The 126,337-nt window shown below is 40.4% G+C and overlaps 3 protein-coding genes across 5 annotated transcripts; 2 read left to right on the forward strand and 1 right to left on the reverse strand.

Annotated features, from left to right (window-relative positions):
* Positions 1-6,598: 6,598 nt before the first annotated feature.
* On the reverse strand, positions 6,599-71,624 carry mgat5b (alpha-1,6-mannosylglycoprotein 6-beta-N-acetylglucosaminyltransferase B). Of its 2 annotated transcripts, none has more exons than XM_030059096.1 (18): positions 71,557-71,624; positions 69,737-69,849; positions 51,987-52,131; positions 47,824-47,933; positions 45,977-46,050; positions 44,503-44,670; positions 43,009-43,173; positions 39,649-39,818; positions 22,976-23,107; positions 20,912-21,045; positions 19,597-19,727; positions 18,604-18,609; positions 16,766-16,921; positions 16,415-16,561; positions 16,090-16,206; positions 13,876-13,950; positions 8,691-8,962; positions 6,599-7,150 (listed from the first exon to the last, which is right to left on the reverse strand). In XM_030059096.1, exons 1-18 carry the CDS (start codon positions 71,622-71,624, stop codon positions 6,952-6,954), a joined length of 2,382 nt encoding a protein of 793 aa, XP_029914956.1. In that variant the 3' UTR covers positions 6,599-6,951. The 2 variants fall into 2 exon arrangements, with proteins under 2 accessions (XP_029914956.1, XP_029914957.1); XM_030059097.1 differs by having other exon boundaries at positions 7,012-7,150; positions 8,691-8,864.
* Positions 71,625-85,968: 14,344 nt separating this feature from the next.
* On the forward strand, positions 85,969-89,052 carry LOC115364087 (neural cell adhesion molecule 1-like). 2 transcript variants are annotated; one of them, XR_003928636.1, is made up of 3 exons: positions 85,969-86,209; positions 87,074-87,429; positions 88,189-89,052. XR_003928636.1 is itself a non-coding variant. In XM_030058508.1 (2 exons), exons 1-2 carry the CDS (start codon positions 87,324-87,326, stop codon positions 88,545-88,547), a joined length of 465 nt encoding a protein of 154 aa, XP_029914368.1. In that variant the 5' UTR covers positions 87,079-87,323; the 3' UTR covers positions 88,548-89,052. The 2 variants fall into 2 exon arrangements, 1 of the variants encoding a protein (XP_029914368.1); XM_030058508.1 differs by lacking the exon at positions 85,969-86,209 and having other exon boundaries at positions 87,079-87,429.
* A 32,259-nt stretch (positions 89,053-121,311) lies between these two features.
* On the forward strand, positions 121,312-122,655 carry LOC115364014 (ras-related protein Rap-1b-like). The gene has a single exon (XM_030058415.1). It carries the CDS (start codon positions 121,658-121,660, stop codon positions 122,282-122,284), a length of 627 nt encoding a protein of 208 aa, XP_029914275.1. The 5' UTR covers positions 121,312-121,657; the 3' UTR covers positions 122,285-122,655.
* Positions 122,656-126,337: the final 3,682 nt, after the last annotated feature.

Below are 126,337 nucleotides of genomic sequence, written 5' to 3' on the forward strand. Positions count from 1 at the left end.
GAGATATAGAGATTATGTAACAGCTCTGTTTTGAACACTGACTTCATTGGCACTGTCAATCAGGACAGGTACGACCTGACAAGCCAATTGATACTTTCAATATGCCTCTACAGCACAGTAAGCAGGGGCTTCCCAGCCACAGCAAATGTGCCTGTTATGGAGTTTTTCCATATTCAAGCTTACATATGGATATGATTCATTTGAAAAACATTACGGATTTCACCATGACTTAGAAAGACAGAATATATTCACACAAAAAGTGGCCCCATCTAAGTTCACAGCAGAATGTCTTCAATGCATTTCTCTTGAGTTTACTTCAAGTAAAATGAGCGGATGTGAGAGACTGTCCTTAAAAAACAACCACATAGGTCTATTGTATGGCAGCTTATTACGACCTTATTACAACCCAATTAATATGTATTTTACCCAGCAGACCCGGGTTCAAATCCAAGCTTGAGCTGTGTTTATTTTAACATCTCTTAACCCTAACCCTGACATTTTCCTAACCTTAACCATTATGACAAACCTTTTCTTAATCTTAACACTTTCCCTAACCTTAACCAAGTATTTTTATTTTGCTAGTGAGATTGCAAGCAGGCTGATGTTTGGCTCACTCCGAAAATAGTCTTGTCAGTCGTATGTGCTACTAACTTAGAAAATGCCCCTGTTGGTTGTATCAGAAGGTTGGAACAAACAACTTATGTGGTTTTATGGTCTGGAGGTGCTGGAGGGATAGGACCTCTAAAGATTAATCACTTCAACCCATAACAGAAAGTTCCTCAGCAGACGTGATTACCAGCAAAATACGCTCAAATAAGCCGCTTTTACCATCTATAGACCGACTGACCAAGCAGTGAAGGCTAATAATACTAAAGAGCTTGTGACGCACAGCATGGTCCACACCCAGCTGGAGACCCTCGGTCACAGCAGTCAGCCTGAGCCTTTGTGATGTGGTAGTCCTTGTGTTGGAGCTGCACCCCCCACCACCTCAGTGCCTACCTGCGTCTGGTTCATTTAAATGAGGCTGACTTCACTTTAGAAGACAGGGGAGCCTTATCGTACCCCAACACAGTTTTCTGCGCGTCACAGTGATGAGCAGTCCATTACCTCAGGTGCAGCTGTGAAACTGCAAAACACAATCTAAGGGCTGTCAAACCAAAACGGGCCCATAGTCCCTGCAACATGTTACACATAACACTTTGTAACTGTGTCAAGGGTGATATAAATATAGTTATTAGCAGTAACTGTTGTAGCTGTTGTTGTTGTTGTAGAAGAGAAAGTAGAAGAGAAAGTAGTATTGCTTGCACTTAATTAATAATTACTGCATTCATGTGCTCTGCAGTTGATCTAGTTGACTGTGGGTTGTTGTCAAAAGTGGGAAGTGCAAAAACAGTGAGAACAGAACAGTGAAATACTAATACAAAGACAGACCAATTAATTTTCATAATCAGCATGAAAATTCAATTACAAATTAGGTTTTTCATAACAGCTTAAAGTGATGGGAAAATAATAGTGATCACTTAGGCTTTTTAATAAGTCTCTGCACTATACTTTTGTTTATTCATTATTAATCAAGAAGCTGCAAACAGTGGGAGGCAGAGATAGAGGAGAGGGAGTAAAAAAAGAGAAATTAAGCAGCAGACTGAGAGAGACCGCTATTTTCCTCATTTGATTTACTGCAGGAACATTTGAATTCCTCAATTTGCAAAGGTTTGTACGACTACTCCCAACTAAGTCATTACAACTTCACTCCACACACTCAGATTTGTACAAGCCACTTTCCTGGACATGCATCACCAAAACTGGTGTGCCATACTGAAGGCTGACTGGACTGGGCCAATATTTCTCCCGCTTCTGCACTGCTTTAATCATAACACCAACACTCCCTCAAGTTAAGTCAGTGAGAATGCCACTTTCTCCACAGACACCTATTACGTGGAAGGGTATGCACATGTGCACACAGAGTTAGGAAGAGGAGGAACAGAGTCATTAGGTTGTGCAATGCATTAATCAATGTGGGAAGCAGCAAGACACAGTTTGTTTCCTCTCTGTTAAGGAAGGTGCTAAAGGGACATGAGACAACACAAGAGAAAGATCTGTTCAGAGAGGAAAAGTATCAGTGATGTTGCATTAAAATAAGAGGTAACTGGAGGCTCTCTGAAGATCCACCAATATAAACATAAAATATTTTAGGACTCATGCAGAGGTAGAAGGACGCTGGAGGGGCTGAGAAGCACTTGAAAAAAAAAAAAGCCGCGGAAAGTAGACAAGGGAAGACAAGGAGTGCAAGAGAATAGATAAGGGGAAGTGTTGGAACTGAGAGGGCAGCGATGACTGTGTGTGTGTGTGTGTGTGTGTGTGTGTGTGTGTGTGTGTGTGTGCGCGCACAAGCGTGTGTGTGTGTGTGTGTGTGTGTGTGTGTGTTGGTGGGGTAAGTGGGCAGGAATGAAGAAGCCTGTGGCTTGCAGAGAGGAGTGATTAATCCTCAGTCTGTGTAACCTCTCTTTGTAGGAAAGGTGGCCGGCCTCACAATGAATCATGCTGTGTCATGGCTAAACTGTCTCTGCTAATTCACCGATGAAGAAAACACACACATTCACGGACACCATCCTGGTGTACATCCCCTGTAGTCTGTCAAATGGACACAAAACACAATACATGGACATACTGTATAGAGTGGACTATTACAGGCGTCTTCTTCATAATTATAATGGAGGTTACACTGCCATCTTTTTTAAGTTAAAAGGAAAGTTATTTTGAAATCAATATATCAATTTCCATCTCAGTCTGTTTTAAGTACTGATCATTAATAAAGGCTTTGCTGCAATTTTAAAAACGATTTTCTCCCACGTCTCGAAAAAATAGACCATGATATGACACAGACATACCCGTTAGAGTGTGATGGGCAGGCAGTGTCTGTAATCTGAATCCAGGAAAAAGGAGGAGGAGGAAGAAGAAGAAGAAGAAGAAGAAGAAGAAGAAGAAGAAGAAGAAGAAGAAGAAGAAGAATATATTGACTCTTCTCTTTCATGCTCAGTAATGCTCAGCATAGCAAAGTCTAAAAGTGTATTTGTCCTGCACAGGGACACTTTACATGTTCATAGCCATATAATCACATAGTCAACAATATAATTTGAAATAATATGATACAGGTGTAGCATAAGCATGTGCAATAATAATTCTGTGTAAACATTCACTCAAATTTGGATAAAGGCAAAAATCCTGTGATTTTTATAACGTCTGAGCTGATGTGGCCTCTGCATGTCCCAGTAATCCCACGCTGCTCATGATCCATAAAAAAAAGGATGATACATTTCGGGAGAGACACACAGAAATAGTGAGTCACTCAATGTGTGTTAATGTGAGACATGCATGTACACAGCTCTCCTGGTTTGTAATGCTGTTATCTCATGGCCAGCAGAGACGCTCTGCAGCTCGTCAGATAAATCAGGTTTATAATAAACCTCTTGTCCACCTTAATTCACCTTTTCCACCTAATATACGTAGTCACCCCTGAGCTTTTGTGAGCTTAGGCAGCGACACACTCACACAGCCAGACTGATTCATGAGGGGGGGGCGTCCAGTCGATGTTGAGGTGATGATGTTAAGATGAACATTGGGACAAAGTGTCGTCTGCAGGCCATAAGAGAGCTGGGTGGTCTGGAAATGTCTACTTTAGATGCAAGAACCCGTCTCCCCAGTCTGCATCAGCCTCTAATAGTGCTAATCCCTTCTTAGCAGATATTTGATACAGCATTTTAACTAGTGAAAAAGTTGCAACAGAGGGGAGACTTTTAGTCCTTTAATTCTGTGTAGCTGAATACAAACCTGGCTCATATGTGCAGTGATGTAGCTCTAGCTGTCAAAGAAAAAAAAAAAAAAACAAAAATAAAAAATATATATACCATCTCAGAAAACTCCAGCATTCATATTTTCTTTTCTCCTCTGGCTGCACAACTTTAAATCTCAGAGGTTTTGGCTTCAACACCTGACATCTCACCATAAAAAAAAAAGAGAAAAAGCCTGAGCCCAAAAATGTTCAAAGCCCTCCTGAGTACTTCTCCTCCCCCTGCTACCTCACACTTCACTCTCCTTTTCCTTTAGTTTTTGAAGATCAAGACGAGCAAGTTTAATATTAGTTCAGAGATTATAGAGCAGCGAAGGAAACTGGCACATCTTGAAATGGTTCTTTCTATCGGTCTTGAAGTGACAATGCCACACCAGTGCCATCATTAAATGAAAACTGACAAATTCCAATTTGGTCTTTTGAGGATGTCTCATTAAAATCCTCTTATCTTAGTGGAGGGTTTCAGCTCCAGTGGAGCAGCAGCTCAGATGATAATGACTTTGGTGGCATAGCAGCCATTCTGTGCATTATTACAGACAAGTCCATCTGTAAAAGTGGTTTGAAAAAGGTGAATATTCACCTCCCATCAATAGTTTGAATTTCATGCTGTCCACACAGCTCAATAATAATAAATTAAAGAGATAAATATCTGTATTTTTGTCTAGGAAGACTCACTGCCACCACACCTTTTGTGCAGAGCCCACATTCTCTATCTAAGATATAAATATAAGAAATCTGTCCGGAGCCTGCAGACTGGGTACTGGTATGATGCAGTCTGTTGGAGGAGCTTTACTTTTAAGATCGAGGCTTGAGAGCTTTGCAAGTTTGGCAGTAAACATCCGCACTGTGTCTTTGGGCCCAGGAGTTCAGTTTTTCATTTCTATTTTCCTCCCTGCTGTGACTAGTGGAGCTCTCTGCTACCTGCTGGGAGGAGAGATGCAGCACAAATGGCACTGAAGTCTTAATTTGGAATAAGAGAGCCAGAGGAAAATGAAATAGCAGAGAGGAATAAATAAGAGAAAAGTTTGTATACAACTCCGCCTCACAGTGCATTCCTTGATTGCTGGTATGAATGTATGACTGTGGTAACCAAATTAAAAGGATGTTCATGGCTGACACGCTATCTTCTGTGTGAAAAGAATATTAGGTGAAAATTTGAAATGCTGAAAAAAAAAAAGAAATGTGAAATTGGGCTGAGTGTCTGTTTGATCAGTTTGATTGAGACAAACTAAACGACTAGATTATAGCTACACGGGAAACAAACACAGATATTGTAGTGTCCCCAGCAAAATGCCAGTGAACATTTACTTAGGATCATAAATATATTAAGCCACATTAATGCAAAGAAAGAAATCATGTAAATTAACTTGAAATCTCAAGAGGATTAGGAGACAAATTTTGCAGTTAGTGTGCAACAAGTGTAATGTGGCTACATTTGAACAAGAATACAACTTTTACTCCTTATTAATTATGCACTGCTTAGTAGAAAAAGAAAATGCTTAAGATGAAAAAACCCAAATGCACTTGCTGATAAACCAATGCACAAACTTCATGGCCACACACCACCTGATTACACGGGATGGTAGATATTTTACAGATAACCTTTGGCTACACCATTATTTACTTGATGCTATTTAACGCTAATGTGTGCTATTTATCTCAATTTCTTTTCTTTAACAGAAGTTTCCCTCAAGCAGGGCTTAAAAAACTTTTGTGAAGAAATTTTATCAAAATATCATAATTGGATATATACCCAGCTGTGAGGTTTGTAATGAGTCCTGTTGTGCTCTATGGATTTAGAAGAATACGGTTATGTTCAATCAAACACTCCCCACTGCTGAAACTCTGCCTCAGGTTGCCTGGGGCCGTGGATGGCATTCATCCTTTTACCATCTAATCCATGAACGTAAACCCCATGGGCTTATCTGTCTGGCCACAGTCATATGGGACCTGATTAATGAGGATTATGATAAAATAACATTTTGATTTATTATGCTGAAAAAAATGTATTTTATATCACTACCATACATCAGGGGCTGCAATTCTGCAGCTTATCTCATATTGCTTTTAAATAAAGTGTCCACTTGTGCATTTGTACTCGACACAAATGGTTTTGTTATCAAAGAAAATATATGTACTTGTACCGATGGCTCGACAAAATAGGACTCTACAAGGTCTGCAGTGTTTACAGTAAGATAATGGCAAGCATGTTATCCTTTTTTTTCAGATGAAAGGCAAACCTCTGTTAGAGTTAGAGCAACGGAGGAGCCAAGACATCCAAAATGATGTCTTGATGAAGAAATCCACCCACCTTTGGCAACCCAAACAACTGTCATCTCGTATCCAAGTACGGCTTCATAAACAAAATGAGTGGGAGCCAACAGTGCCTGCATAAATCGCCAAGTCTGAAAGAAGTAATTAGGATATTTCCTAACACTTGGCTCTGTGAAATTGACCAAAAAAGATTGATGACATCGCACAATTTAATTGAATCTTTCTACTCTCTGAAAAGCAATGAATTACAATCACTTCAACAGGTCACATAACAAAGAATGATAAAATCACTTATTTTCCTCTATTTTATTAAACAACACTTATGTACAAATATATTCATTACGTGACATGGAAAATAGCACATCTCAGCATACTGTAAATGGCTTTGGGTGTATCTAGTATAAATATCCAAACGCCACAATGGTAAGTATATACACGACACTGAGTAAACACATTTGTGAGATCTTTAAGAGATTCAGTCAAGCATTGCAACATTTTTATCAAGGCTTCCCTGTTTGATTGCACGTGATTTCTTTGCTAATCTAAATGATCCATCAAACGACACATTTGGTCATTAACTTGTGTTAAGATTCTGGTCCTAATGCAACCATCAAAAAGCAACTTCAAACCCACCAGGACGAGAGTACAATCATGCAGTTCCCTGAGCAGCACTGCCGTGTCACCGACTTTGGCAGTCGTTCTGTGTTGGATTTTGCACAATGGCACGGAGCCCCAGGTTTAGACTGGGGACGAGTTACTTTCCTTTTTCCGCTTCAAGAAGGTCGCTCCTGGGAGAGACATTAGAGGGAGAATCTCCATCCACTACCCTGTCATAGGCATTCCCTGCACAGTGCCACCTGTCCGATGCGATAGTCCCTGCAGGGGCAAAGGCGCTGGTACTTGTTGCTGGCGCTGGCGCAGCTGAACAGCAGCGGATCCTTCTGCAGGCCACATTCGGCATGCTTTGCTGAGAAGGCAGGGAAGAGGTGGTTCATCTCCGATTCCACTCCCTCGCACTGCAAATCCAGCCTGAGAAACAAAGAGAGAGGAGGAAGACAGGCTTTATGGTGTGCTTACACTGTAACTAAAAATCTCCTTGAAAAATTACGCTACTCAATTATTCGCACTTATTCATTATTTCAAGTTTAAAGGGCATCAACACTTATTCCTCTAATGTGTCTAATGTTAATAAAAAGGAAATCCTCCTTGGCCTTGGGGACTGAATGGAAGTGATAACAGGGAGAGAGTGAGCTGGTGTCTTACTCAGTGCTTTTTACTGAATGACAGCCTTCCCATTTCGTTTAATTAAGTCAGGAGGGTCAGTATTTGAGGGGGAGTTGGTGGACACCGTACAAAACAACATTGTTTGGGGTATGACAACTATCGTCTAGTATTACACCAACCTGAAGCCTCACTTGTAGCACAAATATTTTCATATCCTTGACAGTCATGCCATTGTCATTTTTCCGCCTCCTGTCACCCATCTCAATCCATCTTTGTTGAAAACAGCCTCTTTACAGCAGCTTGAAACTTATGTTCTTCTTCTTTGTATGCATTTATTTTTCAGCATTCTACTTTGTGCAGCATTCAAATGCTCAAGCCCTGTTTTGTGACCCTGGTTTTGAAGTGATATTCTACTGTGTCAGGCCTTGGGCTACTGGATATTTGTTTGTGGTATTTCACATGCCACTAGTCTCTCTAGACACCACTATTATGCCACTTATCTGTGCCTTAGAGACCTACTGTAGTCTGACCAGCACTCAGGTCTCCTTCAACTCTACTTCATTTATTGCCACAAAGCCTTCACAGCATTTCCTCATTCAGCTTTACATATCACTATTACATGGGAGGAACATTGTGTCACAGTGTAATTCTTACTATGAAAATAAATAATTTGTGGTTTATTTTTACAGTACGACACACTAGCCTCTGGTCATGCTTATTTCTCGAACCTTCATGGGGGCTTTTTACACTTTGAAAGAATTGGCTGCATGGTCAGGAGGTTAGTGCATAACTCATGGTACCTTATGATTCTGTTATATTAAAAATATTTTTTAAAACAGAAAATATGTGCAATATGTCATTGTGTTTTTCTTCCATATAAATGCCATACAGTAGGGTAACAAATGTGGTGAGTCAAATTATGCACTAGTGCGGCATATGCTGAATACTGCAAATGTGATATAAAATTTCAATACAGTTTAGAGAAGTTTTAAGTTTTAGATTTTTCCATTAAATAACAGATGCTCTTGCTTGCCATTTGCTCTGCTTAAATACAATACAGGTGTACTTTTATCTCTTTTTCTTTTCTTTTTTTTTCTTTTTTTTTTTACAACATATAACTAAATGTATAGACCATAAACTAGACTTGGGACCAGAATATCATGTTTAGGCCTCCATTTTGAGCACTCACCATTCATGTAACTAAAAATATATATATATATATATTTTTGTTAGAATTTTCTATTTTTTTTTATCATTTTTTGTTTCATTTTTTCTAATCATGCAGCTATTTTCTGCCCCAGTGTTACATGTTATTACAAAGTATCCAACTGAAGAGGCATCTTACGCGCTAAAGGCCTCTTTAATGTTGATGAAGCGATACAAGGCTGGCTCGCAGATCAGGCCTGCACTCTGGCACGCCTCCACACACGACTGGTCTTCCAGCGAGGTCAGCAGCCGCAGCGCACTGAGCGGCGGCCAGGAGGGGAAAGAGCTGGCATTGGAGGCCCAGGCGAGGACGCTTGAGTTGGGGAGGGGGATGAAAGGGCTGTTAGAAGGACCCAGCCACGTCTTTGAGGCATTTACTGGAGGAAACTGAACTTCTGGAGAACAAAAGTCCTGTAGGTAAAAAGATATAAGCACCCTCATCAGCAATATATTCGACATTACACTGAGCATAGTTTTACCTATTAGTTTAAAAAATGCTTAGCTTCCCATTCAACTTTGGTGCTGATACAGGAAATAATAAAATAACCATTACCATACAAATGTGGTTATTGGAAGCAACAAGACGTTGTCAGTCTTCCAGGAAATGATATGAAGGCAGTTATGCCACAAAGTATCAAATGAGGTTTAGGTGTAGGATTAGGCCTGGTGAGAGCTCTGATTAGATTCCTCCCCTAGCTGAGGCTATTCATAAGACCTAGGTAATAACATTTCTCTGACATCTCCCTGTGGCCTCCAGACCGTTTATTAAACAGGCTCCCAGCACCCGAAAGCAATAACCAAGCTTGCAATCTCTCCATCTCTCCTGCACTTCCACCTTTTCCACCAAGCAGAAACCCTCCCCACCCTCCACCTACACGTATGAACACATATGCACACACAAGGGGTCTAATCCATTTGTCTTCACTGCTGCATGTTCCTTCTCCACCTCAGTGCCATTCTCCTCCTTCCCGGAAGAAACTCGAGTCAAGACAAGGAAGGGAGGAAAGTGAATAAGAGGAGAAGGAGAAGTGGACAGTTTGGACAGGTGAGTTTGTTCAGCTGTTTCTCAGGCCATTACAGATGAAATGCCTTTGCACAAACTGCTGAAACTATTCACTGGGCTTGATCATGCCCATCCTATTTAAAATGCAAGTGCCTATTGTTTTATTTCACTGTGACAAACACATTAAGTAACCTTCTGGGTACCACTTTACAGTAAGACTACCCTTATAAAGTATTTATGCATGGTTTATAATTAGGTTATTACACAGTTTTCATACATTAGTGCAGGGTCACTATTTGGCAAGATCAAGTTACTGCTGTACTGTATCTATCCTGTTAAATGATATCTCACCAGTGGCTTAGCTTAATTTACTGGATCTCTTATTGTAAAGTGGCACCAAACCTTGTCTGAATCTTAACTGTATCAGTAAGCAGGAGCATATAGGTGTACACTGCTGTGTGTAGGCCATAGTCCACATTATCGGGATGTAAGTGTTGTCTTTTCCTGGTTTTAAAGGCAGCATTACAGTAAAATGATATATTTTCTGAACTCATTAGACTGTTCTTGCTGTTAACAGAACACTACATAAAAACAAAAAAAATAAACATATACTAATATTAATACTAATACTAAAACTATCTTTGTTGCCACCATTGCTACCACTGGAAATTATTGATGCTACCGTTTCTATTTGTATCTGTGTTTGTTCAACCAACCAAAGTATTTGAATTTGAATCTCTACATATTTGGATAAATCCGTGCGTGGGGTTTAAACTGAAAATGGGTCTCATTTAGAAATCTGAAATGCTAAAAATCCTCCAAATTCCTTTTTCTTTTATTTTTTCCCTGTAATCACTGCCATTCCGAAATCAAAACATTGTTTTACAATGACATTAATAATAATTAAGTATAAAAATAACAACATAGATGTTACATAAAACATAAAAACAGGGTTTCATAAATACAACCATAGGCAATCATAGCCATGAACAATCATAAACAGGACAAATATCTCTACCCTGACCAATGTGTGCTAGTTTGAAAAACAAACAGGGAGAAATGTCTATGAATCAAAACTTATTTCCTCATCCTCGCTTTGAACTACTTCATGCAATTGCATGAAGATTAGCACTCACCCCCCACTGCTAAATGGGAGATACTGAGCAGTCAATTAAAAACATCTTCATTAAGAGCTACCAGTGAACTGCACTACCTGGAATTGTTAATCCACCCCAAGTCAAACCATCTCCTGCTTGCAACATCTATTGGCAGATTGGACTCACCAGCACAGGAAAAGATGAATGAATAATTGGTGATCGAAATAATTAGATTATTCCCCACCATGACAAAAACCACATGAACAGGCAACTCTCTATATTTATACAGTCAGTGCAGCTCGGTTTTTTGTGTGAGAGACACCTGCAGCCTGACTGGCAGACCCAAACAAACCCTGCCTCCTTCCATGAGTTCAATGGAAAAAGACAGCAAACCTCTTTTCAGCTGAATGTTCTGGCCACAGTTACAGGCAAACTATTAAAACATCTGAATCTGAATTTGGGAGGAGCAAATATTTGTTGTCAAACCCATTGTTTGTTCTTTGCCAAATGTGGTGTTCAGCTTAATACAGTTGGTTCAGAGAGAAATAAGTGGAACGAGAACATAATAATGGGAGAGAGAGAAATACAATTTCGAAAAGATAAGGAGAGGGATACAACCAGAGAGATGTAAACATACAGAGGAAGCTTTCAGAATGAGAAAAGCTGTCGTGATGGGGGTCACACTGGGTTTGAAGTGCTTCCTGTAGAATGAGGTGTGAAGAGATAACAGTGGGAAATAACACTTGATGATAGATTTGGAGGGGAAACAGGCGAGACTGGAGGGTAGAAATAGGGAGAGAAGAACAGGGAAAATGAGGTAAGAGAAAGGAGGTGAGAAATGCTGATTGGGAGTCTGAGCTCATACGGGCCAGACAGACAGGCAGAGTCTCAGTCGGTCATGGCATATTGAGCATGCAGTGTGTGTGCATGTGTGTGTGGGTGTGTGTTTGTGTGTGCGCGTCGGCATGTGTGTGTTTGTAACAGACAGGGAGAGGTGGCGAAGGGTGAGAGACAGCGTCAAGCCGGGCCCAGGGAGAGCAAAGGCTAACTAGTTTGCTTGACCTGCCATTTCCATTGCCGTGAACGCATCGTCCGGTGTCGCCATGGAATGATGGATGTACCAGAAAATGACAACATGTGCAATTGTGTGTCAAAATATTCAGATGGGGTGACAACAGACAAGCTGACTCAGTTGAATGCTTGATTGTGTGTGCATTGGTGTGGGACTGCATCCCTTTCACTACAGGCTTGGAGAAACTAACATAATAAATGAGTTAGTTTTTATGTATTAGTGTTCTTTTTCCCTTTGCTAACTTATAAGAGATTCAAGTCAGAAATTTGTGTGAAGGTGCGAGTCTCTTATGCATGCAGGTCGCTAGAGTGTGCCTGACGCCTGCAAGGGACGTCGTAGCTGGACCAGACTGTGCATATACCGAATAACTTGTGTCAAAGCAACAACAGCTCATGTTTAATACACAATTCGTGGCTCGTCTGGGATTAGCATACCCATTTGGAAACATGCAAACACTCCATCTCAACAAATCCTTATTTCCAGCTTCCTGGGGCAGTGTGCTACAGTTACTCATTTGGCCACTCTGCGAGGAACTATAGTGGAACATTCATCAGACAAGCTGTGCCAAAACCAGCGTGCTCTACAAGCTTGAATCCTCATACCTACAGAAAAGTGGAGGAGGACTTTCCAGGTGTGGCTTTAACAGATGTGGAACTGTTTGGCTTCACTGGTGACTTGTGGTGGTTTGTCTGTGCCATCTAATACATCTTTATTAGATGACAAGCCTACCATGTAGATATGTATGTGGGTTCTTTTGCTTTACCTACTGTGACTTCAGGAGAAAACTATTTAGGCGAATTGAGAACAAAAGGAAGGGGCATCACCGATAAACTGCAAGCGCCATCGACAGCTGCTGGAGGGAACCACAAATTTATGACTGAGGTGGAGACTGAGTTGGCCATAGCAACACCCCGAGGAGTGTTCAAACAGCAGGAGCACAATGTTTTGCTTATCATGTGACTGATTTGATAAAGTTATTAACAGACATCACATTAGCAGCATTTCTGCCTTATACAGAATTCAAGATGATCATATTTCTCATTGTAAGTCTGATTTGAGCTATGAGAACCTGTCACACTCAGGTTATTAAAATTGTTCTGTGCATAGTTAAGACAGGTACCTTCAAAGGCATGCTTATTACCCAAGATGGTCTAACTATAATGGCTAAAGCATTTTTCTTTTCTTCCAGGGCTCACTTCAAAAGATAAAAGCAGTACAGAACTATTCCAAAAGTTTAGTAATGCTAAACACTAGGTTGGGGAAAGGCAGCAACAGTTTTTGTAAGGGGTAATGAGGTTTGAAAAGTGAACTGATTGCTTCACAGCAGGATGGGACAAGGTACCACCCAGCCAGCAAACTGCCTTTTATTTGCATGTTTCCTCTGGTGAACTTGTCTCTAGGAAGAAGAATTCATCAGCTATGTTTGAAATCTGTTTTGAGATTTCAAGCAAACTTGACATTTATCTACTGTGCTTCCTATCTGGATGACATCCTCTGCCACTTGACAAATACGTGAATCATCTCAGGCAAGTACTCTTCAGGACGAGAGAGTGCATGATTAGCGCCTCCCTCAGAAATGTGAAAACCTTATAAAGAAAACTAAGCCTATTTATACTGCATGATACCCAGAGTATGAATCAAGATTGACCCAAAGGACATGGTCTATGAATGAAACCGCTCAAGTTTGGAGAGGTTTGAATGCTGCCTCAGTTCCTCAGTTAGTGTTGGTCATTCATGAAAAATGTGTGACACCCTTCCAATGCCTTCACACTCCAGCGGCAATGAGGAAAGTTGCTACCACAGCTCTGACTAGAAAATTCTTAAGAAGGGAGACACCAGACAAACTCCATTCCAGAGCGTGTGCCATCAAGACCTGTGGACATGTGACAAACCCTGCCATCCAGGGCTATTGACACTTCAATTTCCCTTCAAATTACACCCTGGTCTATCAAATGAAAGCCTATAAATGGTGCTGTACCACTGCCGGGACAACAAACTGTGAATCATTAGATGTAGTATGAGCCTCCTACCAGCACACAAGGTTTGGGAGGCAACATGTGCAGTACCAATAAATATAATCTATTACATTTATTATAACTGCAATAGATAATTGTTTTGTCGTAGCTACTGCTGCAGTCCAATAAAAACCCACCTGATTCTGAATGTAGGCATTAACTCTTTCAAGCATCCCCTCACAGGTATACTCATAGGGCAGGAATGGCTCCACCTGAATACACACATGCACACAAACCAAGAAACAATGATGGAGAGAGAGAGAGAGTCACGCACCAATGTCCACATAACCATGCCATTAAAATTATAGGACCTGAGCATCTGATAGTTAATCAAAGCTGACATATTCATTAGCGTAATTGCGAATGGCTCATATCGTGCCACGAGCCTCACATTGGAATCGATGACCTAATACATCACAGGTGACAGCCTTGAAAATTGATTTCATTATTTTTAGCAGTGTCCATATCAATATGTCAAACAATAGATTCAGCTGACAACAGAGAGTACAAGACATACACTACTGACAGGGATAATGCTGAAGTGCATTATACAGTTCTTATGGGTTCATTCATCGGTCTCAGTGTTACGGGTTGTCACTCACTTATTGGCATTTATAAGTGGATTTTCCTCCTCTTTTTAATGTGATTCCTACAAACTGTGTCACAGATAAAATACAATAAAATTCAATGGTGAGAGGAGGACATACACTTTTGAGTATTAATGTGAAGAAAAAGATTGTGGGTTGATGTGTTTAGGGATATTATTGTGTCTATTGTGGTTAGACTACATCAATAATTATGAAACACGTCAGGGTAGGATGCATTCTGTCAGTGTATATGGTTAATTTCCACCCCAAGAACATTTCCTTGGATGCTTTCCATGGTAGCTAAAGTGAGATCTTATTGTTTACCATCAGGCCACTAAAGCATTCAGGCTTTTAAATTGATAAATGGTTCCTTTTAGCATTCTGTTCCTTTTAGAGCTCTCTTATTAGTTTATTTCATCTGAGTTTAATGAAATGTATCTGGCACCTCATCAGTTATTCCACAATGCAATTTGCCTTTTGGGCATCTTCATAAAATTGAATGTGAGAAAGTGTAATGGGGGAAAAAAAAGACGAAGAAAAAAAAAAAAAAACTATCCATAGAGGGTGATTTGAATTCAGCAGAGGAACACACTGCTAAAATGACTGCACATTTTACATCTCTAAACTGACTGCACAGCTTGTCTGCAAAAAAAAAACAAAAACAAAAAAAAAACTGAGTAACATCCACAATCACATACAAGACATGAAACTAAGTTTGCCCACTTGCCCAGGGTGAGTGATTCTTGGAGTGGGTGAGCACAGAAAAGGCAGCACTAGAGCAGCTAAAAGGTGAGACTGGGTGGCAGATTCTCTCAGGAATCTAAAATTTAGTTAAGGTGGCACAGTGTTTCTTATAGGGGCCACCTGCCAATACATCTGTAATACAGTGCATATAAATGTAATATGTTGATTTTAAAGCATAATTTATCACATTGAATGTGAGCATTTCATTGCTTATACTGAACCAGTAATAATACTTTACTGTGTACAGACAAACACAAACATTTGATTTTTATGCATGTGTCAGAATTAGAGCTTGATCTGCCCAATTAAACTTGAATATTACATCATCATTATTTGGCTAGTACTAATTACATCTGACAACCTATTGGCCAGAGCTTAAAATTTATAAATAACATGCATGTTTATCCAAGTCAAATGCAGGTACGCTTGTTTGCAATAGTCCTTTTATCTCTTTTAAATGTGAGGTGCTCTGTCACTCAAAGGGCTTCAGTCTCTTTCCCCCTCTCTGATCGTCCACTGTTTGTGCATTCACCAACACCATCACTACCTGTAATCTCATTTTGCCTCTATCAGCAGTAAATATGAGGTCTATTTAACACACCTGGCAGGTGGAGGCACATTTGCATCTCAAAACGGCAAGAGGGCCAATTGGCTATGGCTCGGCGTGTTGTTCCAGTGACAGATTGAGCACAGCATGATTGATTAATATGATCTGCTGTGGACAACGCTTAGTGCCTGTGGGGCAGGCCTCTGGCAAGCTGCCAGACAAACCCAGGTGTAGACACAGTTTACCTACTGAGCTGCTCAATATCTCAGCAATTAGTAGTGTGGAGACTGGAGAGGGAGCCAGCTAAGCATTTTGCTGCATCGAATCCTTTGATTAAGAGCTCAATTTAGGGCTGTGGGCCTCATAAGTGGGTCACACCAGACGATGCAGACAGTGAGAGTAAGTTACAATTTTTACCTATTATAATAATTGAAGGTATATAGCAGTAATAATAAAAAAAAAAAATAACCTACATTGGTCCTCATGATCTCATGGATCGCTGCATCAAACTCTTCAGAGTTGTTGAAGTCAACTGTGATGACATGTGGCCTGCCAATATACTGCTCTGCATACGGATGCTGAGACGACACCTGTGCATGATAATATACGCATGATCACAGATGCAAAATAGTCAACCATTTAGCCAAAAGTGAATGGGTGGCTAGGTAGGAAGATACGTAGACAGACAGAAGAGTGAACAAAGAGGAGTGGAATCAAATTCTGTACTGACAAAACATTGCTAAACATAACTGCATGCCATCCTTTCTACTTTATTATAGAAAAGGCACAAATATTTACCTTCCTTGAGGTGGGCTTCCCTCTAAAGAACTCGTGATTGAGAGAACTATGGGAAGGGTTGAACTTGGGCTGCAAGAAGATGCAGCCATTGGCTATGGCCTCTAAAGGGGCAGGACCTTCGTATGGGAAGCCAAATCCGATGAACAGCTTCACAGAGAAATGAAAAGGAGGAAAGAGATCATAAGATTATGCAAAAAGCTGCAGATCCAGGTGAAGACATGCACAAAACATACAAAACCTACAAAATCATAAAAACATCTACATTTGACTATTAACCGGACATTGCACATGTGATATGCTGCTCATCTTCCAATTTGTTGAAAGACGCTGATAGTCTCATTGCATTCCCACCTTGGCCTTTCTAAGGAGCTGCTGTAGTTCCTGCTGAGGAAGCAGACCATGGTTCTTGACAAAGGCAGGCACCTCTGGGGGGCGCTGTGCCTCATAGTAGACCGTCCCATGGATTTCCATGTAACGATGCAGAATCTCTAGGAATTTTTCTTTACCCTTTGGAGACATAGAAACCCATAACACAGTGGATATGATGGTCCTCATATGACAAAAACCAATTAATGGACTAACAGAAATGATCATTGTTATAACCCATAGCATACAGGCACTTCAGATTCAATACTTTTCCATCTATTCCATATAAGATCAAACAGAGCGCCTTGCCTGACTGTGTGGATGTTACAGTGTGCTTGAGATTGCTAGCACTGCACTCGTTGACCTTCCTGACTCCTCCCTCGAGGGACAGAGGAGATTGTAAGGATCCGCCACTAACACTGACTGACCAGTGCAGAGGTCGTCTTCAGAAAGCCAAAAGGCCAAACTGCACTTTGAGACAAGTCCTCTGACCCAGGAGAGAAGGGCTGCTGGGGAAGGTCAGTTGTAGCTGTCACTTTGTATGGTGGGGTGGATGGGTATCCCCAGCAGCACACACTGACAGGCAGTTATGACCAGTTAAAAGAGCTGATCTGATTCATCTATATTAGATAGTGCCACTCCACAAGATAAAGGGCAAATGAGAAAAGCCAGACTGTGAAACACTATTGGTCAATAGTAATGAGGCAAGCAGAACTCGATCAAATGAGCTGAGTCTGCCCTCATTAGGACTAAGACTATAATAATTCGTACCTGTAGAGCATTCATGATTCATGACTGTATGATGAAATTATTAGGTTTTCTGATCTACTCTGTGGGAGAATATTTTTCTAGTCACATCATCATTTTATCAAGGTAAAATTGTACTCATTTCTGTAAAAAATGTGTTTTTGGCGGAACAGTATGAATCATTTACTCAGTCTTCAAGGCATAAATCATTAATGAGTGCTGTTCAAGGGTTACTCCTCATTCTCTCTTCTAGGACAATTTTAATGGTCCTTTAATTATTTAATTTTGTTGCAGGTTATTTATGAAATCACACTTTCTTTCACTGAATTTTTACATTTGACATCATTTCGGGACAGTTTTTGCATTTTGCTCAGTGTGCAAAGAAAACGTTTCACTACTACAGAAAACTTTTCACTACTACAGAATACATGCAAGATTATCAACACATGGCACAATATTCTTGATCTGTCATGCAATAGCTTCAGTATGTCTACAAGTGTTGGAAACCATCTGAAATTTTACAGACATGTCAATTGAAAACACTTTCATCCATATAAAATTTGCATAAATTATGTACTGAATTACATAGAACATTCATTTATATCTAGAGACTCAGAGAGCAAGTTAATGTTTATCCTAACATAGAAAGAAGAAATAAGGCACTGCAAAGAAGCTCAAAGTCAACTGGCTGGAGTTTTTCCTAAAGCTGACATTCCACATACATTAGTTGAGCAGTGTATCAAAAAAATGGCTTGAAGTCTGCAGAAAACCATGAATAAGAGGAGTCCTGAAGTTTTCTGATGGGAACCTTGGTTTGAATAAACCTTATTTTACTGACGGCGATCATTTCAAGTGGAATACCTATGTTGCCTGAATTGAAATCCAAAAGCTACAGGGCTGTTGCATAGAAATTCAACTTTATGTACAGGCCTGTATCCCTGAAGTATCACATTTTTTTTTTTTTTTTTTTTTTTTAGTGAATGGAATGTGCGAGCAAAAGTCCAGAATAAGCTATGGTGTGAAATTCACTGAAGTTGGAGGATTCAGTAACACCCATGAGATGAAGGTGTACTTACTTGAAGCTGTGTGGATCCATCAATGATGCATCATGGGATGACGAATACAGAGTAGCATGCGGTAAGAACAGAGGTTTAAAAACAGGAGAGAAGCAAGGAGGGAGTGAGAGACAGAGAGAGAGAGAGAGAGAGAGAGAGAGAGAGAGAGAGAAAGAAAGAGAGAGAGATGAATATAATATGGAGGATTAGTCATTTTTCCCTCATAGCCCAGTTGCAGGTGTTGAGCAGCCCAAAATCTGACAGATGATTCTTAAAACTGAAAGGTGGAGGAAGCGGGTCCCGATGAGGCATTACTCATTGTCTGGGGAGACATGAACTTTCCTGAAATTTACATGGCAATCTTTCAAACTCAAAAATGTTATATTGCACCTGAAGTTGTTCAGCGAGAGAGGGGGGAATTCGGTGGCAGTGAAGCAACAAAGGCTCAGTCAGATTCAAGTAAACCAAACCTTCGGGGAGGCTGCTACACACATCAAAGTTAAGAGTGGGAAGCTTTGCCAGTAGCTCGGAGGGAAAATTTACACTAAACAAAAACAATTGCTTCTCCGCCATCCACACTACAGGGTACATTCCTGGTGGATTAACTTGTTTGCTGAAAATGTAAGTCGGTGTTTCAGCATGCACGGTTGGTAAGGTTTCTAAGGAAATGGGGTATTCAAAAGTTCCCAAAAGTTCATATTTTTTACTGATTCTATTAATTTCCTTTTTCAGTTTTTAATGTGAAACGTAATGGTCTGCAGCAATTGCTTTGAAAATAATAACAAAGCTATATAGAAAAGCAAAGAAACGGTTCACAGAGACTGGGTATTGCTGAGCTAAGTAATAGCAGGTTTGAAATAATGAAGCGTTTACACTCAATTTATCAAATCACTGCTACAGTGTACAATACAAATCCAATGTCACTGTTTTATGAATCCAATAAAAGCTGTAGAATTATTGCCTCCTATTCAAGAAGGGAAAAACAAAGCAGCGATTGGTGTTTTTGATACTGACCTTCCACATGCTGGCCTCCTTGCCATACACAACGGCCATATTGTTCACCTTATTCCTCTGGATGTTCACCTTCTCCGTCTCATTCAGCTCCTCAGCCACAAAGCCCATAAATGAGTTGTCTGGCGTGTGGGCTGCCAAGGACAAGCAAAGCAGTCGGCAAAACAGCATTACAAATCAAGCTTCATGTCTAAATAAAACTGATTAAGCTACAAGGAGTTGTTCTGTGTGCTGTAACTGCAGAGAATAGAGAATTTAAAAAAAGAGCTGTGTTTGAATTCTTTAATATGCCGCAGCTTACTCAGGACACAAGACAACACAGTGAGCGGTAGCACATGAAAAGGAAATCTACTATAGCCAGGAGATGTCAAGTGGTGAGGAGAACAAACGGTATTTCGATCCATTTTGAAACCTGAGATAAAAGCTGACATCTTGCAGTGTCGGGTTTGTGATAACAGTTAAGTATTTTCAACACAGCAGGGCTGCCCATGCTCACTGACTTAATTGGAAGAGTAGACCTAAACAAACAAGTCTAATTTCTTCTGCTACCAGTCTCAACAAATGTGCAGTGAGTGAGTATGTGTATGTATGTGTGTGTGCATGGGTGTGCACATGTGTGTGCTGGTGTGTGTGTGGTGTGTCTACAGCCTGTGGTTTTTGCAGCCCTTGTGTGTGTAGCTCCAGGCATCTGTGCAGGCACAGCTGTTATGAGTGTCTCTTAGGAAGCTCACACCATCTGTGTGCATGCGCGCACCCCGACACACACGCACACGCACACGCACACACAGGATTCATACCCAGCTCAGAATTTCCTTTCCATTTCCTTTACAAAAAATCTATCTGTTTTTTTTTTTTTTTTTACAAGAAAATGCATTTATAAAATTAAAATTAAAATTAAAACAGCTGCATAAAGATTGTAATTACCAGCCAATTTGAATTACTGAGATAAAATGCACTGCTGATAGTCGGATTAAATAATGGGACAGCGCAGGTATCTCTGTTTAAATGAAGTTCTTTTTACGTATTGCTTTCTGTTTTAAACATTAAGAGCAGTTAAATTATAAGAATCAAAGAGTCAAATCACCCGAGGAGGTCTATGATGGATGATTCAAAGCGTCCTTCATGGTGACTATACATATGTGCAAATTACATTTCAGTTCATGCTTTTGATATATAATTACTGTGAAAAAAATTGTAAAAATATAATGTCTCATATCCAAACATTCAATTAAACTCAAACCAGATGAACATCCATAACCCTCAGCGAGGCCAAAGGCACCGCTGTATGACACAAGATCAAATGCCAAAGTGCACATACGGAACATGGTCATGTACTGCTTGCAGTTGAGGTTCCAGTAGCCCCAGTTGGTTCTGTAGCCGTGCAGGGTGGCGTACTCCTCGTGGTTGTAGGCCGGCTCAGTGCCAAAGGTGTCGATCACTCTGATGTGGCACCTGGGACAAAATAAGGACATGGGCTAAACTAGCATAAAACATTAGAATTCTATTATTATTAGTAGTAGTAGTAGCAGTAGTAGGAGTACGAGTAGGAGTAGTATTAATAATAAGAACAACAACAATAACTATTATTATCATTATTGTTTATGAATGTATGTATTTGAACAAAAAAAAAAAAAAAAAATGATCCCATGATCACGTAGCATACAACATATTCACAATAACTATGAGTCGGCGAGATAAGAAGCTTTCAGAATGCAAACATGACAGCAACATAAATGACAGGTGATTCCACATCAAACAGCTATCACTTTCCGTAAAATGTCAAGCAAACAATATGATTATGAGTTATGAGAGCTCATCTCAGTTCCGTTGCACTCGTGTTCCCGAGTCGTGGCTTGTAAAGCCGTCAGTGATGATGGATGTCCACGTCGCCCGCTCCCTCAGAGGGCAGAGCTTAGACAGGCCTCGAGGTGAGAGGAACGAGGCTTAAATCACACCCTTGTTTAAAGCCACCACAGGGCCGTCTGCTGAACAGACGACATGCCACATACCAGAGAAATGGGCTGAGCTAAAATTAAGTCAGCCGTTTGAGCCAGTCCTGCTCTTCCAAATCAGAAAACACACAACTGTCTTCATGTGTGAGTCTCTCTGGACTGCACTGGAAATGCTGACACTCTCTGTGATATTGTCAAGGCATCACATCAACAGGGAATAAATTACATTGCTTCACCTGCTACAACGTGACATCATGAATTATTTTGTGCGGTTGTCTCACCATATTAGACAGAAACAGAAGAGTGGAGCAAAAGAGAAACAAATCTTCTGGTTTGCAGTGAGTGGCTTGAATGGTTATGTCATCAGACTTTATAAACACTTAATATTCAGACAGGGGAGGAAATCAATGGCTGTAATCTGATCTGAGGAGATACATCAATACTCTGCACCTGCGATCAGTCTCAAGGCCTGGAGAGAAAATTAAGGTATTGGTCTGTCCCTGTGACCACTGATAGGTATTGACTGATCAGCTGATCTTGATGACTGATGCTGATGGGAATCAGTGGAGGCGTTGGACAGTGTGCAATGGCTGTGCCGTGGCAGTTTAAGAAGAAAAAAAAATCAGGGGAAAAAAAGGCAATTAACTGTTTTTTCATGTTTAAGGTGTGTACCCTCTCTCCTCTTATGCCATCACAAGGCAAAAGGATGAACAGCACACATTATAATGTTAGAATTGTGCCACAACATGCCTGAAAAAGCATTGAACTCACAGTGCTATCACTTGAAACATACTTTTTTTTTTTTTTGCATAAAAAGCTGTGTGAAGTATTTTTTTCTGATAGCATAATAGGAAGATTTGCACAAAATGACTTCTCTGGTGAGGCCTAGCTAGAACTAAAACAACAAAACTACTTTCACTGAATATCATCAAGATGCAGACTTTACAGCTGCTTCATAGTCAAAAGAATGGGGGAGCGGCCCCACAGACATATTGGTTTATTGGAGCATTTACAACCAGATGAGCTGCACTTTCCTATGTGAAAGTTACAGGAAATCAGTGTGACAACAAGAGCAGATGTCAGAGTTTAGGCCTTTAGTTCTGTGACATAAGTTGTAACATCAGACCTGGAGCCAGCCACCTTCATGCATCTCATCCATTGATCACTTGTGGAGAGGCTATGTGGATTCCTCCAGTGGGAGTATTTTGCTGATTCTCTGTTGAGTTAGCAGCCCAGAGTCTACCAGCCTATCAGGCCAGTCAGTCAATAAACCAATAATCATCTATTCCACCGGCAAAGGCAATTACTGGTAACAAAAATGGGCGCAAATGACAAATACAGCACTTGGAGCTCAGGAAGCAAACAGAAAAAGACAGTTTCAGACAAGAGACGGTGACAAAGAGGGAAAAAAGAGCATAAGAGAGACTGACTTGTGCTTTTTCAGTGAAAGACCCATGTGCTGCTTCATTTGCTGCAAGCCGTGGTAGTCGGTGTAGATGAGGTCAAAGGGCAGCGGTCCTGTCAGAGGGCAGCTTCCTCTTCCCGGAGGGACCCCTAGAAACCTGCACAGAGTCACATTAGTTTGAGTAAAGCTGATCAGTGTGCATACATACTGCAACTGTACCACTGCTATGGCCCCCATATGAGAAATGAAGCATAGAAAGGCAAGATGCAATAAAAAACGTTGCATAAAGAAAACGAGTTAAACATTGAAAGGGAATGTGAAGCACTGCAGGGACACTGAGGCTTGAATTGCACCTGATGTGAAGTGCATAAGTATATCTTAACATTATTTTAAGGGTAGGGACAACATTTGCAGAAAATTGTGTGCCATTTCTCTCATTTCTCTGTGCAGGAAATGTGTGTGTGTGTGTGTGTGAAAGGGAGAGAGACACAGAGTGAGAGAGAGACCGTGAAAACAGAAACGGGGTTGCGAAGCATGTCAGTATTCTCAGAAAGCCAGTGGCAGAGCTATTCAACCATACAACACAAAATTCAACACTACCAGCCAGGGATGTCTCGCAGTGGGGAGTCTCCCAATTTGTCTGGCCAACTCTCCCAGACCCATACACACACACACACCATCAGAGAAACGCTACACAATATTCATTCAAGCAGATGACCCCCGGTGTATTTGGTTGTGGCTTTATGAAGAGACATAGAGGAACGGCTCCATTCAACCATAATTTCTGCTATATCTGATTTTGTTGCTGTGTCATCCAGCACTTACAACAAAACTGTCTCAAGAGTGCCCCTGCCTTTTGCATCTGACCTCCCCTCAAACACACACACAGTCACTCTCACACACATTTAGCAGAGAAAAAGCATTTGCAGGGAATAAGATGAGAACATACATATGAGATGAAAGCAGAAAGTGTTGATTACAGCGAGGCTGCCATGTATTTTCCTTCAGTAGTTTTCAGTACTTTTTTTTCCCCCCCCATTGCCCTTGTACACAGGACACTCCTGTGAATGAAAGTAATATTCTGAATTTGAATAAAGATGTTTGGGTTAAAGGTTCAGGTGCTCATCATACAACTGCATCCATTTTGTTTTGCAGCATATCCTGGCCTGTCTGTTTAATTAACGAAGGACTCATCATCAAGAACCTGTTGAGGTGAAAAAAATAAGAAACTACAAAACAGACTTTGTCTACAAATACATGTCAACACTCCATGTCTCTTGCCCTCCTCTCATTTTGTCATTTCTCTCATTAAATTCCTGTTTGCTGACTCACATATCCAATCCAAAAGGTGTTTTGTGTGAAATTTATGCTGCCAGTTAAGAGACAGTCTAATCCACTCCGCACATTAGGCTTGATTTTTCTCGCGCTACCTGGCAACCCATGATGAACGCAGTCTTCAAAAATGATCAGCGTGAACCAGCTGGCCGACACTGAAAACAGATGTGACAGATTTATGATTTAGGTGGATGAAGAGCAGGCTTTGATGAATACTGACCTCTGCCATGGGAGTTGGACGGGGGTTATGTTTTTGCCCTGTTTGTCTGTTTGTTTGTTAGCAGGATATCTCAAAAATATACAAATGGCTTCTCTGTGGAAAGCTTGGTTATGTGCCAAGAAAGAACTGCTTAACTGTTCAGGCTGATTGGAGGACTGGTTGGTGGGCTGGGTGGGCGTTGCCGATCCCAAAAAGCCATAAAACTTCCAAATGGATTCGCATACCACCACAAGAACGGTTGGTCATGAGCCACAGAGGAGTGGATTAATTTTTCAAGACAATGGGGTGTGACAGTCGGTGTGGCCTGTCACGAAAAGGTGCATAACTTCTAAATGGATTCAAGTAACATGGCAATTTTTGGGGGGAATCTTGGTCATGGGGCAAGAAGGAGCTGATTAACGTTTCACACTGATCGGCTAAAAAGGATTATCATTGTGGTGTGGTGTGGCCTTCACCTTCAATTAAAAGCATGAAAGTAAGAATTGACAAAAGTTTAATTTAGTCCACTAAGTGATGTGGCAGGTCTTGAGAACTGCATAGAGTTGGCAGAGATATGACCTTTGCTGAGTGTCATCTTTCTAATTTTTATTTCAAAGTTTTGTACATTTATTAAGCAGGAAAGCAAAGGTATGCTGATGCTACCTTTGCTTCTTTTTTTATTTACTGTGGTGTGAAATATATAGGTTTTTGCTGTTGTTTTTTGTGGAGGTTTTTTGGTAGCCAATTTATGTTTGAGAAAATTGCCTTTTTTTCACAGCATAATGTTGACAGGTTTGATTTGATTATACAACGTAGGAAGGACGGTCGATGCAAATTTGTAGTTTGCCACAAGAAAGAACAGTTCAGTGCTTTTTCAGGGCAGGAATCAAGGTAGCACTTTGTTGGTAAAAAACGCAATCAAGCATGTCTGTTTTCATTACAAGAGCAATTATTGCTTTGTCAAACTTCAGCAGCTTCTAAGAGCTCAGCCGCAGCACAAAAACATCACAGCAAAGTGTAAAGTGGCTGTAAATCCTTTGCAAAACTTCACTGTGTCAATACTGAGGACTAAATATGTGATTTTAGGTTAGATAAAGTGGCATGAGACAGTCTGACGGAATATTTTCACAAAACAGTCCAAAGGTACAGATACTGTACCACCAAAGACGCACTGGCAGACAACCACACAAATTGCAATGCATTATGGTGATTTTTATTAATGGAGTACATCAATGATCTATTATGACACCACTGAGCTAATATGTACCATACTGCACGTAGCTGTCTAAGCACATGATATACCACATTACATATATATTTAATGCATGGTTTCCAGTCATAATTTTAAGTACTGCTGTGTGAAAAATAGTGAGGCATTTGTATGGAAATGACAGCTAACCGCCTCTTATCCGAGCTTTTATGTTGCTTCTGAAAAGAAAATGGACCCAGCTCTGCAGCTATGTGCTATTTATGCTAAAGACAGGAACAAGCACCCAGTCATCACCATTTCATAAAATTATCACTAAAAATCAAAAAAGGGGGAGAAAAAAAGAAGCACCAACAGATCACTGCATTGCAGTCTATAATTTTATATAGTTAAATTTTTTATTGTCATTTAGCAGCCAATCTGGAATCTGAAATACTGCAAATGTCAGTGACAGCACTTTGAATAACAGCTAGCACTTGCCTTGGGCCTGAAAACCAAAGAAAAACGTGGATGCTTTGGAGGTTGATGGAGCGATAAAATAGACCCTGCAACAAAATTGCTTGGCCTGGATCTTAATTATGAGATTTTTTGTGATAAAACGGATGATATCAAAAGGGAGCACGGTCAAGCCTTTTGTTTCGATGTGGCTGACAGCTATGTCTTACATCAAAGAGACGAAAGAACATCAAAGACAACAAAAATGTGTTCACTAAGCAATTAACACTTTAAATCACTGTAGTTTGGCAAACATGAAAGTTTTTAGCTTGCGCAGCCATGACCTCAGCCTCCCTCTTTTTTTTTTTTTTTTTTTCCTATCGCATTCTCTCGCACACATACACTGCACAACCTAAAAGCCACACACACAAATACCTGCAAAATAAGAGCCTATCGATCTTGCTTTGGCCATGGAACAGATTTAGTCAGCACTGCAAGGTTGTGGAAACAGGCATGGCAGCCGGTTCCCCTACAGTAGATGGGATAATGAGCACTGAGCACGTCAGCCAACGGTGCTCAAGGCTGCGGCTTCATCAGTCAAAGCTACACAGGCCGCCACTTCAGTGCTTACACAAACAAAAGAGCTCCACACCTAAGCAGTATTACAGCTCCTCTCATCTGCATCGCGCCCTCATGAATAAATAGATGGCCCCTGTCAAGAAACTTGTATGGAGTCAAACTTCAGAGCAATGCAATACAGTCGGCCTGACAAATTCAAAGCTCTGATGCGGTGATCTTTTTTCCTGTGAGTTCACTACTCAGACACCTCACCCTCACAAGTAACATTTTCTGTTGGTCATGGTTTACTCACTATATATGAGTATGCTGGGATTAATTTCAGGACTGACTGCTCCATAAGAGACTGGTTCAACCTCACTGTGACTGCTTACGCTATGCGTGTGTGCGCGTGCATGCCCACACACTCCCTAATAGCACAACCACAGACAAAGTTGCATCTGAGCAGAGTTAATCCTTGCTTTGAATTATGTACTGTAGTGTATTTTCTATATGCAATGGCCACAGAGACAGCAAAGCTTTTCTCTCACCATGTAAAACAAAGGAAGGAGGGAAGAAAGTCTCCCCCTGGGCAACAGCAGCTTGGACGAAAACCTTATGTTGATGCATATGGTATATCTGTCAGTATATCTTCAGTTTAATTTCAGCAGCTCCATTTGCTCATCAGTGAATATGATTCATAGGCAAGCAGCTCCTTAAAGAAAATTAACATGGATATTATTTCCCATGTTGTAAAAAGATTACAGGCATGGCTTAATGCTGATGTGCACTAATGTGGGAGCAGATGTATTATAGTGGCTGAATATGTGACTATATGAGGCTCTCCTCACAGATCCATAAAGCTGCTGTGTTCAAAGATTTAATTGGATATATGCTAATCCATGGAAACTTTAAGAGGACAGCAAAGGGATTAAATTGCATTTATGAAGCCAGAAATGAACGGAAGTGTGCAAATGAGTGCACGTACACACACACCTACTTACATTTTATACTGTACATGCAAATTCAAGCACACAAACAAGCACCTCTCCCTCCCTCCTTTGTCTCCAAACACAAGGCGAGACGCATATGCTCAAACAAGGTATGAAACACGGCTCTGGAGTAAAGAGACCTGGCGTTGACCGTCCTGCTGAGACTTCACAGGGGAAAGACAAGTTGCAAGAAGGGGGAAGAATAAGAATGACTGTATAATAGAGAAAGTGAAATAACAGAGGAACAAGGGTGTAAGGCATGGATAAATTAGCTGAAACAACTTGACTGCCAACATCAGGCACAGTTTCTGTACAGCTGACCACTGGAATCATGGCAGCTCCCCAGTTCAAAGAAGCAGAAAGGCTCAGCACGGAAAGTGATATTTTGGCGAGATGCAGTGACGGTTTCTCCTCACCTGAGCATGTTTTGTTTGGTATTTTGCTGATGTGCTGTGCACAGAGGGGGAGGGAGAAGCACGGTAGTGGGTGTGTTGTTATCAACAGAGCTGCACTGCAATTTTAGTGCTGTGGGAGACTGTGATTTGCACCTGCCAACGCCCGCCTGCTTGGACCAGGTCAGCGGCACAACGCACCTGCGTTTTGTGTCATTTTTGTCACTTTAATTGGTGGAGGCATATCCAACAACACATCTCTGAAATGATAAAACTCTGATTTAAGTGTGATGCCTGTCTATTTAATTTTGTTTTGGATCTCTCAAGATGAAAAATATATTTCAATATATTGTTTGTGCATCCTATCAGACATGTGGTGGCGGTGGTGGTTAAATGAATGTATCAACAAAAATGCTATGCATCACAACACAAAGAATAATGAAATTAGATACATTTATACTTACAAAAAGGTAGTCATTTGTTAACGAAAAAGATTACATTGTGTTCAAGGACACAATGATTTGATTTGTGTTGGAAACTTCTACACAAATTTCTACACAAACTAATATTTAACTTTGCACACTTTGTTTAGACTATAGCCAGGGTTGTTAAAAACTTACACATGGCTTTTCTTTGGTACACTTAATGTCATACCTATTTTAATAGTCATGACATGAACAGTTTATTCTGTTTAAAGAAGACGGAAAAGCAAGCATAATATAATTATGCTCTGTGAAAGTAATTTATTTTATTCATTTATACAAGAAAACAGCCGTGGCAGAGGCACAAAAGGGTTTGCATCATTACCTTATGTCCATCGATTCTCTTCCTATTTGTCTCTCACTCACTCCCACCCAGTCATCATGAAAGTGGCATCACATCGTTGTGTGAAGTGCACTCCAAAGGATATGATGATAACTGATTGGTTAATTCAATCTGAGACGCCAACATACTCGCTGATAATATATTCATCTCAATCTCACTCCCAGCCCAAATGCGTAAGGTGCATCTTGTCACAAAAATTCCAAAAGTTTCCTGTCAAGGCCCCTGCTCACCGGGCAATTAATTGTGTCTTCTCACATAAACATGGAGCCCAAATACTCAGAATTACAGACATAGCAAGTAAGAGACTCCACAGCTGCAATGCATTACTTCTAGAAAGAGCAGGGTATATATCCAACAGTGAGGGGAATTGGCTGAGGCAGATGCCCAGGCATGTATGACGGGCCGAGGCCAGGGGCAGGGAGTTTACTGAGGGTTGGAGGGAGACTGGGGAGCAGGCTCACGGGGTGAAGAAAATGACATGGGCAGAGAGGAGTGTCGATGTGCCAGTGTGTGTGAACCTGCCTGGCAGAGAGAGTAGAGCCTGGCATGTTAATCAACCTCTTGAGACACTGAAACTGCAGGAGGAGATACAAACTCAGATGTTGTCTCCATTACAATCAAAAACCAAACTATCTCACAACAGGACAAGCTGATGTGCTATTGTGATGAATATAGTTTGCATGTTTTGATGTCTTGGCTCAAGTAAATAAAAAAGATCAGTTTGAGTGGGAATACAAATAAACAAAACTGTAAAAGATTAATTGGTAGATGAGCACCAGTAGAATAAAGTATGCTCCCACTTTCTTTACATAACAGTTTAATAAAATTCTTCTAAAGGGCAATGCTAAAAAAGGGCAAATGATATAAGCATAAAAACGCACAGACAACATAGGCACAACATATGAAAAGATGCATTAAAAACTGCTGATGTGAACAGATCAAGTAATGTGGTGGCAAAAGGCAAGAGAAGTGCATTGACCTGGAGTCAGTTCCGGCAATGGGCAGGGGGAGCTTCAGTGGGCGAACAGCTTTGGGAACAAAGGTGGCCTGCCTACAAACAGCTGTGCAACCCAAGCAGCAGAGGGGCTGGCAGGTAAGAGCCATTCAAAGGCTGGGTGTGTGATGCGATGGGTGGTTCAGGATGGGTGAAGAAAAGTGAAAACGAAGATCGCACTATGCACAACACAACATCCTCTCTAATTCTTTGTTGGACAGCTTTGCAAAGTTTTACAGTGGAACCCAAAAAGCTAATCAAAGCACTTCTCTTTGATACAGGAATGCTCTCACTGCAGTTACATGTTATAAATACCTGCAACTGAATAATTATGACATTTCAGTGATAACACTCTATTTGATCAAAGTGTTGCTCACACACTAATTTACTCTGCTAGCTGCTGCAGGTCTCTACTGCACTGAAGTCATGCCTGAGGAGGCAGAACTGTATTGATGAATTTAAAGTCAACTGTAAACAAACCATAGCAAATATTCCTTATGCCCCATGAATACAGTAGATTATGTGAGTGAGAATATAACTGATATTTATGATTTTTCATACTTTGGACTGCCAGCATCAGTGTATTCGCTTATGTTGTCACATTTCTACAAATCATGACGCCCGGCACAAAACAAAACAAAACAAAAAAACCTTCCACACATATCCGTCTTGTACTTACTCTACCAGGAAGCTGACTGGAACATCTTTACTACATTTGGCACTTTGTATTTACAGCATCATGCAACATCAGTACTTCAATGTACTCACCAACCAGCTCATGCTAGTTATATAATGTCTAATATTGCAACACATGCAGGTTTCAGGCAATAGATAGCCAGAATAATCAGATGTAGGAGGGTCCCGTTGCAGTCCGAGTGTTATTGTGTTGAAAAGATGTGTTTTAGTCACTTTTTGGCTTCTAGCATTGGAGTTTGTGTTTGCCATCTGGGTGTGTATTGGACAGCAAAGCTCCACTGTGAACTAAGTGATGAAATTTGAAAACAATCAATCATCATGAAAGCAACAAGCACCAAACCATCCAGAACCACGGCACACCTGTGTCCCTCCATTATTTTCCAAAAATTAACAAGACTAGCTCAAAATGGCTGCTTCACATGAACAATATTAGTGTAACTAATAGATTCACTGAAAAAAGTTTTGTTTTTTTTGTTTTTTTTTTTACATCAGCAGATTATTAACTATGAAACAACTTTGACAAGTGTCACTTTGGCATTTTCTGGCTGTACACAGACAATGTGAACCTACATCTGTGTAAAAGTATTAAATCTTGATTTTCTTGAAACAAGCGGAAAAAAAACTTCCAGTCATATGATATAGTTCCACTTCTTTGCCATGCAGTTTCATGTGATTTTTTCTGGGAACAAGTATAAATGTGTTCAAACAAGGCAGAATAACGCAGCTCAGCCCAGTAGCATCAAAATGACACTTGAATTAACAAAAAACTGGAAATAAGTTGATTAGCATTGGAAGCAAGTGGGGTTATCTCAGCCTACCAGCTATTTTTTACCCAATCTGAAGAAAAGCATATCCTTAATAATGAAAAGGAGACTAAATGACTTGTTTAGGTGGAGATTTTTTTGCAGTGTCCTTTGAGGGTCACCATCTGAGCAGAAACTGACTGGAACACAGGTTGTACTTTCGCAGTGCACTCTTACCCTCATTTAGCCACCATACTTTTTATTCTACTGCAGTGAAGAGGAATCCCTGTCAGTTCATCAGATTCAATTAATCAGACAAGCTTTTATCAGGCTATCTCACAGGTGACCTAAATGCTTTGATTAAAATCTGCTCTGACTACAACTTTGTCCAAGTGCTGTGTATTGTAACATACTGTACACCAAACACATGTACACAGTGACTATTTTTAACAATGCTGCTTAGCTTTTCATTTCAAAGTGAAGAAACAAAGGCACATCAGTGGAAAGGCTGCAGGGTGAGAGTGCATCAGCACCTGCGGGCCGACACAACCCAAGACTGGCAGTATAATAAGCCTCTGAGAGTGATTTGTAGAGTTCTGAGAGAAAACAGCCCTGCTTTCAAGTTTCTTATTTTGCTCTCAAAATGTCTGCACACTTATCATTACTTCCACTGTTCAGGCTCGGCTGGTGGATTACAGATGTGTTTGATCCCACCTGACATTTGCTGAAGCACTTCAGGGTTGCTGATCACACAATGCATTACATACACGTCTGTTTACATCTCTGTGTATTTATGGAGAGAGAGAGGAAAAAGAGACAAACAGAGAAACATAAGGAGAAAAAGACAAAGCGGAATCACCTGGTGACTGTATATTAATGTGGGCCTCAAGAAATGCCCGGGGCAGCGCAACAGTGCCTCACCTGACATATTTGATATGGAAAACCCATTGGCAAAAAATAGGGGAAAAAAGGAAAGAAAAATCTACGGTCAAAGTTGCATTCACCTCCTGCATGTCAAGTCAGAGAACAGAAAAGTGGGAGAAAACAGTACAGTTGCATTTGATTGAGTGGGTGAGAAAGAAAGAAAGAAAGGTTGGGCTCTTAGCAGTATGATAATGCATGGCAGCATCCTGTGGGTGTCAGAAAGTGTGTCTCTTCGTTGACGACCGGCTCCTTTAGTTCACTTGTGCATGACAGTGCTACTAGATGGTGTGTGTGCATTATCTCCCCAGAACCTGACAACCTGCCACTACCTCTCCTGTCCTTACTCCGTTCACTTCTCCCCATCCTCCTCCCCCCATCCGCTCTTCATTCTCACGTGCTTCTCCCTGCTCGTCTCTCTGTCTTCTTCAGGTGTTGATATGCTATGCTCCGCTGCCAGCTAATTACCCATGTCGCACTGGGAGAGAGACGAGGGGAGATCCCCAAGTGGAAGCGACAGCTGTCTACGCTGCTCTGCAAACTGCCCTGGGGGCCTCCCCTCTGTGCGCGACAAGTGATGGTGTTCCCGGCAAAAATGATGTCACAGCTGCTTGAGTCTCCCCCTCAATTAATCCCGAGCCAGACGAGAGATCGAAAGAGAGCTCAAGAGAGTCTCATCATTTCCACCTCTCCACACCTATGTACTTCCTTCTCAGGTTCTTCTCTTACTTCCTTAAATCTGTCCCTCTTCCCTCAATGATTCATCTTCCTGTCAAGGCAGTTCAGCAGGAATAAAGGCTGATATTGCCAATTTTCCAGATTTATACTGCTTCCCTCTCTCCTTATATTACTGCTACAGTGCAACATAACTCTTAGGAGAATGCTTGTGCTTAAAATAGTCCACAGAGGGTGATTAACCGCTTGTCTGACAAAATCATGTAAACTTGTATTCAGTTCCTTCATCTCATTTTATTAGACCCAAGTAGAGTGAGAGTTCACTTGTTGACAGTTTCACAGTACAGTTTATCCTGCTGTCCAATTTTCTGAAAAGAGGTGATTGGATCTTAAAGCATATTACTGGCACTGAGAGCTGTAGCCTATGGTTTAAAAAAAAAAAAAAAAAAAAAAAAGTTTTGAGTAAACCAGCCAGTTCAGCCAGTACGGGAGAGAAAAAGCTTTTATCCTTCAAATATCTGTTTACTGTCCTTATAGAATCAAAATGCAAAATCCCCGGCAGTCCATCTCAGTATAACTAAGTTAAGAGCTAGACCTTAAGCACTGTTCTTAAGTGCTTCCTTGACAGTGTGCCACACAAACTAACAATAGTTTAAGTCCAGATCAAACAGCACTTCAAGACACTAACTTCTGTAAGGTGACAGATTTCCCAGTGAAACAGGATAGACAGGCAGGACATAACGTTGGGAGGAATCTGATTTGAACGTTGAAAAGTGGGTGTGAATCTTAGCCTTATGTTGCTAAAAGTAGACAACTGATTAATGGGGTGGATGTCATAATATTATTGGTTGAATCTGGCTGGTACATGCCTACATAAACATGCATCATATTTTGTTTTACATGAAAAAAAAATCATTGAAAATGATTTTTTCCTCAGAATAAAAAACATTTTTCATTTCATCTCCACTTTAAACTGTATTTCCTACTTCGTTGAAACTGCTTCAAAAGGAGATACAACAACACGGATCAGGAAAACTTACTGTACTTAACAGCTGCCACGTTAGTTCACTGACTTTGGTTCAACAGATAATCATCTGTTGGAGCACACTACAAATATTGCCCACTCTCCATTTTGTTTATCTGTCTCATTTGTCTCATTTCTAGAGAATATAGTATAGCAATTTTAAACATTTTGCAATATGTTGAATATTGCAATAAGATGTCTTGCAATATATTGCAATTTAGTACCTTTTATCAATGGCACATTATGTCCTGAAGGGAAAACTTTGCCAACATTTCTTTTATTTCATAAGATAAAATTCACTCCAATCACTTTTATTGCAGCAAAATGTGATTGTCAAGCAGACAGGCTGTCATAAAAACCTGTCATAAATGTTGCATCGATTGATGCAGGTATCAGATTGTTTTTTAATAAATAAATAAATTCTGAATGATTTGATGAATGAATTATGATTTTAATGAATAAATTATCCTCTTAATTTAAGATGCTAATTTATTCAGATATTTGTTCAATTTTAATGAACCTGAGAGACTAAAGTGCATAGTGTTGAATGATGTGAGCGACTTGCTGAGGAGCATTGATTTCTTATTTCATGCTTTGAAGAAAAATGTGTGTAATATCTGGAGTGCATATCAAAAATGCCACCCAATAAAAACACAAATTAGCAAAAACAAAAGTCTTATAAAACAGTTGGTCCATAAGACCAGAGAGAAGTTGAGCCGGTCAATTTACCACAAATAATGCTCATTTTATTATAACAAAAACGTTATTATTAAAACAGAACAAATCTCAGTCCAAGCTGAAGCCAAAAGTTGGAAATCCTTGTTTATAGAGATCAGTCTAGGGACAAAACGAGTGATCCAAGAGTTTGCAAAACAGAAAGTGCCAGAGGAAAATGGGCCTGAGCACACTAACCCACGTAGCTACATAAATGCTCTGGGGCAGCTGTGTAAACTCAATTAAAGATTTAAAGAGTTGAGTAAACAACATTACCCTCCACTGGCTCCTGTTTGTGCTATTTAAGCATATTGTGTGGTCAAGTGTTCCATAAAAACTAGAAGTATACTGGCAACAAGTTCGATTAACTCAACACTATTAGCTCTAGTAGCAAAGATTTTAGGAACTACTACAAAATTAAATTACTTACAAAGATAAGTGTTGATTGGTGCACTACTGATCATAATCAGCTGATGAACTGGATGTGATTGGTGATTGTGCGTTCACTATTTCTACTGCTGAATCAAAACTTTGCTGGATCAGGAAAGCAGTCAACCGTATGGTGTTAAAACGTATGAGCAATAGTCAGCAGAATGTTAGTAGTGTAGGCATGTCGTCCATCTGGCACTGACAGTCCATTTCTGACGCTGCGTTTTGAATTTCACAGCCAATAGTCATAGATTGGAAGCAGTTTAATATATTGGACAGAAGGCAGAGTGGATGCTGCCGCAATGAAAACACTTCTCACGCACTATCAGTGGCGACAGGTGAGTAAGCACCTCAGTCACTGAGCAACATGTAATTATTAGCTTTGGATCAAATCTAGTATTTAATTACACATTGGATGGGCCAACTTTGTCAGGCATCCAGGTAAACCATCTGTTAAACACAGTGCTATATGGCAATTATACTGGTTCTGCTTGCTATGCACTCTGACATGATGCACTGTCGTTAATAGAAGTAAAATGCATCATTTCCACCAGAGCTGTGATCCACCCCTATTATACTGTCAAGTTAAAAAACAACAACAACAACACTCTGTTCCCCATTGCATAGGGAGAAAAGACATGACCATATAATGACTTTCTCTTTCTTTTTGTTTGGATATATCAGTAGAGATAGAGCCGGGCAGCTTAGTGGAGCATCTGCAGCGTAAGTAAGCCAGGAGCTTACTGGAGAGAAAAGACTGTGGCTGAAGTAGGGATGTGTGAGTATAACTGATTCATCTGAAAAGGGGAAGCAGCGGAAGAGCCAGCCAGAAGTCAGAGTGACTACTCAATGAAGCCACCAGAGAGAATAGATGTTGCCAATTAGAAGCAATTATGTGATGCAAGCCAACTGCTTGGCTCCCACTGTAACTAAGCACCGTGCGTATTGCTCGCCTTTCCATTGGCGAAAACACTTAACAATATCAACAATCCTGTCCGCGCAAGATGAACAGCAGCAGGCCATCTAATGATGTTAAGTTGTGTTTCCAGGGCCTGGGTGAAGGAAGAGAGGGGGAGGAAATATAAATAGTTACAAGCCTGGGGGAACCTGTGGGAGAGCAACATACATAACGGTCTGTCAATTTAATAGCGTGTGGGAGACTGAGTGAGAGATGGGGACAAGTGTTCCTCTTTTCTATTCATTAGTAGTCATGGAACAGAGATTTATGGATGCACGGCATCTGTCATTTACTGGCCACTTTAGATAAGGTCAGTCACAAAAAAAGAGTGGGATATGTGCATTGGGTCCATTTTTGTGTGGCTGGAAGCGAAGAGGGAATATGGTCTGAGTCTGATAAATCCTATTGGCTTCAATTTCAGTCCTCCATTTTATTTTCTCAAAGGCTGAACATTCCATTTCCTGATAAAATAGAGGCCAATATGGGCCTAATGGTATGCTGTGCATTCATACAGACACACTTGTAACTACAAAACCACTGCTTCTCTCTGCTACATGTACACACACACACACACACACACACACACACACACAGAGAGACACGCATGCATGCAGACACACATTGATTGTCAACTTTTGAGCCCAGCCTCGGTCCGCATTTCCTTGCGATGTGATTCAGGCTCCCATGCAATTTTATAAATATTTCTGATGGTGTTCCCATAAGAGAGGGGCTGCAATACACCATGACACCAATTAGTGGGGTAAATAATAGCACGGGCAGCAGAAGCAGTCCCGCTGCGGCATTTTTTCTCCCACCTCACTGATCTCCTCAGTCTGATCTTATCAAAGCAGCTTTTCTTCACATGCTGAAAATTAAGATCAAAGAGCAGCTCTAACTCATCAATGCTCTTGCCTCTTCCCCACAGCAGTGAATACAGTGTTCAATAATAGGGAGACATCATCGCCTGCCTCTTCCGCTCCAGCCTCACATCAGCCACTGGCAGAAAATAATCTACCTCATGTCTAGTCTTCTATATTGTAATTTTTCTGACCAGCCTACATGAAGCCGGGGAAGTTTCAAAAGATCATAGGGCCAAAAATGGGCATGGAAGGATTGGATCACAGTTGACATTTAGAGACATTTTCTCTCAGATTGATCGATCTGCTTTCTGAACTCTTCCTGTCGCACCTCGCCAGTGTGGGAATCAATAGCCTTATCTTTATAGATGAAACCACCCTGTCTGTCTGACTGAAAGGAGCTGTGTGTGTTGGCGTGTGTGTGTGTGTGTGTACACGGGCATCTGTCCACTGGCATATGCACTTATGTTTGTGACATCCAGCCAGAGGTCCGTTATCACTCTGGAGTCAGTGAGCTGCATCAGGAAGGAGGTGCATAAACTGTAGAGATGGTGTCAAGTCCTCAGGCTGAAACAGCAGTCCACAAGGAGCAGAGATAGCTTATCTGTGTGCGGCCAAATGTGATTGAGAACAGTGTGTAGGCAACAACGCTCACACTGAGCAGTTGATCATTTGCTGTGCATCCAATTGTATGCGAACAGAGCATCCAGGATTAACAATAAAGCATTCTCATGCTGCAGATATGCTGAGGAAGTGGTAATGTAAGTGGTTTGCAAAATAGAAGAATATCTGCAAAATAAAAGAATATCTGGGGAGGATATCTGATTTTAACCACTTGATTCTCCCTTTATCCTCAAGCAACCAACATATTTCACACTCACTAATGACAATCTGGGGTCAGATCAGACCATAAAAAAAAAAGATTCAAAATAAATATATTTTTTAAAGAAATTAAAAAGTCATTAGACATATAACATATATTTCATTTTCATAAAAAATCAAATCTACATTCAGTGTACAATCTAATACAATCCAATACTACTGTTCTGCCACAAAGTTTACTTTAACAATGCGTATAATGCTCAGGTTTTCTTTTTGACACAGTAATAGAGGAGTTAATTTAATTCTATGTTTGGCATTGAGCTCATAGCGAGTGAGAGAGAGAGAGAGAGAGAGAGAGAAATAACACTTCACACACTAAAGTCCCCCTGTGTCACTTAATATCTCGTCCCCAGAAAAACCTGGATTCATATAAAGAATAATTTGATCAAGGAACACAGGCAGAACATGGTGCTTTTGATATCTGGGGTCATATATGATCCAAAATGATATGTCAAAACATAATTATCTCATAGCTCCCAATGAAAGCAGAAACCTGAAACTATGATATAGATTTATTGAAGACAAATTTATTGACTAAGTAAAGAAATGTCGGATATAATAACCATTAATAATAAAAGTATAAAAGTATGCATCTGGGGTCAGATATGTCTCCAGTCAGCTGCTTGATGGTTAAAATGATTTGTATTTATATAGTGGTATTTCAACCAGGAGAGACTATAATAAAAAGAGAGAAAGATAAAGAAATTGGCGCAAGCAGAATTTGATAATGAAAATAGAATACAGTCTTTGGCGCTTTGACCCCGGCAGAAACTGTACATAATCATAGGCAAACCCATGGATTATGCACTCTGTATGGGTGTAGGAATCCCACTGGAGTCTAAACACTGGTGCTGGTGGTGGAGAGGAATCTATCGATGCTGCTGGAACAGAAACGATATTGTATGATCCAAGAAACTGGCTGGAGAAGGGCCAAGCACTATTGAGTGGTGAGGGGGTGGAGGTGGGTCGCAAAAATATGTTAATGCTAAAATGACAGCAGAGAGAGAGAACACTTTTAAAGTTTGACGTCGAGCAGATGATTGGCCAACAGTCAAGTTGTGACTGGTTGAGGACAGAATGAGCTAGGTGACTTTCAAAAGAAAATCAGTGCTTGTGATTTCGAGAACATGAACTTTAGATTCATTTGTTTTTGTATTTATTTCATTCATGTTGGAGCTGTACACACTCCCGGTAAAGCTGTCATTCTCAAGACAGGGAAGGATTTAATGCAGCAAACTTTGTGGAGGTATTACACCCGCATTGACCAATACATACCACTATAGGAGTAAATGTCTGAACTATTTCCCTTCAAGTAGCTGCAATGTTCACTTTTTGTGATTTGAACGAGCAGGCGTGGAGTGTGAGCTTTTTAAATGGAACTCTTGATTCTTGCTGTTGCAAAATCGTAAAAAAATATTTCAAAATTGTTTTTCCATTGTATCAGCTGGTGTTTACCCTGAAGGCTTGCAAGTAAAGCTTTCTTCATCAAAGATTGAAGGCAGCATAAGGTGATGCTAAAAATTATGCATTATGGGCATAAAGTATTCCTTTAAAGCCACCGGATTGTTTATTGGAACGTTTTGACCCACAAGGTCTTCATTAGGCAATCCCTCATGCGCAAGGAAAACAGGTTACCTCCACAGTACTTTAAATGCTGATGGTGTGCACATTCATAAAACAACAGCCATATGATTCCTGCCCTCAAGTGCTTCATGTGAAATAAATGGTTGGCATAGGAAAGAAAAGCCTGGAATATCACAAGAGTCTCTGTACATTGACCACAGTTCCGCCTATAGCTCTCAACAGCACTGGAAATAATATGAGAAAATAATAGGATCAGAGAGGAATAAATCACAACGACCTACCCCTGCAGCTCCTTGAGAGAGACAGAGATTTTGAGGTTGTGTCCCAGCACATGGAGGGCTGTGAGGATGTCGGCCCACTGCACCATCTCACCCAGAGGACCCCCCTTCAGGACCTTGGGACTGAATACATCCCCCGACTCCTCTGTCAGAAAACCCACATGAACCAGAATCTGGGAGGAGAAAAGAGAAAGAGAGAGAAAAAAAACACAATGGAACATGAGGAAGGAGTGAGGGCGCAGTGCATTATGGCATTTAATTAATGCAATTTAGACATTTTTGTTACTTTTTTTGTGTGTCATGCCATTACTCCATTGTTACCGGGGAGAACAAGCCATTATTTCTATCAGTTTCTGGTTTGCTTTTTCTATTCAGACAATTGTCAGTCCCTCACGGAGAACATTTGAGAATTTGTGAAAGCAATTTTCAAAATCGCTTCTAAAAAGGTCCACACATACTTGAGTGAATACAGTATGTTCAGATATTCGGCGCAACTCAACGATGTCAGAGATGAAATGTAATTGACAATATAATGAATGCAAGAAGGAATAATCACAGCGTAGTCACACCAAAGCAACTCCAAGGAAATACAATCAAGTGCGCGAAGAGTTGAAATGAAAATTGACCTGCTGAGGGCTAATTGATATGCGAAATGGTACGAGACCGATTTAATTGCCAATGGGAGAGGATGGAATTTCCGGGCTGTTAAATGTGTAATGAAATTAGACTGTGCCATTTCTCAACAGATGGCAGCCTTTAATTTTTCCTCAATTACTTTTGTCTTGAGAAACTTTCAATGACTATTCTACTCTTTAGACTAGACTACACTCACACACATTACTCACAAACCACCCAAGTATCACACGCACGCACTCACACTTGGTTTTATGTGTGTGTGTGTGTGTGTGTGTGTGTGTGTGTGTGTGTGTGTGTGTGTGTGTCCATAAAAGAGCCAGATAGAGGGAGGGCGCGAGAGAGTCTCAGCTCACAATGACTTAATCTATGATGTCCAATACAGTAGTCAATCTACTATAACAATACATAAAATCACACAACTCAAATCTTGTAAAATCAACAACAGTGCTCTCTCAATGTTCAGCGACTGTATTGTATCTGTACAATAAAAAACATTTATGAACAATGAGAATGGCAGAAGGCTCCCAGTAGCATAATAATACTGCAAGCACAGAGCCATCTCAGCATGCACATGAATCATTTCAAACTGCCTAATTCATTGTGGACACAATAAAGTCCTGGTATTGTGCTACCAGATAGAGCACACCTTGAGACAGAAAATACACATCACATCACCACCTGATGACTCAAAACTACTTCAACCATCCCATACAGTGCAAAGAGAATGAGAAGGTAAAGCAGCAGGACCCGAACATGGATTCTGTGCTAAAACACTCCAAGCTTTTCAAACATGAAGAGAAGGAAACAGACAAAAGAGAGTGACGAGAGCGAACGACTGCCATCCGGTTTTGCCTGGTCCTTCACGACACATCCTCCCTCTTCCAGTCTATTTTTGTCTGTAGATCATCAGCCTCTCATTGCTGCTTTCACAGAGGCCTACAGCCGTTCCTCTCTGTCTGTTTTCTCAACAGCACTCTGTCTCTCAGTGGTGGAAGCGAAGCCCGCTGGGTCCGGTTAATGGGCAGTAACCGCTACTGTCAAACACGCCATTACTATGAACGAACCTTTCTCCCCAGCTGGAAGCAGGCATTTGGGAAGCATATTATGTTGCTGACAGAACTGGCTTTGATTTATCTAGCTGAATATCTCTCTGAAGAGAGGGCCAGCGAGACAAATTGGTTTACGCACTATCTATAATCATGGAAGAGGACCAGGATTCTGTTGGCTAAAGCAACACAAACAAACTTTTATCACTCACCATGTCTCATTTTCATATAAGCCTGTGAAGTGCCAAAACACTTTTCAACTACAGAGTGATTTGTGAAGACCTGTCTATGAAGTGAGTTCTCGGGGGTTTTAAACACAGAACAACAGGCTGCACTCTAGGCCAGTTAGGCCAGTTCACTGTAGGAGGCAAATCCACAATAGCACTTTGCTACTTTAACATTAAGACACATACAGACACACACACACACACACACACACAAACAGCACATGCCTGTAAGCAGTGACAGCATGGGGGGAAATGCCCTTAAAACCTGAAATGGCTTTTTTGTATCTCACCCTGTTCACATTTTATTCACTGACTTGTCAAATATTTATGCATGAAGGCCACTACAGTACCCTGTGGGCCACTACAGATGATTTGTGCGAGCCTATGCCTGGGCAATTTTTCCCAGAATGTTCTGTGCCAGAAAAGTTATTATTTTTTTCTTTTTTTGGTGTGTGTGTGTGTGTGTTTTGTTGTTGTTGTTTTTTTTTAATCATAAAGCAACTGAGTACGCAGCCCAAAGCAGAAGAAAATGTTGGCACCCCACAGCCAGCAGTAGAAGAGAATCCCAACCTCACACAAACAACTGTGCCAACCAAAAAAATACAACAACCAATCCAATGAAAAAAAAAAAACAGCAATTGAGTCTTGAAGATAGAAAAGTTGAGAGAGCAAAACAGCACCATCACCGTCCTCTTCTGTAAGGCCTGCTGCGAGTTCCAGCAGTGGGAAAGAGGTGCAGGACCTGCAGGATAGTATTATTTTAAGCACCATAAACCTTACAGTGGCAGAAATACATTGCTTTTTTACAAGTACACAATGCAAATGTATTATGTCATATGTTAAAATTGCCCCAAAAGGTTTATATTCAGGCATAGACTCTCAGGTTAGCTCCTTAATGGCATGACAGGGTTTTAATTCAGAGTATGAGCCAGCAAGGAATCAAATGTCATTTCAGCGTTTCATCAGAGGGCTGTTCCGGCACACAGCGCTCTCTGGCACTCAGTGTAAACATCCCTGCAAATGTCATTGGTTAAAGTGCACTGTGCAAGACATGCTATTCTGCTAAGAGTCGCTCTCTTTCATCATCATCTACTTATGTTTTATGTCTGTAACCACAGATGCTCTCGCTCTTAAATCAGCAGCCTGGCATATGAACATGAAAGAACTGTGTAGTTTTGTGTATAAATGTTTGATGCAAAACACCCTGTCTTAGCCAAGCTTTTTTTTTTTTCCTGCAGTCTAAACAGATGGCCTTAAATCAACTTAGGAACTCTGAAAGATTTTCCTAGAGCTATAAGACAGTATCTCATACTCCAGTGTCTTGAAATCAAATCTGTTGGAACTGAGAAAAGCACCTGCACCATCTGCTATTTATTTCATTCAAAACACAAATTTGTTCTCAGGTCACACATTCATTCTCCATTGTGCACACACGAGAAAGGTCTCATATTCACCCTCTTTTGCTCTCTCCAGTGGTTACGAAGACGATCGTCTAGCCGTCGGGCAGCGGAGGCCCACTGTGCTGCCAGCCTGCGCATGCGCCTCTTCATGAAGCTCAGAGATTCCTTCCCTGTGCCCACCTGCTCCAGCAGAGTCCCGATGTCTGAGTGGAAGACAGCCTGGAGGGCAGGAGTGGTAAGAATCATTGAAAGAGGTCATAAAAAAAAATCAGTCACAGCTATAAATATTGAGATCTTCTGATCTGGCCTTGCAGTAAGTCCATTTTTATTCCTCTCTGTTGAGCTTTTCATCACAAAGAAACGGCACATTCTAAAATGCTGAAACTCCCATAAAGGCTGGTATTTGAGGCAAGGTTTACACTAAACTTGATCTGCAGCTGACGCTTGTGCTGGTAGGGATACTACAAAACTGCAGCAAAGCTGACATTTTAAGGTGATTTCATACAAGTGGCACACTTTTAAGTTGAGTGGAGGTGGCTAATATTGTACGGAGCAGAGATTTCCCTGTCATATCCTGTTATATGCTAGAGCCCTAGGCCAGGCTTTTCAGACAGGTTGCCTCAGGGATTCCTGGATTATCCTCATAAATAGTCTGCTCTCATTTTACTTTGCCTGCTCTACCCACTATAATCGCTGCATCACAGTGCAATATGAGCAAGCAAGTACTAATCAATGGAGTAAGTACTTTGGGAGCGCAAGGGACTTATAAGCAGCACATACAGATGAAGAGAACCTGATACACAAAAATTCTTTTGCCTTCTCTCTCTCGTAAATACATACACACACAAGCACGCACTACAAGAAAACCTGAGACTCTCTTAAAGACAAAATCAATATGCGGAGCTGTACTGTATTCCCACACCCTTTCACAATGCAGGTGAATTACTGCTCTCAAGAGCAAATTGTGTGTGTCACAGCAAAATGCAGAGTACCCAAGGGAAGTCTTGGGATTAGCCTCAGTGAATATGGGCTGGCAATTAGAACACAAGGCAGAGCTGGAGAATAAATTCACACCAGGGCCCGTTTGTGCCAGGCATACAGCACCCGGGGGAGCAGTAGGGAAAAAGGGACAGAGGCGAAAGTGGGGGTGGCCTGGTGGAGAAACTACAAATATAATACTTTCAGCTGTCGAGGCTGCAAATAAAAAAAACTGATGGACAGAGACAAACAGCAACAGTGATGTTTCAGAACCAAAAATTACAGGAAGCACTCTGAGTGAGAGTGCACCTCATTCAGATTCTCCTGGGAGATATAATGACATAAATCCATTCTGTTGGGAAATAATGGGAGGAGGAAATGACATATTGTGCCTGTAGCTGGAAATCCACGGCATCCTGTAATGTCAAGGTCACGCCAGCTGACCTGAGGGCAGCGGTATTTACAGTGCCTTCCCATAGTTCTATACCACACAGCATCCAGGTCCTTTTTAACCCATCAGTGGCCTAAGCCTTGAAATCAGCTTGAATGCTAGTGGAAAAGCTGTGTCACCTGTTTCTTAGGTGGAGGCTTCAAGGTGGGTGTAGCAGTCTGGTTTCTCCACACCAGCGGGGGGCAGAACCACTCCACCTCGCTCAGGTAGACGAGGAAAGAGCAGTCTGAGCCGTCCACGCCGTAAAAGGCATAGCAGGGGTCCGAAGTCCAACGAGCTCGCATCCACTGGAAGGTGAAGTTTGAAGACTTTATCTGTTCTCACTCAAAAATGAGGGTATATTTAGGGTACAAATAAATGTGACCTATTGGCAGGTGATAAGCAAATTGTCACATTTGACTGATGACTACAAGAGGGTTTACATGTTCATCCCCTGTGTCCTCACATTCATTTGAAACTGAATGAGGGTGAGTATAAACTGGCAGTACCGCCCAAGAAGACAACGCAATCAGAGCTGTACGAGAGCGATTGTTCTGGCGGCCATCAGAGTGTACGGTGCTTCCTGTCCAAATGGCACAAATGGCATAAACTCTCCTAGGACAACAATGTACACATCTGAGTCTATGATATGATGGCCAGTTAGTACTATACATATCCAAACCTGCACTTACAGTATCAACAGCAAAATTTGCACTTAAGTACAAGTGTAATGGGAATATAAAAGTTTAAAAGTTGTCGTTCTATATAATACACATTTTAACCTTCAATACTTTCTATACTTGTGTACAGCTGTCTGCTGACACACACAGCGTGAACAGACCTTTTTCTACAGCAGCCATTGTGACATGAATTGCAGGTAAACACGGCTCTCGCTAATGACATTAATTAAAGTTCTGTTCCACTTTGGTCTAACAGAGCCGGGGTCCTGGTGCTGGTCACGCTGCTTCACTGGAAAGACTCTGCTCCACTTTAATGGACTAGAAACTTAATTAATGTCATCAGGAACAGCTGTGTTTACCTGATATTTCATGTCAAAATGGCTGCTGTGATGACAGTCTATACAAGCACACTTCACACAGCCTGCACTGCATACAGTATATTCTGTAATTTCAGAACATTTATCCCTACAGTTTTATTGATATCCTATTTTTTTACCCTAACACTTTCAGAACTTGTCTAATACTGTAAGTAATTCACATCTTTTTGGTATATTGTCACTGTATATATTTTCTATTTGTGGTTCTATCTGTCCCAATTACTTCTCCTGTTTCTAATTTTGATATGTTGCACACCCTATTAAAGCTGTAAATCCATACTTTTTCATACTTTCATTCATCTATTTCTATTTAACATCCTAGTGTTAAAATAGTTACATAAAGCTGTTTATATTTTGCTTATTTCTTTATTATTATTATTTATTTTTCCTTGTTGTATCCTCTTATTAAGTGATGATGTTTTGCCTCAAGGATCAATACAGCTTCGTCATTTTAAAGAATGAATTATATTGCTGCAAGGTGAGTCACCTAGAATCAAAGGACAAAGACTGTCTGGACTGTGAAATTGTTAGGACTTCAGTGAGATATAAAGACTTACATCCACTTTGCTGGAGCAGTCTGGATAATGGGGATCTTTGGGAATCTCACATTGTCCTAACATTCCATCCCTACCTGGAGAAAAGGGAGAAAAAACAGGCATTTTATAAAATCCAATGCATAAACTATTGAAAACATCACACATCAGCACAAATCAAGACACTGCTGTACGATTGGGACCATTCCCCACGGTAAACAGACACTCCAGATAAACACACAGAGACCTCGTACGCACAGGGAGGTTTCGTGGGAAAAGCTTGCTGACGTGATAAGTGCTCGTCCCTCTCAGAGACTCACATGCGCGTTTACGGGTTTCGACAGCCAAATCAAAACATCCATTTTGCGTTTTGTCAGCACGGCATAATATCCATGTCAACATTATTTTATGCTCTACAGTGAAAACAGGGATGAAGAGAGACTGGTAGTAAGAAGAGCAAACTGCAGGAAACGGATGGCACATATCTATCTATGTGTATCTATATCGGAGTCATGAAAATGTATGGAAGCAAAGCTGACATAAGATATTTTACTATACCATACTAGACAAAACTCAGCTGACCAACAGAATAAGCACTGCAACTGGACCTCCCTGTGTAGGCCACAGGGCTAAACAGGGTTAACACGAACAGATCTGGTCTTTACAACTGTTCCCCCTAGGTGATACGTCCCTTTGTATTTGACATTAGAGCATAACTCCTGCCTTGGGGATGAACAGGGACGCATCAGACGGGCTCTACTGGTGGATAACAAGCTCCTCCAAAAGTCTGGCCTCCACTATTGAACGGCTAAGACTCCGCACTGACCAACTCATTTGATATCCACTGGATACTATATAGATGACTTGTGCTTAATTAAAATAATTGAATTTTTCCTTCTCCCTACCCTCCTCTCCCTTTCCCTCTCTCCCCTACTTCCCTGCCCTAGCTCATCCCCCGTCTCCTTCTTATTCTCTATCTGCCTCTCCTCTCCTCTCTCCCTTTCCCATTTCCTTCCCTCTTTTTCCTTGAAGCCCAGTGCTAGTCAGCCTAATTAAAGGAGCAGTTGCTGCTCTTCCACCAGCAATGCTTCCAAGCACTGAGGAGAGAAATCAGAGACAAATAATAACCAGCCATTCGGTTTGATTGCCATGATAATGACAGACCTCTCACCATAAAAAAATGTCACAGCCATGTAGTGTCAAAACGCAGCCAGGTTAAGATTAGCCGCTCCAGCAGCCCAGCTTAAATGACATCAGTCATTTTGACGATGGACAAAGTGTAATTTTCTCTTTCAGAGACACATTCCCGCGCCAGTGTGCTGAATGATATATCCTGCTATAAATTGCAATGTACTGAATACTTGAGCTCTGTCTGAGGCAAATGAGGGGCAAAATGAATTGTGCTCTTTGAATTCTATTTTATGAGTGGCCAATAAAGAAATTGAGATTGAAGGCTAATAGAGAAAGCTGACAGCCTTGGATCCCATTAATAAGTAGAGGGCAATTCATCTGCAAGTCTTAAACATCCTGTAGTCGTGCGGTTATGATAAGACAGCAACAGTGGAATGCTGCGCTCTGATGCATTGAATCTCTCAGCCAGACAGCAAGTAAAAGCCTGGTATTTGAACAGTAATGTGGTATAAATATCTGTCATGTTCTATATGCTCAAACAGCAAGTGCAAGTCAGACAGACACTGTTCGATTGTAGAGCACAGACTGTCTCGCTTACGGTATATGAGGAGGGACAGGGCTATTTAAGCCCTACTGCTATAATATATGGTATTATACAGGTGTGTGAATAGGTAGGCTGTGTGTATGTGTATGTGTATGTGTGTGTGTGTGTGTGTGTGTGTGTGTGTGTTAAACCCTACCTCTGTTGTTAGCCATGCTGCGCTGGAGGATCTGCTCCACCCTCACTGCCATTTCTGACATGTTCTGGGCTATGGCCTGGATCCGCTCCACTAGCCCAATAGGCTGGATCCTAATCATGCAGATCGACACACACACACACACACACACACACACACACACACACACACAGTAAAAGAAGAACAGAACATCTTGAAATATTCCAGCAGCCACCATTTTGTAATAACCTAAATTCTTTTCAAACTGTCTTTTCAAACTGTAATCAAATCCCTTCAAAAGAGGAGCACACTCTACATATATTTTTTGTGCTTACTTCGATCTGATGGTATTTGTTTTTTTTCCCCCACGCTCGACTTTAAGCTTTGAGAAGTAGAAGAAATGCTAATTGTGCAGAACTTGAAGCGTGAAATAGAAAAAGCTTTTAAACACTGACAGACAATTTATTTGTTGAGATAAAAGTGATTCAGCATATTAAAGTGGGTCCCTGGGAGAAATAGCACAATTAGATTGTTAGTACAACTCTCCCACCGCATTTGACCTCTGTGACTTAAAGAGCTATGTTAGCAAAACAATCAAGAAACAGGCTACATGATGCAGAGAGAGATATGAGGAAAGACAGAGTGTGTGTGCCAGAGAGAGAGAGAGAGAGAGAGAGAGAGAGAGAGAGAGAGACGTGTAACAGAGTAACAGCTAAAGTTCTGAAACTTTGTTTTTTCAGTCTCCAAACTCATTTCACCATAGAACCTACAGGCTTTACTAAAACATATTACAACTCTTGTTATTTGAAGTCTCATCAGAAAAAAAGCACTGACCCATTTTGGAGTACAAGCCACGGTTTAAGAAACTGCTTTTCGATGGACAAACACCAAAGCAGTGAGCACGTCTCTTCCAATTTTATTCTTGCAAGGACCAAGGAATGAGGACAGATGTTTGAACGTTTGCTGTAATGTCACAGCAATGTATTGCAGCTGACCGCAATAATGGTAAATGGATTTATGTAATGAATTATGAAAAATTCTTGGGAAAAGAATACCTCAGCCTTGTCTCAGCTAAAAAAAAAAATGAATGGCCCAATGAGCAAAAAATATGACATTTCATGAGTCAGGTTGTTTTCCTTCACGCTTTTAGATCACAAACAACTTTGTCAGGGGCTTTGAGGAGGTACACTGCCTGGATTATAATCCACCATTTTTAGATTTGTCAATGTGCTGTTTGATGTGAAAATATTTAAATTAATTATCTCAACAAACTCTCTTGATATGAAGCAACATTCTGGGTATTTCTATCACTCGTGAGAGTGAAGCTGATAATAATGTGACATATCACTGCAGTCAGTGAGCTGAGAAAAAGATGTGGTGTTCTGAGCTGGATTCAGATTCAGCAGTCAAAACAATTTCGGTTAGGTAGTGTGTGTATGTGTGTATGTGTGTGTGTGTGTGTGTGTGTGTGTGTGTGTGTCAGATGCAAAACAATGTGCCCTGAAGCCAAGTGGTACAGTAGCCGTAACCCCGTCTTCCCTCCTTTAGACCAGCAGGTCAGAGCAAATGCCAATACTACAGAAAGAGATGCAGACAAACACACCGCTGACAATTATGCCGTGGAACGGATGCCTTCACGGGTGCAGACGCACATTCTTGGTCTCATGCAGAAACACCTTATATTTACATTGTCAGGATGCTGCCCAGGAGAGACTCTCACGTATTAAAGAGCAAGAGGCCAGCCTAATTACTTTTTCAACAATATACCAGGTGGCCAAAGTTTTCCCTGCCTGCCGCTCTCATGTTTGTCTCTAGGCTCAATAATGCCCCACAGCCATCCTCGTTTTTAATCACCTGACCACAGCAAAATGAAGCCAAGAGATATTGTCATGAGGATTATTAACACAGTTACTTTGGCTTAAAAAATTATTTGCCCTTTTTTGCTGTAACATTTCAGGTTTAGTCCCTGAGAGGCCAATTAAATCATTGTTAGTCTTAAATGAATAAGAGATTTTGCACTCAGGGCACTTTACAGAGAAAATCCAACTCTAGGAGCACAGTATCACAGTGCAGGTAAATATAATAATACAAACAGTCCTGGCAAGAATACAACAAATATTATCACTTTGCCCTCTGGAAAACAGGAATATTGTTAGGTGGAAGTCATAACTCTCCTGTCATTGGAAATTCTCTGCATTCGGAAGCAGTTATCTATGTTGTGGCCAATGATATTGCTGTATCATGGGAAGTTATTACGTTATTGGCTGCTATGAAGAGGGTTTTCTTGCAGTGGATTTCAGAGGAAACTGTCTGCAGGGTGTGAGGAAACATATAAGGAAGGTGATATGAGAGGCTCTGATGTCCAGGAACAACACGGACAGCGGAGCCAGAAACTGGCATACTGCTGCAAGAGGGAGCTTCTCTTCTCAAACCCTGAGCGGGTGCGAGTATATGAGAAAAGGACTGTTGCCATGGTGACCGCAGAGCACACTACTCTGGGATGGCAGCTTCAACTTGTCCACCAAGAACAGCCCCCCACCCCCACCCAGCTCAGCCCTCTCTTTGCTGACAGTCTGCCTCATTTCTAAAGCTACCCATGGAAAGGCATGAAGTTTACTCTAACAAATATCATCTTCTTAAAACCCGTTTACACAGCAAAGCTCTCTCTTCACAGCACGTGCCCTCTCAGCTGGGATGCACCAGGGCTGTATATTTGGCCCTCTTCTCCCTTTAATACTGAATCTCTCAACTCTTTATGAACTCCCACGTTTTTTCTGTCCATTGCTATGGTGATGGCATTCAACTATATAGGCAACATTTATTTTCCACTCTTCAACCTCCAAGTTGTGGCACAAATCTTTGCACGTCTGGCTGATGCCTACACAGGATTTTCTGCTCATCACCTAAAACTCAACCTTGACACCTTTGAGCCTCTGCTCCTCCATGGCAAATCCTGTCAATTTCAGTACCTTTGTAACACCACTGATATCACTACAGGGACAGGCTGGCAAAAAAACTGGGTTTGCTTTGTTTGATGTGATCCAAGTTCAAGGGGTGGGGGTGTGGGGAGGTCGGGGGGTGGGGTGGCGGGGTGATTCCCTGAAGTATCACTCTTCTAGTGTCTTGTAAACTTTCTGTTTGTTTGTTTTGTTTTAATCCTGACCTTCAGACAGAGATATTGGTATCACTAGACGATATTAAGGAGTCCATTAGTATCAAATATGTAATGCTAGGTTGTCAGCAAGTGATCAAAATTTTGCTCCAAAGTTAGGCAGAATTTTGGCGAGGGAAAATCTGGCGAGCTCAATTTTATTAATGTGTGATCATGTTCATTGTATCAAAATGTATCAAGGGATAAGTGTATAATATCATCCAGGCCCTACTAAATTAACATTAGGACTCAGTTAGCCTAGAACCTAGGTCTTTTAAAACACATGGCTATTCTCGGCCTGCCAAAAGTAGGCCTGTGTTTACAGGATCACAGCAGATTTGCACTCTCATATTTGCCAAGTTGTGACATCTTCCCCAGAGGCTTAAACTCGGCACTTTGTTCAAGTTCTAGTCATTTCTTCACTAGCATCCCGCAATTCCCTAATGATTGTGCAGCCTCAGTGCTATGTGCCCCTGAAATATCCAGGGAAAAAAAAAACATCCATCGCACCATGTTTGTCTTTTTTATTGCAGTACCAGTCTAATTCAAAACCAAAGTGCTGGCCTACAAGGCTACAGCGTGTACTGACTCTTATTTGAAAGCAGGGGCGTAGCCATCATTTCAGAAGTGAGGGGGATGGAATGAAAATGTGCATTTTTTTTTTTTACATTAAAAAATCCACTGGGTTGCTTCACTGTTATTGTGTGAATATATTAACCCTTTGAAGCCCAGAAGATTTAATTTTTTTAAACAATTTTTGGGGATAATTTGCCTGTAATTTAACTATAAATATACTGTATATTAATAATAATTATAAACTGTATAAAAATGTCTGTGTCTTTGTTTCCATGCTTTAACAATTGGCTGGAATTTGTTTGGTCATATTCTGGAGTTAAGTGCTGGGGACAGATGTTAGGGGGACACATCCAGCTCATCCCCCCCGCTCGCTACACCCCTGACTGAAAGAACCGGCTCAGAGTAACACATTCCTAGTTATTTAGAGTAACAGCAACATGCAAGCGGCTGAATGCTGTACCTGTCCAGGGCTGAGCTGAGCTCATCCAGCCTGTGGGAGTCGGTGGTGTTACCCAGTTTAGACAGAGTGTCCATCCTCTTCATGATGACCTCAAGCATATCGCTTATTTTCCTCAATACCCCGCGAGATTCTGGGCCACCTAGCACTGAAAGCACACACGCACACACACACACACACACACACACACACACACACACACACACACACACACACACACACACACGCACGCACAAACACACACAGAAATACAGCCTTGTTAGTACTAGCAAGTCATAGAAATGGTGAGACAATGTGAGGACAGCAGTGTAAGAGAATGTAAAAGAGTGAGCAATAATTACGGACAAATAAGGAGAGCGAGAGGGAGAGAGGGCTGCTCTTTTAAGAACTTTTAAGTGTTTACCATTTTACAGCATGTTAGGTCTCTCTATGCCAAATTACATATCTTATATAACCACTTTTCATTTTATATAAAATATAGCAAAGCAGGCACAAGAAAAACATGCCACAGGTTTTATTTCAAATACAAAAAATTTAGGAACACAGAGCCACCAGCGATTGCATTTTGAATCCATTCCTTCTATGTCCCATTTAACCTTCAGTTTACTTTTAGACATCACTTCATTACAGCTCCTCTGTTCTCGTCCTTCATTACTAATCCAAAAGCTCAGAGGGAGCCGGCATTCCAGCAAAAATAGGAAGAGGCAAATTAGTCTGACAGTGTTGTTTTTTTGCCTTCTCTCTTGGCTCCAATTATTCATGACCTGAGTGGTGGTGAACTAGAGTGAAGCCTTTAGTATACACCTAGTCAATTAAAAAGCCTGTAGCCACACATGCCAAGGTCAAAACAGGTCTTTGATGGCATTGCTTATGTTAAGGTCTCGAGCCTCCACAACGCTTTGTAATTGCAATGAGATTTACACTCAACACTAGCATTATTAATAACAACTGTGTCTGGGTTGAAGGGAGTTCAAAATTACAAAAGGCCTCACACATGCATTTATTGCTAGACAAATACAATAAGCTGGATTTTTAATAATGTCAGGCATGAGGTTTTAAAAAAAAAAATTAACAAGGGAAAACAATGTCAGTCTTGAATGTGAATTTGTGTGCTGCAGCCTTGAGAAAAATAGCAGCTACCGACAACAGCAGCAGCCACAGTTCTTGGGAGCTGTGAGTGAGAGAAAGCCTCCAAGTTCCCTCATCAGTTACATTAGGCTTTAGAAACTATAGCACATAATTTGCAGGCTCACGTCTTCATCTGTCCCCTTTGTCACAAAACTGTTTTACAGAGGAGAGAGAGCGAGCGAGAAATCAAGACTAAATGTTTGATCTTAAACTCCCTGATTTTACAACAACTGATGTGTTTGTGTAGGAGGACTACCTACTTTTCCTGGTCTGAGTGTGTGCGTGTATGCACGCATGTTGAGGAGGTTTAGGAGAGGAGAAAGAGAAACATTTGGCATCAAGAACAAGGCTTAGGAAAGGAAGTAACTAATTCTTTAGCTCCGAAGGTAATTGTATTAGGAAGAACCCAGATATCCCCAAGATCTTTTCCATTATGCCACCTTTATGCTTTTCTTCCGTTGGCTGCGCACTGTTTCCCTCATTTCTGAAACATTTTCAGTCAAACTGGTCTGATGATCCCATGCCCCTATGAATAAATCAACAGCTAGACAACTTTTTTTTTTCTTCTCCATATGCAGATAGAAAGACAGAGAAAAAAGTGGGCTGCCATGTAGCTCTCTAGCTTTACACTGGCAGTTTTACAGTTTTTGGCATGAATGAAGAATTTGGAAGAGGTAAGATACTGCAGGGTACCATATTAACATATCATGCAAGAAAACATTCACTCTGCTCGTTGCTGACTGCCAACTGTCTAAGAAGCATAGTATGTACCAACATCTGAACAAATCCAATGAAAATATCATTCTACCACTCCTATGTGTATATTTCACTTCTTTTTTTTAATTGTCAGGATGTTGGGGGAAATCAATTCATCTGTGGACTTAACAGAAAAGACTGATCCTTCACAGAGAGGCTAAGGATTCAGTACATTTTCCAAGTTTTGAGGATCCACTCTCAGCTGCAGTGTGGCTGCTGCAGCAGACTGAAGCACACCCCTTGGGCTAAAGTGTGGGAAGAAGTACACATATTTCTTCACAATAACGTTCTTCACACACAATGTGCTCATAAATCACCATTACCGAGACCTAACACCCTTCCTACACAGTACATTTTTAGAACCGAGCTTTATATATGTTTGCAATCAACTGTTCATCAGGCTTCTTTTTGCTCTTGTTTCTTTGGTGCTCCCTTGGGACACTAGCTAATGTGTTTTTCCTAGGCAGAGTCCCGTGTGCTGACAGTGCTGTAGCAGGAGCTGATAGCATCTATGTGCTAATGTGGGGCTTCCTCTGTGTCATTCCTCATCTGCTGGTTTAATAAAGAGCCCATTTAACATCAGCTAATCTCCTTTAACGACTCCATTTCAGAGGTGTCACAGCACAATCGATTTCATGAACAAATTCCAATTAGTTCACCATTTGTACTGTAGCTCGCTGCATGCAGAGCAAAGCACAGTCTGCCATAAACAACTGCCCCGCAAGGGACTCACTGGCTTTGCATGGCCTTACACAGCTATCACATCAAATGACAATGTTTTACTACACCATGCTTCCAAAATCTCAGTACTGAAGTGAACAAAGAATGATACAACATCATCTAGAAAATCCATACACTAAGACTTACACTATTTTTATTGCTAGAGATAATCAACAATGATGCTTATGACTGACAGATCATTGTTACTCAGTGTAGTCACATAGTCATTTTATAGACGAATGGCTGCTGGCAAACTAAGCTCAACTTTGAGGCATTTCCAGGGATCCTGCACCTCAGCCTGTCAAAATGTGTCCAGCAGTGAACATGAAGTCAGAGTCAAGCAAAAAGAGGTGCTGGTAGGTTGATGAGACAAAAAAAAGTTTCATGTAATTAGGCTAACTACATTGCTGCTGTTTGTCATTGATCAATCTGCTTATGGTTTGTTTAGCTATGGATTTTCAATGCTGAATTCACAGAGCTGTATGACGTGTGTGGATTGAACGTCTCTGTTGTCCTCTATTTATCACTCATGCATGGATAGATTTTACTCAAACCATGAGACAGAGAAGCAAATCTTTCAGAAGTACAGGTGGGACACTATCTTTTTGAAGAGTGTATATTTAAATATTGATATTTATCATTTGATTCATGTGGGGCCACATAAAAAAAAATGTTCAAAAAGGGTAAATGACCCTGAAAAAGTAATATCCAAGCTTCACGAAAATGTCATCTAAAATCGATTTTAAAGCGTAGTGCACAGACAAGAATGCTAATCCTCCATTCCTGTCTGAAGGCAGTAACCCAAACAGACTGCAAGCACAACAAAGCAGGGTGGACAAATCATGACCATATGCCAATCTACACACCACGACTGTGCCTTTGATAGAGTGGTACTGGCACTACATCTCATTACCACTTCCCCCGTGCAGTGTGTGGATTTAGTCTGACACGCTGTGGCACTGTCACAGGGGGAAGCTCCCTGCATGGTTTCTCACTACTCTGGACTAATCGTACCACCACCAGCTCCAATATCCAGATGATGTATTTATTACCGGGATGAAAAAAAAAACTCTTATTTGTTAAACAGCAGGTGCATGTTTGGACAGATAAAATGATTTCATTATTTCCTTGTGATACAAAAGTAATACTTGCCACCAGTGTTTCGGTGAATGTGAGACAGAGAGCAAAATGCATTTGTGCTTGTGTGTGTCTGCATGTGTTTGTGCGACAGGCGGCATTTGCAGGTAGGGGGTGAGGGGAAGCTAAAGGACCATTTCTGAGGCAAAGAGTGCAGATATTTAATTCAAATGCTGCCACAGTTGGAAACAACTTCTAATTCAGTCCTTTGCAAAGCACTGCATCCATAAGAAGCTCATTTCAATAGCTGGCTCAGGTGTGATGCAGGTGTGGAGCAGAGTGTGCTGGTGGAAGAGTTTTATTTAAAAATGCCTGTTGGGTAATTCAGTTTCCAATGTTTACTTATCTACATCAAGCTAAACCTAAACTTTAAACAGCCATCTGTGCCTGCATTCAATTAAATTAAATTCAAACAACTTTATTAATCCCAGGGGCAATTGTATGGAGCAGCATGTACATAAAACATAAAATACATAAATAAAACAGTGACATATATGCATATGCATTGCAATGCAGTGCAGCCCTCTATACCTGTGCATTCCTTCATAATACGATACTGAGCAGACATGCCTGCACATAGTTTTACTCAATAGTAGATAACCTTCATCCCCTACCTGTGTCATAGCACATACACATGTATCACACACAGATTAGTCTGGCTCTATAGTAGGCCAGCGAGGCAGTTTGTTGTAGCAGAAGGGATGAAACTTCTGCCAAAGTGAGCTCTTCACCATTTCAGAGTCCTGTATCTAGAACTAATTGTGAATTGAAGGGGTGATTGGAGTCATTCACTATTGTGAGCGCAAGGCGTGTGATGTCTGTCGTTAATGACTGAGAGGTTGGGTGTCGGGCAGTGGGTGATTTTGGAGGCAGCATGGTTAGTTTGTTTTTGTTTCAGATGGTCAGCATGGTACAGAGACAGAAGGAAAAGTGCAGCAGCATGGGCCGGATGTTGCTTTTGTAAAGCAACAACTGAAAGTGCTCTGAGCTTGCGGATAATGCGGAGTCCCTGTTGGGATTGTGTTTATGGACATAAGCGATGTGTTGATCAAAAATGCATTTGTTGTCTAAAGTGAGTCCAAGATATGTGACATTGCTGATCTGTTCTAATGTCTTGCTGTTGATGGAGGTGGGGCTCAGGCCAGAGAGGGGTGTGTAGGTAGGTAGCTGTCAGTTCCCCATTGTGTGTGATGAGAAATGGTGTTTTGATAGGCTGTGATGAGTTAGTCAATCAGTCGATGCAGCATGATAGTGGCATCAGTGTATTTGTAGTATGTGGTGGAGGGTGAAGGACTGATGCAGTCATTTATGTGAAGAGTGAAAAGGAAGGGACCGGTGACACTGCCCTGAGGGACTCCAGTGTTGGTGATGGCTGACGATGTTGCTGTGCCTATTCTTACAGCCTGTGGTCTCTTGCTGAGGAAGCTGTGGACCCAGTGGATGAGGAGTGAAGGTTTGCTGAGGTGGACACATTTTTTTAATCATGTGGTGGTGTTGAACTATTTTAAAGTCGATGAAGAGAACTGAAGTGAAGTTGGTGATTCCAGATGTTGGAGGATGCTGCATGTCAAACTGTGTAAAGTATGTTGGTGGTGGGGGTCTGTGATTGTGAAAAAATCTTAAATTGATTCATTAACAGTTAGCGTTCTTACTTTTGAAAGCTTGTTTTGTGTTCATGTTGATAAACTCCTGCTCCAGTCTGCCCTTATGTTTGAGTTTGACCTTGATAATGTCGTTCTTATACTTTCAGTTAATTGTTTCAAGTGAGGCAGTCTCTGTGCTGAAATTCCCTCTGCTTTTCTTTCAGGGTATATCTGCTATAGGAGATGATACAGGCCTTGGAGTTCGGACATTTTCTAAAAATTCTTGTGGGTATGATGGTGGTGATGCAAAACTTGATATAGTCAGTGACAAGTGATGCGCTGTTATTTAGACCTCCTTGAAAAATGTCCCAGTCTGTGCATACCAGTGAGGCTTGTAATTGTGTTATGGCATCCTCCGACCTTTGGGTGGCGCAGTGGATTTGGGGCTTGATGCATTTCAGCCCGAATACCCGAACACTGACACATCTGTAATGTTGCCATTGTCATAACATAAAGTCCAAAATGTTATCTTGTCTGCAGTTGTTGAAGTATAAGTGGCACAGTATAGAATTCATTCATTCAACTGTCATTCAGCAAGTTTAATATTTATTTGAAATATTATTTTATTTTAAAAAATGTTGATAAGAATGTTATTGTGTAGCCTTAATAAATGCAGCACTGCAAGCATGGTCTAAAATCCACAAGCAGTCAGGAAGAAAACCCAGCATGAGAAACAGCAGCATCTTTCACAAATCAACATTTTCTCATGGGACACAATTCTGACCGTGCCTGGAAGCTTTTCAAAACATCTGTCTTTGACAGTCACAAGGAGGCAAGTGCTCTGCTGAAAATATGTCTTTGTCAATGCTGAAATGTAGAACTGACAATGAAAACCTTCGGTTTAACCCTGCCTGGACTGGCAAATACTTATTTTACTGCCATCTCCAAACACCAAACCAATGTGTTTAAATTAGAATGAGAGTGATGCTGGAGAATAAGAATATAATATTCAGAGGCACACATCGAGAAATACCAACTTTACATACAATTTAGAAAAGAAAAAAAAGTTTTAAAAAGGCTGCTTAAAATGTTCTGGCCCATCTACATTCCCTTTTAGCCTATGCCTCTGAATATATTAAAAGAAAGAAAGAAAGAAAGAAAGAAAGAAAGAAAGAAAGAAAGAAAGAAATGAAAAATGGTCAAAAAGAAAAATAGATGAATAGAATTAATGTTGAGATTTGAAATAAAAATGAAATAACACAAGATTTTAAAAGAGAGAGAGAGGGAATCACAGAAATTTCTTCAGGTTTCACTTGAGACTGTCAACCTATAGTCTAACCTATATCCATTACCTGCTACTGTAGAGTAGCAGTTTGTGTAAGACTGTTGCCCTTACACTGATGACCACACCACTGTTGTCCAGTGGTGTAGACAAGAGCCGCAAATAACTCTGAACTGAAATAGAGCTGACATCATAAGGACAAAAGGTGGGTCACTGGTGAGGGCCAACATGATTATTTCTCTTTTCTGTTTCATAAGAAATATTTTAATTGTCTAAAATCCTGAATGCACTGCACCATCAGTTTTCATATAGTAGAAATGGCCATAACTTTAATTCTAGGCATGCAGCAAGAGGTTATTTTTCACTTCCTGTCTCAAAAATAAATGCAAGGCAACGTGCAGCTGTGCACAGAGAAATAAAAATATGGAATGGTCTGCCATTGGACATTACACATTTAACAAGCAAAAATGGTTTTAGAGTTTGTTTGTTTGTTTGTTTTTTTAAAAAATACCTAATGGCTCAGAATGCCAGCCTCACTTTCAGCTACATAATATGACACTAAATGACCATTAACGAGGAACTTTTTTTTTTTTTTGGTAATTTTATTTTCTTAGTCACTGCTGTTTTTGGTGGTACTATATTATTTTTGACCGGTAGCAAATGTTTTACTGATTATATGTTGATCATTTCCTGATAGTGTGGGTACTTTGTCATGGTTAGAATTATAATTAATAATTGAAATATTTATTGTTGGTGATTCATTGTTTTGTTTGTTTGTTTTTAATAGTGGTTATATAATTGTTTTGCATTGTGATGTAATGTTTACCTGTGTGGACTCCAGGAAGAGTAGCTCGGCAGTGACTAATGGGAATCCAAATAAATACAAAAATAAATAAATATTGATGAGTCTGAAAGAGCATTGCAAGATGATTCAACATGAACTCATTAAAGGATACATTCGGTATTTTTCAACCCAGGCTGTATCAAAAATACCCATCAGTGACACCCATACATAGCACAACCTCACCACTACAGCTTTAGTGGTAGGAGACCAAGTTAAATCTCAGGAATGAATGAATGAATGAACGCTCATGGAAAGAGAAGCTCTGAGTTTTCCTCAACCAATGAAAAGAGCAGCCATTTTCCCAAACTGGCACTGTGACATATTGACATACATTTTTTTTTTTTTTTTGGTTTGTTTGTTTGTGCCTTCGCCCTATGTGCGCTGGGATTGGCTCCAGCACCCCCCCGCGACCCTAGTGAGGATAAGTGGTTTAGAAGATGAATGAATGAATGTTTGTTTGTTTGTTTTAAAAAGGACCATTTTAATGTTTTTTGAGGCTGAAAGTGACTGTCAGATTGTGTTGAAGTCATTAAAGCTTAGCAATAATGTTCATTTTGTCCACATTGTATCAGCATTTTAATACGGCACGGGTTGAAAAATGACAACCCTATCTTTTAAGAGAGCATTATTTTCTACTATTCTTAGGTGGCAATCTTGTGTCCAAGGTCAAGTTTTGGTTCTAAATTTGAGAATCATTTAAACTGGATCAAGAGATACACATTGTCTAGTAAAAGATGAAACGGCAAAATCTCCTCATGTTCTTATGTTTCTTTTACCTTTAGCTCCATAAATTCTGACAAGAGCAACCGTAGTTTCAACATCAGATAGTTTATATTTCAGTAAAACCACTGATTGCAGCAGTGCTATAAAGGCAAGGTGTTGCGTGCAACACATATTTAGAAATTCGTTCTCCTTCGCATCGGCACCTGAGGGCCATGGCAGCCGAATAATTAAACTTGTCGTCCTGCACTCCACCATTTATGTGTTGGTCTAGTTTCCTAGGAGCTCGGGGTCAGACCTCTCCATTTCACCTGTCACAAGGATAGATTCATACTTCAATTAGTGCTCCTCGCCCCTCCCTCTCTCCCTCCCTCTCACACACACACACACACACACACACACACACACACACACACACACACACGTAGAGCCAAACCACTTCCTCTGCTTTCACTCCTAATCCAAATATTCATTACAGAAAAGGCTGATTGAGATTGAGTTGCTCTCTTCTCTTTGGCACCCATGGGGGAGCTGCCAGATCCAGAACTTATTAGAGCAGACAACCTCTGTCACTTATCCTCTCTGCAGCCCCAGCCCCTTATTGTGCCTGACAGCCTGGAAAAAAGGGAAACTATTAGTACTATTTTTTTTTTCCTATCTGTGCTTCTCCGTAGCTTCAATTAAAACCTAAATCTTTGAGTCTTTCTTCAGTTATCTCTAATCTCCTTTATCCTTCCCTCAGCCACGCCACAGTCTACAGGCAAATACAAACATCCTGAGTAAGAAGGATGAGGGTGATGTTTGGTTATTCAGATATGTATTGATGCACTGCTGAGCTTTTGCTTTTATTGATTTAAACACAGTACAGATGTAAACCACACTGTCATGCAGTGTTTCATACATGGATGCGACTGTATTTCCAGTGAAAATAGAAAATTACACCTGCCAGCTACGTAAGAAATGGCTGACTCAGGCACACAATACACAGTCTGCTGATTTAGCGTCCGTATTAAAAGCATACGCTGTTCCATTCCAATTCATAAACACACTAAAACACATGAGTGTGCTGTTGCAGTGTTGCAGTGTGCAGCAATTTGCCAGGAGAGGAGGCTGATACTCTTAAGCACTCGCTGCTCAGTTTGTGCAGAACCATGAAAATATGATGAGCATCTGCATAAACATATTCCCTGTTTTTCAAATCAGAATGCCTTGCATGCATGAAAAAAAAAACAGAATAGGAAAAATGCTACCTAGACAAAGACTTTGAGTGAACTTCATGACCCACTTTACGGCTCTTTCTGCATCACTGACAGTGTTTTATCAAGAATATTTATGCTCCAAATCATGGCTGTGTGAGAGAGGGCCGAGGACGGCTCTGAACAGAATCAACCATGAAATCAATCAGCGAACACGCCATGTCACTGTCATGACTGCACGGCGACGTAGCACAGCACATCTCTGCATTACTTACTTGTAGTTAGATGCGTATGGATGTACCTGCATACATCCTCACTTAGGTACAAGTAACATTGTTTAAATATGATAGCTAACTTGTAGAAACAACTGCCACCACAAATGTACCACTGTACCTCCTTTCCTCTCTCTCTGTGGGGATAATTGAATCCACTGAAAGCTCTGAATTCTCTACACTAAGAACTACATTGAACACTTATTTCTCAATAATCCAAGCTACACAAAAATATTTTTTGTTATTGATGCAATCAAACAGAACAGGTTTGCAATAAAGAAACTGACTTGTGAGCAAAATTATTAACGCTGCAATCAAAAAGCATTTTATTGCAAGTAAAAAAAATTTGTGATTGAAATGCGAAACAAAGACTGAAAAGCTTGAATTGAAAAGCTTTGTTTGTGAATCCAAAAGTTTTGCTTGCTGTTGAGCTGAATTAAGTGGGTGGGACGTCCACTGAAAGAGGTGAGACACGTCTGTCCATTGGTCAGTCTCAACAGCTTGACGACATCCAGGTATGTAACAGCATAGCGCCACTTTCTGGATAGGAGTGTGGATCAGAACGGCTACTATAGCCTGTGTTTAAATTGCAACTGTGGATTCACAAACTAAACATTTGGATTCACATGTTAATCACAATTCATTTTGCTTGCAATAAACCATTTGTTGATTGCAGTGTGGATAGTTGTGCTCTCAAATGTATTTTTTGATTCTGTTTGCACAATAAGAAACAAAAAACACTACATACCGAACAATAGTCAGCTTTGGAAATTGTAATATAAGGTGTCAACCTTGCCAAAAATGAATGAGTAACAAAAATACTAAATTTGAAAAATATAATGCTCAGTGCTTAATATGCTGGATGAAGGAATTTTGCTTCTACCTTTAATCGTTTTAGATCACCCTTAGCTTTATATACCTGACAAATATGCGTTTTCAAATCAAAGATGCTGGCGGCTCATCCCACACCAGGACACAGAAAAACCAACAACTGAATCTTGTCAGGCGTCACTACCCATCGTGGCTGGCAAAACAACAGTCAATAAAATACCCATCACCATTTCACAATCCAAGAAAAAAAAATTTCTGGTCTCTCTACTACATGACAGCAGCTCGTGAAAGAGCAGTCATTTTTAATTCACACCTCTCTTTTGTTGGGGCCCAGTGTCATGCAGTCACCCGCAGAACCATCTTTAGCGCCTCTTAGCCACAGGTGAAATTTCATCATTATAAAAGATAATTTCTTTGATTCAGAACATCCAGACATTGTGGAAAAGAGCACCTTTATTTTGGGCAGATTAGTTAACTCATTTTTTATTCAATGAAGTTCTGACAGTTTATAATTCTCATAGACCTGCAAAATGCCACATCTCCAGTGCGAGTAGTGTCATAAAAATCTCGCTTTTATGCAGCAGGTAGTGAAGATCGCTCAGCCATGAAATAAAACACCTTCCACTGTCCATCAGTCTGTCAAAAGACTGTCGAGACTAGGATGTGGAACATAATGCACCTGATGTACTGTTACTCCACTCAGTGATGGAGAAAAACTATGAGCTTCAGTGGCTCAGACACCAAACAATGCATGGTTACTTTGTCATTCTTGCCAATTCAAATATACTCTATTCCCTATGCAATAAATAGCAAGCCACATAGCCAAAATGTTAGAAGGAAAAATGCAGGAGGTTAGAGTTCATGAATTATTAACAAGTAACGAGTAATGCCTTCATTTAGAGATGCAATGGTTTGTATGTCTGTTGCCACACATTTCCATTTTAACCCGATTAAAGCCTGAACTATGAAAAAAATTGGCAGAAAATTCAAATTTTTTGAAATTTAGTCCTATAACAAAATGTAAAAAAAAAAAAAAAAAAAAAAAAAAAAAAAAAAAAAGATTTTTCAAAAAATATGTCTTTATACGATTTTTCTGTTGTATCATATATGACAGTACTTGAAGTGCCAATGGTATGGTACAACAGTATTTTGGTCAAGTATTGATTAAACTGAAAATGGAATGTGTTAACTGATAACATGCATCATATATGATACAAATGACTTCATAGGGTTAAAATCATTTAGAAGATAACAGGTGAGAGAAACCGGTGAGTAATGGAGCATGCAGGTATAGAGAGCATATTCACCTTGAGCCATTTGTACATTCTCACACTGACTGGGGTAACGCTTGACTGAATCTCCTTCTATTTCCCTACTTGTGGCAAAGCTGCATTAAGACCCTCATGGTAAAGGGACACACTGTGAAGGTGGTCTTCAAAGACCTGATTAGAAACCACAGTACAACTCTGCAGCCTTTCAGATAATCCAGGATCAAACGTCTCACCCATCCCACGCTTCCCACTCTGGTAGAAATAGTCTTTATCCGGGCCCCCGGTCTTTCTCCTACCTCACATCATTAGTTTTCTCTCCCTTCAAAGGACTAGTAATGAGCAATCCATGCATATTAAGGCCGGTTAAAGCTAGGTGTCCACATGCAGCTGAATGCCTCTTACCTGTGTCTGACTCTGTAGTGTCACAAATCCCAACGCTACATTATGCCTCTGCTTTGAATCATACATTAAGTGTCAACAACAGAGGGACCCGTTTTTGAATGCTGGAACTTGAAACGATTTCTGTGTCTGGATGCATCCAAAGAAGATCTGTGATTAAAAAAAAACAACAATCTACCGAGTACAGTGAGAATATATACATTTCTTTCAGTTGCTGTTGAAGAACAGCAATAAAACAGGGTAAACGATTCTTCTCAATATAGCCGGGCCTTTTCGTTTCCCCCTTTGAAATTCAATTCAAATTCAATACCGTGATTGCTCAGGTGTTTACACTGCATTTATGTAATTTCAATATTTTTTGCATGGATGCATGTGAGAAATGTGTGTTTATATCTCACCATAACCCATTCATTACACTAACTTCCTGCCCCTCCTCTCCCGTTAATCCCACACACGGCGTGCGCACACACACACACACACACACACACACTGACATGCAGACAAATACTCATACAATACACAAACAAAGAGAGTTTACATAGCCTGGCTCTCCCTGGTTGGCTAGCAGGCGGCTGTTTAATGAGCTAGAGGCCAGATGTCTTCCCAAGACTGCAGCCTGAGAGTTGGTTCATTAATCAGTACAGCCCTCCTGTCTCTAGCCTTTTTCTTCTCTGCTTGCTTTTCTCTGCGTATTGTTTTATAGGTAGGGTGGTCGTATTTCGACTCTGAATCAAAAATCGATCAAATGAGCATTCGATTTCAACCTCGAAATCACAAGCAGGCTCACCCGGATTCTCCCAGCATGTTTCTCTGCTGTTGCCCTGGAATCTGCTTCCTCATCCGTAGCCAGCTACCCTGCTAATGCTATCTTAAACCTGCTAGCTGACACCTCGCCTTGACTGGAAGCGTGTCCGATGCGAGCGGAGCATCCGCAACAAGTCCATTGTGTCATCTCAGAGCGTACCATATACTCCCAAACACTGAATCTGGAAACCTATTTACTAGGCAACAGTAGTGACCATTTACAGTGAACAGCCTCCTTGCTAACCACAGCGACGGCGCATAGTTCCACTGGCAGAAAACAACAGAGTTGGTCGCGATCTCAAGAGACAAGAGTTCTCCCCGCTACCTGCCGTCACTTGTACCACCTGATTCGCAACCACTTCCAGTTGTTGATCCTGTTTTGCTAATCCTGTTGGTCGGCCTCTGCTTCGACCGCCCCAAGCCCTGCATGCTAGTCACAGGCCAGTTAACTGAGGGATCAGGCTAGCAATGCCAGTATCCATCACCTGTCTCCCCGGGCCAGAGGTCCCCATGTAGAAGGTAATCTTAGGATGCTTGGACACTCCAGTAAGGCACAATCCTAACACGCCAGCTATGACAACATCGTTATACATGTTGGCACCAATGATGTTAGGATGAGGCAATCAGGGTCATCAAGGGGTCACATAGCCAGGGCATGTGACTTAACCAGAAAGATGTGTTGTATCACGCTTGATACCATGTAGCCTGTCTTTTTAAAGAACAATTTGAAAATGTAACTGACAGTTGTCAGGGCATAAAACCAATTACCTGTTAACCTTTACAAATCAACACTGACGGCATAGCCTTTCACTGTTTACTGATGCCTCACTGACTTAACTATAAATTGAGATCCGTGTAAAAATGTACAATGCAAACTAAAGCTGCTGAATAAATTATGTTTCGTTTTTTTTTTCCCTCAGGCATCTGGATCAATTCTAAGATAAGAAATACTTTTTTGCAGAAATTTGACCTGGGCAATATGTGCTGCAACATAGACAAAAACATAGCCGACCAAACAGTACAGTGGTACACCAAGACACAATAATAAATCACATACAACAAAATAGAAAGATATGAAATATTGCACATGCCTTGTGAGATAAGGATGTAAATGCATAAACATTAAAAAAAAACAAAACTGAGGAATGAAATCCTAAAAACCATAAGCTCTGGTTGTTCCCTGTCAGCTGATAGTGGTCGCAGAGGATGAGACACGGTGTCAACACTGTGCCCAGCGGGCGATAAAAAGATGAGAAACAACAGCCCAAAAGCTAACATTGACTTTCTCAAATGCCTGGTGTTTGTGTGTTTTATATGCAGAGGTACATAGCACAAACAGAGGGAGCGTGCTGAGAAAGCTAAAATTTTCTCTCAGTGATGGTAGCACTGCAGTAGCTTGGGTTTCTTCTGGCATGGCTTTAGTTCTCGCTTGCCAACCTTCATGATTTTCACAAGAGACTCTTGATTTTTATGCCCTACTCTCTGTGTTCTTCTGTAGTGTAAATTTTGCTCATTTTTGCCCATATTCAATCATAATTGCAAAATTAGCTCATTCACTGTATTTGTAAAGAATAGAAACACAAACAAAAAGGCAATACCCTAACTGCTGTGCAAAAATGTAATCTCTATGGTTATGTTAATATTACTAGCTGTTGGAGTTGGACGAAATAGAAAAACGCAGCCAATTTGTTTGTAAAGGAAGAATCTTTACATGGCGAAATTTAAGATGCAGATGCAGTTTCCACACTATATTTTCTTTGTGATTTTGCACAGAAAGGGACACAAGAATGCAGGAAATAAGGTCTCTGAATCTTAAAATATTCTTGAGCAGGACCCCCACACCTCCTGCTTCCGTTTTGAAATTTCCCCCATTTCTTGACTCTCAAGTTTAATTCACTGATCTCTGCAAGATCAGTGCAGCAGCCACATTCTCTGGAATGGCCTTCCCAGGGAGCTCAGTGATGCTGCCACTTTCAAAGCCACAGGAAACTGATATCTATAATTTCTCTTCAGCTGTGGTGTTTTGTCACCTATTGGAATTTAACACAGCCAAGGTCCGTTGTCCTCGGTAGAAAAACACTTTGTCAAGTAATTGCATCACGTTTTTTTTTTTTTTTTCTCTAGAACATACATCTCAGGTTTGCAATGAAATAAAGCATGGAAATAAAAATCTCATCCTTACTCATGTGTTGATTAAATTATGCATTTCCCATTCTAAGTACATTGAGACTATATAATAAGACCCCCAACACACACATGCTGCCTGTCAACTCCTGACAATAACAAAAATGGACGTAGCTGTTGATGTGTCACAAATTGGTTTCTGAAATGCCATTTTACACCTTATGGTCATCACTAGCTTATAATTTCTTGGAGTTGGAAAACCAGTGGAAATCCCAGTCTGGATGACAGGGTGAAGCTGATTAGGAGGGAGTGTAAGCTGGAGGTGGAGCAGGATATCTGATTGAGGAAATCACGCCTACCTACTTTACAAACTATCTAAGCACATCTGGATGTATCATGCTAATATGGGCTACATGGGAGTTTTGTGCTTGTATCTGTATCTTGCCTGCCTTTTCCACAGTTGTGTTTAAGCCTCTGTGACACTTGTCTGAAAATTAATAATTCACTTTAGATAATTAGACGCTTGTCATTTTTTAAAAATTATAACCATATTAAAATGCTGTCATAACAGCCTTTCTTCTGTATTGAACAATGTACATTTTTAACACTGATTTTTTTTTTTTTTTTTTTTTTTTTTTTGATTGATTCATGTTTGATCTGATATCTCTATTTTCTTGAATACTCCCTCTAGATAGATTATTTTCACAGCTATCTTGGTGATGGGTTTCCCTGCTGCTTGTTGACCAGCATGTGACTGCTCCCTCTATATGAAAGATCTGTTCTCTTTCACATGTGCCTGAGGAAGATCTGACGGATCAAAATGTTGCCTCAAAAAATGTGTGTTTTTTGTGGTGGTGGATCTTCACCTTCAGGTATCCTCTGGTTCGTCAACTTAGCACATATTTGTCCATCTTTGGGTCCACTGTTGCTCCAATCATTTCGTTGTAGTAACAGCAGAGAAATGTATTTTAAATGGGGTGCAATCCATCAGCCAGAATACTGTTAGCACAGTGGGCAGCTGAGTAAATAAAAGGTTGCTAGATGTCCTTGCCATTCTTGCCAAGTCTTCACACAACCAGCATGTCTTCTGATATATACTATTTTTAAATGGGGTTTAATCTACAGGTCAAAGCTGGACACCACCACCACCATTGTTTAAATAACATCAAATCACTACTTAAGGTTTTTTTTTTTCCACTATCAATAATACTTATTGTCAATAATATTTTGTTCTTGGAGGTATTGTTTCAATAATATGACTTATCCTAATGTCATATGCCCAAATCACTTCACTTCAGCTGCCTCTCAGTAAACAGTGACTAGATCTAATAAAAGGTCTTTGAAACTTTAGTGAGTTAATAAATAAATAAATAAATAAGTAAATTTGAAAACCTGTAACATCAGGAGATAATGAATGCTTTTCAATCCCAGTTTCACAGGGCATTAAAAACTCCAAAAACTCACCTTTTAAGACTGCTGTCACTGATTTGCCTTGATTACCTTTCAGTTCTCCTGGGACTTTTTTTGTCTGTCCTTCATCTGATGTAAAAAAAGAGCGGTCAGCAGCGTTCAGTCTGACAGTTTTACCTTCTGAAGGTCTTGTCGAGTTGAACAGAAACCTGTTTGATGGTTTCTTCTCTATTGTCTAGTTATGCTGATTGCCCTTTCACTTTGTCTTGAATGGAATAAGTGCTGTAATTTCCATTTTAAGCTGCAAACCAAATTGTCTCAGCAAATACATTAAAGTTCTTATCTTAATATCCATGGCCTTAAAAAGCACCTGTCAAACTTCATTATTCCTAGTAGAATTATTAAGTAGAAATTTGTTAATCCTCTTAGAACACTACACTGATTGCATTACAGGAAATATACAACACCACCAGAGAGCCACTAGAACACTTCACTAAAGTGAAATTTTACGCTGCTGTTTTGTTGACTTGGATATGTTGGTTATGTTGACCGTGTATGTGCTTGGGGACTGTGACACGTACACCTCATTTAACATGCAGAGTATGTAGCCTACTAATAGGACCCCTCCCGTTATGCTGACAAACTCAATAAAGCAAAAATAAATAATTTCAAATAGGTGTTTACCTCCCCAGATGTAGTGGGGTGAAGACCCAGAGGCTGTAAGTGAATTTTATATAATATGTTTGTCAGAAAAGGTTCTGGTGCACCGGGTAGACATGAGATCATAGGCGGAGTTTGAAATTTGCGCTGGGGGAGGCAAACATTTTTTTTTTATTATTTTATTTATTACAATACCAAACATAATGTAATTCATATTTATTTCTGAAAATAATCTTATTTTATTGCATTGCTTAAATGTTTATAGATATGTATACAGGAAAAAAAAAATATTGGACCTATTTTTGACTCAATGTAGTGACACATTTCAGACGCTAGGGGGGGCAATCCCCCCCCCCAGCCCCCCCGCAAACTCTGCCTATGCATGAGATCCCAACAGGTCCTCACACAGATCGAGGAGAGGCAAGCAAGTCTCAAGTCCACAGACTCCCAACCAACTCCTGATGAGCAAACTCAGGGGGTCTATCAGCCCATTGTGGCAATCAAGGAAGCCCCATGAAGCTCTCAGCGTCTTTCCTGACTGTTCGTTATGAGCATCCAGCTCAGCCACTGCAGTCTGAGGCTGCCAAGCAGCACTGACATGCAACCACAGGCTTACCTTCAGCTCGCATGGTGAAGGGAGAATCTCCGGGTCGCTTGGCTGAGAACTGCCCCCCGAGGGAGGTCATTAGGAAGCACAGGCTGAAGAAGCCAATTCCCGCCACAAAGATCCTGCAGGAGAGCGCCAGAGACAAGGTGGGGTCAGAAGACAGAGACAACTCACAACTCAGTTGCAACTCACGGGGAGGGACAGATCAAGGTGTGTAAAAGGACAGAGGAAGACAAGGCAGAGAGAGAAAGAAAAGTGTAAGAATAAAAACTATCAGACAGGGGATGTTCAGCAGTTTAACTATCGCAGAAGCCCAAGAGGATTCACTTCTAGTAAAGCTCTTTGGAGATAAAATCATGATGTGTCTATGTCCTTGGTGATATGCTTTATGTAGCATGCCCTGTGCTTTACATACATACAGTAAGTTCATGTTGTACCCATCAAACCAGAAAAATGCATTGTGTACTCGCCTGGCTGTGCCATCTCAAATGAACCATTACATGAAAGACTGCAACACACTGTGTTCAGTGAGCAGACAGTCAAAATAAAAGCATAAAATTACAGCTGAATGTCTGCATGTTTTCTGAGAGTGCAGTGAACACAGTAAACATTTCTTGAGTGCCAGGGTTTTGAAACACATGGCCTGACTAGCTGAACAGTGCGAGCTTCAAGTGTCCCGCTGGGAAAATGCTCACGCAAATGTAAACGTTTTAAAACAATCCTTTTTGTAGAGTGGTAGTGTGAGACACTCTGACAGATTTCCACATTGCATGCCATGGTGTGCTTCTCTGAATTCTCATAGAGCAGAAAACTGACAACTCTCCTCTCAGCGTGTGGTGGTACTAGTTTTTTAAAAGAAAACCTGTACTTCAGGCAAAGAGCTGGAGCCTGAGAGCACTGTCATGACATATTACTGTCCAGTGGGGTAATGGTGAGTGGCTGGTTTTTAGCACCCAGGCACCCAGGCAAGCATGGAGGTTGTGTGACACAACACACACAAGACAAGCAAGTACAGTTCCTGCTGACAGAATTTTTTTTCCCCTCAATCCTCTGTACACACACACACACACACACACACCACACACACACACACACACACACACACACAACAATATGAGTTCTGCATCCTTATAGAGCCAGCCATATACTTCTGCAGTGACCAATATGCATTGTATTCATGCAGAAAGCTGCACACCATCAGGGAACCACAAGCTTGAAAGAATGAGTGCCTAAACTGGTTCTCACATTATCAGTGCCTTAATTAGTAAATATTAAATTCATGTTGGCTGTTAGAAGTCTGGCTTGTGCCTGGCTTGGAAGTTTTCAGGGCGGAATTTGCTTTCACAGTTTGCTCAGCAGCTGTCTGTGAAACTTTGCTGCTCGTGAGAAGTTAATTACACAATTGACATCAGCTGTTTCAATTAGTATCAGTGGCCCGAACTTCTTTTGAGCAAGACTCTCTGCTTTCACAAGAGAGGAATCGACATATTCCTGTAGTGTGTCTGAAGCACTTTTTTATCAAATGATATCGCAGTACAATCCTACAATGAATGATTTTGAATAAGTGTGTGTTTCGTCTTTCTATTTTTTTTTTTTTTTTTTTTTTTTTTTTTTTTTTTGACAATGTATAAAAACCGTTTCTGAGGTTGGGGTTAATAAAAATTAGGCAACGGTTCCAAACAAATGAGAATTTAATCAGATTCTAGCACGTCAATGACAACTTGACCACCCACAATGTAGGGTTATTTGAAATGTCAGGTAGGCTACTACACTGGGACGGTTGTGAAGTTTCTGTATCCTATAATGGGTAAACTCGAGTGCCCACTTACCTGAACGGTTTTAAAGTCAGGAGACATCGCCTCACCATAGTGGAAAGGTCGGTGCTGGCTGCGATCATTTTCCATAGAGAGAGAAAGCGCCGGGTCCCCCGAACATTGTGCGCGGCGTTCTGGAAACCGGCGTCAAAACCATAACTTTGCGCCAGAGTCCTGAGGGAGAATGACGGAGAGAGCGCTGATAACCTGAAAGCCCGATTATTATCCGTGTTGTGACCAACTTAAGCAGGAGCCCTGCTGGCGCGTCCCGCAGCAACACTGTCTGGGTTGATTAGTCCGCCTCCTGTTTGAGGACTGGGCAGGAGCCGCGACTTAGACCACACAACTGAGTGATTTCTCTTTCTTTCTTTCTTTACTTTTCATGTCAGCCAGTTTGCATCCCTGTACTGTTCAACGAGCTACACACAGGCGCATCGAGCCCAACAATACAGTTCCTGCGAGTGCGCCTGGACTGACTGCACGGTGCACGGACTTTCTCTTCTCGTTATACGGCTGCTTAGAGCGCCTCAGCTGTCGTCTGTTTACTGATAGCGCCATCTAACGACCCACAGTGTAAATCAAAAGTTGGTCCAGGCTGTTTCAATGTTACTTGACTAGGCTTAGCTTACACCCATACTCTTATAAAACCTTATATTCCTGGGGGAAAGTACAGAATGATAGTGAGGTAAGATAATTTAATTTATTTCCAATACACTTAAACGCTATATTTTCCTTTTAAATGACGATATCTTGCAGCAAGCTGCCTTCTGTTTGTTATAACATGAGTACTGATACCTTAAGAAAATTTCGCACACGCCCACGAATTTATAATACTCAACAGTCAGTTCAACTCAACAGTAACTTACTGACCACTGAAACGTCGATTTTTTTTTTTTTTTTTTTTTTTTTTTTTTTGCAACTCAATCAATCATGACACGAACTGTCTAGCTCTAGAGACATGACCTGAAATAAGATTCATTTTCCAAAACATATCAGTATTGGTCTAATAACTGAGAGAAGGCTGAAAATATCTTCAAAAATAGGCTACATTTGGCACATTTTCTAATAACGACAAACGTGTTGTGTATGTCGGAACAGATTTCAGCACCATGGACAGCGCCGCGATAAAAGGTGCAGTACAGCGGCCCCGCAGCGTCTCCCATCGGAGTTAATGCAGAACACACTGAGGGTTGTGACCACTGCAATGTACACTGAGCTGTGGCTGCTGGAATAGTGAAACAATGTAATGTGTGGTGGATATCAGTACAGAGAAATGGTTAAAAGTAGATAGTCTAAAATATAGTGAATAGTGTGAAAATATCTAATTAGGCCTGATAATTTAACTGTTGCCAAAAACTCTAGTAATATGTTCAGATTGATACTGTAACAACAACTTTCCTATTAACACCAGTAGTTATTTTATAAAAGAGGGTGCATTGCATTTTAAATACGACATTATCTGGCAGTTTATTGCATCTGTGATCCAGCTTAGGTTGGGTGCAGAGGCTTTGCTCCTGGATCACTCTGTAGAGCTGGCGCCTTCCTGGGCATAACATGGGCAGCAAAGGGGAGAGACGACAGGGCAGGGATGGAGGTTGCAGAGAGAGAGTGCGTCAGGATGGGCTGTAGATTAAGAGGGGCCATCCTTGAACTAATGCTTCTGGGACACAGACCTGATCCACCTGATCACTGATGTTCTGTCACTGCAGCACAAGATGTAGCTTTGCATCACATTAACAGGTTTGATTTCAGCTGACTTATTTTAGGGGGCATTTAAGCAACAAATATAAGTCAGTAAATAAAGAGATAAAAAGACAGACAGACAGACAGATAGATAGATAGATAGATAGATAGATAGATAGATAGATAGATAGATAGATAGATAGACTGAGGGCAATATAGTGCTCAGTGGTTAGCACTGGCACCTCAAAGCAACAAAGTCCTGGGTTCAAATCTCAGCACTGTTTCTTCCCGTGAGGAGTTTCATGTTTCTGTGTGGGTGTTTGCGTGGGTTTCCTCCCTCAGTCCAAAGACATGCAGGTCAGGTGAACAGGAGACTCTAAATTGCCTGTAGGTGTCAGGGCTGTGATGGACTGGCAACCTGTTCAAGGTGTTTCCCTGCATTTCATCCAGTGTGCTGGGATAGATTCCAACCTCCCTCAGGCCTTTTAGAAATAAAAAAGCGAGTATGGAAAATGAATGGATGAACCTCTAACATTTGCTCCTGATACGCTGCCAGTTGTTGATTTTTTTATCTCTGGGTTTTTCCATGTGCCTTATAAAGTTGTGTCATTGAATTGTGGCATGACTTCTGCATCGCTACAGCTCCATCTCACCAGTACTCACAGAAAGACATGACACAGAGAAACCTTAAGTGATTAAAAAAAAAAAGACTGGTCATTTTACAAGTCAGTCAGGGCCACATCCAGTGGACAGAAAGCAGCTTCCTCTGTTGCCATGGTAACCGTTTTCACACTCACTAAATGGGGCCTTGGCCCTGCCTGTTGCCTCTAGCCTATAGCCCAGTGAGACTACCACTGCTGCTCACTGAGGCTGTGATTTAAAATGCATCACTGGTCAGATCACATTCACTTACAATGGCAATATCGCTGGCATTAATCTGACTGGGTTGGGGGTGAGGTGTGTAAGGGGTGGGGGGCGGTGGGGCTTTAACGCATGGTTGGCTGACAGAAAACCTCAGTAAGTTAGCTGTTACAGAAGGTAGATTGAGTCTGTGTGTGTGGGTGTGCACACGTGTGTCTGTGCATGTGTCAGTACAATCTAAACTGATTGCAAAAAAGTCTCCCTTTCTATGAAAGCCATATCTAGCCATTAGAGATAAATGAGTAGTCATATAATCAGCGATACTTTTCACAGCCTTTGATGAAGGGAACTAGAATTATGATACCACCCACAGAGAGTTTACCCAAGGACACCACCACCATCCTTCACTCAGCATGTCTCTCACACCACCTCATTTATTCCCCTTCTCTTCTTCTATTTTTGTCCTTTCTCATAGTATAGCTTATTTATTGTTTTTATTCTTCTCCTGCTTCTCTTCTTCTCCTGTCTTTCTCATTCTTGCTTGTCCTACCTCTGTCTAAACCTATCTTCTTGATTCCTAAGTCACTGCTTCCACTTCTATTGCTGTCTATCTACAGTTTGGTCTCCATCTACTTCGCTAAGACACCCTTTGGGAAGGCCAAGGAAATCTTAAGAGTGATTACATTACATTGAACAGCGCATTTGTACTTTACTAGAAAGGAATCACCTAGGGAAACAGAGAAGTGGAAAATGAAGGCTTAGGTGTGATGAAGCTACTCAGTTTCACCCTGGCTTCATTGCAAAATGGATGAAAAATCGATTGCACTGCGGCTTTGTAGGTGTGATCAGAGTAGAAATAAAACACAGTCAAGTGGAAACAATCCTACAGCAGATATCGAGTTTTTGGCCTCCGTCCAGTGTTTCTAGCGCTGTTTGTCCATCAGGCAGGTGATATCACTTTTGAATACTCAGTTCCATCATAGGAACAAGGCCTGTGAACAACCACTGTTAAATACATAGACACATAAATGCAAACTCAATGTGAATTAGATTTAGAAGAGCAGAGATTGCAATTTGTTGCTCTGTAGACTGCAGTGCAGCTCATAAGACATCAGCGATCTAATAGCATTCTCTCTGTGCTGACCTTCAGTCGAACCAACTGTATGCCAAACTGTTGAAGCATTTACATACATATAAAACATCTCCAGTCTCCAGTGTCCTCCTCTAGATTGATGTCTTTTCCTCGGTGAGTATCTTATTTTAAGCCAAATAACACATACTGACATAATGTGTCAGACAATTAAATGTCCTCAGTGGGAGTGCCACAAAGCCGTGGAACATGGCAAGGAATTCTGTTTTTTCAAGGGAGAGGAAACAGACCACCCGTTCCCACATTTGCATATAATATAAACAAGAGCCCAAGGGACAGCAACAGCTAATTTAACTGACAGCGGTGGGGAAACAGCCCAGTGCCTGCTTTTCAGGAGCAATTCTACTGACACTCACATGATGTCAGTGTTAGATATGTCTACAGTTTTGCCCATTACAGCTTTTGCATGCCAGAAATGGTCAATTTCTGCCAGTATGTTCACAGATAAAGCATTGTCAATAAGCAGAGCTACCAGGTTTGCATTATAAAACACGGATATGACTCAATGTCATTTGTCAGACATGTCATTTAATCACATTGTGCTGATGCAGGTCCTACTTTCATCTTCTCATCTGGTTGAATGCTGTAAGATGGGATGAGACACCTATAGATCTGCCATAACAGATATTGTCTTGATGTCTGACTTAAAACATAAGCAGCATTATTGATCACCTACCTATAGGCTAATGGATTATGTATACTGTTATTAATATGTCCAAACAAACACAATTGCAAACCAAAAGCGATCTGCTCTGTTTCATCATAGACATAGATGATATCAAACGCTCCAGTGCCTGTTTATTCAACAGCATGAGAGTAAATGGTGCAATCACGGTGAGTAATCTCACAGTAAATTCAATCACACAGCTATATTCAACATGGATGTTTGCAGATTTAATTTCTTCGCTCCAGTCACTTGAGCCTGGGGGCCACAAGGTGATTCAATTGCATCTCAAAAGTTATTTCATTCAATGGGATAATTTCTTTGATTGTTCCATCAATATCTGGACAAAGTCATGACTACACAATGAGGGCATAAATTGAAAAGAAAATGGCGATAAAATTTGTAATCTCTGACTCTGTTGCCTGCTTATACACATATTCCTGCCTTGACTACAGCCTTAATTCCCATTAGCAGCGTCTCACGATCGTTATTTGACATGTTTGAAGTGAGGGGAACAATCTTGTGCCGTGCCTTTGTAATTTGTAATTAACTGCCAATCCCACGCTGAGCTGCCTTGATTTTTGACATTGACTGTGACTCCAGTCATAAAACCTTGAAATTAGGGAAGATTTCATTAGAAGTCTTCATCTCCTCTCAGTCCTGCTGGTGCTGCTAACTGGCCAGGTACATATGATCAGTAATCCCTGGCCGAGGAGCTCTTGGCAGGGATCTGACAGCTCACAGATATAGCACCTGCTTTGGATTGCCATGAATGTCCATAAAACCCATTAATGTAACAGAGTAGCGGCATCACACTCAAAATGATCTAATATAGGTGTAGGAAGCTTATTGATAGTCTTAATGTTCATTTCTACAATTCCACCAAATTAGTCCATTAAACCCTAAGTGACTGTGCATGCCATGAGAACTAAAAGATGTGTGTGAGTGACATTCATGCTATAGGGTTAGGTAGAGAGGACATATACATAAGTGGGATACAGCTGAATCTTCCTTTTGCCCTCCAACAGGTCCTTTACTACTACTACTACTGACAAGCTAGATGATGACCACTATGTCCTTATAGAGGCCTGCTGATGAACACATGAAGAACATGACATCTTTAGGAACTGTAAAATACCTGTTGCAGTTTGGTTTCCAAATGATGAAAGTTCAATAGTTTTTTGTTTTTTGTTTTTTGTTTTTTTTAAAATGTAGCCAAAATTGAGGGATGTAATGTTACTTCATATGTTATTTTATACTTATGCCTCCCTCAGATGCTGCCTGCTTCCTGACATATTCTCTCGTGACAGCAAACATGTGATTAATTAAGACAAATGGAAATATGTGTTGGGGTCCTGAAGTGTGTGCTGAAGTGAACAAAACACTGGCATCACTGAAACAGATGGATAGACGAGTCAAATAAGGACAGATTGGCTGGCTTTTCGACTGACAACAACAAATTAACCTAGACACTTGGGTGCACACATTCATGCATGCACACACACACACACACACACACTCATACACACACACACACACACACACACACACACACACACACAGAGGGAATAGTCTCCTTTATATTTAATCAAGACAAACACCATCTCTGGTGGTTCCTAGCATCCTCTGTGTTTACCAGGTTGTGCGGTGCATGGAAATCACCTCACTTCTAGATCCTTTATTTATGCACTGACAAAACGAGGGGGCCTTTCACTAGATTTGAGGAGCAGGAAAGAAAGTATTGTGTGAGGATTTTCTCCTCTAGTATCAGCCGCCCTCTCATAGCCTCCTGACAGGTGTTTGAGAAGCAATGGGCATCTTTCTGTAGCGCAACATTGTCTGCAACTTATTATAACCTAAGGCAAAGAGGCAGGAGATGAGAGAGCTGTTCCACTATTTCTAGTTAGGATTGAAGGCTCACCTTCAGGGTAGTGCTGGGTGAAGAAGAGAACCTGCGGAAAAGCTTCAGTGAGAATGTCTGCACACTGTAATGGCTTGGGCTCTTTGAACTGTATTTACTTGCCATCATTTACTGTTTGATCCCAAGGAGGAGATGAGAAAATATCTGAGCCAAGACAGAAATATATACTGTACCTCTGCACTGCAGACTGTAATGTGATACAGATGTGGTATATGTAATGTTAATGCAAAATTTCAAACATAAAACAGCAGTACACTTTACGCAAATATGAACTGATTTCCTCAAATATGCAGGATTTACAAGGTAAACTAGAAGAGCCCGCCAGATCTCTGCCAGGCATGTTCTCGTACCCTGGTGTGCAAATCTGGACAAGAACAATTCCATAACCTAATTCCTAAACTTTTTTTTCTGCCTACTGGGAGATGGGGAAATACATAGGAACTGCCTCCATATCTTCTGAGACAGGCAAAAAAAAAAAAAAAAAACAGTTAACACTCAGCGGAGTTAGCACTCATTTGCAGTATAAAAAAGGTTTTTCAAAGGTTTTGAATCACCCCAACCACGAGAGGTCCTTGGCCGCACACTCATAACTGTGCACAAAAAATATTGCGCAAATAGAGATTAGCTGCAGGCAGATACACAGACAAACAGACAGACGAGCACATGTACAGATACACATGACCAAATGCTTGATCCCCTCCAGGCCGCCACCTGGTGGAGACAATAACAAAGTGTGGCTCTGTGCACTGAATACACTGATGTGTCAGCTTACCTTGCACTGTCCAGCTCACCCACTCATTTTCTGTTGAAGCTCACCATGCATCTCACACCTCAACGCCATCCCACCCACCTGTGGTCTCTGTGGCTCTCCATGTAGGGTGGGTGCATTGATCTCTCCCTTCTCTCTGCTTTTGCCTTGGCTGGCTTTAAATAATGCCTCACTGGGAGTAATACAGAGTGGTACAGAGCCCTGATGCCAAAATAAAATCTATACTTACATGAATTCTTAATTAAAATGTTCCCACTCAGTGTGTGAGTTGTGTAACTTATTTGTTGCTAAATCTAAACTAAAATATAATGGAACTTACAAGAAATTTTCCCATACAGGAAGTTTTTCAGACTGCACCTTTGCTTTTTCAACCTGTATCTATGTTGTGCTGTGTGATGAAAGTACAAATCAAATTCAGAATGTCCTTGTTTTTCATCAGTCATTCTGTGTACAGGGAATGGCAGAGAGGGAAAATGTTCTTAGCTGAAGATATGGCTCTGACAGACCCATAACACGCTTTTGTGGAGGTTCAGAGCCGAGCACTTTTGTTTTTACAATGACATCTTTGCATTCCTCTCCTCCTGGCTGTCATTCAGCTGAGAGGAACAGGCTATGTGATAAGACTACACTGGACACTGACAAAGCTGAGCACAGCTGCTTTTAACTTCTTTTGAACTTCATGTCCACTTCCTTCTTTTTGCCTGCAACAATTAGGTGATGTAATTAACAAAATGTATTATACAAATCCATTGATGTGTATTTTAATTATCAACATAGCACATTTTCAGGGATCAAAGATACATGTTGTTTAACAGTAAAGGATGCAATGTGCAAAAGCAATGTGAGGCAGGTTAAATGAAGCATGGTGCACATCTTTTTGCACATGACTGCCAGGCTGGGGTTTGGTGGAGGTAAGAAAATACAGCGTGTGACTATGATAAATGCAATATTATAACTGAAACCTTGTAATTGAGCCTATCTACAGACGTGGCCAGCAAGAGCCACTAGGTGGTACTAAAACATCACAAAATGGCGGTGTTCCTTTAAAGACCTGCCTCTGGCTTCTTCCAAGAGTCACGTGTCACTGGAGGCCGTGAGGGAGTAGCGCTGTTTTGTCAGGCAGTTTCTGTTAGTTTATGTAGTAACGCTTTGGTGAATGAGTGTCCCTGGTAGTAGCTTTTCTTTGCCTCTCCTTGGTTTTGTTTTGGTTTTGGGCGGGCCAGCCACAGACAATTTACCTGTCAGTTGGCTTTTGTGTTCATTACTGCATTTGCTTTACCTCTGTTTCCAAGCATTGAACTGGGTGACTTTCCTTTTGCTCTTTGCAGGGCAGTAAGTAAGAGTTTGTTCCTGGGAGGGAAAAAAGCCTGCAATAAGACATGAAGCCACAAACTGGTTTGGGAATACTGAGCATAAGATTTTATGAATGGAGAGTCAAGACTTGGATTTCTCTGCAAGAATTTACAGTGTTATTCTCAAAGGACATTGGATTATTATTGATTGATTGATTGATTAATTGATTGATTAATTGATTGATTGATTGATTGATTGATTGATTGATTGATTGATTGAAATCAGAGGGTATTTTATTCTGATGCATTCCTAGCCAATTTCAGCTGATAGCAGCAGAGTCCATGCTGTTTATCTCAGAATTTAAGGCATTTTTCATAGCACTGGCAGTAAAAAAAAAACTGTTTCACAAGGCTGTAATAAAATAAGACACAAAACACATGCTATGGGAGACAGGGGCGCCGCCAGGGATTTTGGGCCCCATGAAAAGAAATCTTATTGGGCCAATAGGCAAACCTTTTTATTTCAGGCCTTCCAAGGGCCCCCTCTCCCATTGTGGCCCTGGGTAATCAGTCCCGCTTTTCCCCCCACTATGACGCCCCTGATGGGAGACATGGGAGGAAATATAGTGTAGGATATTCACTTGGATAGGGTGTAGTAAATAATGGGGAAATTATTAAAATCTGTTGTTAGCCACCATAAGAGTTGAGATCAGTTTATTAAGGCAAGTAATAATTATAACTGATCAAAACTACATCTCTTGGTGATCAGGCAAGACGCAGTTTACACCGGGAATACTACTTTAGTAATGATAGCTTAGTAATGACAGACAAACGATATACATGCAACTGACCAAGATGATGCATTTATGGAATGAAATAGTAATGGGATAAACAAACTGTGACAGGAACAAATACACAGATGAAAAAGTTAGGACCTGGTAAAATTAAGTTACACCAAGGAATAATCAACCACCATGTACCTGGAAACTATTCTGAATGTTAATTTAGGTCTATCTTGGGAGAGTGTGAACCAATTATAGATTAGCGGATTGTAGGCCAGATTGTAGCAGCAGAGCCCTTGGGAGGGGAAGGAGAGGGGAGTCTGGCGACAAAGTTCATGTCGGTGTATAGCTCTCTTCCTCAGGAGGAACCACAGCTCGGATGGAGTGCAGGTTGGGATGTTAACGCTGCTCTGATGTTCAGTACGCTCCCATGTTACATATGCTCTCCGATTCCCAAGTTCATGGTGGTTTTAACCCATTCTGGAGGGGAAGCATCCCGGATGGGACTGTTTGGTCAATCAGGTACATTTAAGTCATCTGTGAACTTGGGGTCGTCCCCTTAGTGTCGAATTTATGGCCAAAAGTACCACATGGGTGGCTCCTCTTAAGGCAGGATGCAGTGTCTATTAAACACTGCCAAACTTTAATAATTGGAACTAAATTGGTTTAATGTTCAGTAATACACTACATCCACTTTCTCCTCATCCTAAGGAGCAGAAAGACACCTGGCATGACATATCAATTGGTAAACTGGCTAAGATACACTTATTACCAACTTTAATAATCCCACATATTGACCAGATGGCTGCATAGATCTCCTGTCTAGTACAACATCTACTTGACCTTTGCTGGTGCTTACAGAGAGCATTGACATGGATTTGTTATATTTTGTATGCAATAACATCCCTTTTATAACCAACATTCATTTCCTCCACTTGGTGAACAGACATGCCCCTGATTTGATCTCAAGGAAACCCTGGGATGATATCCCAGCACCAAAAGGGGAGTAAGAAGAGCACTGTCCAGTGGTTTCCTGTGACTGTGTGTGTGTGTGTGTGTGTGTGTGTGTGAGACCTAGAAGGTTTAAGTAAGTCTTTGGCTGTTCTTCATTAACCAAAGAATGCTAAGTTGCTTATTTGGCGGTGACACACAGTGGCCTTGCCCAATGTGTGAACTCTCCTGCAGAGGTTTGGGAAGCGTTATCTGTGTCCATTTGGTTAGAAGGTCTTTAATCCCGACCAGCAATCTTACTGAAGCTCGACGCTGATGGCTAGCTGGAATCCAAAGTGTTTTTGAGAATGTTTATTCAAAGATGTCTCACAGGGCGTAACTGGCGAATACCAGTCCAGCTTTACACGGGGAGCAGGAGATATGACATCATTTGGGCTCCCAGAGGTGACAAAAACTTTTATTGGTCTCAGCTGCTAGAGAGACATTGATTTGATGGGGGAAATTCTGTGTCAGCTTCTTCCAAGATGGGTTGTTCCTACAGTAGCGTGAGAATTATTTCAATATCCAACCTATACTGAGGGCCAGTATTATACTGTAAGTTATTGGGGACTGGCAGATAAATTGTTGCATATCATGGACACGTGATTTACAGAAAAAATCATAATTTACTGCCAGCAGGAACTGAAGCGCTGCTTAAACCAAAACATTTGCCTGGGCAAGAAATAATTCTAGTTTGATCTTGGAAATGAGCCCAGAATTCCTGTTTCTCATCTCATGCAAATTTAATTACAACCAGTGCTATCTGTTTATTTGGCACAATGGAAAAATATTCCAAGGCAAGCTATGACACCTCAACCCAGTTCAGCTAATGGGTACATTACAAAATACTGTGAGCAAACACGTTTATTGTTTGCTCTCTGATGAAAAAATCAGTATCCAGCAAAACTCCTCCTGGAACACAGCAACTAACGACTAAAGACTTTGTTGTACTGTTGGACACAAACCTTACAATCCTTACAGGTTGACAAATGTCAATGGAAAGTCAGGGCACATCTTTTAAAACCGTCATGACTTCACAGAGAGCAGCGGGGTGAATGCGTCAGGGCGAGAAGGAGTCAGGTTGCGTAACAGAACAGAATCTCTACAGCTGCCATAAGCACACATGACCGCCTGTGTTTTCCTTATGACTCAGATGTATGTATGTGATACTATCATGTCAGAAACCTAGGAGTGGAAATATGCAATCTGCTTCCAGGGAAGTGTGTTACAGGAAAACCCCAGTCTTTACAATAAGTAGCAATTACATGACTAATGGCGTGTGTGTGTGTGTGAGAGAGAGAGAGAGAGAGAGAGAGAGAGAGTGCCAGCACATATTTTTATAAAAACATATGACATTAATGATTGCATATAGCAACAAAAAATATATATATAAATGTCTTGTGTCTCTCCCCTTCTCCAGGTTTTGTCCAGTTTGCTCTCAGTTCAGGTCTTTGCCAGTTTGTTGTCAATGCTCCCGAGTGTTCCTTGTGTTTGCCTTTGCCTGCCTCACCCTGACTTCTTTATTCCACCTGCCTTCAGTCTCCAATAAATGATTCTACACAACACACCTGTTTGCATGCTTCCTGTTCCAATACATGTGACAATGTCAAAAGGACTATCATGCACGGAAAAAAAAAAAAGAACAGAGGGATAAAGTGATTCACTTCATTTTCATTTAGTAAAAGCCATTATGATAATTCTGGTCCATCCTGTTTGGAGGGTAATGCTGTTATTAGTTTCATCAGTGAGGATGAGGGTTTGACTGCTGAGGGCTGATATGCTGGGTTTCATAAAGCCGGTCAGTTTTAGCGCTGCCGTAATTAGATGTAGACTGCAATTACTGCTCAAAGCCAACCTCACTCTTGGATGCATTTTCTGGAAAGAACCACAGAAGCTCTCATTATAGCTGTTTGATTAAAAAGGAGCTTTGCCAGTAGGTGTTTGAATTAAGGGCAGAGCTGAACATTCAACAAGCCTGTCAAGAGAAGAGTCCAGCAATTGTTTTTTTTGTTTGTTTGTTTGTTTGTTTTTTAATAAAAATATAATAATAATAATAATAATAATAATAATAATAATACTAATAATAATAATAATAATAATAATAATCAAATTTAAGAAAAAATAAAAAGCTTCAGTGAGACGTCTAATGCTGAAATCTGTGTTGGTGCATTTAGTCTTAGAGCTGCTACTGACACCTAGAAATACAAATCAAAATTCTTAGACTCAATTTTACATTGAAACTGATACTGATACTTTGATACTAAGAAAAACTCTTGCTTTCTGTTTCATTTTGTTTTGTTTTTTTTTATGCCTCAACAATAACTGCAACTACATTTGCAGTCAAACTGAAACTATTTCAATCCAATTTTAAAGCCAGTGGTATCCAAAAAACTGATTTCTCCAACTTAGAATTTCCTTGGAATATGTCATGTACAAACAGAAACCTGAAAGGCTGTTTACAAGCCTCAAACATCTTTTTTTTCCCTTCTTCTTCTTAACATTCACTATAAACATCATCATGGTGATTTATGTTAAGGTGACATCAGAGAATGGCTTAGGAATGGTAAAACCACTGAAACTGTCATCCAGCTCAGAAATGATGTGATATTGGGCTCCACATGAAAACAGCAATGGGAGCACAGAGCAATGAGGGAACAGTCCCTTCACAAATAATCATACTGGTCCAAGGGTAAAACACAAAATATATAATACAAAATTGTCCTTCAGGAGAACATAATGTGTGTCATATACCCAAATAAGTCAAGTCTGCTTTATTTATAGAGCAAGTTGTAGTGTGGACCAAAGTGTTGGGCAAAGTTAAAATAAGATGCATTAAGAACGTAAATTTACTCACAACATACAACTGCACATCGAAAGCGACAGGCAAGACATAATGCATTAGGCCAGACTTCACACAGACTCACAGGCTAATGGGAAGAGGTGCATCTTAAGACATGATTGGAAGGTATCAGTGTAAGGGGAGAGCCGAACCCTCAGAGGCTATTCCACAACCTCCTGGCAGGAATACAAGGCACGTTCACCCTTAGATTTTTTACGGGAGCGTGAAATGGACAGAAACAAGAGGCCTGGAGGGGGCAAGCCAGCAGAGGAGTTTGGTAATACAGTCAGGGACCAATTCATGTAGGGCTTTAAAAACAATTGCGAAACCTTGAATTTAGCCAGGAACCAGTTGAGAGGGGCTGTTACAGGAAAGACAGCCAGGAGGAGAAGAATGCAAAGCTCATACAGTAGAAACAAAAGTGAAAGGGGCTGCTGGGCTCTGATGATAGATGATTTCTCTTCTTTGTGCTAGGGAAACGCCTGGCAGCTGCAATTTTGGACTCGCTGCAAACAGGACAGAGAGGACTCAGGACCGACTGAGTCCAGCATGAATAAGGGCTTCTGAATGAAACGGTGAATCCACGCCACCTTGGCTGCAGCCACAGCTTGGACACCTCGGCTGCCTCGCCAGTAAAAAAGCAGAAAAAAAAGAGAGGCTGAGGGAGAGGGGAGAAAACAGAAAGAGAAAGAAAAAGCTCAAATGTGACATGAGGAGAAAATAAATAAGGGCTATTCAGCTCAAGTTTCCCAGAGCTGTGAAGGAGCAGGGCTGTGAGAGGAAAGGTGATTGCTTTCAGAGGCAAGTGCAAACAGAAAATCAAATGGAATCGGCAACCTTCAGTACCGTTAAGATGTTTATATAATGTCTCTCTGGGACTTGTCTTATTTCAAATGTAGAAGGACATAAAATTATTTACTGCGTTTGCATTGCGGCACAAACTAGTGGAAAGATTGCTCTTGGGAGTGAAGGAGAAATCAGTGAGAGGTGAGATCTGGAATTTTAATGAACTATTAAAAATATCAGTCATTATAAATCATTAACGATTGAACATATATATGCAAAAACAGTAAATATTCTGTGTATTTCAGAGATAAAACTGTCACTGTGCTTACCCAGGATAAAAGTATAAGCTAAAGGCTTGTGCTAAAATGAGACGAGAGTGAACATGTAAGAATTCAATTAATCAAAATCAGATCCCTCAGGGGAGCTAATCTAAACTTGTTCAGAGTTTGATAAACAAGGCAGGATTCGTTTCAGGAAAGTGCAACTCCACTCACACTTACACTCCCTGCTCCTCTCAACCTTTAGCTTTGTTCCATCTCTCATTCCTGAGCTGAGTGACGGCTTGCCCACACATGTTCAAGTGAAAGCCTGATGGCACATGAGCTGCTGAGGCGAGCTGAGGGGGAGAGTCAGCAGACGACTTTTTATGCACCAAGTTTCTTGTTGCCTCATGCATTAAGTGAAGCAAGCTGTAGCAGAGTCAACCTTTGTGGTTAGAGGAGAGAGTAGTCAGAAGAACATCGGAATAAGAGTGAAGCAGCTAGGTTATGCTTCATGACGCGCCCATCTAACGCTGATTCCATTCATCTAATGTGATAACCATTGATTTAAGTTACATAAAAAATGAGATTCTTTTTGCAAGTTAGGTCAGAGTTTGCTCTCAGCTGGGTTTTCTTCATCTGGTTCACTTCAGTAGTCAGCAGCAAAGATGGTAAGTATTGTTTTGTTTTGTTTTGTGATGTAGGACAATGGATGAAAAGAACTGTTTGGCACACTCAAAATCCTTAAAATCTTTTTGTGTAAGATGACTTTTCTAATTATGTGTGTATTCTTTGAAGGAATACTTCAGTGTTTTGGGCAAAACACCCTTCTTCCAACTTATCCAGAATGAGGATGAATGAATGATGAATGAATGAAGATGTTTGACACCATGTTCACCTCTGTATGTCCACTGGGTCAGCGGTTAGCGTTTCGTGTCAGCGCAGCACAAAGACTTGAAGTCTATGGAGGCCGTTAGCCTAGCTCCATCAAAGTGAAAAATAAACCTTACAGCAACTCTGAAGCTGTCTTATTTACACAGTGTATCATGTGTATTTGAAATACATGTTTTGGAGTTTAAAAAAAGAGTTGTTTAAGTTAAATGGTGGAACGTGGAATTTATCCTTCTGTCTATCACAACACTGAAGGCAGAGGAAGAGCTGGCAAAAAAAAAAGAAAAAAGGAAAAAATTCTCCTAAAACAACTGTTTTTTGTTTGTTTGTTTTGTTTTGGTTTTTTTGTTTTTTTAATTCCAGGACATGTATTTGCCCAAAATGATGGTGTATTCCTTTAAGAAACAAAGGAATCCATTAAACTGTGGATAAAATAGTTGAATTTTACGTTATCCAGGTGGATATCTCAGACTCACGTCGTGTCTTATCCTCTGCAGTAGAAGAAATATGCAAACAGTACAGACAGAGCAGATGTAAAAACAAATTCATGAGAAGATCTTGTGGAATGAGGCTCTGCAAAGTAGAGATATGCTTTGCAGGATTTGTTTCTCTGACTGTGTTATGTCCAATCTCTCCCAATCCAGTTATTCATCCCTCCAACAATTCATCCTCGCGTCGGTTAATAAGAGCTGTGGCGCTGCAGACCAGTCCCCAGGTGTGGCACAGTGTGGTAAAAATGTGACTCTGACATGTGATGCCACCTCATCAAGCAGCTTTTCAGTTGTAAAATTCGCCTGGCTGACTCCAAAATCAAACCTGTGCCAACTTCGAGATGGAAAAGTTACAAGTCACGTTTTGTGTGAAAGCAAGGCGGAGACCTTGAAGCACAGCCTCATGCTGACCCTCACCAACATAACGCCAGCTGACCAGGGAAATTACACCTGCAAACTGCACTCTGATATTGGAGCAGAGCATAACACATCTGTTGTGACAGTGCAAGGTGAGTTGACTTACAAAACTTTATTTTAAGTATTTTTTTTCCAGCATCATACAGTGTGGGCAAAATCTGCCAATGAAGCAAGATAATTCACTTAAAAAATATCTCATTAGATATATGGAATGAGCATTTTCATGTGTTAACTGTTTATTTTTGATTGTAAAAGGCAGATCTCTTCCAATAAATAAATAAAAAAAAAATCTATGGCACAAGGCATGACACTGATTAAGACAGCAATGTGGCAGCGCGTTGGTCTTTTTTAGTGTTTTGTCATGTAAAATAAAGGCTCTTAATTCATTAGGATATAACATCATGGTGCCTTGGATATACTGGAAAAGACCTGTCTTTTACAAATGACAATAAGCAGGTAAAACAAGGAAATGGTCATCCCACATTTCTAATGAGTTATGAAGCGCCTGAATCATCCAAAGAACACCTGTACTGACATGCAGTCTCAGTGCTTCTGTCCTGCCCTGTATCTGCATCTCTCAATAATTTCCTTAATTTAAAGCCGCTCTTTTTGGAAATTATTGCTGCACTGGAAAAAAAGAAATGTTCACTACTGGCAGATTTACATCCTTCCTTCATTTATTTTGTTTATGTATTTGGTGGTGGTAAACTAAGATTTTAACATTTTTTTGAAAAAGGAACTTTTACATCTCCCACCTCAAATACAGAAAGACTGAATATATGTAAAAGCTAATGAAATGGAGATGAAATGGGTGATTTTCATCCCAATAAAGCAATCCCTCATTTTTACAGAATGCCGTGGAAGTTCAGCGGGATACATGAATGACTCTCAAGCCGAGTGCCGGTTCTATGGCGTTTACCCCACAGGGACGGTCCACTGGTTCCAGGATGGTGCTAACCTGACAGGCTCTGCCAAAACACACATACAGGAGGACCAGAATAGACTGTTCAATGTGAAGAGCACTATACAGATATGGCCTGGAAATAAGACTCAGCTTTACAACTGCTCGCTGTGGATCCCCTCTATGAGGAAGTACCTCTCCAGTACAGTGGTTACAGTGGAAAAATCAAGCTATATCCAGTCATCAGGAAGCATGATCAAACTGCAGTGGATCATGGTGGGAACCCTCATGATAAAATTCATCATGTAAAGTAGCTGCACAAATAACCCAGGAGAAATTCACCATTTTCAAAGGCATGTTCATATTTGAAATCAGAGAGCTTTACATGAACCAGTGAAAAATGGACATATTTGGTTTATCTATCTGTCTGTTGTTAACAAGCAGCTACTGTGTGTAAATGTTGTGCAATGCCACCATCAAGTGGGGAAGTGTGATCATGAAGGTCAAACTGTAAATATGACAGCAAGGATGGGCACACATTTGCCCTGGAGCCCCAAGAGCATGCAGGTTCTAATAAAAACCAACAAATTCACCATAGGTGGCTGCTGCGATAAGCACAACTCCCAACACAAAGGAGGAACTAATCTGTGAAATCAGCTTATCTAAACTTCAGCCGGAAAACCTGCAAACTCCCAGCACCCCACAGTGTCAGACATCTTTTCCACACTTTCCCACTTGATGGCAGCACAGCACTCATAAAAGATAGAAATAGAAATAGATATACTTTATTGATCCCAGCAGGGAAATTCTGGTGTTCCAGCAGCAACAGTAGAAAACATATAATAAAGTTAATAAAATAGAATAAAGGCTAAATATTTACAATAAAGACTATAAAGACTAAAAACTAAAAATATACAATAAGGGCTAACCTAAGAAAAAGAGATATGTCTGCAAAACAGTGTGAATGTATATTAACCTAGGATGTAATATATAGATAATAAATAATAAATAAACAGTTAAGGTGCTGGGTAATGGATAATAAATAAACAGTTAAGGTGTTGAGTAGTGGAGTGTTAAAAACAGAACTATACAGCAGACAGTTGCAAGTCTCTGTCTGACAGATGTGATTTGTTGTACAGTGCGATGGCTTGTGGCAGGAATGATTTCCTGTATCTGTCCCTTACAGTCTGACTGGGCATTCCTCTCAGTAGTTGCTGTATTTTTGACATGTTGTGCTTTTAAAATGTATATAAAATTGTTTTGTACAGTGTAGTTCTGTATAGATTTTCTATTTTCATGTACAGCCTTGTTCTATTGCTGATCTACTTTGATAAAGATCATCCCCTTTCAATACAAGTCCATGTCCTCCTGTTTGCCAGAAGGAGGCAGTCTTTCCATCCAAAACCATCAGCAGGGGGAACTCACACTGCAATCCACATGCTGTGGAGGGGCAAAAAATGCTCTGCACCTGTTCACCTTCTTAACCTCAAAACCACTGCTAACGTGGTCTGAGGGATTTTCCTCCACACTGATACATATTATTTCACTTTGCAAGTGGAAAGTGGAAAATTGCCCACCAGTGTCTACCACTCAAAAACAGCCACAACAACAAAATCTACACAACATATTTGAGCAGGCATCATTTGAACAAATGACCTACATTTCACCTGTGTGGCAAAGACACAAAATACAGAAATTCATCTATTCAAATTTATTCACTCAAAGATACCATTAAATCAGTTTTCTTCTTTTTTCTCAGAATGTCGTCTGTGATTGTTTTTCTCTGACCTTTGTTGATAAGCATGGTAAGCAAATGTTTTAGTTTGTTTGTTTGTTGCCTTCAAAAAGTCATTGGCTATTGCTATTTTTGTCGTTTCTTTGTGAGATGTTCATATTTTACATTCACATCAAGCTCATATATGTAGGTAACACTGTAAATGAATCTGGAGTCAATGCAAATTGTATTGTCAGTCTAAAGATGTAATAAAGATACTATTGCATTTGTCTAATGATTAATGCTATGTAATGCTATGTAACCAAGCTTCATAGCTGTTTTACAAATGTGCAATTAAATTGTCATAAATGCAAGATACTGTAAGTTTTTTTGAGCATATGCTATGTTAAGCCCTTCATACAAGGAAAGGGTTGCCTAGTCACCACTGATGGGCATGGCTACCAACAAGAAGTAAACCAAGCAAGTACATGTGTAGGTCTCACATTGTATGAGCAGGATCCAGCATGTGGTCTCCATCATGGTGATGATGGGCTCACAAAAAAAAAAAAAAAAAAAAAAGCCATTAATTTACAATTTTTTCTTTACAGGAGCTGTATAGACATGATCTTGATGGACCATGGACACTCATAAAGAAATATATAAATGTGAGAAATTCAACTTAGTTTAATAACATTTATAAATGCTGAGGATATGAATATGAATGTGAACTTCGTAGGTAGAAAATCCAAAATCCTCTCTAAGGAGTTTCGACACAGTGATTCCCTGAGTTTATTATGTTTCTTTATGTAGTAGTTTGCAATCCCTGGTGGAAATGTTCTTTGTGTTGTGTATTAGTACTGTGTGTGTGTTTTTTTTTGTTTGTTTGTTGTTTGTTGTTGTTGCTGATGTTGTTTTGTTTTATGTGGCTAAAATTAAAATGTAAATAAAAAATAATAATAATAATAATAATTTACAAGCCAATACACATTGAAATGTTAACGTTTCTGAACCAAAACTATGTTGCATGTCAACATTTAACCAGTGATGTGGAGCCTGTGTCTACATCAACTGACTGTTAACACTTCATCACATACTCATTAGCTACTTCAGCCACTTTCGTTGGCTTTGCTAGCTTCATTAGCCATCAAAACCACTTGGTTAAGGTTAGGAAGAGGTCATTGTCATAGAAAAGTCCTGTTAATTGCATCACTTGCCACACCACCTACCTTCTAAGTGTTTCACTCACTTTATACTATGTCATGGAACTTTAAAACGTGACATTTCAACATACATCATATGTTACATTCCACCTACAGGAGCTTTTATGGCATCCCATTAAGAATCCATAGGCATTAATATGGAGTTGGTCCCCCTTTGCAGCTAGAACAGCTTCCTCTCTTCTGGGAAGGCTTTCTACAAGATTTTGGAGTGTGTCTGTGGGGGGGTTTTGCCCGTTCATCCAGAAGAGCATTTGTGAGACACTGATGTTGGACTAGAGGACCTGGCTCACAATCTCCGTTCTAGTTCATCCCAAAGGTGTTGGATGGGGTTGAGGTCAGGGCTCTGGGTGGACAAGTCAAGTTCTTCCACACCAAACTCAGCCAGCCATGCCTTTATGGAGCTGCTCTGTGCACTGGAGCTTAGTCATGCTGGGACAGAAAAGGGCCTGCCCCAAACTGTTCCCACAAAGTTGGAAGCAGAGAATTGTCCAAAATGTCTTGGTGAGCTGAAACATTAACATTTCCTTTAACATGTGAATTTCCTGCGGGATGAATAAAGTATCTACCTACCTACCTACATTTCCTTTCACTGGAACTAAGATAAATAAGCCCATAGCATTATCCCTCCTCCACCAAACTTCATAGTCATTTTCCTGGCATTAACCAAGCCCAGACTCGTCCATCAGACCTCTAAATAGAGAAGTGTGATTGGTCACTCCACAGAACACGTTTCCACTGCTCTAAAGTCCAGTGGCGGCGTGCTTTTCACCACTCCATCTGATTCTTGGCGTTGTGCTTGGTGATGTAAGGCTTGCATGCGGCCATGGAAGTCCATGCCATGAAGCTCCTGGCGCTCAGTTTTTGTGTTGATGTTGATGCCAGAGGAGGTTTGGGGCTCTGCAGTTACTGAGTCAGCAGAGCACTGGTGACTTTTACGCACTATGCACCTCAGCACTCAGCAACCCCGCTCTGTAACTTTAAGTGTTGCTGCCACCTGGTGGCTGAGTTGCTGTGGTTCCTAAATGCTTCCACTTTATAATAATACTCTGTAATAATAATAATAATAATAATAATAATAATAATAATAATAATAATACATAATTACAGTTGATGGGTGAATATCTAGGAGGGAAGAAACTTCACCAACTGACTTGTTGTAGTGGTGGCATCCTATTACAGCACCACACTGCAATTTAGTGAGCTCTTTAGAGCAAGCCATTCTTTCACAAATGTTTGTAACGACAGACTGCATGTCTAGGTGCTTGATTTTATACACCTGTGAATGAAAGACCTAAATTCAGTGATTAAGAAGTATGGGCCAATACTGTTGTCTATAGAATGTATCTTTGGTTTGCAGAAAAGTAAAACACCAACATTGGGCTGTTCATTTTCAATGATGGCACCCTTTTTAGAAATATCAGAACATATAGCGCTTCCCTGCTTTCAGAGCCTCTCAGCTGCTGCTTCCACAGTGTCAGTCAGGCAACAGAGGTCCATATCTGGGGCCTTGGGGTGAGAACCAAATTACTGAAGCAAGAAAGCCAGTTAAGAAGCAAAATAACATGGCCCGAGGAGACCTTGCAAAGAGCAGATAGGCATGAGAGATCGGTTATTGTGGATAGAGGAGAAAGAGCAGACTGCACTCATTGGGCCACACAAATTAGACACATTGGAGATCAATGGTTAGTGGATGTGGGTTTAAGGACCATGTAAGAGTGTGTGTGTGTGTGTGTGTGTGTGTGTGCCTGTATATTTACCAAATGGGATGTATGTCTTTGTTGTAAAGCTGCCACTGGTGTTTAAAGCTAAAGCTTACTGAGACGGTTTAGTCAATAAGGGCCTCAGTGAGCTGGAGCCAGTGCCCTAGATTCTGGGATACTGTAATATGATTTAACTTCTGGCACCCATAGTTAAATAATAACTATATATGTTGAAAATAACTTTTATTAATAAATATGGCACTGACACTGTTACAGTACTGTATCTGTGCAGGAAGGCACATAGTGTATATAAAATTCAGTAATGAGAACAAATACCCATTCAGTGATTTTTTTTTTTTCTGATTTGTCAGAACCATTCAAATATGCAGCTAATTGCAAACATTTTAGGTGTATTTTTGCAGTGTTTCATATTTTGTGCTCATTAACCTGCTGCTTACTCATAAAACTGACACATACTGACATAAAGAACACTTTCTACTATTATTAACACTTTTAATGATATTTAATTTCATAATTTATGTTAAAAAAGTGAACCAACTCATCTGATGCATTCAGAGATTTAGAAGTATTTTTGAGGCTGATGCTCATGAACATGTAGATGAGAACTAAAGAACATCACATGGAAATGAATGAGAACTGAGATTTTTTTCTCTCTCTTTTTTGATGTTGTATGCCTTCCCATGTAATTTTTTAAGCTTTCATGTAGCTCAACCATTATGTCTGCGGTAAGAACAGGGAGGCGGTGATGTTCTCCGGCTTCTACATCACAATGCTGCAGCACTATGGCACGCTTGTTGCCATGGTGAGCTGAAGCTTCTGATGGCTTGTGTACAGACAACATAACGAATTTTCTCTAATTTGTTGTTTTTCTTTTCCCTGCAAATGGTTATAATTATACTTCTCAAAGGACCACCAATTAGATACATGTGGCTTTGAAAAGCTGATTTGGGAGCAATCTGATTCCTCCTCCATCACAAAGGACAAAAGAAAGGACAGACTGATGAAGCTACCTCTTCAGATGCCTACGCCGTGTCCAGCATCTGAATATCAACTGCATGTGCTTTCATTTCCAGTCATGTATGCAATTCCAAACAGACTGAGTGTGGAAACAAGAGGGTTATGGTTCCATATAGAGCATTTCTCAGAACTGGGATAGTGCTGATCAAAACACAGAAAAACCACTCTGTCACCTAGTTTGCCTATAAATTACTTTTATGAAAATATCCTGCTTTGCTACTTGAGGACCATCCTGTATTCTTTTTTTTTTTTTTTTTACAAGTAATAGCCTGTTTGTTCTCACCTTTGAACTATTATTTTACTTTGCTCGCAGCAAAGATGTCATCTAGCTGGAGCTCTGCATGCATCTGCACATTGAGCAGTACAACAATTTACAATGTTGCCAGATCTAAGAACACACACATGCACACACACAAACACACACCTGTACAAAGCTGTTGTCAGGAGATAAACTTCACCCAGGCTAGTTTTACTGTCTGTGTGTCTGACAGCTCTGCCATGTGAAACACACACAGATGCTGAGCTTGAGCAGCACAATGTTAACAACATAAAGCACATATAAACCACACTGTGGCAAATGATATCCTCTGTTGCTGAAAGTAATTTTATTAAAGGTTAAGTTTCCAAGTTTAAAATTCAAATTCATTTAACGTTTCAGGTCCAGTGTGGAGTAACAAACCCTTAAGATCAACCTGATCTCACAGAAATCCGTGAAATGAGCACGACCTCTTAACAACGCATTGCGTGCTCCTGGCACATAACCTGTTATAATTACGTCTGGCCACCACAGAAACAGCGTCCACTGAAAGTCAATTAGGATCCGTGTCGTATGGCCACCACGCAAACGCTGTCCACTGAAAGTCAATTTCACGTGGGTGGTAGTTCATAGATCCCGGAAGTGCAAATTTAATCAAAATAAAATAATAAAATAAAAAATAAAAAATCGCCAGTTTTCTAGACTAGGCCTACCATATTGACCCGCATAAAAGACGACCCTGATTTTAAGATGACCCCTCTTTTTCAAGACCATTTTTTGGAAAATAGGCTACTTTTTATATGGACAAAATCTGTTTGAATAAAAAAGCCACCGGCCTGCATCAGGCGGGTCGGTCGCGGCACCGGCTGGTACCGCGCCCACCCGGTCAGGTCTGCGGGATCTGACAGGTGAGCGGTCAGTGCCGCGGTCGGCCCGCCTGGTGCCATGGCCGGTAGGAGTAGTATCTAACATGGAAGGGCGCAAGCCAGTAATTTCGCCTAGGGCGGCACATAGGCAGAACCGCCACTGTATAGTTTATAATGTCATCATTTTCATATTTTTCTAGTCCACAAAATCACATTTTAAGCCATTTTGAAATCAATGAACGAAATTTTATTTTAATCTGAAAAACACCGGCGTTACCAAGGCAACGCGCTTCATGCTACCTGGTGACTCCCGGCTTCTCGGCTTCAAAGACGTCACGCCGTGGGTGGTGGTTCATAGATCCCGGAAGTGCAAATTTAATCGGTATTCTGAAAAAAAGGTCTGATTATTAGCCATAACGTTGTAACCACCCAAGGCAGACTTACCACGAGCTATGAGGATGTGTAACGATGGCATGTGTCCACAAGTCCCGTATAATATCAACTTTATTTAAGAAAACACGTTTTATTTGCGATATCATATCACGGAGAAGCACTACATTACCCATAATCCTAGTGTTTATCAGCGACGTGTCTGAATCGACAGCTTTCATCAATAAAGTCAATAAAATCTAATAAAGTGCATGAAAGTTGATAATGTGCTGATATGTTACGCCATTGAACACAACCCTTTCAGTCAGCGAAACAGAGCGGGTGGACAAACCGTCGGAACACGTCAAAAATAGCACTAAAGATTTATATAGTCTATATATATATTTTTTTTTTCATAACACATCTTTACTCGTGGTATAAACATAGGCTACATGTTAAGGTTATGCTTTTGCTGTTGAAAAACTACCGTATGTATGGTTTTTAAACCTAAATTCACAATGTTTATCCTAACCCGGAAGAGGGGTACCAGAACTACAATTCGTGCAGAGTTGCAACACACAGAGCTGTCCTGCGCCATAGCTTTTGTAGTTCTAACATGTTATGTCTATTATATGAAGTGGTGATCACTAATTTTGCAATCTTAATCAAAGTTTTTGGGTGTGGGAAGAACGCCTGAATGGTCAGATTTTAATTTTTTTTTTCTTAAGATAGTGAAATCATGTTTTTTCCATGTTTTGACACTAGTCGGTGGCGCCCCCTATGGTTTGCCATCGGACATGATAGTAGAGGTCAAGAGCTTTCCAAAAATGTTGACCCCATGTCTGTGCCATTTTTTGTTGCTGCACTGTAAGCCTTTAAAAGTGTCTCAGGTGGCCATATTAAGTTAATGGGAAAATCTGAAATATGAAACATTGAGTATTTTATGGGGAAAAAAAAGCTTTGAAATGGTCCAAATTGAAAAGTATGACTGTGTATATGACTAACATCAATATTCTAAATAAATTTGGCCATTACATACCCCCTTAAAGAAGTTTGACTGATTTTATCAAGCTTGGCCCTAAAAGAGGTCTGCAGATGTATACCTGAGACAGCCTTGACTTGGAGCATGATGAAAATCAAACTTTGTCACAGAACAACAATGAAGACATCGTTTGAAAGGTCTTGACCTATGGAGTAACATATCTCAGTGTGAGACCAGTGGGCAGTTCCTGCTCCCCACAAGTGCCCTTAGAACCTTGCACCTGAGACACTTTTAAAGGCTTACAGTGCAGCAACAAAAATGGTAGAGACATGGGGTCAACATTTTTGGAAAGCTCTTGACCTCTACTATCATGCCGATGGCAAACCAATAGGGGGCGCCACTGACTAGTGTCAAAACATGGAAAAAACATGATTTGACTATCTTAAGAAAAAAAAAATTAAAATCTGACCATTCAGGCGTTCTTCCCACACCCAAAAACTTTGATTAAGATTGCAAAATTAGTGATCACCACTTCATATAATAGACATAACATGTTAGAACTACAAAAGCTATGGCGCAGGACAGCTCTGTGTGTTGCAACTCTGCACGAATTGTAGTTCTGGTACCCCTCTTCCGGGTTAGGATAAACATTGTGAATTTAGGTTTAAAAACCATACATACGGTAGTTTTTCAACAGCAAAAGCATAACCTTAACATGTAGCCTATGTTTATACCACGAGTAAAGATGTGTTATGAAAAAAAAAATATATATATAGACTATATAAATCTTTAGTGCTATTTTTGACGTGTTCCGACGGTTTGTCCACCCGCTCTGTTTCGCTGACTGAAAGGGTTGTGTTCAATGGCGTAACATATCAGCACATTATCAACTTTCATGCACTTTATTAGATTTTATTGACTTTATTGATGAAAGCTGTCGATTCAGACACGTCGCTGATAAACACTAGGATTATGGGTAATGTAGTGCTTCTCCGTGATATGATATCGCAAATAAAACGTGTTTTCTTAAAATAAAGTTGATATTATACGGGACTTGTGGACACATGCCATCGTTACACATCCTCATAGCTCGTGGTAAGTCTGCCTTGGGTGGTTACAACGTTATGGCTAATAATCAGACCTTTTTTTCAGAATACCGATTAAATTTGCACTTCCGGGATCTATGAACCACCACCCACGGCGTGACGTCTTTGAAGCCGAGAAGCCGGGAGTCACCAGGTAGCATGAAGCGCGTTGCCTTGGTAACGCCGGTGTTTTTCAGATTAAAATAAAATTTCGTTCATTGATTTCAAAATGGCTTAAAATGTGATTTTTGTGGACTAGAAAAATATGAAAATGATGACATTATAAACTATACAGTGGCGGTTCTGCCTATGTGCCGCCCTAGGCGAAATTACTGGCTTGCGCCCTTCCATGTTAGATACTACTCCTACCGGCCATGGCACCAGGCGGGCCGACCGCGGCACTGACCGCTCACCTGTCAGATCCCGCAGACCTGACCGGGTGGGCGCGGTACCAGCCGGTGCCGCGACCGACCCGCCTGATGCAGGCCGGTGGCTTTTTTATTCAAACAAGATTTTGTCCATATAAAAAGTAGCCTATTTTCCAAAAAATGGTCTTGAAAAAGAGGGGTCATCTTAAAATCAGGGTCGTCTTTTATGCGGGTCAATATGGTAGGCCTAGTCTAGAAAACTGGCGATTTTTTATTTTTTATTTTATTATTTTATTTTGATTAAATTTGCACTTCCGGGATCTATGAACTACCACCCACGTGAAATTGACTTTCAGTGGACAGCGTTTGCGTGGTGGCCATACGACACGGATCCTAATTGACTTTCAGTGGACGCTGTTTCTGTGGTGGCCAGACGTAATTATAACAGGTTATGTGCCAGGAGCACGCAATGCGTTGTTAAGAGGTCGTGCTCATTTCACGGATTTCTGTGAGATCAGGTTGTTAAGATCCAGCTACTGTTTTTCAACAGGGGCATTTCATGCTGCACACCCCGAGGTTGACTCCAACATTCTGGGCAAGATGCCCTTTTTCCAACTTACCTCAACTGAGACAAGATGTTTAATACAATTTTCTCATCTGTACGTGCAGTGGTTCAGTTCTGGTGGTTAGCGTTTTGTGTTAGCTTAGCTTAAAGACTTAAAGTCTTTGGGAGTTGTTAGCCTAGCTCCATCAAAAAGAAAAAAATAAGCCTTCCAGCTACTCTGAATCTGTCTTATTTACACCATGCATCATGTGTATTTGAAATACATGACTTGGAAATTGTTCTCAAAACATGAGTCATTTTTATGGAGAAGTTAGATGGTGGAACTGTAACCACTGAACACATTTATCTTTCTATCTATCTATCGCAGGTCTAGGTTGGTGTGCGGATCACTGAGCAAGATGGAAGGATACATGTCTTCAGCCGTTATAGCTCCAACCATATATCTGACTATCTAACCATCCTTTTGTGTGTGTGTGTGTGTGTGTGTGTGTGTGTGTGTGTGCGTGCGTGTGCGTGTGCGTGTGTGAGTGTGTGCTATAACAAATTGTACAGAATAAATTACAGTGAAATGAAACTGTTTCTCATGTTGCTAAGGACCCCTGGGGACAGTGTTTTGGACCACCACTGTCTTGTACTGTGAGATACAATAAGCACAGTGCAGCTCCCAGTTCTTCATAATCAGATTCATAATAATCAGACAACATTTGTTTGTAATTCATGTAATATTCTCTGGAAAATGAAGCACAATGGTGAATAAAGTTGTAGGGTTTGATGGCACGGTATTGGAGACTGGACCCGTTAAACCACGGCATTAGTTAGATGTTACCGTCCCCCCAACCTCACGTGAGAGGAGAGTGGATTCTGAGAACAATCTCCTCTGCTTCATCCTTCAAGTGAGCTGTCACCCTTCCCTCCATTTAGTCTCTGTTTGACATCCACTTCAGTCAGGACAGCTCACACAGGCTATAGGAAATGTATTTATTAAATGATGAGGCTGCACACATTTATTTTCATAAATCCCTGCTACAAAACATATATTTCCCCCCTGTACCTATCCTTGCATGCTGTCCTGCATTCATTTCAGTTACAGGAATTTGTTGTTTTCAAAAGATAAACTGTAATATTAATTTATGCTTTTTATACCATTACTTGTACTACCTGAAAAGTAAAGGAGAACAAATTTGCATTTCAAAACCTTTATTTGCAGGTTGCACTAAAAATTCAGCAGTGGCGCACGAGACGTTCAGAAGTGGGAGTCAATGATGGCTCTATGATTTGCAAATTACAAACATAATGGATAGCTCTGACTGCCTTGACATGAAGTGTGCCTCCTGAAATGCCAGCGTCTCATTATGTATTCTGAGGTTTGACCAAGCCTCTGTCTCTCTCCTTCCACGCTGCTCTGCACTGAAATCTCAGGCCGTGCTGTAGCAGGTGGACTTGGTATTTAGGAGATTCATTTCCACAGTGTTTCAGTAACAACTCAAACTTTTTTTTTTCAAACTTAGTTTAAGGTTGTGAATGCAACCATTATGGTCATTAATTTAGACTTTCATTTGATTTGTCATTAAATTTGTATTCTGTGTGCGTCTGTGTGTGTGTGTGTGTGTGTGTGTGTGTGTGTGTGTGTGTGTGTGTGTGTGTGTGTTTGTGTGTTTGTGTGTGCTCACATGTCTACACATGTGATTGTTTTCTAATGCCCCCATCGTCACACACTTTGATGGCACTATTTAAGTCTTGGTGTCGCTATGACTCACAAAGTGGCCTATCACTGTTACAGTGACCAGAAATATAAGTGGCCAAGTTATTATCAATAAATGCTTTAAATTGACAGAATAATAGAGCCTGTCCACAGGATGAGGATTAAAAAAAAAAAAAAAAAAAAAAAAAACATAATTTCAAAAATTGAACAGTTATGTAACCTTCCTATTACTTTATGTAACTGCTGTTGGCACCTCCTTCTTTCCCCTATTCCTCATATCCCTCCATCTGTGAATGATGTGCATCATTACAGTTACAGAACCATCTACATCCACTCTCAACACTCAACACTAGACAGAGTCATGCAGTGTGGCTGCTCTGCCAATAAGGGCAAAATCAACTCAAATTGTGTCACCATGGTTCAGTACATTGAATTTTTCCTAAGCTATAAATACCTTGGTGCAGTCAATGATAAGATGTTCAACCTCAACAAAAACACATGACCATACACACACATACTGTATGCGTACACATGGGCACATACACTATATGTATATGTAACCACATATAAAATACTTTTTCTTTCCTTTCCTTCCTGTTGTTTTCAGTTGTTTGTGCTTTTCAGGGACTAGCACCACAAATATGCTTTAGCTGGAGAGCTTTCATACACCATATGGAATGCATTTTTTAATGTAACAGCACCTCTTTGTGATGTCCCTGTCAAATCAATGAATAAAATAAAAAATAAGGCATGGAGATGGTATGTAAAGAAGGACATGTTTCTACCATTTATGGAGTCTTTTTTTTATTATTTTGATTTGTTTGTTTCTTTATTATGCAATCAAACAGAATAGGTTTACAATCACAAAAAGATTTGAGAGCAAAACTATCAACAGTGCAAACAGAAGATGTTTTGCAAGTAAGTAACTGAAAGTATAATAAACCTGTGATTAAAATGCAAATTAAAAAAAAAAAAAAAAAAAGTTTGCAAATCCAAAAGTTTTGTTTGCAAATCCAAAGGTTTTGCTTGCTGTTGAGCTCAGTGTCGTGGGTGGGCCCCATGCTGACACATGTAAGATGTGCTGGTTTAAAAATACCAAACTTGGTGTTCAGTACAATATACTGCTGCTTTATATAGGACTTATACGCTGATCATGCAATGCAGCAGGATGGAGTATAATGTGGTCAATAATGTGGAATCATAGATTATAGGAAATTGAGCTGTTTTTGGAGCAGCACTGTTCAAGCCCTCTGCAGATGCCAGTTGATGAGAGAGGTTCAGCACATCCTATGATTATTATTATATTTCTAGTAAAGTCTATCGCTACTGGAAAATCTCATCAGATTTCATCCCCCATGTAGTGACAAGACAAAGCCTGATCAAACGGCAACAGATCACTGCACAAAGACAAAGCAAGTCACACAGAGATGCACACGGCTAATAGAAATCCATGGTCCCCTTGGCGCTATGCTCAGCGCTATTGTGACAATGATTTGATTATTTATTTACTTATTTACTATTTTTGTTACTGTTTCAACCTGGGGTGCACTGACCAAGGTCGAACCTCGTTTTCATTTGAGCTGAGGTCACACAAAGGCAAATGAAACAACAGGAAATCAACAAATATTTTTAAAAAAGTAATGATTATAAAGATGTACCAAGAAAACATCAGGAGGAAGAACATCTCACTTTTCATGATTTCGGTTCTCGGCTGCAGTGCACTGGTGAATTAAAAAAAACAAAAACAAACGATTGACAGGGAGGCATTTGGATCATGATTATCAGTTTAAAGGAAAATAATACAGATTCAGTGTTATTCCAGTGGTCATGCATTTTCATAGTTTCCCTGTCTGACATACGCCTCTCTCACCCTGAAAAAATTCCTACAATTTAATCAAAAGATAGTTAATTGTATGAAAAGTGTGATTCATCTCATTGCATGTAAATATAGTGAAAATAAGTAAAAATATTTTATACAGTTCAAATTTATATTTTTGTCACAGTAAAACAACTTGGCTTGGCTCCACAGTGGTCACCACTTGATAAAACCGCTGCTTTGCCCTGACCTTATCGGGGAAAGAAAAAAAGAATTAAGGCCATGAGAATTTATCACCAGATAAAACCCAGATGTGACTGTTCCTGGTCGCCTGCAGCTGTCCTGAGATCCTCAGTGTATTGGTAGACATCCCTGGTCACATTACTATCCATTATCTCGCTGCATTAGACAGTCAAACACAGCCTCAGGTCATGTGCCTGGGAACCCAAACAGAGAAATCAGCCACTATGCCCTCTTGATGATGTTCATGACACTCAAGAGTTTCTATACTTCCGTCACAGAGATTAAGTGCAGTTTGTGTGTGTGTGTGTATGTGTGTGTGCGTGTGTGTTAATGAGAGACAGAAAGTAAGAGAGTGTGTGTACGCATCCTGGTGTCCATGCATTAGTGTTTGCAGTCCACAGCTGGCAGGCCACTAACATCAGGCCCTGCACTGGAAAATTGGGTGAAAGCTCAGCGCAGTTGAACTCATTGACTGCCGAGTAGACATGCATGCGTCATCGCTGATTCAACAGAATCGGCGCTGTATACAAACACTGAAGCATGCACTCCAGCGTTGCGCTCTGAAAGCCCTCTGTGGGTTGGTGGAAAAGGCATGTCGGGGATGTTAAATAACTACTCAGACTCAAAGACGTTATGGATTTCTGTGTTCACTTCTGTCTCAGGTAAAAGTGAAAGGAATTTGCTTCATAGAACATATTTATCATTATTAACTGCTATTAGATTTCAAGAAATGGCCAAGGCCTTTAAAAGAGAGCAGCATATTTCCTCTGGCAGCACCACGGTATTCACTATACCTATATTACCACTATAAACATACCACAGTACTACATGTACACCTGCTAAACCTACTACCGTTACTACTGGATTACAGTTATACCACTACCACCGTAAGAATTTGATTATGGTTTACCCAAATGCATTCATTCTTCCAACAAACTAAGACAAACAGATCCTCCGCACACTGACGCAGACTTTACTTAAACACTTTATTTAGAGGGAACAACGCGTTTCGCCTCAGCTGAGGTGTTTAAGTAAAGTCTGCGTCAGTGTGCGGAGGATCTGTTTGTCTTGTGAACCTGAAGACGCTGAGGCGAAACGCATTGTTCCCTCTAAATAAAGTGTTTAAGTAAAGTCTGCGTCAGTGTGCAGAGGATCTGTTTGTCTTAGTTTGTTGCAAGTTCCTGCTGCCTTCTAGCACCTGACGATCTGTGGCTGTGCGAGGAGTTTGCACTGATTATACATTCGTTCTTCCATTCTTACTAAAAATGAATGAAGGAATGACCTTAAAATGCAGTATAGCAATGTGCCAATAACTGCAGCACTGGATGTTCACTGAATGTAATTAAATCATAAAACATGCTGCTTTAAACTTGTTTCTTGATTTTTTTTACATAACTTAAGGCTGCCTACTTTACATCGAACCAGGGACTACAGATGAAAACCAGCCTCCAGGCTAATTCTGGTATATCTACAGTAATGTAAATTAATATGCACTGCCCCAGAGAAATAAACTGAGTAAATAAATAAATATACATTAGCATCAATAAGACAAGGCTGCATGAAACTAGAGAAGCAGATGAAAATAACTGCAGCAAAATGCTTTCTATAGATCTGATATGATGATATGGGCTGAAACCATGGTGAATAGCACATGTGATGATTATTTTTATAGTTTTTTATCGTTTCTTTCAGATCAGACTGAGACACTACAGACCTAAAGGTGAAACCTGTGGGTGCTGTCCATGATCCTGCAGGTCTTCCTTTTCTATGGTGGAAATTTGGTTTGAATTACTATGTAATATTTATTTATTTATTTATTTATTTATTTATGCTAAAAATGGCACTTATCAAACCTCCACATCCTGTGTAATGTGAACAAATATCAGGAAAGTACCATTTCATCAGGCAGGAGGAGACAGTAGATCAATACTGCGAAAAGCAAAATGTTCATCAGTGCAAAATACAAATTTCTTATTACACAAGCAAAAGAGCCATGCAAAGTAACTACTGTGGGAATAAGCAAACCCTTGCTTCTTTAAGTCTTGATTTTAGGTTTTGAACACAGCACCAGTTCACAAAAAAAGTGTGGACCTCCTCACCCTGAAAGGTGTGTGAGTCTTGCTTGCACAGAACAAGGATCGTTGACTCCAAAAGCATTGTACCATGTAAATTATTTCAGAACAAGCAACTTCAAAAATAAAACATGAAAGGTGGTTGTAGCCCCTAAAGTCATCCCAAATGAAGTCTAAGCTCATCATGAGGAAAGTCCTCAGAGACGCAGAACAAAGCCAGAGCGTTCTTAACAGCAGATGAGAGGATGTTACTTGCAGATATTTATCCAGCAAGAGGAACAATATGCCTTGGAATAGAAAAACAAACTCTTGGAGACTGTACAGAGTGTTTCTGCAGAGGCGCCATGGGCATTATTACCTGGTGTTTCTCAAAGCAGCTCATTACACAAGTTGAAAATGTGTGATTTGGTAGTGTAAACGGATGGCTCTGGAGTGTGAAGCATCAACCTCACTTCAAATTTGAAAGTGTGCTGTGTAGATTACCAGATTACTGACTTCACTGGACATCTAACATGGTAAAACAAAGAGAGAGAGAGAGAGAGAGAGAGAGAGAGAGAGAGAGAGAGAGAGAGAGAGAGAGAGAGAGAGAGAGAGACTGATAGAACCTATTTTGTCTGAGTAATTGAATCCGATTGAAATAAAAATCCTGTCTAGTCTCCATGGTAATAATCAGCAGTGGGAGTTAACCATGATGTCTCAGTCGGGTGGTGTGAGAGACGAGAGACTTTTATTTTGCAGCTCGTGGCCACATTCTCTCCAACCTCCACTGTCCATGCCACCCTGATTCCCACCCTTACCCTCCATAGGATGCTGCAATCTTAGCACACGGCCCCCCACTGTGAGTGTTACTAATTCCTTTTCACCACTATAGAGTTGCACATCAAAATCTTTAATTTAACATATGGTATTAAATTATGAAACATCCTATCTGTACATTAGCATCAATAAGATAAGGCTGCATGAAATGAGAGAAGCAGATGAAAATAACTGCAGCAAAACTCCCGCTATAGATCTGATGCGATGATATGAGCTGAAACCATAGTGAAAAGCTGACCACACTGAGGGAAATGCAGGTGACAGAAACACAATGAGACAAGCTCCTGTATGACAATCCTTTTGTTAAAAAATAAAGAGTCATACATCCATGCAGAGCCACATCCAGGGCATCGGGGACAATTTCCTTCTTGCATTTGCAACTGGAGCAGCATTGTGATTCCTTCACCTTATTCTAGTTCCCTAAGCCAATCAAAGTCAGGTGGCATCTTACATGAAACGCTCAGATCTTCGTGTATCCATACTGCTGACGTCTGATTGACTGTCTCTAAGACATGGTAGATTAGAGGCAGATTGACATCCAAGCCCTGATAAACATAACAGATCTGAGTCCATGAAGACTAAATTTGCCCTACGGGGTAATTTGTCTCCAGCAATATAGCAATGTCAACGTGTCGATTTGTGCTTCAGACCATCCTTGCGTATCATGTGTTCATGCCTGTACTGTGCATGCTAACTATTAATACGCATCTATCTGCAGGGTCATGAGAAGAAAGAGAAAGCGGAGAAACATGAGGAGACACAACAAGGCTTAAAGTCTTGACATCTGAGAGTTTAATTAGTCATCAGGGAGTGTTTTCAAGGGAATCGTAAGGAATCAGGAGTTCTTTCAGCCAGCAAATCTATCCACAGTCATATACTAGGAATATAAAAAATATAAGAAAAAAAAAACATTCTTCCATTCAAATGTCCCTGATTTACTGCCTGTAGCTGTCGTGACTGCCACATGTAATACAAAACCTGCAGCATTTCAGCAGCAGCTCTATAACTGTGTGGCCGGTACTCTGTGTTCCTCTCCCTGTTGCCTCCACTTGTTAGTTCTGCAGCTGTCAGAAGTTGGAGCTCGGGGAGAAAGACGTGCAGAGCTGTTATTTCCATCAGCATTCTCACCTCGGAGGCTCTGCCGGCACTAAATTGATCTGGATAAAAGCACTGGGTTTTCTAACGGAGCTTTGGCACATTACAAGCAATGTGGGAGATGACGTGAGTCTCGGAAAGAGATTGACTTAAAAAAAAAAAATGCTGGAACTATAACTAACCCATTATACCCAAGGACATTCTGTCCACACTGAGCAGCTTATAGATCAGTCACTCTTAAAACCCGGGCTGGAGAATATGAACAAAATCAAATATCACAATATACAATATCCAAACACTCCAATGACAAAATGACAATCTTGTAGAGAATATGATATGATATGATGACCAATCAGGTAAAGGAAAATATAGTAATAGAGCTAAAGCAGCCCAATAGGTTCAGAAAATTATATCCTTTTATTGTAATGCAGCCTTTATAACCAGGACAGACAATATTTATGTCATATCATGATATGCCAAAATCCAGGATAGTAGTATACTATTTGATATTATAGTCTCCTATTACATCACATATTTATACAATATCAATATACTGTGATATAGTCCTAGAGTTTAAGTACATCACAAAATGTATAGTTTGTGTTTTCATCAGCCCTGACTTAAAATTCACCGTTCATCAGAAAGAAGAATTCAAAGAGTGGAACAAAGTGTGACGTGTCACAACCACACAAACAGCAGTGACAGGGAATCACGGCAGCTTGGCAGTCATTTAGATTACTTTTGATATGCTGAAGCATCCGAATGGCATTCATCAATAATGAAAGATTTCACTGTCAGGTGTATGAATAGCATGACAGACTCACTCAAATAAAAAAACACTCCCTTCTTTGTCTCCTTCTATGGTTTTCTCTTATCTAGATAAAGGATAAATGAAAAGTTTGTTTGCAAAAATAGATATCTCCATTTGTATTAATTTCTATAAACCATATTTTTTCTGATAATACCAATCAAAAAAATCACTGGTAAGCTAATGCATGTGCATGGCTGTTGCAACAAAAAATTGGATTTGGATTCAGAAACTGTGTTATTGAAAACATTATATACAATAGTCAGTTGTTTTAACTGTGCAAATAAACTCTTCCACACGAATCCAACCCCAATCCATAGATCCAGGCCATTATCTCACCATTAGAGGTGTAAAAGGTGCAGAATCCAAGAGGACATTTTCTTTGATATGTCACATTTGCGCTGCGAAACCAGAGCAATTTGACTGTCTAACAATGCATTTGTTCCTTAAACAAATCACCTCTGAGGGCCACAGCAGTCTGTCGTGAGCACACACACATTGACCCAATCATCTGAGTGAGAAGAAAAGAAGAGCAAGAGGGGGGGAAACTTCTGTGAGGAAACCAGTATAAGACTAATAAGACTAATGACCTTGTGTGGAGGCTTATAGTGCAAAACTGACTCAACTCAAACAAGTAAATGCCCTAACAACATGCCTGGCTTTCATGCTCCAAGACATACTTACAGAATAATGCCATATTGGAGCCAGTAATACAAAAACAAACAAACAAAAAAGTAAAAAATCAAAGAGAAAGATTTGGTGTCTTATAAAAGATTTATCTAGAAAAATAAAAACAGCATAAAGTACAAGTAAATGAGAGTGGATTTGAAGGACAGCAGTTCAGAAAACTAGACCATTTTTATATGTCAGTGTCAGCCGATTGGTTTGTCTGTCAGCAGTTAAGTGACGGCAACCCCATGACGTTGGGGAATGGAGTATCCACATTTGCAATAATGCGCCCATTTACAGCATTATATGAGTTTAGTTTGCCAGCTCATCAATAAATGACACATCTAACTAAACTAAACACCAAACATTGCATCTCCGAGACAAGGAGCCTCCAGATCCAAACCATCATTCAAATGAAAGTGATGCTCGCTGCAGACTGCTCCCTGCTCCCAGCAAATCAAAGGAGGTCTGGGGACCCGCAGTCCTCAACTAATGAGCAGACGAGAGTATATAAAATCTATGATGGACTCAGTGAAGACACAGGAAACTATCTTATTTGTTTTTACAGGATGACACCACATGGAACCAGCTGCCTTAATCTGAGATTTGAAATGGCATTATCACAGGTTTAGTCGCCTTGACGGAGCGAGATGGAGACCTGCAGCTGCGGTAATGACTGGTGATCAGCTCAGTCTGGTGGAGACAGAATATGAGCTGGTAATCAAAGGGGTGGCCTCAGCCACAGTAACGTCTGCTTTAACTGATTGAGCAACTCCCCCGCATGGCTAAACTCTGTCCCAGTAATGAGCAAGGTAATTGCTTTAATGACTTATGTCCAGCCACCTTGGATAGCTACCATTCAGTTTCCTGCTGCTGTAAACACATCCCTCTGAAGAAATGACGGCAATTTGCAGACTAAAAAGAGAATGCAGAAATGCTCATTTTTCAGAGCTATTTTTCAAGCATAGTCCTGGGTTTCTATTTGGTGCTATTAGTCACTTTATTCATTTCATACCCTTGTTGATCCCGTTGTAACTATTTATTTATTTATATATTTTATTTTATTCAATTTATAAAGGACAGTGTGCACTTTCATTAGCTATTCAAAGGAATAAAAGGATGAGTGCACCAGATTTAGCAAGAAAGCTAATTTCCATCTGTAGTCCTTACAAATAACATTGAGTACGTTTACATGCACACCATATTCCGGTTCGGCTCAATATTCCGGCTAAGGTAACTGCGCCGCGGCAACTGGAATATTCCGTTTACATGTTACTTGGCATGCCCCCGTGTTTCGGCGTATTCCACTCTCTGACGTAATGCGACACTCAGCCGCGGGGGGCAGCAGTACGCTTATAGGCGTCTGGTCTGCCGGAAAAACAGACGAAGAAGTCTTCTTCCTCGTCTTATTCTTCTTTTTCTTCTTCTTCTGTTGCTAGTTCTATGTTTTCTCCCATCGATATACTCCGTGATATTTAAGTCTTTCATTAGCTGAAGGTGGACTGCAGTCTCCTGGCTCTTGCTGCTGTTCGCCATGCCGTTTGCCGCTTGCAGGTAACCATAGCAACGAAGACGCCACAGAAGTCCTTGTGAGTCGAGCATGCGCAGTCGTGACTGAATATTCCGGTTCGGGGAGTTTTCCGACTAAGGTGGTTACATGCCCCAATATTCCGGTTGGAACAGGAATATTCCAGGGGGCTTATTCGGAATTCTCTCCAACCGGAATATGACCTTAATCGGGTTCGGTGCGTGTTTACATGACACGTGCGCAACCGGAATATTGCGAATATTCCGGTTAATACAGGAATAAGGTCTGCATGTAAACGTGCTCATTAAAACAATCAACACAGTAAAACAAACATTAAAATAATCAACACAGTAAAACAAACATTAAAACGATTAACACAGTACAACAAAACATTAAAACAAACAGACCTGCACCTATCACATACCAATACACACAACATAAACACTACAGGCAGGCCATACAAACATAAATAAACAACCTAACCATTCCTAATGTAAAGTGCAGTGTAAAAAAATGCCAGTTAGGTAGTAGAAATTATTATTGTATACTTAAAGTGCCATTGTAGAATACTGTAAACCTATTAGCATTATAATGTAAAGTGCCATTGCAGAATATTAAAAACATGAGGTTATTGGTATCATCAGATGTGATTGCAGATATTTTAAATACCAACCATGGTAATTCAGAATTACAGAGTTACAATGAGGAAATACCAACAATGGTAATAGACAAATACAAGATGGTTCTTGTAAGGTAACACATATAATAGTTAGAAAAACAAAACAAAAACAAAAACAAAAACAAAAACAAACAAACAAACAAACAAACAAACAAACAAACAAACAAACAAGCAAACAAACAAACAAACAAACAAAAAACAAAACAAAACAAAACAAATAAAAAAAACACACTGGCAGGAAGTCAGGCAGCACCTAGTGTTGGCAACTCTGACTGCTCAGGAGCCATTTTTTTGTGGTGTGGCAGAAGTTATTATAGTCTGTGTTAGTTTTCATGTCATTAGGGAGCCTGTTCCATTCTCTGGTAGCCTTGATGGAGAAGGCGGATTGGCTAAAAGCAGAGCTCCTCTGTGGAACTTTGCAGTCCCCATTCGTTACCAATCTTAAGGTCCTTGTTCTCTGCTCAGAGCAGGTTACAACATAATTTTTCAACGGATGGGGGGCAGCATTATGGATTATTTTATGGACCAGGCGAATGTGTGAGTAAGTGATTAGATTGTCAAAACTTAATAGCTTGTATTTAGAGAGGATGTTACAGTGGTGGTACTGTCTTGGCTTCCTGTCCAGTATTTTCAGGGCTTGTCCATACAAAGATTTAATCGGGACCAAGGTGGTTTGGTTGGCCTGCGCCCAGCATGGCATGCAGTATCTCATGTAAGAAAGGATAATAGAATTCAGGTACATTTTGGCAGCTTCAGTTGTTAAAGAGCTCCTAATATGACGGAAATTCATGATGTTAACCTTTAAGACATAGGTCATCTTTTTAATATGTCTTTTAAATCTCAGATTTGAGTCCAGAGTAACTCCTAGGTACTTAAATTCATCAGTTTTTTTTATTGACTGACCTTTCACAAATATATTTGGATACTCTCCTTTTGTTGTTTTGTTTGTTAAAAAACATAGCCACTGTCTTGTCCATGTTAAGCGTAAGACACGCTCGGTCAAGCCACTCCGCCACTCGGTCCATAGCCTCAGATAATTTGGCTGCAACTTCATTGTGATTTTTACCATGGGCAAATAGGACTGTGTCATCTGCATACATTATTGTTTTTACATTAGCACAAACTGTGGGGAGGTCATTGATGTATATACAAAACAAAAGAGGACCGAGAATCGATCCTTGGGGGACTCTCATAGTACAGGGTTGGAAAGTAGAGAGTTTGTCTTTGATTTTAACGCACTGGGAACGATCAGCCAGATAAGATTGCAGCCATTTGAGGATGTTAGCAGAGAGTTTGAAGTTGGCTAACTTGGAGAGGAGGACAGAGTGACTCACAGTGTCAAACGCCTTGCGTAAATCCAGGAAGACAGCTCCTACTACGCCTCCTTTGTCAAGCTTTTCCCTGATGACTTCAAGGAAGTAACAACAGGCCGTTTCGGTGGAATGGTTTTCGCGGAAACCAAATTGCATGGGATGTAGTAATTTTTCTTTGTCAATATGAAACTTCAGCTGCTCTACAACTACTTTTTCAAGTAGCTTAGAGATAGCGGGAAGTATACTGATCGGCCTGTAGTTAGTCACTTCCTGTCGGTCACCTGACTTAAAAACTGGGGTTACAATGGCTGACTTAAGGGCTGATGGAAACACACACTGATCTAATGACAAGTTGGTGATGTGCATTAGAGGCAGGGTGAGTGTGTCTTTATGTTTCTTAAGAAACACTGGGTCAAGTCCCCAAATATCCTTAGCTTTGGAATTTGAGAGAGAAGCAAGGATTTTTGTTACAGTTGTTTCATTTACATGGGAAAAATACAACACAGACTTGTCAGATGCTTGAGCTCTAGGCACTGTACATAGATGGGTGTTTGAGAATGATCTACCCAGCTCAGACATAGAACTAATATAATAAGCATTAAAAACATTTGCCACCTCAAGGCTATCATTGATTGTATTGTGACTAGTTACTCTGAGCTCTAGCGGGCTGCTTTTATGTTGTGCCTTGCCAGATAATTTGTCCATGCAGTTCCAGATTATCTTGTTGTTTCCCTTTGCTTGTTGTATAACATCTAAAAAGAAGTTGGCTTTAGCTGCCCTGAGCTGCCTGGTCACTTTGTTTCGGAGGCTTTTAAAGGCTAGTCGGTCAGTTTCTCGTCCAGTTTTCAAAGATTTTTTGAATGCCATATCCCTGTTTTTTATTAACTATGAATGACTATGAAAGATTTCTATTTGTCTTTGTGAAGAAATTCAAAGCACCAGATATGAATTCATGCCCTTCACCTCTGCTGCAGCTACATGTGTATCACACATTTGGCCTAATTTACTGAGCTGGTCAATGCCAGTTTCCCTTCAGGATTCTAGTGACATTGTGTACCATATGCTGCCATCACCCAGTGCACTGGATCTTATCCCCACTAAGTCAGACAGTCAGAGCTTCTGATGATATGTGGGTTGTGTAGTGAGCAATGCAAGGAGGACGGGTTTCAGGGAGAAGGAAATGAGTGTAGACTGTACATGGGTGTGTCAGTGCCAGAGTGAGTAAAAACAAAACTTTATTGGAGGATTTAGGTAAAACTTGGAAATGAAATGCAACAGGCAATATAACTATAACAACTACTATGCCATTGCACGCTCCTTACTTAAAGGTACACTATGTAATTTTATGATGCTTTAGCGCCATCCACTGGCTACCGCCGTCTGCGACTGAATACAGACAAACAGTCGGGAGTTATAACCCAAACAGTGTTTCTTTTATCATAGTTAGAGGAAATATTTTTATACCACAACACAAATTAGACTTATATGTAAGGTTGGAAGTGTTTCAGGAGTTAAGTAATAATAGGTCAAACAACAGCCATAGGAAACAAGGTTACAGAAAGGCTACATAAAGGATACAAAAGTTATTATAAACCATATTCACACAGTGGCCATTTTCAGATTATTCTACTTAGCTATCCTGGTTAAGATTGGAAGCTCAAATGCTGTTATCATGTGGTACTGCTGTGTTCCAGGTTGTATCTTTTATAAACATAGGGGATCTTACAAAAACATTATCATTTCACTAAATTACTCATACTCTAAGAAATGTGTCCAAGATGTTTGTTGATAATTCAGAATTAATTTGTATCATGTAACACTATTAAACAGTAACATTAGCTTGGGAATGGTTGCAAAAATTGACAAGTGTCATTATCTACCAAACATGCATGTTACCAAATTTCATGGCAATGCTAAATTAGTTTTTGAGATATTAGTGTTCATTATTAAAGATTTTTCCTGCTGATGGTGCTAGAGGGAAGGTCACAGGGTCACCAAAGTTGCCAGGTTTCATCCTCTAAGCAGCATGAATGTTGTCACCAAATTTCATGGCGATCCACCAACAGTTTTGGGGATATGGCCCTAACCCTAACTCTGACTTCATGAACCAGTGGGGTGATGCTGATTAGAAGTGAACCAGTGCTAGACATGTGAAGAGGAGGTGCCAAACTCTGTGTTGCATGTCATCTTCCTTCAGTGTGACTTCATTTAAAACAGCACCTCTCCCTCTGCTTGCTTGAGGATGAATTTTGACAGTAGATACATCTTCTGAGTGCCATTTATACCGTGTAAAGTTCACTGAGTGCCATTTTGCCATTGATTATTTTGGGCACACGGTCTAATCAGGCAGCTGTGAGTGTGACTCACTGATTCATAGTGTCATGGAGACTGGATATCAAATGGGTTTTGTACATCATACCTACCTGGCATTTTCACTCATAATCCTCAAATCTAAATTATAAACCCCGATGCTTCTCGATGTCTCGTTCAGCTGCCTGTTGCCCTCGCTCTGCCCTCACTCACACAGGTTGCATAACAGAGTCCCTGTGCTCCCAGACCAAAATGTTTTCAGTTTTGCTAAGGGATGTTATGAATGTGTTCTGAATACATGTGCATTTGTGCATGTGCATGTAAGTACGCATGCGTGGACACATGTGCATACTGGTACGTGTGTGTGTGTGTGTGTGTGTGTGTGTGTGTGTGTGTGTGTGTCTCCTGCTACACTGTGCTATGCAAACAGGCCTGTCAGCTCGCAGGAATCTGACGACAGACTCTCCTTTAATCAGTCACTCTGACACTGCAAAGAGCTGCCTGCATCCTCCTGTCACACACTTGTTAACTCTAAAACAGAGACCTCGCTCACTGAGAGAGGTTCAATTTTCTTAGTCAAGAGAAAATGGAAAAACAAACAAAAAAACTGTCAAGAAAAAATATCTACATGGGGCAAATAAAAAAGATAAAAGATTTAAAAAAAAAACAGATGCTAAACAAAATGCTTGTAATTGATAGTTTTTCCAAAATGGGTTTTACTTTCACATCATTACTTATATTGTAAAAATAGTGTTCAAACTCCCTCTAATGCTACCTAAAACATGAGGTATAGAGCCTATTCTGTAAACAGGAGTCATGAGACCAATCATCACAGCCTGCCGACTCTTGTTTCTGCCGTCACCACACCTATCATTATCCAGGACATGATGTTCCACATTTAAGAAAAAAGACAATGCCAAAAGAGCTGTCACCAAACTTAGGAGGGAGGAGGTTGAATACACAGTCAGATGAGCAACCTGCTTGTGCATTTGTGTTCAGTCTGTTCGCTCAGCCACGAGAGGATTAAGAGTGCATGCAGCCCTAATGTAGGATAGGATGACAAAAGGTTTTGAAGCCATGAATATTACTCAGCAATGAAGAAAAATCATTGATTTTCTTTCTTTGCATATAGGCTACTTCTATTCCTGGACACAAAGAAGTTGGGAGGCAGGCAAGCAATACCAGTCATATTTCTGTTGTGTGGCTCTAATTTAGGACAAGACCAAAATCCTGATACAAATCCATTTTGAATCTGAGCCCTTAGACTGCCAGTGGTGAAGATGTGGTTTGTTATGGAGGTTCTACAGTTTCATTGGAAATTATTCATATGGCTGCAATCTAAATCCATCCACAGTATAGGTTTTAACCACTCCTGTGCCTACGGAAATCTGCATCTTTGCCCCTTGTCTTGGATTAACCCCCAAATTAATTAGACAGTGACCTGATGGTCATCAAGCAAAGCTAGTTTATTTGGACAGCCACCCTGTAGTTCCTGTAAGAAACAGTTTGTCGCTACTCATTGCAGTACTGATGTCTATGAAGATGTGGTGGGGGTGTGTGTGTGTGTGTGTGTGTGAGAGAGAGAGAGAGAGAGAGAGAGAGAGAGAGAAATGCGCTACCAGCAGCAGAGCATCATGTGGCATGCCCCCTCCATCAGTGCAATTTTACTACTCCTTATGCAAAAAAGACAAAAAGTACATAGCGCACACCGTCCTTTAGTTGCAGCTACAGTGCTCTAGACAGAACATAATATAATGGGAAAAGTATTTAATGACCTACTGTTGCAGTTACCTCGCCTTTAATCCCATAATCAAATAAACTTTGCAGACTTCAGTGCATCACACCAAAGTCTGCATCACACCCTGCACTGGAGTGCACTCTTTGAACTATGCACTAACCTTGGCTTTAAGGATTAAGTAAGTTACTGCAGGGTTTCTGGGTCAGACTCTTTATAGTACATTTTTGTTTAACTATTTCTGTAGGTCACAGTGTTCTTTAGGAAGGCAGTGAGAAAACCATATGTGAAAAACTAGAATCCTAATGAACATTTTCACATGAGTATTAACTATCTGAAAGAGATTATATAGTAGTGATGGATTCAGATACTTTTTTTAAGTACTAGTGCAGCATGTGTTTTTCATATTAATACAGAAGGTTAAAGTCATTGGAGCGATATCATAAAAATATTACAACTTTTTAGAAGTGTAAACTCTTTATTCCAACTGCATCCATGGCCTTTTGACCTCAGTACATAAGAGCAGCACATGACCCATTTACCTAACAGCAGGGTGACAGTTTGTCGTCTGTCACACCTCTGCACTGTGACAACATGATTGTTTGACTGATAGGCTGGGCTGCTCATATCACTGCACACCCTGTTGATCAAACACACACACACACACACACACTTAATAACAAAACCACACACACAAAACCACACACACAAAGCACGTTATCTCTGACACAGATGTCCCGCTGGGCCTGCTGGTAGCACTAAAGAAGGATCATGGGGTTGCCAAAATTATTTATAGAGTTTATGGCTGGCAATACATATACTCAAGATTTTCATTAATTTCCTTTGAGATCCTTATAGGATGCAGACTGTGACATAATATTTATTATGCATCTATGCAGCCTCATCATTTGTTAGTAGGTTTTATTATACCTCATTACACTTGTAACAACTCACATGTGCCAGTTATATTGGGGTACAAATAAAATCTGCAAATAAAACCATCAGCACTTGTTAATCAGCATGTAACACTTTTTTTTTTTTTTTTTTTTTTTTATACAGCAGCAAACATAAACAGACATGTTTCATTTCTTGGCTTTCCTCATTTTTTTTTTTTTTTTTTTCAAACAGATGAAGCTCATGGCACAGATGTCAGTGCTGCAGTCACAGTTTCACTCTGCACTGTAGTCAACACTAAACAAGTGCATTTGTGTGAACGCAGATGTTCTGCTGGGCCTGCAGGTGGAACATGCTGGTGGCTCATAAAATCACCAAAATTGCCAGGTTTCATTTTTTAAGCAACACAAATGTTGTCACCAGATTTCATGGCAATGAAATAACTTTTTGAGATATTGTTTGGCAGTATTTACAGTTTGACCTGTTGGTGGTGCTGGAGGGAAGGTCATTGGGTCAGCAAAATGGACAGCTTGTGATCAGCCTCCTAATGAGCAAGCCAGATGAAGCAATATGCAAAACGCTTGCCATGTTGTCTTTTACTTGCAAAATATGTTGAAATAAACAGTTTATTGATCAAGTGGGTCCAGAGCTTTTTTGGTGTATGCAAGATTTTTTGACTTTAGCATATCTGAATTTCCTGCACTTGACAAGTTCTGGAAGAAAGCAAGTGGCTGTGCAGGAAAGATACCTTTGTTAAAAAAAAAAAAAAAAAAAAGACAGATTTCATCCTGCAGTCAACACGAATGTTGTCACCAAGTGTCATGGCAATTCAAATCTTTTTTGAAATCACTGTGACATCAGGGAGGGTCAGAGGGAGGGAGGGTCATGGGGTCACCTAAATTAATAGGTATCATCTAGTCAGCGTGACTGTTGTAACCAAATTTCATGGCACTGCTGATGTATGTTTTTAGACATAAATGCAGAAGTTTAAAAATGCTGCCTGCTGTTAGAGGGAGGGTCATAAGGTCACCCAAATTGCCAGGTTTCATTCTCTAGCCAACATGAATGTTGTCACCAAAGGTCATGGCAATCAACCAAGTAGATTTGGAAATATGGCCATTTGTACCTAACTGCTGACTGACCGACTTACACAGTGATGTATAGGCCACTGCTTCCCAGTGGGGCAAAAATATACCTGCATCTGTTTGTTATCCAGCTACTGTTTATTACTATCACTACTCCACCTAAATGTATAAATGTTCATATTGGTTTAAGTCAAATGTTGTGTAACCTAAGTCAACATCATCAGGGACTATCTCCTGAAACTTGATCCTACCTTTATCCTGTCACTTTATATAATAGAGCCAGCCATGTTTATATCAAACAAATCAGAGACATAATGATGTAATAATGGTGTGTATTGAGCAATCTTCCCTTTCTTGCCAGCACCATTTTTCTCCTTGCATAAGACACTGGTGACCGGCACACTGCACAGACAGCAAGACTGATTGGCAAGGTACAAAGCCCCTTCTTTGACCAAGTGAAACACCTTGTGTTCAAAGAACAGCATGTTCCCCTCACCACCAAAGCCAGCCACGATATTACATGTCATCACAGACTAACACCTCTGAGCCACCGGCAGCTCAATAATGCATCACTGGGAGGATAATCTACCAACCCAGGCTAGGACCTGCTGTTGTACTACTCTGCTGCTTGTCTGTGTGCAATCTTACATAATAGAATATTATTGGTATGGTCTTGCTACTTGGTTTAATAAACTGAAGAATCCCTGGCTGAGGGCATATGAGCTGCGATAGCCAACAGAACATGAGATGTAGACTGAACCACACCATAATTACCACAGCGAATGTGTCTACGCTAGGAGATATATTCACAGAGTATAGATGCAGGGCCAAGACAGAACACCATTTTGAATTCTAGTGGAGGTCTCATGGTTTTCAAAAATACGTCCTGCTGAATTTTAGGGAAATGTAAAATGATGCAATAATGCAGACACATCTAGATATTTTCTATTTGATGTAATGGTGCAGCCATGAAACAATGGCATCTTGTGCATGATGTAATATAGCCTCAGTAAAATGTTGCTGCCACCAGATAAAGAAGGTGCATTTACACCCTAAACTCCTCAGTATTTCTTCAGTTCCCTCATATGGACTAAATTTAATGATTGTCATCATGTGGATCTATGATACAACTGTCAATTAGTGGGAAGATCTATGCAACCAATATATGGACCTACTGCACATGCAAACTTTCTATTGACAAAATAAAGAAAGGTTTAATGTGAAATAGGATGTTAGGTACTGTTGTGTCCCAATGTATTATGTGTGTAGAAAGCAATTTTCAATAGATATTTTGATTCTTGATTTCAGCAATGATTATTAAGTGATTATTATTAAATTTGTGTATGCAGTTTTGTTTTGTTCTCTCATGATCAATTAATTTTAATCAATTAAATGCAATTACATTAGTTGCTATCTTGATTCTTACTACCAACTATCCAAGCTTTTTAGTGCCAACTTGCCACAGATGCTAGAGTAAAAGGTAAAAAGTGGTAAATCAAAATCCATATGAGTAAGGTATGTAGGAGGGTTACCGTGCTACCTGGACATCGCCATAGACACGTGGGCCTAAACACACACACATACACACACACACACACACACACACACACACACACACACACACAAACCACATATAACACAGCCCAAGTCGAAAGTGCACACAGTTACCACATTACACAACCACATGCAGTGAAGGCAAAAGGCACTCCACCCTGTTGGTCCAGCAGGAACACTAGGAAAAAAAGGAAAAACAAGGTAACAGGGCCGAGGTCAGATCATGCAATAAAAATCCTGCAAAAATCTGGTGTAATAAGAATCCATGCACAAATCCAGAAATGGATAATAGCACAATAGCGTACAAGCAAAACAGCAGAAACAATGACAACCGTAAAATGACAACAATTAGAAAGCCAGTTATTACATAGACTATAATACAAAGCTTAGTAAATAAATTACAGTTCAGACTGTTTACCTCAAATAACTTACTAAATAACTCACAGTTTAGATTGTTTACCTAAAACAGCGCAATATCTAGCAACACAGATCAGGCTCCACAGCCAGTATAATGCAGTATGATGTAAACCAGTGCCACACATCAGACGGCACATACACACACATGTAAAACTAAATGACTCCCAATGCAGCTAGCATTAAGACAAGCCACTAATCATACCTTCAAAACAGATTATCTATCCTAAAGGGCCTGGGCAGCAGGTTGCTTCAGATGCCTGCAGTAAAGAGGTAAAAGTGAACCTTTAAAAGTGTTCATCAAGGTTAAAACAAGGTCAGCTTTAAAACATACCCTCCAGGAGACTAGCCTGTTCTTGAGCCACACTGGACCAAATGCATCCAAATGCAAAGATCCTGAGTGCTACCCAGAGTATATATATCAGCTCTTAATGAGACAACAATAATCTCCAGGGTTGTGCCTGCCAGTGAGAGAGCCAGAGGTCGGGGCTTCCTTAAAGAGGGAAAACAGATGGTGGCATTACAAGGCCAAAAGCCTACCTATCACAATTACATGAAATGAGCTTGCAATTTGCCTAATTACCCAATACACCTCATTACTGGCCATTACCATTTTCAAGAGGGAACAGTTTTACTCAGTTAAGCTTTGGGCGCACTAATAAGGTGCAAGTCCCTACTCATAAAGCCCTTTCAACACAGGTAATGGATGCAGAAGTATCATAGCAACAAGTGATAACTGAAGTCAGACAGAGACAGAGAGCATGTGAGAGAGATCTAAATGTGATGATATTATAATATCAGCGTGTCTGACAGCTTGGTGCAGACCAGAGAGCCTCCTACATGGTGGACACTTTCGTGCAGGAAAGTGATGGCACATCAGACGGGAACGGGGGGAGGAAGAATATGTTCCCCCCAGTGTCCTTGGTGCACAACATGTGAGCAGAGTTTCAGTTCATCTATTTGAGGTGTTTCCCTGATGACGAGACATGTCCCCATGCAGTCTCTCATTAATGCGAAACCATTCCACCTTTGCATGAGCAGTGTCCATGGGGATTAAAATCTGCTCAAACAAGATGAAGTCTTGGAATCAGTCTGCAAACGAGATGTTTGTTACAAAGAAGAAACAAATTACAATGGCAGAGGTGTCACAAAGGAAATTTGATCATTTGTAACTGTCAAACTGGATTTTGCAACTGGCTTCAACAAAGGTCTTGCACTTTTGCTCTTTACATACAGCATTGCAGGCATCCACATTTCCTCTTTCATGACTGCACTGATCCTGGTGCGGAGGGTAAGTTAATATATTTTCAACAGTACATTGTCCTAGGCCAATCAGATGACATTTTATTTTGACCGGGCAATCCACTGAGGACTGCTTTCCATGTACTGACCTTTGAATGATGACTACCTAAATAACTGGATGAGCAGTTTCTTTCATGCAAACAGAGTTGACAGAATCCACATATGGGGAGTTTAAACAGGAAAGCTTAGCTCTTCTATTTGGAGACAGCTCTATATAGACACTGCTGACCTCCTGAGTCTGGCTGCAATATATAAGGAGGTGAGCATACAGTTAAACGACACAAGGTGTCATGGATAACACTCCATAAATGATAACTTATGATAATTAACATTTGTCCGGTAATAAAAAAAAAATGTGCAAGGTTGCATCCAAAGCTTAAATGCAGCTCATGATCTCTGTTGCTTTGCATGATTAAAGCTTTCTTTGGAGCTCCCCTGACTCAGAGAGGCAGAGATTTCTTGAATTGACTCAGGTTTTCATTTATTTCAGCAGCAGCTAATAAGCACAACACATCATTTCAAAAATATTCATAACCAACAGAGTAGACTTTCCAATGCATGCACACTGTGTAGTAGAAAGGAAAACAGTCTTTATGAATGAAGTACAATGCTACATGGAAAATGAATTCATGCTTGATACACACACCCATCATGTTCACATGCCAACATGACAGCTTGAGAAGTCATCGGGAGTAGTCAAGGACAGGTAACAATGCTCTGTCTGAAAGTTGTGCCGCATTGTACACAAAGAACTATCAGTGCAATCTTTTCTTTTTTTTTTTTTTTTTTTAACTCTTTTCCTATGTGATTTGCATAGGGTTCTCTGGTTGGCTGCCTTAAGTTCACTCAGGGAGATACTGCACTCTCCTGATTGGCTGAGAGCAGAAGGGGCATGGAATATCTGTGATTGTGAGAGACCATAAATTCAGTGCAGCCTGACAGAAACTCTCAGATGCATCTGCTGTCATCTCTGTTCTTCCCTTCAACACTACAACTTCCAACTCCATCATAGCTATCAACAAAGCTCCAGATCACTCCTTTTTATGAGCAGCTTTTTGCAAAACCACCTCAGAACTTGCACATTCAACAATTTTCAGACAGAAATCCATTCTGGCAAAGGAAGAGAGAATAAAGAAAAAGGACGAGAGTAAGAGCGCATAAAGAGGACAGTGTATTGTTAAAAAAAAAAACAAAAAAAAAACAGAGCACCATAAAAGCAACATGTCTTTAGAGGTGAATGAAAAGACAGAGGTGCGTCTGGTGTTTCTGGGAGCAGCTGGAGTGGGGAAGACCGCCCTGATCCGACGCTTCCTGCAGGACACCTTTGAGCCCAAGCACCGGCGCACAGTGGAGGAGCTCCACAGCAAAGAGTATGACGTGGGGGGCATCAAGATCACCATCCACATCATGGACACCAGCGGCAGCTACTCCTTCCCGGCCATGCGCAAGCTCTCCATCCAGAACAGCGACGCCTTTGCCCTGGTCTATGCCATTGATGACCCCGAGTCACTGGAGGCAGTCAAGAGCCTGCGAGAGGAAATCCTGGAGGTCAAAGAGGACAAGTACACACCCATCGTGGTGGTGGGCAACAAGATTGACCGGCAGAACGAGAGGCAGGTGTCCAGCGAGGACGTGCTGTCCACAGTGAAGCTGGACTGGAACAACAGCTTCCTGGAGGCCTCGGCCAAAGACAATGACAATGTGATTGAGGTATTCAGGGAGCTGCTCCAGCAGGCCAACCTGCCCAGCAGGCTCAGCCCTGCTCTGCGCAGACGCAGGGAGACCTTCCCCAAGGACACCAACAACCGACCGCCCATGAACAAGACCAACAGCTGCCTCATCTCTTAATGCTGGAGAACCACCTGGAGGGTTCAGAGACAGAGAGACTGACAGAGGGTGATGAAAAGAGAAAATTGAGACAGAAGAGGCTGAAAAGGGCTTTTTTGGGTTTACGGGGCTGGCTTGGAGAGGGACATATCCAGATCCAGTGTTAAATGTGTTAATGTTGAAACTGACTGCTGACTCTAATGAAAAACTCACTGGGTGAGAAGTGATGATTGCTTGAATTCTCAAAGAAAGGCACCACAGAAATGCTGTGATGAGGAGGGTGTATAAACATTCCCATAAAAAAATTAAAAAGTATCTCTGAGCAACTGAAGAATGAAACGGTGCAAGGACGCTACTTCATATGGATAATATATCCCTGGGAAAAAAACATAAACAGCAAACAGAGCATAATGTAAACAGCATAATGTTTTCTAAATAGCTTTCTCTCATATCCATGTCATGTGAATGTATGGCTTTTGTGTCACTGGTGTTGACAAAAGTGCAATAACTGTGAAGATACTGACAGTACATGGGTATTTGTGCAAAAGTCTTGCATATGCATAAAGTGAAGCACATGGACAATGCCACAAAAAGCATTTACAGTAAATTTGAGAAAGATTTGGATTTGTGACATAACAAATGTTTTCATCTGAGCTCTACTGCAACCCATCCTGCAGTTCGTAATTGTTGCTTTGCGGTACTCTTTATGCACTTTGACATATAAGTAAGGGAAATGATTTTGAATTTACATTTCTGTTTCCTTTTTATTACTGTTTTTCTTTTTTCCCTTTTTTTACTGATAGCTTGTTTGGTTTAACTTCTTTTTGTTCCATTTCAAATGTGGATGTATCTGTGTTAGTGTCTGACAATTTGGAGCACACATTTCTATTCTCTATCAATCATGTTAATGTTTGTTCTCTTATTCAGTGTTCCAGACAAAATAAATAAAGCACTCTTCCCTGGAACCAGGTGACCTCATCTCTTCCACAAAAAAAGTTTCTACAGAAATTAAACAGATCAGTATGTGGAGGATGCTTATCACATTAGTCATCCATTCTGTCAACAGAGTGATAGGAAGGCTGGGAGAAAGATGGGGAGTGATATGGGACAAAGTTCCCAAAAGTTCAAAACAAGGACATTGTGTGAACATGATTTGTGCTGCGTTGTGCATACACTTTGTGTGCCTTCATGCAGCAGAGTTATTAAATCATTACTGCAGAAGTGCAAAAACACCTGCAGTAATATGGAAAATGAGTGAGTGATTACAGTAAAATCTTTTTTTCTCAGCCCAACCTACCATTATACACCAAGATAATATTCATAGCAACACAGGCTGGCAGGACAGTGTTTTAAAAATTGCACTCTGTTTAAAGACACCTCGCTTAACTCAGTAGGAGTTTGGATCCATTAAGTTTTCAGAATAAGAAAACATTCCTCTGCTTTGTGGTGATCATATACAGCAGATAGGGACATATACGAGGCATTTTTACACAAAGAGATATGGTCAATTATGGACAAACTCCTGCATGGCATGATGGGTAAAGCATAGCAGGGTAAGTGGGAAGAATCCTCTAAATTGAATTATGCTCCATTACATCTGTCTGACTTAGGGCTGCTCCTGCTTTACTGTCAACCATTCCCCTGGTGGGGATTTAGGAAACTTAAGGCTTTGCAGTTGATTAGTTGGTGTGAAAGACTAAGAATTTTCTTTAATAATTACATCGCTGGCATTCAAAGAGATTTATGAAATCAGATACCCCGTTAGATGACGTGATAAAAATGCCGTGACCACAATTTCATGAAAACAACAGTAAGACAAAATAGATTTATTGATGTTTTGATTGATTTGTCAGCATTTACACCATTTAAACCAGTTTCTGGATAACCATAGACAATAGGCTTCTATGTTCATTCTCAACTTTTACACCCTCTTTTGGCTTCTATTGCCCTCTAGTGGTCATTCACAGTAATATCAATCAATTGTCATTGATGCCAGATCATTTGTATGGCTCCGCAGTGTTTGCTGCATTTTCACCACATGTGAATATGAGGCAAGATTTTTCACACAGCATTTGAGGGGCTTTAATGGAAATTATTTATAAGGTAAACAATAAAACTGGTGAAGGATGTTTAACCAAATGCCATATTTTTTTTGTTTCCACCTTGAGTCTTACAACAGATGAGATAAAGTCAAAAGGCAAGGTCAAAGTGTTATGTGTAATCATAGCTACAAATTTAAAATCTATTAAAAAAATATGAGTTGCTTTTGTAAATAAATATTAACCGCTGTCACCTCCAAAATGTCAGTTATACAACCCGGTTATGTCACACACACACACACACATACACATGCACTTCCCATTTTATTAAATGAATGAAATAAAGTCTCATACCAAGTCTCATTATGTAGATTTGTAATTATTTCTTCCACTTATTGAGACTTTGAATTCAGTGTTGCATAATGCATACATGTGCAGGTGAATGAATAATAGCATACAAACTGTCTTTTACTATTTCATGTAATTTGCTCTTTCTAATATTATTAACCAGACTACAATATAGCCTAATTATTTGTCCAACAGATAGAAAGATAAGCCTGATAATTTGGATTCTGTAATTTTAATCTTGTGGCATCTGGATTAGAATGATCCCTCTGGATGTTTTGAAAAGCTGCGTCAAAATCAGCAATATCAGTCTAATCCTTGATAGATTTCACTGGGCTAGCAGTGCATCAGTTTATCCATGTTTGACAGCTCTGATGTTTGGTGGCTCAACATATGAGCTGGTGAATGGCTGAAAAATAACCTGTTATGCTGTTGAAACCACAGTCCAAGGCTGCAAGCCCACACAAACACAGAGAGGACTGAGAGAAAGAGATGCTTCCCCTTTCCAGCCACACTCAGAGACAAGGTGCATTGTTTCCCCAGAGTCAGACAAGGAAGTGACCTATGATTATCAGCTCTCTGGTTCCTCTTTGTGTCCCGTTTAAACTCACAGCTGCGTTCCCCAGCACAGCAGTGACTCAGACAAACAGAGTCATCCACTTCGACACATGGACACAGACAGGGAGGGAGACCCCTTTTGTTAAAGCTCAGGTGCGGATTAACATTTCCAAGTTTGCAGTGAGCACAGGCCTAAATGACAATGTTTTGTAACTTGAGTCATGTCGTTCTTGTATTTTAGACAGACATCAGATGATGAAAAGCTTTTTTAACAAGTGTATTGCTCAGTGTTACCTACATGGTTAATGTAGAACGACTGATATGAAGACTTGTTTTCCTCCTGATCTTGTTTCTCTGATTGTCGTAAGGCAAATCCAAATGATCCAAACTTGTTTTCTACTGTAGATGTGTGTTTTCATGCTTGTCTCTGCCCCTAGACTTGGTCAAAGCTCCTCAGTGTGAGATTCATACCTGAGAAGTTTGGAACAAGTACAGGGTCTCTGACATAGGTCTCTACATAGTGTTGTCAACTACCTTATCAATGCTTTTAAACACACTAAAAAAGGGGGAATGCAAAATATGCTTTTATTGGTATCTAGAAATGTCTATAGTATATCAACAATTATGGGTTAAGGTTGCAAAGCAAAATATATTCATTCAGGTAAAGCACGTCCAGGACTCAGGCCTTGATGTTTCACTGGTACAAATCTCTGTACCAGTTAAAGTTTCACTTTTGGAAACTTTAACTTTTACTATATTACATTTCAAAGTGAACCATCAAGTTTTAATGTACCCTTTTTTCTAGTATCTGCAATGACATTTGATTAAACTTTGAATGACAATCATGAGATCATTCAGTCATTCATTTTCCAAGCTGCTTATCCTAATTAGGGTCAGCCCATGCAAATTTTACAGTTTGATTCAGAATGGCAAAAAAAATGTCAAAAATAACTCGTAACACCTGGCTGCATGAAAAAAAAAGTTGATTTCTTTGCACTTGTAAAGATCACTGTTGTGTACTTTTGAAATGATTTAAAGTCAACTGGAAATCAAGAGGAATTAGTACACGTCTTTGCAGAGTATTATTCATTCAAACTATTTTTTCCCCCAGTAAAGGATCCGTGTGCTTCTT

This window comes from Myripristis murdjan, chromosome 8, assembly GCF_902150065.1.
Source record: "Myripristis murdjan chromosome 8, fMyrMur1.1, whole genome shotgun sequence".
In the NCBI taxonomy this organism is placed as follows: Eukaryota; Metazoa; Chordata; class Actinopteri; order Holocentriformes; family Holocentridae; genus Myripristis; species Myripristis murdjan.

Excerpts from the sequence above, each read along its gene's own strand:
- mgat5b (XM_030059096.1), bottom strand. The coding sequence starts at position 71,624 with ATGATCGCAGCCAGCACCGACCTTTCCACTATGGTGAGGCGATGTCTC. Across the intron at positions 44,671-45,976 it reads ACTGCTCCAGCAAAGTGGAT|TGGATGCGAGCTCGTTGGAC; the intron begins GTAAGTCTTTAT and ends TTCACCTTCCAG. Across the intron at positions 7,151-8,690 it reads ATTAAAGAGGCCTTTAGCGC|GCTGGATTTGCAGTGCGAGG; the intron begins GTAAGATGCCTC and ends TTTGTTTCTCAG.
- LOC115364087 (XM_030058508.1), top strand. The coding sequence starts at position 87,324 with ATGCTGACCCTCACCAACATAACGCCAGCTGACCAGGGAAATTACACC. Across the intron at positions 87,430-88,188 it reads ATCTGTTGTGACAGTGCAAG|AATGCCGTGGAAGTTCAGCG; the intron begins GTGAGTTGACTT and ends TCATTTTTACAG.
- LOC115364014 (XM_030058415.1), top strand. The coding sequence starts at position 121,658 with ATGTCTTTAGAGGTGAATGAAAAGACAGAGGTGCGTCTGGTGTTTCTG.